This window comes from Numenius arquata, chromosome 11, assembly GCF_964106895.1.
Source record: "Numenius arquata chromosome 11, bNumArq3.hap1.1, whole genome shotgun sequence".
In the NCBI taxonomy this organism is placed as follows: domain Eukaryota; kingdom Metazoa; phylum Chordata; class Aves; order Charadriiformes; family Scolopacidae; genus Numenius; species Numenius arquata.
In genome coordinates, this window is record NC_133586.1 from 27,068,295 (window position 1) to 27,211,426 (window position 143,132).

General features: G+C 44.7%; 1 protein-coding gene across 2 annotated transcripts; it reads left to right on the forward strand.

Annotated features, from left to right (window-relative positions):
• Nucleotides 1-23,239: 23,239 nt before the first annotated feature.
• Nucleotides 23,240-90,887, forward strand: FBXW11 (F-box and WD repeat domain containing 11). Of its 2 annotated transcripts, none has more exons than XM_074155507.1 (13): nucleotides 23,240-23,319; nucleotides 52,951-53,013; nucleotides 54,112-54,337; nucleotides 63,826-64,012; nucleotides 64,826-64,916; nucleotides 77,635-77,772; nucleotides 78,765-78,883; nucleotides 80,875-81,124; nucleotides 82,315-82,433; nucleotides 83,057-83,167; nucleotides 84,179-84,257; nucleotides 85,168-85,356; nucleotides 88,773-90,887. In XM_074155507.1, the coding sequence occupies exons 2-12, from the start codon at nucleotides 52,963-52,965 to the stop codon at nucleotides 85,327-85,329; spliced, it is 1,533 nt and encodes a 510-aa protein (XP_074011608.1). In that variant the 5' UTR covers nucleotides 23,240-23,319; nucleotides 52,951-52,962; the 3' UTR covers nucleotides 85,330-85,356; nucleotides 88,773-90,887. The 2 variants fall into 2 exon arrangements, with proteins under 2 accessions (XP_074011608.1, XP_074011607.1); XM_074155506.1 differs by lacking the exon at nucleotides 23,240-23,319 and adding an exon at nucleotides 31,578-31,674.
• The last annotated feature ends 52,245 nt before the right edge of the window (nucleotides 90,888-143,132 follow it).

Below are 143,132 nucleotides of genomic sequence, written 5' to 3' on the forward strand. Positions count from 1 at the left end.
AATAATAATAAATATAATCCCCTCAGTCAGCATGTGTCACGGGAGAAGCCATTGCTTGCAGAAAGCTACCCACACAGTCACACCAGTTGGTGTAACCAGGCCTCTGGATGTATATTGTTTTCCAAAAAAACCCCAAAACTATTTCTCGGTTAACCCTTTACTGGCAGCAGCAGCGAAGCTGGATTGTGTGTTCCGATTTTGCATCCGAGGGAAATGGGGGAGCGGGGAAGCCCGGCTGCGGTGCAGGGATGCCCCAGTGCTCTCTAGCTCGGTGCCACAAACACTCCCTGCCTGGGAGTGCCTGGAAGCGCCTGGAAGCTGCCGTTTCCTCGTGTGATAATCTCCCTGGCTGGTTCTCAGGTCTCTTCCCCTTTGCTTTTTGGTGAGAAAACACAAATCTGTGCGGTCCCTGGGAGCCATGTGTCCCCTCCGTGCGTGTCTGGTCCCTTCCGGCTGCCCGACTGCAAAGGTGCTCCTGCCTCTGCCTCCTCCCAGGGGCACTCCCAGTTACAGAAGGATGAAGGTGATGGAGAGGAGCGTGATGAAACCCTTTTCTTCCTTAGAGCTGCTGAGAAAAGGCCACTGGGACCCTGTAACCCTGCAGAAAGCAGTTCCTATCACCGATGTTGGGGTGTTGGCACCCGGATTGTCTCGTATTTGAAAGTGCTGATTTACAGTCTTTATTTTTGGGGGTTTTGGGGGGTTTTTTTGCTTCAAATATTGCAGAGCACTTTGGGGTCAGGTTGGGTGGGTTCTGCCTGGTGTTTAAACACCGTCATCACTTGCAGCACTTTCACCTGGGCCACCTCGGTGCTGGATTCCTGCGAGGAGGAGTTTGGAAGGGGGGGGGGACGGTTCGGTGGGGCTGAGTCTGCGCAGCGTCAGCCACGAGTGATGGGGAGGATGCCGGTCTGTGGGGGACAGTAATTACTTCCCCAGAAGGCATCCTATCTTGATTAGCTGCTAATCAAGAGGATAAATAGTATCGTTTCCAGCGTGTCCCGTGGAGCTGCTTCTGTGCATCTCGGAGAGGTTTAAGGTGCCCCCTGAGGGTCCTGCCCCGTTTCACGCCTGAAGTGCTCGTGGGAGCTGCCTGAACGGTTTTTTTTTTTTCCCTCGTGCCAAGGCACTTCATCCCTTCTAAAAGCATCGGCTGCGCGTGCCTCACCCCCTCCCTGACACCCCCTGAACTTCTCATTTCTGTGGAGTGACTCCGCTCCGCTCTTCCTGCGTTCCCCGCCTCGGTTTTCAGTTGCGCGCACGGATATTCCCGTGACGCCTCTTTTTTTTTTTTTTTTTTTTTTTGTGAACCGCTGCTTTTTGTCCAGCTGTAATTAAAGACAGAATTTGCCCTTTAGGACTTGTTATTTTGGGAGCCGGAGCCTGGGCTGCGCTGTTGTTGCTCGCAGGCTGCGAATGCCATTGTCCCGGGCAGCCGGGCGCAGCCGGCGGCGCTGAAAGGCAGCTCTGGAATTTCACTCGGCTATTTTTAGTCAGTGGCGAAAAATCGCACTTCCAATGCTTTTTCTTTTTGGTTTTTTTTTTTTTGAATCTTTGTCAGCGCTTAAATAAATCAAAGGGCAAACCCGGGCTTCTCACTGGCTTCTCTTCTCTTAAGGAGGTGACCTTAAGGCGCTGGGGAGGCCGAGTTGGTGAAGAGGTGAAGCGCGAGCCAGTCACTGGGAAGGGGTTGCCGGGTGGGGGTGGGACAGGGCTCCGTGGCCACAGCCACAGGCCAGTCCCGCTTTGTCCCAGTGGTCTGTGGCCATTGCCATGCTGGGCTGGCCCCTGACTCCTTGCTCTTCTCCCTGTAGCCCTGCCAGGGTCGGTCTCCCCCATTTCCCTGGGTCTCCCCCTTGGCTCTGCTGTAGCTGTGTAGCTCCGTGTGTGTTGTCTCCACCCCGGAGGTGGCAGCTCTTGGAAACCTCCGGGACCTGGAGACAGGAGCTCCTGAAGGATGCTGTCTGTAAGTCCGAGTGGCTGGATGTCACTGTCACGTGTTAGACTATTCCCTTCAACCCTAACCGCAGCTGTACAGCAAAACCAGCTTCTAACCTCATGCTTTCTTCTTTTTAATGCCAGGGCAGGAGCTTTCTGAGAAGCTGCTTCATCTCTTTGGCCACCAGGTTTCTGCATTGGCACAAAAACCCTAATTCTCTGACAACGGGATCCTCACAGCTGCGTTTCCTTGTTTCGGTGCTCCCTGCCACGTGCTGGGAGAGTCCCAGGTGGCTGCTTTGCTGCTTGCTTGCCCCCGTGCTCTGACTTCAGGACTTGGTTTGAATGGGGAGACCTTCGACTAGGCTTGGCTCTGGCTCCCAGTAGCCTCCAGTTACCCGAGAGCTGCTCAGCACATCGCCCAGGCTCCTGCAGCCCCATGAAGGTAAGGCTGTACCGAGCAATAGCTCCTGGAAGGACACGTACAGTGACACTGGCCAGGAAATCATAACCCTGCAGTGTCCCCAGGGAGGACACCCGTGGCTGGCTCGGGCTGGTGGGGACCGGCTGATGATTTCCGTCATGATGGTGGTTTCCATCGTGATGGTGGTTTCCATCATGCTGCACTGTCCAGACGGGCACTGACCCCTCTCCAGGCTGCTCCTCTGTGGTTGTCAGCCCTTTTAGGGATTTTCCTGGGTTTGGGGCCAGGGTGGGCTGCTCTGGGCATCCAAGCGTGGGGCCCTGTGCCGTGCTGGGGAGGAGCTGAGGTCCCACAGCACCACGGGAGGTTCGCCTTGTCCCCGGCATGGTGCTGTGCAGCCCCCGGGAAGCGGGCAGAGGAGCTTTACCCAGGCTCACAAAATCCCTCTGTTTCTCAGGAGCTGCTTTCAGCCCAGATTGCTGTAATTTAATAGAAAAGCTCCTGAATGCTCCCATGTTGCTGCTCCTCAAACCCACCTGGGAATGCTCAGGACACGTGGGACAGCCACTCTGAACCGCTCCCCAGCTAAACTCACCCAAGTGTGATTAACCCTTTGATTTGGTAAAAGGAATTGCACTTTCCACACATGCAACCTTGTGCCTGCTCCTCTCGCACGAGCGCAGTCACGTGAAAGCGCCATCACTTCTCCTCCCCATCTTTGCTTCCCTGGAGTAAACAAATCAGCTCCTTCAGGTCCTTCCCTGGGGATCGGGTTGTGCCGCCAGCCCACGTCTCGCACGCTTCTCACCCAAAACGGGTGGGTTTGGGACGGGTTTGGGGTTGCAGAGGAGGACGCTGACTCGGTGTGTGGAAGGAGACGCAGGGCACAGACCTCGGGGTTACCCCCTCGGGGCGGTTCTGCCTAGTCCTGTCTAAACTTACCCAAAATAGTAGAGAAGTTTGTATTATTTGAGGAGAGGAGGGAATGGAGGTGGGCAACTCGCCTGAAAGCTAAAAGTGTGCGAAAAAAATGATTTTCCTAGCAAGGAAAATGAAAAATACAGAGGAAGGGAGTGGCTGAAGAGGAGAGGGAGGGATGGCCAGTCTCACCTGAGCGCTGCTGTAGCTGGATGCCGTCCTTCAGGAACCCTGGGTGGCTTTGAATGGCCGCAGACATCTCTGGTGGCGGGGGACACCGGTTGTGGGGTCCCCGGCTGCACAGTCGCAGGGTTCCCCAACCGCGCTCTCGCTGCTGGTGCCTGGCTGAGATGGAGGTGCCTCCCTCCTGCATCCTCTGGCTTTTTTCCCGCTGGTGTGGTGCCTCCATCCGGGCACGGGGAGGGGACACCGCAGTCCTTATCGCTGGGTGTTTTGTGGGTATCGGCCCTTCAGCACAGCACAGGGCTCCCAGGCTGAGACCCCGGGCGGTGCTCAGAGAAACCAGAGCCTGGAAACATCCGTGGTTATGTTAGAAAAAAAAAAGCATTTTACCAAACAAATGTCATGCTACAGGTCACAAATTAAATGCTACCTCCAGGGAGTGTGGAGCAATGCTCCCGGTACTGTTGGGGGCTTTGGTGCCTTTCCCAGGACTGTCTGGCCAGGACACACCCAAACCCATCCCAGCCCCAGCACCATCCAGCCATCCCCCCGAGCCAGACACGCTGCTGGATATCAGCACCTCCTGTGAGATTTTTAAATCCTGCTCCCTAAATGAGGAGCTCCCTAAATTTTGGATCACACTCTGCAGGTCCCGCCATTGCCACCCCCTCGCAGGACGTGGGCATCCCTGTGGCTTTGGTGGATTGAAGCCACTTGGGTCAGCAAGCCAAGAGGGAAAAGTTTACTTAGAGATCCTCTCTGTTTAGAGAAAGGTTTTTCATAGAATCATCATTCAGGTTGGAAAAGACCCTTGGGATCATCGAGTCCAACCATCTACCCTACTCTGCAAAGTTCTTCCCTATACCATATCCCCCAACACCACATCTAAGCTACTCTTAAACTCATCCAAGGATGGTGACTCAACCACCTCCCTGGGCAGCCCGTTCCAGTGTCTGATCACTCTTACTGTGAAGAATTTCTTCCTAATGTCCAGCCTAAACCTACCCTGTTGCAGCTTGAAGCCATTCCCTCTTGTTCTATCGCTATCTGCTTGTGAGAAGAGACCAGCACCAACCTCTCTACAGTGTCCTTTCAAGTAGCTAGAGAGAGTGATGAGGTCTCCCCTCAGTCTCCTCTTCCTCAAACTAAACAGTCCCAGCTCCCTCAGTCGTTCTTCGTACGATTTATTCTCCAGGCCCTTTACCAGCTTCGTTGCCCTCCTTTGCACCCGCTCCAGCACCTCGATATCTCTCTTGTATTGAGGTGCCCAAAACTGGACACAATACTCCAGGTGTGGCCTCACCAGTGCTGAGTACAGGGGGACAATCGCCTCCCTGCTTCTGCTGGTCACACTATTTCTAATACAAGCCAGGATGCCGTTGGCTTTCTTGGCCACCTGGGCACACTGCTGGCTCATATTCAGCCGCTTGTCAATTAGAACCCCCAGGTCCTTTTCTGCCAGGCAGCTCCAGCCACGCTTCCCCAAGCCTGTACCGATGCGTGGGGTTGGTGTGGCCCAAGCGCAGGACCTGGCACTTGGTCTTGCTGAAGCTCATACCATTAATGTTGGCCCATCCATCCAACCTATCTAGGTCTCTCTGTAGAGCCTCCCTGTCCACAACCCTGTTTTAACGGGTTTTCTTTTCTATTTAAGTAGCGTTTCGCAAGGTTTGCTTAGTGCTTAGCTTACAGAGAAGTATTTTGGAGTTGTCTGCGGGGGCAGGCGATGGGGATGGGCAGAGGGACCACTCACGCTCCCGGCGCCAGTTTTCATTAAGAAAAAAAAAACTCCTCCATTTCTACCGCGCCTGCCAGGACCGCCCCGGGAAGCTCCCGCTAGCTTAGTGCCCAGGGAACGCGGCAGGTAACCAGCCGAAAGGACGGTGCTCGTGCTTTTCCAGCTGAGATGAAGCACAGGGGCTTCCCGGGTGAAACACCCACATCAGGGGCGCAGCAAGCAGTTGCTGTAAGCCAAAGTCGGCCGCCCTTCGCTCCGGCGCCGCTTGGGAGCCAAGAACATATTTCTGGAGGGTGGGGAGGGAAGGGAAGGTGCTTTAAACCCGCGTCACGGGCGGCAGCGGGCTGTCGGGACACCTCCCCTCCCTCTGTGCCATTGTCCCCCTGTTTCATCACACGTCCGACGTGCCCTCTCTTCCTCGCCCTCTGCCTTTCGCCACACCAACTTCTAAACTCTGCTCAACCTGCTTATTTTAATGTGCTGGGGTGGATTTGGGTTGCGTCTGCGGCTGAATGAATCGTAAATGCCTCCCTCCTGTGTCCTCGGTGCGTCCCGGGTGGGACCGAGGTCTGTGCAGCTTTCCCAAGCGCGTTTAGGGATGGCGAAGACGTGCTTTGCAAAGGCGGGGAGGTCAGGGGACTGCCTTCTCCTGGAGAAACTGGCTGCTCGGGGCTTGGGTGGATGTACGGTTTGATGGGTGAGAAACTGGCTGGAGGCCGGGCCCAGAGAGTGGTGGTGAATGGAGTTAAATCCAGTTGGTGGCCCGTCATGAGTGGTGTCCCCCAGGGCTTGGTGTTGGGGCCAGTTCTCTTTAACATCTTTATGAAGGTGAGGGGATCGAGTGCACCCTCAGTCAGTTCACAGAGGACACCAAGTAGTTGGGGTGGGAGTGTTGAGGGTAGGAAGGCTCTGCAGAGGGATCTGGACAGGCTGGATGGATGGGCCAGGGACAATGGTGTGGGGTTCAACAAGGCCAAGTGCTGGGTCCTGCACTTGGGTCACACCAACCCCATGGAGGCTCCAGGCTGGGGGAAGAGTGGCTGGAGCTGCCGGGGGAAAAGGACCTGGGGGTGTTGGTCGACTGTTGGCTGAACGTGAGCCAGCAGTGTGCCCAGGTAGCCAAGGAGGCCAACAGCATCCTGGCCTGTATCAGGAACATCATGGCCAGCAGGATTGGGGCAGTGACCATCCCCCTGTACTGGGCACTGGGGAGGCCCCACCTCAAGGGCTGTGTCCAGTTTTGGGCCCCTCACTACAAGAAAGACATTGAGGGGCTGGAGCGGGTCCAGAGAAGGGCAATGGAGCTGGTGAGGGGTCTGGAGCACAAGTCTTGTGAGGAGCGGCTGAGGGAGCTGGAGGTGTTCAGCCTGGAGAAGGGGAGGCTGAGGGGAGACCTTCTCGCTCTCTACAACTCCCTGAAAGGAGGGGGTAGTCGGGGGGGGGGGTTGGTCTCTTCTCCCAAGGAACAGGTGATGGGACAAGAGGAAACGGCCTCAAGTTGTGCCAGGGGAGGTTTAGGATGGATATTGGGAAAAATTTCTTCTCTAAAAGGGTTATCAAGCCTTGGAAGAGGCTGCCCAGGGCAGTGTTGGAGTCACCATCCCTGGAGGTATTTAAAAGCCAGGCAGACGTGGTGCTGAGGGACATGGGTTAGTGGTAACTTGGCAGTGTTGGGTTAACGGTCAGGGACACCTCCCACCAGACCAGGTTGCTCAGAGCCCTGTCCAACCTGGCTTGGAATGTTCCAGAGATGGTGCATCTTCCACCTCTCTGTGCAACCTGGGCCAGTTTTTCACCACCCTCCGTGTAAAAAATTTCTTCCTGAGATCTCATCTCAATCTCTCCTCTTTCAGTGTCAAACCCTTCCCCCTCCTCCTATGGCTCCCCTCCCTGATCAAGAGTCCTTCCCCTGGACTTCCTTCCTGGAGCCCCTTGAGGGACTGGAAGGGGCTCTAGGGTCTCCCCAGCACCTTCTCTTCTCCAGGCTGAACCCTCTCTCTCAGCCTGTCCTCACAGCAGAGGGGCTCCAGCCCTCCCAGCATCTCCGTGGCCTCCTCTGGCCCCGCTCCAACAGCTCCATGTCCTTCTGATGTTGTTGGCCCCAGAGCTGGAGGCATTACTGCAGGGGGGTCTCCCCAGAGCGAAGCAGAGGGGCAGGATCCCCCCCCTCGCCCTGCTGGCCACGCTGCTGGGGATGCAGCCCAGGGTGCGGGGGGCTTCCTGGGCTTCCAGCGCACGTTGCCGGCTCATGTTGAGATCCTCATCCACCAACATTCCCAAGTCCTTCTCCTCAGGGCTGCTCTCCATCCCTCCATCCCCACCCTGAATTGATAGTGGGGTTTGGCCCAGACTTTGCATCTTTTCATGTGACAGGAAATTTTATTCTATGTACAAGGCCAACTCCCACCGTAGCGGGAGGGTTTGTGTCACCAGCTTCACCTGCCTGTGTATGAAAAGCGCAACTATGTGCTGTTTTCTTACATCTGAGGAATGGTTTCTGGATTTTTTGGGAGACCTGAGGAGTGGTGCAACTTTTCTGACCTGGATGAGCAGCTGCCTGTGGGCAGAAGACAAGAGGTTCTGTGGAGAAGCGTGAAGGAACGTGGTGAGCCCTGGGGGTGCAGAAGGTCAGGCATCAAACCACGCTTTGGAATGGGATCTTCTGGCTCTCTAATCTCCAGATCACAAGATCAGGGCCTGCTTTTTATCAGGTAGGATGTGCCTACGGAAGCAGAGTGATCCCAGTTGCTGGAGAGGGTGAGCTGCAGCCCTGACTCACCAAATCCCGGCACCGCAGCTCGCTGCCCACACCGGCTTCTCCTCCGCCTTCCTCCCTCCCTTATCTCCCAACCTCTCTCGAAGGAACGAAGCCACAGGAAAGAAAAATCGGGAGCTGTAGCTGTGCGAGAAGCAGTGCTGGACACCCCACAACCAGGGCAGCAACACCAGTTTTGCTGCTCCACGTCCCCCATGGTCTAATGGCAGGTGGCACCTCCTCCTTCACCTGAGGATGTATTGATATTTTATTTTTCTTGTTTATAAATAATGGTATTTTGAGCCCCCCTCGCTGCTAACCTCGTTATTTCAGGTGCCGTAGCAGAGCTGGGTAAGGACCAGCCCCTCCTCTCTGAGCAGAGGCAGTTAGTGCTTCTGTTATTGGGCTGTTATGAAACTGCTCAATTTTTTCCAAACCTTTAAAAAAAAAATGATCAAACCTACTGTCATCCCATTTTGGCTACAAAATATTTATTTGAAGGAAGAATAAAGATTTTCATACTTCGAGTGCAGTCATCCCTGCCCTAAGAAATGGTTTGTTTGTATCTCCCTCCGACCAGCTGTAAATTCAGGAATTATTCTTCCAGTAGGAGCATTCGAAATGTACCTGCCCTTGCTTTTCTCGCACTGTAACTCCTTACTGGCCATCGAGCAACCTCCGGTCCCCGGCCAAACAAACCATCGTTTATCCTGAGATGTGGGGTTTTAGTGCGCAGACTACGTCAGGCTGGGGATTTCGGGAAGGCATCCCAAGTTGGGGAAATGGATACTCATGGAGCTGCCGGAGGATTTGAGCAGCTCCCGCTGGCTCCATAGCAAATCCCAGAGATTGTGTCATTTTGTCACTGCTTGTCTCTTATTTTTCTATTTTTTTTCTTTCACTTGATTGCAGCCTTGCTGGATCTGTGGTGGGACTGGGGCAGCGTCCTTGCCTGTCCGGGGGGCACCCACAGCCAGTCACTTTTAGCCTCATCCAGTGGATTTTTAACACCAAGAGGGATCCCTGACAAGCTGACTGGATGGTTGCCATCCGACCGGGCTATTCAAGGCCCCAAAAAATTGCAGAGAATAGAAACAGGCTTGGAAATAAATCACTTCATTGTGCAGAAAATATTTGGGGAGAAAAAAAATCAAATCTTGTTCTAACTGGGAAATATTTCTATACTGTATCAGTCCTAATATCCTCCTGCAGGCACTTTGGGGTGCTGGTCCACAGCAGCACGAGCCACAAACAGACCTGCCCACGTGGAAGGAGAGGTTGGAGGGGTTTAGTGAGCAAATCCTCCCTGGGGCTGGTGGCACAGCTACCTGCCAGGCTCCCCTTGTGCCGCCCGCCCCGTCCCACCAGCCGTTCGCCCTCTCCGAGTGCAGATGATCACAGGCATTTCAGGGTCTGCTGGAAGAGGAACCGGGTACATCAACGCAACGAACATCCAGAAAACGGGGACTTCATGTCATCGCCGAGTAGAGGTCTCAGCCCAGGGGCGGTGGTTTGGGGTTGGGGCTGCATCTTGCCACATCGGGGCAACCTCTCGTCCCCTCACAGAGCGGACACAGTGACGCCGATGCCTGCAGCTTTTGGCACCCACAAGACAAGCTTTTCAGGGTATTTTTAAACACACGATTACTTCTGCTTCGATACGGTGAGGAAGACATCAACCTCAATGCATTCTTGCCCCATTGCGCAACGTGAAGGTATCTCCGGTTCCTTGGCGCTGGGACTTTCCCTCTTCCTCTTCCCCCTCCTCCTCATCCTTGTGGGAAAACTGGCAGAGCGAGTCCTCTCAGGCTGAAACTGCCCCTTCCACCCCAACAAGGTCATCAGCAGAGCTTAACGATTGGCTTTGTCCCGGCTTTGCTGATGTGCATGTGAGTGACACTGATCTGTCAGCGAGGGTGATAGGCAGACGCATGCCCAGAGACGAGCTCCTCAAATTATCGCAGTCCTACGGGTCACCCAGTCATGGGAATAGAGTGCTTAGCATCGTTGGAATCCAATGGGTTTGTATCTTGGAATAAATTTATCAAAAACCTGATTTTTTTTCATCCACCTTATTAGACCTTGCCTTGGCCGCGTCGCTCAGTCCTCCCGAGTTGCTCAGAAACAATTTTACTTTAATTTGCAGATACAGGGATCGATACACCCTGCTCTTGCTTTTCTTGGCATCCCACACTAAAGCCAAAAATTTCATTTTTTTTTATAATGCTTTCCCTGTTTCCGACATTCTTCTCTTCCCTTTGTATCACAGAAATCGTTTTTTTCCCACGATTAAAAGCAGGTTACAGGAACTCAAGTTCCATCCCACAGCTCACGCTGCAGTTTCAAAGACCCACGCCCGCTTCTCGGACATCCATCCTTGCCATGCGTTAACCATTCAGTCTGCCAGAATGAGACCACAGATTTACTCTTTCTTCAAATAAATGGAGGAATTTTTGCCTATTTTCTCTCTTTTTTTTTTTTTTTTCCCCCTCTTTTCCTGTGTCCTGGGCCAGAAAACTCTCCTGACCGTAACAGCTGTAGTTTGGAGAAAGCACCACGTAAAACGGCATTGTGCTGGTCAGCAAATCTCTTCCCTGCGTATATTTAGACTGAAACATGCTGATTTTTGACTTTGGTGTCACAAACAAATATCTGCTGCCTGAGTTTGAGCCCCAGAGTGAAGGGCTGATGACAGGGAGGGCACAAACAAGCTGGATTTTCTCCCAACTCCTTCTCGGTGATACCTCTGTGAGCTTGCGGAGGTCGGTGGCTTTGCACAACGCGAAGGACGGGGTGTCATTTGTCCTGCCAGTCCTTTGCTGTAGGTCACGGTGGGAAGGGGGGAAGAATCCAGCTCAGCCATCAGCCTGGGTGCCTGGTTTTGAGAGAAGAAGCCCTCAGATGCTTTTTCACGTGGAAATGGAGCGTGTCTGGGGAAGGGTCAGCGGGCGCTGGCACGGCTGGAGCTGCTGTTGGCACTGGTTTGGGCTTTGGAGTCCCAATTCAGGGGACTTTGGGGCAACAGCGTGTTCAGTATTCGCTTTGGCTAGAGGAATGTAAATAGGGCAGCTTTTGGGGCACAGCAGAGCTTCACCCCCAGACTCTGATGGGGAGGGAGACCTTCCGCTCTTGGTTTATGTTTTTAAATGCTATGAAAAGAGTTTAGACCTCACTATCAGCATGCTTTTAAGCATTTTTGAACGATTAAAATCCATTTCTGCTGACACAAATGTCCTGTAAAGCAGGTGTGTTGTCAATAAGAAAGGACTTTGCACCATTCCCATTTGTTCATACTCCATTTCTTAACTATTTGGCCGAGATTTAAACAGGTAACGGAAAAAAAAATGCTTAGGATGAAGTTACGGAGCCCATTTTCATCACAAGCAGAAGTGCTAGTGCTGTGCTGTGACACCAAATTGCTGCTTCTGACATTTTTCCTTCCAATTTCCAATGCCTACAAAAGCGTTTGGTCCCCGCTGTGTCATCAGCCCATGGCCAGAGTGCCCTTGGATCACCTGGAGCACCTGAGCTCTGTGTCACCCATCCGGTGACCCCACCTGCGGCTCGCTCCCGGCTCCCGCTCCCTCTCCGCTGCGGTGGCAGTGGAGGATGGTCGCAAGCCACAGTCTGCCAGCAGGACGCAGACCCAAGGGGCTGAAAGAGCTGCTGGTTGTGAAGGGTTGTGCTGTGCCAGGTGGAAATGCCACCACCTCATCCGAGCATTTCCACGTCTCTTCACAAGTACAGCACATCTCCTTTGCCAGCTTTCGTGTTCGGCCCTTTCTGTCTTCGTCTAACTTAGACCGAAAGTTTTCTCCGTCGAGGACCCTCTCTTTGTTTTCCAAATAATCCCATTTCGGTATATCTGGGGTGGGTTGGATCTTCATACGGCTGGTCCGCGGAGCACCTGGAATAGCGAAGCAAGCAGAAATAGGTACTTAAAAGCACAGACAAGGATTGCCCGACCGTGCGATGCCAGCAAGGTGAGTCCTGAGACACACAGCTGGACAGACTGGGACTTAATAAATAAAACTGTTAATTAAATAAACAGTACAGCGTGCAGACCCAGCACGTGATTCTGCGTATCATAGAATTGTCCAGGTTGGAAGGGACCTTTCAGATCACCTAGTCCAACCATCAACCCAACGCTGATAAAAACCATTTCTAAACCATGTCACTGAGCACTATGTCAACCTGTCTTTTAAATCCCTCCAGAGATGGTGCCTCAACCACTGCCCCGGGCAGCCCATTCCAAGGCTTAATAAGCCTCCCAGTGCAAAAATTGTTCCTAATATCCAATCTGAACCTCCCCAGGCACAACTTGAGGCCATTTCCTTTTGTCCCATCGCCTGTTCCTTGGGAGAAGAGACCGACCCCCCCGGCTACACCCTCCTTTCAGGGAGTTGTAGAGAGCGAAAATGCTTTACTAATTAAGTACAATTTGGAGAAGCTGGTATTTTTCATGGGTTCTATTTTAATTTCTTAACACTACTTGAGGAATAAAAAATAACCACTAGGAAAAAACCGACACGCTTAATAGTTTGATAATTCTAAAAAAAACCATCACACTGATGAGTTTCTGTGTATTCCCTGTTTTATCAGGAAAAAAGTCAAGACAAAATAATTGTTGGTGCTTTATTTTGTTGTTATAAAAAATTAAGTCCCACTGTGCAGCCTCAGGTCCCTGCAGACTGATCTGGAGCACTGCAAAGACTCGAGTCCCGGGCGGCGATGCCTCCTCCCTGTCACCGGTCACGCAGGAACTCAGACGGGGACGATTCTTATTTCCCAAGGCACCATGACGGGCTGCAACTTCTCTTGGGTTTTTACGGGGCATTTTGGACTCAGCAGGTAACGCCCAGCTCTGCTGCCAAGAAGAAACTCAATCAATCAGAGGTGCTGTAATGGTTTATAGCAATGAGCTACAAACCCAACCAAAGTATCACTCTTTATGAAAATGTTACTCTTCATAAACCCTAATATTGATGTTACTGTGATGCTGATGAAACCTTGGCAGTGAAATGCCCGAGTTCTTCACTGGTTTTGAGCTTTTTCTCCTTTCTCCCCAAGTGTTTCTAATTTTTAATCGAGAGAACGTAGTCCACAGGTGTGGCACAAAGACGGGCCAATTTCCTCTTTGGGCAAGTCAAAAGGGCTTTAGAGACACTTCCTTGTGGGTGCTGGGGAGCTGATGCAGGGATTCTCCTTGGGACCGACTGATGGGAGGCTTTGCTCTCTCTCCCTTGGTCATAGGTACAAAAGTAGGAATGTGAAACTAAGCCAATTGCTGGTTTAATAGTAGGATATTAAAACCCGCTGAGATAATGGTAAAGGAGATAAAGTCAGCTATTTAAGTTTGTTAATTTGTCAGGCAAGTCAGGACAAGCAGCATCCTGGCCTGTATCAGGAACATCATGGCCAGCAGGACTGGGGCAGTGACAATCCCCCTGTACTGGGCACTGAGGAGGCCCCACCTCAAGGGCTGTGTCCAGTTTTGGGCCCCTCACTACAAGAAAGACATTGAGGGGCTGGAGCGGGTCCAGAGAAGGGCAATGGAGCTGGTGAGGTGTCTGGAGCACAAGTCTTGTGAGGAGCGGCTGAGGGAGCTGGGGGTGTTCAGCCTGGAGGAGGCTGAGGGGAGACCTTCTCGCTCTCTCCAACTCCCTGAAAGGAGGGTGTAGTCGGGGGGGGGTTGGTCTCTTCTCCCAAGGAACAGGTGATGGGACAAGAGGAAATGGCCTCAACTTGTGCCAGGGGAGGTTTAGGATGGATATTGGGAAAAATTTCTTCACCAAAAGGGGTTATCAAGCCTTGGAAGAGGCTGCCCAGGGCAGTGTTGGAGTCACCATCCCTGGAGGTATTTAAAAGCCAGGCAGACGTGGTGCTGAGGGACATGGGTCAGCGGTGTTTGCAGTAGTGTTAGTTTAGTGGTTGGACTTTACGATTGTAAAGGTCCCTTCCAGCCCAGGCAATTCTATAAAGCAGGGGCAAGGAGACGGGGCTCCTGAAGGTATTTTCCAGTTCTTCGGATTCCCTATCCTCCTGCACCGGCCCCCGTGCTGCTTCCCCTGCCACACACAGCCCGCCTCAGAACAGCCTTCACGCTGCTTTTTACTCGACTCCGCAGCCCGGGGGAAGGACCCCCACCCTCGGGAAGCGCGGCATGAGGCGGTGCCGCGGCCCTCGTTAAGCGCCCCCGCGCTCCTCCCGTCAACCCGCCTTCGGGCCGTGGCTCTGAAGGCGACGGGACGGCTCGAGCAACGGGCACCCGGGGAACACCGGGCCCGGTTGGGCCCCGCGGCGGTTACTATTCATGCCGGGGTTCGCCCCGGGCTCAGTAAGGCCCTTGAACCGCTCCTGGGCGGCCCCCGTGGAGACCGCTCCGCTGATCCTCGTCATGGCGGCCCCGCCGAGGCCTCTGACTGCTTCCAGCACCCCTCGCGCGGGCCGCGGGGCAGGCCGGGAGCCGTCGGGAGCCAATGGCGGCGAGCCGCCGCAGGGGCTGCCGGGAGTTGTGGTCAGTGGAGGCGGGCAGCGCCTCTCCTTCTTCCGGGCGCCGTGACGTTTGCGGAGGACGCTGCGTGCGTGTGTGCGTGCGGCAGGGGGGGGGTCGGGCGAGCGGCGGCAGCGGCGGGGCCTGGCGGGCGGCGGGGGCGGGCGGGGCGCCGCGGCGGAGGAGCTGCCCGCCGCTATGGAGCCTGACTCGGTGATCGAGGACAAGACCATCGAGCTGATGGTGAGTGACCCCCCGCCTCCCGCGTTGCCACCCCCCCCCAACCCCCGCCCTCCTCCCCCGGCCCGCCCGCCCGCCGCCAGGCCCCGCGGCCTGTGGGGGTCCGCCGCCGCCCCGCCGCTGAGGTGACTCTAGTGAGGCCGCCCTCGGGCCCGCTCCTCCCGCCGGGGGAGGGGGATCCGCTCCCCGCCGCGGCCGCCGGTCGGTCCTCCCGATGCAGGCCGGGGCGCGACCAGCGCTTTGATTTCATTAAGGGGAAAAAAAAAAAAAAAATTAAAAAAAATTTAAAATAATAAAAAGCCCCGGTAGGAGGCAGAGCCGGTGTGGGAGGCGCGGAAAATCGCGCCCGGTGAGACAGCGGTGCGGGCACGCTGCAAAAAACCGAAACTGAAATGCCCCCGGGGCTCCCGCCGCCCCCCGGAGCCGCTTGGGCCCGGCCGGGGCCTCCCCGAAGCCCTCCCGGGGCCACCCCGGTGGCCGTTGCGGGAGGCCGGGGTGGAGGAGGCGGATGTGGGGCTCCTCCAGGCGCGGGGGGCAGCTCCCCTCTTCCCGGAGCCGCACCGGCGCTGGAGCTCCCGGCCAGCGAACACGGTATTATCTAACTGGACCTAATTGGGGGGGGTGTGTGCGTGTGTGTTATACCCCCTTATTAACGCTTACGCCGCTAAATTCGGGTGAGTGGAGAAGCGGCCGGATGGAAGCAATAGAAAGAAAAAGTTTAATTTTTAATATAAGCGAATCTTAGGTCTCTGTAGCTAAATATTAGGGGCCCCTAATTTTACTGCTTTTAGGCATGAATAAAATTAAGTTAGGAGGGCAGAGAGAGTAATTATCACTAATAAATATGTTCTAATTTATTTGTCACAAGTGTAATTTGCTTTCGCATACAAAATTCCATGTACTACTGCAGAACTGGGTGGTGAAACACAAAAATTTGCTTTTTAAGGCACTCTGAAGGTGAGTTGGGTTCAGCGGAGGCACTAAATGGGGTTTTTTTTCGCCAGCAGAGTTTTTGCTAAACTACCTGGGCTGGAAAATCCAAACTTTCTTTGAGTGTTGGCTGCTCTCAAGAAGCAGAAATTAAAAAAAAAAAAAAAAAGACAAACCACAAAGGTTTTTTTTTGATTCTTTCTGTATTTACTTCTGATTGCTGAGGCCAGTAGCTTAAAAGCTGTTCTTTAGCAAGCCTCCTTTCCTCATCCCTATCGATTGGGTGATCTTGCGCTAAACCCTGGGTGACATCAGAAGGGTTAGTGGAAACTGCAGCGTGGAGGAGAGAGGCTGGGGGCAGCTCTGCGGGTATCCCTTACGGGTTGAGTCGCCTACAGAAAAGATGTCTGCTAAATTTCCCAGCCGTAAAGGGAATTCTGGTGGCTATTTTTCCCTGCCTGGAACGGAGGGTTACTAATACTCCTCAGCCTGGGGTTATGGGAGCTGCTAAAACAGCATTTGAGGCTGGAAGGTATGTTTTGCCTTGCTCAAGTTTCTCGCTTGGTCTTTCTGTAAATGCTCTCCCTTTTTAGAAGTCTCTTCTGTTTGGGCACAAATTGTTAGCAGGCAGAGGCAGATGGGATTTCTGCTGATAACCATACCCTCTGTTTGCAGAGAAACGGGAAATGTGCTGATCGATGCAGAGATCAATGAGGTTATGCAGAATTTTTACTACACAGAGATTTAAGAAACAATTTTTGTCTCTCTTTCACAAGAAATTAATAAACATTTAATATTAAATAAGATGAGCAGTTAATTCTGTAGTTTCTAGTAGAAAATGGTACTCTAAAATGTAGTTGAATTTAATTCCAACCTTAGTAAAGGCTTGAATAGAAATGCTGGTGTTTGAGTATAAAAGTTTCACTAAAACTGTTGAAAGTCACTCCTAAACGAAGACCCAGGCGTGGAGGTTCTGCCTTCTTGTGTGTTGCTGGAGATAAGATTCTCCAGAAGATTTGTTCAAATAAATGAAGCGGAAGCTGTATTGACAGAGTTTGCAGGCAGTGATTTCAGTATTATGTGCAAACTCTCGTATCGGTTGTTAATGCTGGGGGCAAACATCCCTAAATCAAGGATTCAGGCTGTCAGACCCAGTGGGATGCTTTTCTTTGTCAGAATGTTATTGTTTACTAAAAGCAGGATGTTTTATGCCTCTCTTTGATGCAGGAGATTGGTGTTTGGTAAGCTTTGGGTACTCGATCGCTTCCCTCCAATGCAAAGGATGAATCTGTAGTAAATACAGGAGCAGATGTGTGATGCCAAAGTTTTGAGGAGCAAATAGAATATAATTCCGAGGGACTGATAAACCAGAGAGAACGTGTCCACGTGTTAATTGCACGGAAGTTTCAGAACACGGTGTTCTAGCCCTCAACTGTACCCTCACTGGATAGATCATTTGCATTTATGTAAAGAAAAAATCAGTCATGGAAATAATATGTTCTATTTTTAAAGCTGGAATCGAAGAGAAATATTTTAAGGTTTCAGAGTGACAACTTTGATTTGCTGTATGAAGCTTTTTGCGAGTGCTCTGAAGTCGCTGTATCTTTTAGGACAGTTTAAGGCTTTACGTGTCTTGTTCTAGTCTTGTACGGCGTGTCATCGAGCCCTTTTGATGGCGATGAGCAATTGAGTTAGTTATGACATCCCATTTGTAGATGGGAAGGTACCCGTTGCCTGTGGAGGTGATTTTAAGAGGCACGAGGCTTTGAAGTTTTAACTTGTGTTGGCTGCAGGAGGTCCAAATTTGGGCTAACAGGGAATCTGACCGGGGTTGTTCTTAGTTGAGATACCTTCGTACTTAACGCTGTCTCAGTTAAATGCTTTGCGTGAGTGGGCAAACTATTAGAAAATGAGTAGTGAGGAAGTAATCCGGAACCAATGGAGGACTAGCCAAAATGATTGAAAGGGCTCATTCTTCCCCTGGTTTTGCTTTTTCTCTGTGAAATTAGATAACTGTAACCTTTCTGCTCTTTTAAAGAACCGACCCTTTTTCTTTCTTAAGGTGAAGTACCATCAACAATGCTTTGTAGAATAGCGTTTTTTACCTAAATTCAAATTCAGAGTTGTGTATAAAATATGTTACATTGAACTTGTTACGTGTGTTTGTCTTCAATACCTGCTAAAAGCCATTCTCTCAGAAAGCTTCACTGAACCACACTTTTTTTTTACCGGCAGACTTTCAAAGCAGGGGTAATTAGCGTCTTAGTTTGTATTAAAGTGGTTGTAAAAGAATACTTAAGTATCTCAAATATGTTTGGTTTTTGGTTTTTTTTTTTTTTAATTCAGGTTAAAAGTTATGCATTCATGGGGTGAAGTGTGTGCAGTGTAAGATAAAAAAAAAGGAATAAAAATAATTAAAAAAAAAAAATGGTCTTTTGCTCTCAGGCTCCCGCCAGACACCTCTGGGACACAGTTGCTGAAGCAGGAAGCCAACTGTGTGTAAATTCTCTCACTTACTGAGCTTATTCTCATCGGTCTTTCCGCTGTGTCCTTGGTGTGTGTGTGTGTGTGCTCTTCTCCCAACAGATCCCCCTGCTGCAGAGTTGGCAGTTTAAATTCAATATAACACAGCTCCCTGGTAGTAGCATGAAAGGGTTATGGGAAGACCATACCTAGGAATAAAACTGACAAGCGCTTGTTCACATTGAATTGTCATTTGTATCTTAAAGTTACATATATGGAAAATATTCTTCCTAATATACTACCTTTAACGTTTAGAACATCTCTTTCTGTCTCTCATAAAAGTGTCCAGTGTTTAAGTGCCTCTGTAAATAATAAGTGAAGGACTATAATCCAGTATCTTGCCAAAAGTCTTTCAGTTTTTCCTGGCAGAACTTTGATGTGAGCCGAAGGTCTTACAAATCCAAAAGGTACCAATCTCAGGATAAAGTGTTTCCTGTGGGCCTGCCTCGCCAGTGGTGGCTTCTCTAAATCCTGCCAGCGGTAGCTGGTTCCTTGGGTTAGTGCAACTGGAGATGGCTGTGCCCCCAAACTATTTAAAGCTTTACACTGCAAAATAAATCTTAGCATTCTGTTTGGAAACTAAAATACAGCTGCTGTATGTATCTCAGTAGGGCTATAACGTTCTGGCTTTTTTTCTCCCCTCTCTGTCTCAGTCAGTGCACACCAAGCAGGCAGTCACATTTTTTGTGAATTGTTTTTCCTACATATTCATAGAGGAATCCTTCAAAGAGTTTACTTTTGTAACGATAGAGATACAGACCGACCAGGCAATGATCATCTTTGCATCTGAAACAAAGGAGGTAGTGTTCTAGCGAAAATGTGACTGATTCTTAATCAAAGGCTGGGAGTTAGATGGGGAGTTAGGAAGAGGTTCATAAACCTGTGTGTAACCTACTTGCGCTTTCTTCGGGAGGATAACAATCTAATTTGCTTTCCAGTTATCTCTTTTTCAATCTTCAGTAGTTAAATCAGAATTGAGAGCTGCGCGTCAGACATTTAAGCAGGCAGTCGATGGCATGGTTTCATACATGGGGGGGAAAAAAGCAAATGGCTAGAAAATGGCTCTGAAGAGGTGGTGGTTGGGTAGGAAGGCAGAGACAAGCCTTTGGGGCAGGGGAGGTAAGATCTGTGCTGCTGCAGAAGCTATCGGAGTGACAGTCACATTTCAGAGGGTGCCTGTAAGAGGAAGGGTGCGAATCTAAAGAGAATAGATTGCTGTGACTTTGGCAGTGGTGCAGAAAATGGGAAGGAAGAGCTGAAGAAGACGAATGAGAGCAAGGCAGCTGCGTCGAGAGCCAGTAGCGATGATGAAATGAGGGAAGTGGACAAAGAAGGGTGGAAAGCTGTATCTTTTGGGAAGTGTTAGATGAAACAATAGACTGAGTGGGGAAAGGGGGTGGCAACGAAGGAGAATACAAAGCTGGGGAAGAGAGGTTACAAAGAATAAAGTTATGTGAAGTTTGTGATCATTACAGCAGCAGCTGTCAGTTTACCCAGGTGAAGGGAAACTGCAGATGCTCCACTTGTAGGGAAAATTCTGAAACTAAATTGCTTTTAGCTCTTAGGAGGGGAAACAGTTTCTTGGGGAGACTAAGTGTTGGCGTTTCATTAAAGACTTTTTAAACCTCATTCAGATTCGGAGCCTTTTTTTGTGCCTCATTTTCTAACATTAGTAATTTTTTTGACCTTTGTACCAATGCTGAGCAAGTAGGATGCAGCAGAGAGAGCTCCCTTGCCGCGTGAAACACGTGTGTAGCTTCCTGTGTGCCTGAGCACAGCTGGCTAGTTCCCAGGGCGCCTGGTTGCCTGTGAGCTCGGGCTTGGAACCAGGGAGGTCCCGAACTGGGCTTGTAAATCCAGTGTCCAGGTGTTGCCATGGAATGAGATCCCATCTCTGCAGGCATGCTGGTATGCGCGCCAGCTGCCTGCTCTGAAGGGCTTTTGGGTTGCTCCTTTCAAAAGTTGTAAAGCACGTGTGGCGTTTCTGCATTTCAGCCTGCACTGGCTCTGTCCCTCAGGCAGAGCTGGTGAATGTCGCTGAAAATTTGGGTGGCCGATGAGCCTTGCAGCAGCATCTCAGAAATAACAAACTGTACCCTCAGGGAGACCTGGCAACGTTCTTTGAAGGATGGATGAACCTTTTCATTCCATGTGTGTTTTCTAAAACACCTTCACTCCTTGTTAAATCAACTTGATGTATGTCTTTTGATGCCTTGTGTTTTATTGCCGTGGAGTTTAGAGGTCACTGGTGCTGTGGCATTTTCGGTTTCGTCTTCCTGTGCGGCTCTGAACGCTTGTGCAGCGGCGTGCAAAGGGAGATTGCTGAGGGGTTTCAAATGAAATGGATGTCGCAGCAAACGTGCCAATGCCAGAAGAATGATGTGTGGGAGAGAATAAGAGAGGCCATGGTTATAAGAGGGCTGCTCTGTGACAAGGCATTATTTTGTTGCGAGGGAGAATAAATTGAAGGGAAATAAGAATATGTACTGAGTTGTTTAAAGTAATGCTGATTAATAACGATACTTGTGTTCCAGCTTTTTTTCCCCCTCTCTGGTGATGTCTTCTTTATACTAATGCCACTGTTTATGTTGTTATATAATCTGATTTCTTGGTTTGATTTTCGGAGTATTGATAATACCTCGTTATTCACAGAAAATCCACTTTTTCTGGAAAATCCCTTCCTTCCCCAGTTTATTGGTGCATTTATGAGCTCAGTGGTGTGACATCTGACAGACTCCTCCGTTTGCCTGTACTACATCCACACATTTCCCAGTATGAGTAGTGCACGACCGAGACCAGATAACGCAAAAATAACCCAATGCCAGTTGTATTTTAACAGCAAAAAAAATCACTGACTCTTGGGAAACTTAATTTGCTTCTCGTGCAGGCTGAATTAACAATGGGAGTGTTTAAGGCATGTTGTTTCTTCATTACTTTGTTAATCCAGGTCCCCTCAGGACTTGCATCCCTGTATTTTCTACCCCAGGAAATTAACATTTTTATTGGGGACCGAAGAGTAGTTCAGCTTCCCGGGCCCATTTTTTGTATGAATACAGAGAGAAACTTCTAAGATGTAGAGATGTAGGTAGGTACCTACTTGTTAGGAATAGGGACTGATATGCTTTTTGGGTATACTGGTATAAAAAGCTTTTCAGATCAACTTTCAGCTGTGGCAGTGCTACAAGGTTTTGTTTTGTTCATTGCCTTAGAGGAGACACACAACTCTATATTCAGTGTTACGAGCCGCGGGGCCGTGTTCCGAGTTTCCCGCTGTTGAGAAGTTCTGGAATATGGAGTTTGCTACAAAAGATGTTGTGACAACTTGCGTTCTTTACCTTTTTCTGGGGTGTATGTTTTCATGTCGGGATGCCTCACACGATGATACCTTACTCAAGTCTTCTCTGCTTTTCAGTCACGCCAATTTAAAGATTTCAGACAAAAATATAGCTTTTTTGAAAATATATACTCAGAATCTGTTTGCAAAATTTGTTACAATTACAGCTTGTGTGTGATAGAGCCTTTTAGGCAATTCTATTTGGGCAACAAAGGACTAGCCAGGGCAACTTGATATTCAGGCTGTCTCCATCACTCCAGTGCTTTTCAAGACAAAAATCAGAGCTGTGCTGTAACTTGCAAATCTTTTTAAGGACTAGCCTCCGTGGTGAAAGCGCCTCTCCTTCCAACACCCTGCTGGCTCTGTTATGACTTAGCAAATCAGTACATTTATATAATTTTGGTAGCTGGCTTCTTACTGAGCTGTATTGTACTCTGAAAATTCTGAGTCATATGCCTTGACATCTTATCACTTTACTTGGCAGCCTTAAAAATCCTAGATTGGACACGATACCAGGCTCACAGCACTGCTTTGTCCTTGAAATGTCACCACGTAGTCGACTGTTGCTTTACCAGTGGCAGAAAAGCAGAAAATCGCCCTGGGATGAAGATGCTCTTTTCTTGGGGTAGCTCTGGGTCATCAGGGCCATGACTATCCTCATCGATGTACATTCCAGTGGCGGTTTCTCCCACCCTTCTCTAAGCTGCTGGTGCTTCGGGACGTGGCGCACGGTGGTGGAGGCTGAAGAACATTTGGTTGAGCTCTCCGGAGGGGCTGGAGAGCAGAGGAAAGGGTGAGAGACAGCAGTGGCATGTTCTTCTGCGGATGTTGCAGCATTATGTTCTAGGAAACGTTGCTGTTGCTTTTGGCTGCTGTTAGGGGGAATTTTGTAGGCCATACCTCAAGCTTTTTGAAGATCTGACTGGGAGGTGTGCAGTCTGGTCTCTCTAGGATACGCTTTCTGTTACACACATAGTATGGGCTCTCTCCAGACTCTGTCTTCTCTTAGGTGTTATTGTTAAAGCTGCCTTAAATTTCGTCACTTGTACTCTAAACATACCGCTGAAAGTGTTGGGCAAAGGCCTTTTATCATCTTGCTCAGCAAGAGGTGACTTTTTCTTGTTCCAGGAGTAGCATAGCTTGGCTTACGCTCTTCTAATTCTAGATTACTCTCTTCTAGTTCCAGATTGTTTTCCAGAGACACAGCGATACTGATAATTTACTGAATTCAACACTGTCATTGAGATCATAAGTGTCTTGGAGACTCTGTCTCGGTGCTGCAGATAGGTGAGGCAAGTCAGGTCGTTTTGAGTCTGGAAACAGGGAAATAACCAGTGCAATAAAATGCTTTAGAGCATGTCTGTGGCAGTTTAGGAGGACTGTATTGGACTGTTTTGCAAAGCTGTTTTGGCAGTTGATGGAGCAGGTTTTGTGAGGTTGAAGCTTTAGCATTTCCTTGGTTGTTTGCCTTATAGTTTCTTCTCATCTTCCTTGATCTTCGCAATGCGAGCTGTAGCCCCAAAACATTGGTTGTGCATTGGGTGATTCAGGGCAGGGGAAAGAGCAATTTCTTGTCCCTAAATCCATTTCTTTGTCTTAGATCCACCAATCCGATGACCCCACTAACGTAGTCGTTACCGGGCTGGTGAGGTGCCTAGGCTGCCTTGTCTCTCTAACAGTGTTAGGAGTACGTAATTGGGATTTCGTTCAAGAAAGAAGTAGATACACCAAGCGGAAGATGATTGGCTGCTCTCTTTTAACAGACAAGTCTGAGAAGGAAAACCCATTCGAATCCCCTTTCATTCTGGATTGGTGGATCTGAAGCCCAGAAACAGAGTTTCAGGTAAGAAGTCACCCTGTACTATCTCTTGCCGCTTCTGCTTAGATGAGTTTGTCCGCAAATTCAGTATCTTGCTTTAACTGCTTCATGTCCCTAAAGTGTTAGAACACCCCGAGTTAGCTGCTGAGCTTAGGGTAAGAAAGGGCGTATTCAGTAAATACACGTGCAGTTTGTTAGGAAATTGCAAATCTCCTGTGAAAAACAGACCTAGGAACATAAGGTGACCTTGCCTTCTGTGGGGCTGGGAAGCTGTATCTACAGGTGCAGGGGCACTAAGGAAATGCTTCTGAAAGGAGAAAGCAGCCGTACCAGTGACTTGGGTGAACTTCTCAATTGAGTTCAGGAAAGTAAATAGCCCTCTGCTCTGATTTCGAGCTGTGTATGGACCTCTGGTGAGGTTCAGAAATGTGGAGAACTTGTCTAGTTGTTCCTAGTACAAATTCCAGTGGCTTTACCCTGCTGAAGTGCCATTTGAAGTTCTGTTGTGGGCAGCACTTGGAGTCAGCCTTTTAAACCCTTCATGAGATTTCAACGTAAAGCTGTGTTCCGAGTTGTTTTCGAAGCGTAACTGGGCCAGTTGTAAGGCACGGTTCTCAAGTGGAGTTTCACAGTTCTAGCGGATTTATTTCAGAGTAAGGGGAGTGTGGTTGTATTTTGAGTCACATTCATCCAAGATGACTGTAAAAGGCTACAACATCTTATCTTAAAGACAAGTTTCGAAGGTATTTGTGTGCGTTAGGAAGGAAAGCGGGTCCCTGGCTGATAGGAGAATATAGTTAAATATCTGGTGTGAACAGGAGGAGACCTGTGCCTCTCCTTAACACCCAGCTTTATTCTAAGCTAGTGCTTTAATGAACTTGGCAACTTATTTCCAAAGTTAGTAGGAAGCAGTGTGCCTCGATTCCTTTTGATATTAATAGCAATAACACTAAACCGCTTGAGTGTTTTCTTTTGTAGGCAGCTACTAAAGCAAACCTTAAGGCCTCGATATTTAATCCACTGTAGAAGAAACTCTTGTAGGAGCTGTTGATCTCGTGTATTGTTTTAGCTCTGCGTTTGTTCTGCTGGCACGGTATTTTGTGAAAAAATTATACTTTAATTTAATGGATGAATTCGTATATAATGAATTATTTGTGCACAGGGTAGTGTTGTTTCCTGGTTTGATTTTTTTTTTTTTTTGAGTACTTTATTTGGTTAGGGTGGAGAAGTCTTGGGTGTGCTTTTTTAGTATAATTCTCTCAAAAAAAGTCTGAGGGAAAATCTAAGGGAAATACTCATTAACCTTAGTCTGACACATTTTGTGCAGCCTCCTCTACTATCAAATTGAATTTGTCCCACACATGAATCGGACTCACCTTGGAGTTAACACTGCAAAATAACATCTTCCTGTGGAATATTTGCTGTTCAGGGTGTGCCTTTTTCTAAAATGAGAGCATGGGGAGGCAGAAGTGAACTTGGCATCTTTAATGATGAAAACTGAAAAGAGGAAATAATTTAAAATACACTGAGGGGCAGAAAAGAGGAAGCATAAATGTGTCCTCCTGCTGATTAAGATCCCCGATGTGAGGATATTTAATATTGTTTAACTTTTTAAAACGTGAAACAGTCTGATCAAAGGCAGTAGAAAGCGAAGTTGAACTTGAGTGCAAGGATCTGCAGGTTGGAGGCTTAGTTCTCGCCCAGGTTGTGAATCTTACATTTCAAAAAGTGAAATGTCAGTCAGCTGTCAAAGGCTATGGAAATATTCCTCTGCAGCACGTGATGTACAAACCTGGAATGTGAAGTTAGTGTTTTATTATGTGCTGAGCCCAGGCTTCACGTGCATTTAAACTCATCAAGTTAAAGTGCACGCTGCCTTGTCTACACTAGATTTTTAGATGGGGTTGATATTATTTTTAGATTATGTTAGGCCTCATCCTTAAAAACTTAATATGGAAAAGAGTCTAAGACAACTTTTAACATCTTAGACAAGTTTCAGCCACATTTTTCTAAGTGTTTAACTTAAAGTTTCTACTATTTCAATTGGCAATGCTAGGTCTTTTTTCAGCGCTTCTCCTCCCCGCAGCCCTCCCAGTTATGATTTACTATAAGCAGGTGTGCTGCTTTCTGTGGATGCCTGTAACACCTTGGTTCCTGCTGCATAAAAGCATGGGAAAGCCATTTTTCTTTTGAAACAGCCTTTTTCTGTAACATAGGATATGTTAATGCAGAAAGGAGTATCACACTCGTGGAGTTTAGAAACTGTGGGAACTGGGATGTATGTATATGAAAGAAGTGAGGGTTGATCTAAATACTGTGTTTTGGAAAGTTTATATGATTTCAGTGACCATTCAGAGTGACTTACATAAACACATTAGGATTTTCTTCCTAGTCTTTTGTATCTTTCTGAAAATGAGCTGCTGCATCTCATGTGTATTACCCTGATGAATAAATTATAATGGAGTAAGATTGTTGTTATATTCAAAGAAAGCATTTAATCTTTTCTCCACTGAACCCATATTCCTTTTGTAGCATTCATTTTGTTGTAGCGAGTGCATACTTTGATCTCCAGGAGCGGAGCGGGACCGCGCTATCGATCACCCTTCTGTGAATTCATTGTCCTATCTAGAAGAACGGTGTGGTAATGAGGAGAATTTCTCTGATAAATTATTTTCCCTTTGTCTTGCTTTAAATTTCCCGACTGCTCACTTAGTGTTTTTTTTTTTTTTTCCCCAAATGCAAGGAGCTGATGTGCAGAGCTTGAATGACTATTGGAAGGTTGTAACATTGAGTGATTTTTTTGAATGGCAGTCACTTAGCTAAACAGATTTTTCTAATGGAAGTGTGACTCGGCTATTGGCTACCTATTTTTTTTTTTTTTTTGGAACGATCTCGTAACAATATGGGAATAATCAAAAACATTTCACAAGTTAAAATGAGTTTGCTACATTGTGAATACTTATTTTTGAGAAATTCACTTTTGCATTTGTAATTAGTCAAAGGACGGAAATGCAGAAGTAAATTACATCTAAGGCAACTTTCTTACCTGAGAATGTAGCTGTTCTTAAATCAAAGCAGAATACTGCAACACATACGTAAAACTCCATGGATTTTGGAAATACGTTGTATGAATAGTACTCCAGCAGCCTTCCAAATGAGACACTCAAGACTGGACGTGAGATTGCATTTTGGCCGTGGAAAAGGTAGTGATGTGATGGCACCGAATCCAACAAACCCGCCTGGCGCATGTGAATACACTGCATCTCTCAAGGGACAACTTGGTTTCCAAATGAGAATAGGAAGAGTGCAAAGTACTGCTATTGGTCTGACGTAAATTCTTTCTTTGTTTTCGGGTACCTTGGCAAAGGTATTAAATGTCGTACCAAAAGGTGCGGCGAAGAGAATGTGTTACCGAGCCAGGCTGTCACTTGTGCAACACTCGTCTGTGTGACATGCATGTCCCCACACACTATTGCTGACTGAGTGCTCACACTTAAAGAGTACACTTTGACATTTTTACTTTTCCACCTCTTGTAAACACTCAGCCTGCTTGTTCTGATATCTAATTGATTCGACACTGTTGTGCTTGTCACTATTTTGAATAAATCTGTTAAGGTAAAACAGCAGGTAAGATCTGGGTGATATCCCAGCTAGATGGAGTTTGAGTAGTTGGCAATTGTTCCCTGCCGAGTGTAAAATAATACTGAAGGCCTTTTGACAGTGTTTTTATGTCTTATTGTGGTTAATGCTGATTTTTGAGAAACTTAAGAGCTGAGCTTGATATTAAATTTGATTCGGGAGCCATATAGCTTTCATAAACGAGCGTACTGTCCTCAAGTCTCAGTTTGCTTTTCAGAATACCCCTTTTTGCAGCATTAATTCTGAACGTGTCCGTCATTCCCAGCCATAGAGAGTTTTCAGTAACAGAGGTTACCCCATGAATTTATCAATATTAAGTGTTAATGGAAATAAAGAAGTATCAATTCTGTTGGTCCCGGCCTAAATCACAGTAAACTGAACAGCAGATTACCGATTTTGAATAGTGTGCGAGTTTCTTAGAGCTAAAAAACCGAAGAGAATTCAGAATAAAGGTTGAAGTTTTTTGGTTATACCTTTTTTGCCTACCCAAATCTCTACCCGTAGCCCCGTGGCCATCCAGAACACCAACTAACCCTGCTTTGTCCTCATGAGAATGTTGGGAAAAGCATTTCAGGCTTTAGGCTTTGTAAACTTTAATTAATTGTTCGGTTCTAATGTTCAATTTCGTTTTGTAATAAGCTGCATAAGAAAAAAGCTCTTGCAGGAGGAGTGAATTAATATAATTAGTCATGCTCCTTAAAAAAAAAAAAAAGGAATAAATTAGCTCCTTCATTTGTTTTATTGTATTTTGCTTTGAAATTCCAAAATGCCTCCCTGTGCCGATCATTTTTGGACTCTGCCTGGAAACTGATTTTCAAAAGCAAGGATACTTTTACCTTAAGAACAGAATTTCCCAAACTGTAAACGCACCAATAAATTTTGATTCCTTAAATTATCTTGTATGAATAAAATGAACGCAGTGAAAAATTCCGAGGTCATAGTTTTAATACTTTATAAAACTTCCCAGAAGTTAGGTTTGGTTATGTAAATGCTGTCATTCTTAATTATGACACTGCAGTATTTCCATCCCTGGATATCAAAGACGTATTCATTCCGTCAGGAAGACAGGCTATCGTCCGTATTCAGTTCTTGAGCAATTTAGTGCACTTTATAGGATAAATGGGTGATTTTATTTTTTTTTTTTTAAGAGGTAAGAAAGCGTGAGGATTTCTCTGTGACATAAGTCCTAATTTCAGAGTCCCGGAAATGAAAGGTTTATGGACATTTTACAGTGCTTTACTGAAACAGCAGTGCTGTACACCTAGAAGAAGTCGAAATTGAAGGAAAACTTTGGCTTTTGGTTGGGTTTTTTTGTGCCTCTATTCTAAAAGTTACCCACCTACAAAGTTGCTTTATTGGAAGAACACTGCTGTGTGCTTTACTATTAGTATAAGAAGTTCTTAGCACCTGACCTTTGAAGGCATTGAAGTATATTCCTTCTTTATATTACTGAGAATTTACAGATTTGAGTGTCAATGCAAGCATTTGCAGGGGTTTCTTCAGTTTGAGATTTAAGATTGAAACCTAAATCGTGAAATGTAATTCCTGAGGCTGGACCACCAAAGCAGCTCTTTGCATATAGAATTAAAATTAATCATAATAATAAAATTAATGTATTAATCTTTCCAAACATAAGGCCTTTAAAAGATCAGACGAGGGTTTCTCTATTTGTCTTTATTCTTTCAGCATCATTCTCTCCTTGCCATGAAGCTGTAAAGCCCCCCTCTCATCTGCTCCTCCCCTGCCTGTAGTGCATTGAGGTGAACACACAGCTCTCTTAACGTGAGTTGATTAAAACTCTGCATGGCAAATTAGTTTTTTCCTTAAAATTTGAGTTTTGATTGGCCTTATCTTAGTCTGTGTGGTTCTGTTGTCTGCCAGCGGGATTGACACTGCTTAATATGTGCATTTAATATTATGCCCATTAGCCCAGGGTCATTTTCCCTTTCCCAAACTTTAATAAATAGTGCTCTATCTCCCTGGGGTCCTGACGAAAGGCAGGTGGGAAAGTAAAGACGTAAGTTCAGGATCTTGTTATGCAAAAATGAAATCTTCAGTCCGCTATTATGCTTTTCTTCATGACAGTTCCTGTGCAAGCAGGGTCAAGAAATAACGTGTCAGTGAAGCGTACAAATATTTGCACATTCCTGTGTTAGTGTGAAGTACGATGCAATATTTAATTTGTAGTATTGTGCAATATTATTGCTACAGCTGAGCGTCCAGTGATTTTTATAAACCCTTTTATTCAGGGTTTTGTAATAGCGTGGAAAGGGTTTTGTGTGGCTTAAACTTGGCATGGAAATGGCCTCTGTGTCTAATGTGTTTTGAACTACATCAAAAAAATTGTTCTCAAGCTATTCATATTTCTCTTAAGTTCTTAAAATTCAGCTTATTTAGCTAGAGTGGTTCCTAAAAGAAAGCACAGCCTAATAACCTAAAATGGTGATTTTTTTTATCTTATAATTTGTGAACTCCTTTAGGTGTAGGTTCATTATAGAGATTATGCGCACAGTTTTGTACATTTTATCTGAAAATCTTAGGCAAGAAGTTTGTGGTGTTGTTTGATAGATGACTTTTATTAAGTGATGTGAACAGAATTACTTTTTTTTTTTTTTTACTGGGCCTGTATGTTTAAAAATGCAAAAAACTTATTTGGGCTTTAACAAATACCTGCCGCGATGCACTGAATTTCGATGGTTCGGTGTCGCAGAAACACCATTCAGGTATTGTGCCAAATCAGATTAAATAATGAAACAGATTAGAAAGGAAGTTAGGTTTTTTAATTATATCCCCTTGTTTTGAAGGAGAGCTATAAACGGTCTATAAAAGATCCTCCATCTTCAATATCAGGATCGGTGGGTTTGAACAGTACGTCCTGCCTTTTTAAAAAAATATAGAAATCTTTCGGGTTTTTTGGTGTCTCATTGAAATTAAGGTAGTTTCCCTAATGTCACTGGCTGACTATCTTGGATTAATCTTGGGAATTAAATTTAAAGTGTTTATGTGCGGACGTGTCAAAGTAAATTATTGCAAAGTAATTATAGATACATGGGATTAATTACTAAATTAAAAATTGTATTTCTCTAAGCTTTTAATAATATAAAACTGGCTTATTTTGATATTGAAGGAAGAATACACCATAGCATAAATATGTTTGGTTTTACCTAGGAAGAATACGCTATAGCATAAATATGTTTGGTTTTACCTCTGTACATAAGGTATGTACACCCACTCATCCCATGACAAATGCACAGTACAAAACATCCCTATGGAATTGCAGCCTTCCTGCTGGATTAGAGAGAGAATTCCTGTGTGGTTTGGTGCTGCTAGGGTCCTGCTCCTCCTGTTTTTGCTTTAATTTCTCTCCTTAGCACTGAGATGAAAATATTAGGCTTTCTTTTGTTTTATTTATAAGGTACAAACCAAACAAAAATAAGGGTTTTAATTCTTTTTATTCTTCAGTTGCTCTGGGCTCCCTCCTTCCCCTCAACCCTGGCACAAACCCTTGTCCCTGACTCTGCACCTCCTGTTACTCCACTTCCAACTTCCATCTCTCTGGGATTTTTCTTTTAAATATTTGGTGTGTCTTACCACTAAATTGGAAGCCTGTGTGAAAAATAGTAAAAGCTTAAGGCTGTGCCAAATTTTAGAGCTGGGTTTGTGCATTGCTTGATAGTGATTAATTGACTCCTTTTCCCTCACTTCATCTGATGGTTCTGTAGTGTACATACTATTCTGTCCTTAAAAGGAACTGTGAAATAATATCGTGGAGCTATAAAAGGTTTGGGGAGCAAATTTCTTCAGCTTCAGGAAAGAAACAAAAAGGATTTCCAACCTTTTCCTAACTCCTAGTGTCAGGGATGTGGATTCTGGTAGTTAAGCTTGGTTCTTTCTGGCTTGGGTGGTGGTAGGACTAATAAATTAATGTAGTTAGGGGATAATTTGGCTTTAGGATGCCCTCAACTCAGAATACAAATTTTTTTCCCTAATAACCCATTTAATCAGGATACTATGCAGAACTTGGTCTTGCAATTTGAACTTAGTGAGGTGGTGTCCCTCTTAAAGAATGCTTCATTTTTTTGGTTGTGTCAGTGTCCCAGGTAACCCCAGAAGTTCCTGTCGGCTTTGCTGTCAGAATAAACACGCACAAATGCTTTGAGAAAGCTGAGACAGTGCTGGGTGCCAAACCTTAATTCCCCACGCTCCTCTGGGTTGTGTTATAAAGACGTGCCACCCTAACAAGGAGCTCCTGCCCCTCTGCTCCCTGCGGGTGAAAAACCTCACTAGTGATTTTTGGCTGGGTGGGTTTGCTGGGGGATGCATCTCCTGCTGCAGCAGCATCGGTGGATGGTGGACCCCAACTCTAACAACTCTAACACAACCAGTAGGACCATATGATATTCAGCTGGGTTGCAAAGGAGGAAAATGAGCTCGTTCTCCTTGGTAGGACAGAGGGATGGCTTATTTTCTAACAAGGATCTTCAGTCGTTATTTTACCCTTGGCCGCTAACCTTGTGATTAATGTAGAAATAACATAGATAAGTACCCACGTTAACGTACTAATGAGTTGCCTGCCTTGAGTGATTTGTTGTGGCATCTAACTGCTTCTTCTCTTCCTTCCTTTTTGTCACCCTGCAGTGTTCTGTGCCAAGGTCTTTGTGGCTAGGCTGCTCCAACCTGGTAGAGAGCATGTGCGCACTGAGATGCCTGCAGAGCATGCCCAGTGTCAGATGTCTCCAGGTGCCTTTCTTCTTTCTTGTTGTAAATGTTATGCTGTTGAACATGTGTTTAAACTCTTCAGGACTCTTGTTTAATCAAACTGTTAAGTCTGCTAAATGTGTTTGGGTTTTTTGGGTTTGGTTTTTATTTTGTTTGTTTTTTGTTTTTTTTTTTTTTTTTTTTGTGCATCCCTTTTCTGAAATCTTCTACTTAACTGCATTGTAGGAGTGAATCTTAAGAGGGCTTTGTGTACAGTAGGCTCTTGCCGGGGGGGTGGTGGTGGTGAGCTTTTGTGTTTTATTGCCTGTTAACTGAAGTTGTGATATAAGTAGCATAGTTGTGCATGTTTTGCCTGCTACGTTTTGCTTTCTTGTTTAATTTTAACAAAAAAAAAAAAAAAACACCCACCAAAAACATAATGAGCTTTACCATTTCTCTTAAATTGTAATGAACTGACGAGCCTGTAATATTTGTGTGATTTTAATTTGGAAAGGATAAGCTTTTTATTTTCTACTAAGTGGGAACCTGGTTATAGCCTCACCTTGCAGTCGTTGGGCATGTTTGAATGCAGCCCAGTTAGCGCGGAGTCCTGGGGCTGGTGGGGTTACTCCGTTAACTGAGCTTCTGAGCTTTGGAAAAGTGAAGAATAAGGGCTGGGGGAGGGGGCTCTGCGTAGGAGACCACTAAATCTCAAGCTCTTTGTTATTTTTCTTCTAGTAAGCTGTTGAAGCTGATCCTGTGTAATTTATAGGTGGGGGAATTGATGTTTATTCACTGGGCTGGGAGGGATTGAAAAGGCTAAAAAGGGAGATTTTGATACTGGTTAACAACTTTGAACTGCCAAGATATTTACCTTGGAAAGAAAAAGGCGGAACGTGTAGTAACTGTGTGGCACTTCCTAAAGTGTTTCTGAATGTAACATTTTTAGCAGAGGATAACTATTATTTAATATTAGTATCTTTTATAACATAATAGCATTATTCAGTGGTTCAGTATTTCATGTGTACAAAAGGAATACTGAAAAGAAATTGCCTTTGTGAACGAAAACTTCAACCAATTGAGATTTGTTGCAGTCAGTCCATTGGAGTTCAGACACTGGATAACATGAATGTCTTACCTCCGAGAGTAACCACATATTTCAAAACCTCCTCTTGCTGCTTGAGTTCCAGCAAATTTGAGTTTCAGAATTTAAAATGTCTTCAAGATTTCTGCTAAAATACAAACACGTTTTTTCTGTTTGAATGCTTTGTTTCCAATTTTGAAATGCTATTCAAAGGGGAGGAAAAAAAAGCCGTGACGAAGCTAAAAGTATAGATGGATAATCCAATTTTATAGAAATTGGCGCTACCTCATGTCCAAGTGATGGTTATAGCAGATGCTTATAGTCATGATAGGGCAAAGTCACAGAGGTTTGGTGTCTGTCTTGGGAATATTTACAAGCTAGTTCTAATATAAGATCTTTCTGCTTTCTTTCCCTGAGCCTCAGCATTCACTCCCTCACTGGAAAAGTAAAATAAACCTTTTTTTCAGTGGGAATTCTGAAATTTTTTCTCCAGGGACCTAACTTGTCAGCGGCCAAAAAGTACCGTGGAATTTTTCATCAAGCAATCCTAGTTGGTTTTAAGATGGATAGTGATGTTGGGGTAGGTTGGATGGAGTCTGGTGGCCAGTAATTGTTTTAAGGCTTGTTACTGAACACCGGTGAGGGATGTGAGCAGGGAGCTGGAAACTTTTCAAGCTGGTGCAGACCAGGTTGCAATCCTACACTTTCTTACCTTCTTTCTGTCCAGCTTTGAATTTGTGACTTATGCCTAAATGTATTTAAGAGTTTGAGAACTATTTCAGAATGGGAGCGGTTGTGCTGCTGATAACTGTCTTTTAAATGGTAAGTGTAGATCTTGGCTTCATGGGCTGCAAGGCTTGGGGAGGGCTGGCTGCTGGACCCCCACATGGGGAATTTCAAAAAGACTCGTTAGGCTCAGAGGTTCCTTAACGAGCTCAGGTTCCCTGCTGAAGGTGAGGCGTGCAGCTCTGCAAATACCTGGTCTGGGAATTGCAAGGACCCCTTAATGATGGATCTGGGAACTTCATGATTGCCCCAAGTTTGCTGTAAATCAGTTCTTTGGAAATTTCTCATCAGTAGCACATCATGGCAAATGAACTGGTTTTTGTCCCCAACTGAACTTTTTATTTAAACAATATTACAAACAGCTAAATCTGTATATTAAATTGACATAATAGTAAACCTATTTCTTGTGAACCCTTTTCTTCTTTCTGCTACAGTATCTGTCAGTAGTTAACTGTAAATTGAACAGGGGAAAGCTCAGACCAGGCTGAGCCATAGATTAATCGATGCAAAAAACATTTTATTACAAACTTCTGTTGATAATACTGATTTACAGGATAAAATACAAAACAGTTTGTTCATGAACATACTTCTTTATACACCAGATTTTTGGAAACCTGCTATCACACAGATGAGATGTTATATATAATTAAAACCCACAGCTAATGCAGCTCTTACGCCAGAATGTGTCACTTTGAAAATTTTCTCAAACCTGTATTGTTTTCAGGAATTGTTACAGATCTGTCAGCTTTCATGAAAACCACATTTGAAGTACCAGTTAATTTGTGTAGGCTCTTTGCTCCATGTACCTGTAGCAATTTAACAATCCCAAAACATGTTAAACTATATAATAGTAACAACTGACAGAGTCATCAAATTTTAGTAATAAAGTACATCACTGCAAGGACGTTCCCACCAGGTTGTTTAGGCTGGTGGGTTTGCTTTGAGGCTGTGGGGAGCTCAGAGAAGCAATTTTGTGTATCCAGCCGTGGTGGGTACACAATCCCTGGCGAGGGATTTCACCAGGGTGTTTGGTCCCTTCGTGTGTTGCTTTTCTGCTGCCTGCACCCTCCTGGTGGATTGCATAGAAAATAAGAGGGATAACTGTCCTGAGCAGATACCGGTGGGACACACTGCTTGGTAAGGGGTAGAGAGAGCTTTGTTGATTTAAATTTTGTTCAAAGAATCAAATTGTGGTTTGTTTTTTTTTTTTCTTCTTTAAGTCTGTTTTTTCTAGAACTGCAACCAGGAGTAAGAGGTTTTGAATCTTTTAGAAGCATCTGTGGGGTGTATTTAAAAAAAACAACAACAAAGGGTTCTCCTTTCAGGCGTGTGACTCAATGATGCCCAAAGGGGAACGTGGAAGTGAAAGTGGCCCCGGCTGCTTTTCCCCATTTTTTATTTTCGGTACCGTGACTTGCCCTTCATTGTTCCCTGAGCTAGAAGCCCACATGTAAAAACAGGTAGGGCGTATATACCCGGAGATCTTTGTTCTGCAGCACTCATTCAATTAACGTAATGATGATTAATAGGAAATTTAAGAAGGGAAATACAGAAGGCCTTCGGTGATTCACCGAAGTTATCTGAGGGTTAAACGGACCAGAAAGAGGGGAAAGAATATCTTCAGGAAGCTCTTACTCAGTCTTAGTGCTTTTTTCAAACATTTAGGCTTCGGGAATAATCTACTGTCAGTCTAAAAGAAGAAAGCAGAGATTAGGTTTCCTCTTGCCTTTCCGTAGCGTTGTTCGCAATCATACAACCTAACCAGGCTCCTGTAAAATCAACCTGTCCCATTTAAGCAACCATCCTCTGTTGGCAGTGGGTTGGAGGTGGTGTTCCAATTCTCCATAGTTAGTCTGGTTTTGTGTTCTGTGCTTTTTCTCAAGCAGTGAAGTACCTTCGCAGTCCTGTAGTTTACTGGAGAAATACTTGCTTTCTGCATCCTGTGAGCTGTTAGTGAGTGGAGAAGAGAGATCATTTATTAAAAAGTATTCCCATTTGTAGTACTTGAAGTTTGCTCTCATCTATTCTGATTTTCAGGTTAATTAATGTTTTTTGGGAATAAAGACCTTGACGTGTATTATTACATGTATTATCACTTGTTGTATTGAAAAGCATATATTAAAAGCCAGTTCGTAATACTTGAGACTACTATAGATTGTGAGGCCTTATTTTCAACTGCTTAATTATCTTTAATAATGTTTTTGTACCAAGGAGCTTACCACGATGAACACACTTGGATTCAAATAGCACTGTTTTCATCCTCTCTTCGATAGGCATTTGACTGCAAGATTAAAAGCATATACTGGTCTCTTATTTAGGTCTTTAGCCAAACTGGTTCTGTTACCAGTTGTGTAATGCCAACCCTATGGATACATCACCTTCCATAGCTTCAGCCTCGGGAAGCATCGCAGCGGTTTTGAAAATATTTTGTCATGCTGATTTGGGAAATAGCCCTAAGAGCGCTGTCACGCAAAGAGAAACGTCTGGCGCGCTCAGTCCTGTGAGTAAACCTCTCCACTGTGAATTGAAGCCTAATCATTAAACAGCAGAAGATAAGCGCTCAAACGCCACTTTGAATTATTGCATCATGTAGCATGTGATGAAATAATGCTTGGAGTATCAATTATTAGATGTAATTAAATTAACCTAGAAACCAAATGCTGCTCACAGAATCACAGAATCTTCTAGGTTGGAAGGGACCTTCAGGATCGTCTTGTCCAACCATCAACCTAACTGACAAAAATAAACACCCACAAAACAACAACATGCAACACCATCACTAAACCATGTCTCCCAGCACCACGTCAACCTGTCTTTTGAACACTTCCAGGGATGGTGCCTCAACCACCTCCCTGGGCAGCCCATTCCAATGTCTGATAACCCTTTCAGTGAAAAAATTTTTCCTAATATCCAGCCTGAACCTCCCCTGGCACAACTTGAGGCTGTTTCCTCTAGTCCTGTCGCCCGTGACTTGGGAGAAGAGACCGACCCCCGCCTCTCTACACCCTCCTTTCAGGTAGTTGTAGAGAGCAATAAGGTCTCCTCTCAGCCTCCTTTTCTCCAGGCTGAATAACCCTAGTTCCCTCAGCTGCTCCTCATAAGACTTGTGCTCCAGACCCCTCACCAGCCTTGTTGCTCTTCTCTGGACCTGCTCCAGCACCTCGATGTCTTTTTTTGTGGTAGGGAGCCCAAAACTGGACACAAACACTGGCTCAACTGACTCTTTCCTTCTTGTATTCAGTTTGGCTTTTCCTTGACTTTTTTTAGAGATCATTGTATCTCTATTATTGTATCGTATCTTCTTGCTTATTTAGACCCTCCCAACATGATGGGGTGTTTTTCTACACCTTTCCATTTATTGTCCATAACATTTTCAGCTTAATTGTATGTAATGTCCTGATCTTCCTTTTATGTTCACATGTGGGGTGTGTAGCTTGGAAGGAACAATAAAATTCTCGCTTCCAGTGTGAGAAGTCAACTTGTTCCTCCAGAGACCAGGTCTCACAGTTCATGTAGTGGCTTTCTCAGACTTGGAGCTGCTCTGATTCATCCCAGCCCCTTCGCCCAGCGCTCTGTGGACTATAGCCTGCTTCACTTTAGCCTGCTTCACTTTACCCATCCTTTATCCCTGACTTCTGCATGATGGGATCTCCAGCTTTTCAGGTTTTCCTTGATCTGCATTTTCATTCTTACACCACGTGTCCCGGTGATGGACAGGCAGTAGGAAGGTGACATTGGCTTAGTTCTTGCCAGTGTCATTCCTGCTTATAGATTAAGACAGGAGGGTATTGATTTACTCTCCATAACTGGAAGCTGTTTTCACAAAAACGTGGTCTTAAAAGCCTTTGGAATTGGCCAATTCATAATTTATTACTGTTCAGAAGAACTTAGTATTTGCCCGTGGCAAGTGGAGTTCTGGAGCATTAGGGTTTTAATATTTATTCCTTACAATAGCATTCCCCGCAAAGGAAATGATTTGTTAGCAAGAAGGAATCTCAGTGCTATCACAGCTGGGCTGAGGCACAAAGAAGGAAGTTTATCTTTCTATTTATTGATAAGATACAATTTTGCGTTCACTTGCTTAAGCTTCTATTTGTTATTCTTGACTTAATTTTGAGCTTCGGTTGGTTGATGTTTCTATTTAGATACCAGAAGGAAGTACAACAGAAACTACAGTTGGAAAAAATTGTGTTTGAAAACTAAGAATTCCGATTTATTGACATGAAAACTTCATCGTCCTTTTTTTACGTTACAAATTCAGACACAGACACGATGCAGTATTCTTAAAAGAACGATGAGTGTAGTGGATGCACTCTGCTAAAGGCTTGTCCTGCGGTGCATGAAATCACAAATGGGAAACTGATGAAAAGCCTGTCCCTGCATAAGCCTGCATCCTTTTGAAAATGTTCTTCTTCTGTGCAGCTGTTAAAACGAGTTGTCGTAGGCAGACAACTGCTTTGCTGCTTCTGTTAGGTTTGAAGTAAATTACAAATACTTCTTTGACATGTTTTCTGGTATTTTGCCTCAAAACAGTGGGACTGTTACCATTTCATTTTGGAACCAGTCCAACAGGTCCATTAAAAAGAAATGTACATTTGATTCCTTTTCTTTAAAGGAACAGAACGTTCTCTGCAATATCTGAAATATTTGGGCTTGTCCCTCTATTTTAACCAGACTTCTTTCTGAGACAGAAAGCTTAAAATCTGGTAAGGGTGGTTTTAAGCAATTAATTAAATAATTAAGCAATTAAAGATACCCATGCAGGAGGACTGTTGCCATTTTGGGCAGTGAGATAGCGTGAATTTCCCACTCTGTAGATCTGATGGAAAGAGGTCCACTTTTCCCTCTGTTAATCTGCAGCTTCCCAGAATTGTTGTTTCTTCTGGCTGAAGCTGCAGTCTCCTCTCGAAATTAATAGCAGTTTGGATTTTGTTTTCAGCAGTTTCTCATAATATCTTTTTTTTCTCAGTTCTGAGTATGTGTTGCAGACTCCGAGGACTGATGTGACAGCTCAATTTGGGGTTAGTTGCATACATTGCAAGTATTTTGCAAAGGGTAACATTTCATTCCCTCCCACCCCCACCTTGTGCTCCAGTGCCCGGCCATCCTGGTGGTCTCCACCAGACCACACTCCAGTATCCCAGTGTATTTCTGTGCCCAGAACTGGGGTGGGTACTCTGGATGCGGTCTCCCAAGAGCCCAGGTACGGCTCTGGCTGCACTCTCTTACGGTGACAGCAGCTTCTGGTGGGGCTTCCTGATGGTGTGGCCGTGGCTTGTCACTAGCTCTAGGTACCAATAGGATAAGTAAATATAAAACGCAGGGATTGTTGTTTTTCTAAGCATGATTTATTGTCTGAAGGAAAGTGTTATGATAAGCCTTTTTTCGGTCATCCTTTGTGTAGCTGAGTGCTTTCAGTTTTATGACTTTAATTATTAACTAAGCCTGTTTTTTCTTAAGGTCAAGAGGAGAGCCCGTCTCTTTATTGGGTCAATTCATATTGTTTATTTTTAAGTAGAAGAGGGTGTTTACTTACTAGATGACTTCAAACCTCAGCCAGCGAGCTAGTATTGAGCTACGAACCAGAGCTCTTCTCTGGTTTCCTTAGCCACGGGGCAGAAGTGTGTTCCCTGATGGCAGAAGACTAGCGAATGGGGTAAACAGCTGTAAGTTTTCCTTCCTGATTTTCCCCGGGCGTGCCGTGCATCAGTCCCCTGTAGCTGGCTGTGGTTTCTGCTGAAGGGGTCCGGCGGGGTGCCTTCTGGTGCGTGGTGAGTGTGCAAGAGGTGGCTGCAAAACCCTTTTGCAAGTTGGGGTCATCTCCAGTGGCCTCTCCGGGGGGCTGTTTGAGGGCTGCCAACCTCTAACCTGTCTGCTTGTGGGTAAAGGGTTTCACTGGTATAGACGACTTAACACATATGAGTGCTTTTTTTGGACTTTGCTGTTTTTAGCAGTTTTTAGGAAGAACTCAGGATCATACACTTCATCCCCACGCTTGCTTGAACAGAAGACTGACTCTCTCAGGAGACTGGTTCTCTTTCTAAACAGCTTTCCATCTCTGGCTGTTGGTGGGCAGTTCTCTCGCCTTTGTCTGTTCTTCAGAAGTTGCCAGGATTCAAAAGTTAGTAATTTATTTAATCAATAATCCTTATGATAGAGATTAGGAGGAAGTGGTGATATGACTCTCTTGAGATATGTCACTAAGCTGCTGTCTGCTGTGGAAGGGACTTCCGAACGTAGATAAAGTAACGTGAGCTTAGAGATCCGGCCCTTATTCCTGCCCTGTGCTAGTGTTTCTCTCTTGGACCATTTAGAGATCACAATCCATCGTCTCTTGGACTGGGAAGAATATGTCCCTAGGGAGACAAGTGCATTTCCTCATCGTGGATTCACGCATCAACACAAGATACTAGACCTTGCCTCAATAAATCCAGAGCTGTTGCTTAGAGCTGCAACAGATAAGCCTTATTTCAAAGATAAATTTATGTTCGTCGGAAAAGCTAACACAGTCACACTCAGCTTAATATGTATCACAAGGAGCGGGCAGGAGCTCTTATTCCTGATACGTCTTTACAATGTATCTGCAGAGGACTAAGGCTTTGAGTGGAGAGATGTTGTCAGCCACACCTTCGTGTTCATGCTTCCTCAACCTCCTTTGGAAAAGAGGATTTTTTTTTTTGCTGTTTGCTCCTGTTACGGTGCAAAGAAATCAGCTGGGTAATGGCTCTTGCACTCTGCCAGCCTTCTACTGCCCTGGGTGTGCTGGAAAGGACTGAAATCTGTCTTAGGGGGGGAGCGGGAAATGCAGGGCAGCCTATTCCAGGTGTATCTGATCTAGTCCTTTTCTTGCAGGTGTTTGGTCTATTTCCCACGGAAGAATTTTCAAGCAAACAGAAAAATATAATCAAGTATTTCCCACTAAGGTTGAAATTACATTTGTGCAGTGCGTTCGCTCAGCACTGTCAGACTTTTTATCAGAAACATCACCAGCAGGAGGATGGGACCCCCCGCTTGGGGGGAGTTAAGCAGCGCCTTGATACCAGTGTTAGGAATGATTTTGCCGGTATTAGTGGTTCCACTCTAAGAGTTATCGTCATAAGGACATTCATTCTTTCAGCGTGAGGAGTTCCTGGGGCGCTTAGCAGGAAGGCCGTTCCCAGGTTTCCCGATGAGTTGTTCTGCAGGTCTTCAAGGCACAGCCATGGCAGTACTTCCCCTGTTTGGGGGAAAAATGATGAGAATTAGGCCTTTGAATTCAGTAGCTGAACAGTGAAAAGGCAGGTTGCCCGCTGCTAAGTGATTGTCATCACTCTGCTGTAGAGACTTTTATGTTGTCCTGCACTATCTATTAAAGTCTTTTTGAGCCCTGCGAACTCCAAAGTGATCCTTCAGTGGGTAGATGTTCAGAAGGAGAACCCTACAGCAGTTTTCCTGCTGCAGTGCCATCAAACCCAGCTGTCCCCAGGAAGCCAGGAGCTGGTGGCTGGTGCGTCGCGGTGCTCTCACAGCTTGGCTTTCACGGCTTTGGTGCACAATGTGGTGGTCTCAGCCGTCCCCTGCCTTTTCCATCCTCTGCCCCGTGCCACCTTTCATCTGCGCCACTGCCGGAGGGTGTGCTGGCACGTAAAGTCAGGCACTGATGTGATGCAGATTAAAAATAATCTTCCAAAAAGAGGAACCTGAGACGTTGGGCAACTGTTCCTCCCGTTCTCAAATCCTTTTCTTGCAGGCTCTTATCTCAATGTGCTTGTTCTATTAATCAACTGTATCTTGAAGTCAGAGGGGGAGGAGTGGTGCTGGCCTTACAGGTCAGGAGCATTTAGACATCCATTATATAAACCATGTGAAATCTAAATTATGCAATTGCACATTCCTTTTAATACCTAGATAAAATCAGCACTCGAATGCCGAGTGTCTGGCTAACCCCAGGCAAGGCTGAGTGGGTATCTGAAAAATTGAATTGGGTATTTTATTTTTCACATCTTGTATTACTGAAGGGTTCTTTCTTCAGCTGAAGTCAGTCTGCAGCCTTTTTTGAGATAAGGTTTTTCTCCAGGTTTTCAGTTGCTTGGATATCGGCAATTAGAACAACACGCTGTAATTGCATATAAACAAAAGACTGTGTTTCAGACAATGAGTGAGTGATTAGGATTTCCTAAATGGTTGTGATGGATTGATACAGTTTCATGCGTTGTCAAATCTGGCATATGTTGCCATACGTCTTTGGAGGAAAAAATTGGACTTAGCACAGGATTATTTCTTGGAGTAGCTGAGTGGTTTTAGGCTTTAGTTTTATTAAATATTTCATTGTGGTGGCTACTTTTTTCTATATTTCATTTGTGTCCAAATACCTTCTCATCTGCAAAGTGGGGGTTACTGCAATTTTATTATTTTGGATTCCTCGGTGTTTTTTATATAAAAATAATCTTTTTATAACTTCAAAAAAAAAAATTCTGTATAGAAACCTCTTCAAAGTCTGGTTCAAGTTTTGCTGATCCTTGGGGAAGAGCGAACAGTAAAGAACGAGAAGAAATTCTGATGTAGTTCTGGTGGCCAGGGAAAACGAGAAGAGATGTAGAAGAAGAAATGCCAGAATCTGGTCTTAGAAAAATTAAAGAAAATCCATAGACGTGCTTGGAGGAAAGTGCTGCATGTTTAATTGGTTTAATTGAAGCTTGTAGCTTCATTTGCTACTCCAGTCCTAGTGTATTAGCATTTATGCCAGGGAATTCGTGGCTGTGGGCTTGTAGTTGTTTGGAGTTGCTTATTTTTAGCTGATTCTTCAGTTCTGTGTGCTTTGATATGTGCTGTTTGCTGCTCAGCCACTTTTCTCCAGCTGGAAGCACTTCTAATTTATTGTTTTGCTCAAGGGTTAAAGGGCTGTGGATCTTTTCTAGATCTTGGGGGAAGAAAAAGGTAATGAGCACCAGTGCATGTGTTCAGCAGCAGTGGATATGAGAAGAAAAGTGGCTTAATGAGCTGGCTCTTTAACTGGCTGCAGTCTCTGTATTTTTTATGCCCATGAATGCCACAAGGGCACAACAGGATGACCATGAGCCAGCAATGGGCCCTTGTGGCCAAGAAGGCCAATGGCATCCTGGGGTGCATCAGGAAGAGTGTGACCAGCAGGTCTAGGGAGGTCATCCTCCCCCTCTGCTCTGCCCTGGTGAGGCCCCAGCTGGAGCACTGGGTCCAGTTCTGGGCTCCCCAGTTCAAGAAGGACAGGGAAGTGCTGGAGAGGGTACAGCAGAGGGCTACAAAGATGATGACGGGCCTGGAGCATCTCTCTTAGGAGGAAAAGCTGAGGGACTTGGGTCTTTTTAGTCTGGAGAAGAGAAGGCTGAGGGGGGATCTGATCAACACCTACAAATATTTAAAGGGTGGGTGTCAGGAGGATGAGGCCAGTCTTTTTTCAGTGGTGCCTGGTGACAGGAGAAGAGGGAATGGGCACAAACTTGAACAGAGGAAGTTCCACCTCAACATGAGGAGGAACTTCTTCCCTGTGAGGGTGGCAGAGGCCTGGAAGAGGCTGCCCAGAGAGGTGGTGGAGTCTCCTTCTCTGGAGACATTCAAACCCCACCTGGACACGTTCCTGTGCAACCTGCTCTGGGTGGACCTGCTTTGGCAGGGGGTTGGACTGGATGATCTCCAGAGGTCCCTTCCAACCCCATATCAGTCTGTGATTCTGTGACTTTTGCAGGACAACCAGTTTCAAATAAATTTCATAGAGTAGTAACAAGTGACACAGATTGTTGGGTGGAGCAAACAGACACTGTGATTGCTCTGATTCTGTGAATGTCCCATCCTTCATAGAGCTTTGTAGCCACCTTGGTCTTGAGGGTCATGCCCATCTTCTGGCTGGCATGTTGAGGGAATGGAGTTTGGACAGAGCTGGTTTCACATGGAACCAGGAGGAGAAATCTGAACCAAAATTCCCTCTGGCAATCTAGGAATAACCCCTGAATAACTTTGCACCAGGCAGCCAAGTTGCAAATGTAGTTAATCTTAACATAGGCTAATTTATTTTTGATGAATCTGAAGTCATGTAATTACTGGCTTAGCCTGAAATTTGCTTCCGAGATGGTACTTATCCTCCCTTTAATCTGATATACTGTTAATGGGTTTATTGTGTAGGGTGAAGTGGGGTGTTTTCTACCTTGTTTACCCAGGAACATAATGCAGAGAAAAACGTATGACTTCAGCTTTTGTACTAAGCCTTGTGGGGTGTGAAGTGTAATTTGAATTTTGCCTTGCTCTTGTCTCGGGGTGTCCACACAGTGTGGAGAAACCCTCCTGGGCTATAATACTCCATTTGGGCTCCTTGGCTTGTAGGAGGTGCCCATGAGCTGGTCCGGGGCTTTCAAATGGGTCGCTAATGCAGAAATAGCGTGTTCTAGGGGTGAATCAGTCAGATCTGAAACGTCTTGGCTGCTTCTGGAGTCCTGGAAATCAGCTGCTGTCGGTGTGTTTAACCTCCTGGGTTAAAATCCTTCTGATGGATGGGCCAATTTGAGCAGTCAGCAGGGAAATGCAACTTTCTCAATAGTTTGTTTTCCTTTTACAAGTCCTTTAAATGAATAGAAGCTGCAGAGGTTTCTTTGCATCTGCTCTGGAGGGAAGAAAAGTTGTTGTAATCTTGAGCCAGCGTTTTCCCTTCCAGTTTTCATTTGTGATGGTTTTTTTATACGGGAAATAAAAGCTAAAGGGGCTCTTTCCTAGATATTGAGAAAGTCTCTAAGGTAGTAAATACTATTTAATGTTCCCATCATACCAAAAAAAACCCCAAGCTTGACATGTCTAGTCCTCCTAACTGCCTAACAAAATCCAGTTATTTAGGATAGCTTTTTATTAGTAGAGGAAAATGGTCTGAATAAATATGTAACGTGGGACAAGTGTCTGTGAAGCAGTGGAAGCTCTGAAAATTATTATATTTACTCCAGTAGTTTCAAAGAGTTGACTGTATAGGTAGCACCATTTGAAGTTTCCTTGGAGTCTTAAATGTAGAGAGAAAAAACTGTTTTACTTCGTGATGGGCTAAGATTAGAAGTGCAAATAGGTTCTACCTAAACAGGTTTATTTAGAAAATTAATTAAATGAAGCATTAACATTATTGGTAGTGCAAAACCAACACTAGTAATCGTAGCTGAGAACTTGAGGTAATGTCCCTTAAATAAAAAATTTAGAAATGTTTTAGGGAAATGCTTGCAACCATTTGCAGTGGTATCAGTGATGAGCCTGATGACTGCTTTGATGTACTATTTAAATACTGAGATTTTTGTGCTCTGGATAGAAATGTGGCTGGCTAATGTACTGCACACATACAGCATCTGCCAAGAAAGGCCAAGTGACCGTGTAGTTAAAGTCAGGAACTGAGACAGCTGAAAAACAAGCAGCGCTTCTACGCTGAAGGTATAATTAAACCTCTTATTAGGCTGGGAGGAAAATAAAGTCCAGCTGGTTAGAAAATAAAGCCAGTTTTCATCTGAATTTGGTGAGCCTCAGGTGGAATGTTGCAGTGAGACTTGCTGGCTGGTCCTTACTGGATGCTCTTTCACAACCTAAGATTTTTTTTTCATTATTATTATTATTGATTCAAATTTTTTCAACTACCAGCTCGAGCTGAGCAAGTAGCCACGGTGGAAAATGTTACAGCAAAGCTTAACGTAGTCCTCAACCAAACCTTCCCCAACTGAATTTAAAACTACATTTGCTATTCTTTAAATAAGCTGATTCTGCATAAAACTGGTGCTTTCAGTTTTGAGGGGCGGGTGTAGAGAGAGTAATTTAATATATATATATATATATATTTGGGGCAGTATAAATATATATATTTATATATATCAGCAAAATAGTTTGCAGGATGTACAAGTTTTGCTTGAGTACTGGGGATGGTGCAGGGATGAGTCATCTAATTGCTCCAATTACACAATTCAGTGCTCCTTGCCCTTGTAAATACAACATATTAATATAGGATGGATACAGGCAGGTTTTTTGATTACTGGCTCTTTACTCCAGACACTTGGAAAATTAGGTGAGAGTTAGGGTGTGTTTGAAACAGTTACGCAAGGAATATGTTAGAGGTGATCCCGCGGTACCTGTTGAGGTAAGATCTCCCCTAAGCAGTAATAAGCTATTACGTATTTACCAAAAAAAAAAAAGCCCCAGCCACGGAGAACTTAAATTGACTGATGGAACAAAAGCATCCTCCCCATCTAATTTTAGAAACTCTACCTGCTGCTGAAAACACCGGGTGTCCCTTGGGATGGTAATAAATGTATTTTTTTCCTAGCGATGTCTGTTTGCTGAGTGGGAATACAGACGTGCTGGGAAACAGCTGGTAACTAGGACAAAAGTAGCACTTGTTTTTTGTTTCTTGTTACATCCCAAATTGACTGCTAGTTTAGGATTAAAAAAAAAATATTATTCACTAATTAATCTTGATGAGAATCTGTATTGTGCTATTTCTGAAGTTGTAGAAGCCACCAGAGTGATGTTGCTGTTTCGGTCCTTGCTCCCTTGGCAGTTGTGCTTTGCAGGTTGGGTATGAATTACCGAATTTCCTGCTCCACGGGGTAACATGAGGCTGTATTTTGTGCCCACAACTGCCTATTAAAAGGATGTGCCGTCACCAAAAGCTCCATGCTGGAGTCGGAGCCCTTGCTTAGGGCTTCGTGGGGTTAGGTCAGAATAGTAATTCTCACCTTCTGATTATTTTCATATATAATTTCATTTTAAGAACAAGTTACTTTAGTCCTCTGTGGACACAGCCCACTCTGACCTGACTTCTGAGATTACCTTCACGTTGAGTCAGACATACTGAATATTAAGAGATATGAAGTTACGTATTTACAGCATATTTGCAGTGAGGTTAAGGTGAAGACTGACACTTTAGAAACAAAGTCAAAGTAGTGGTACTAATTGCCGGTCATCAAAGCATTAGTGATTAAACAAGATAACCCGTTTAGTACCTGCTTGTATTCTTCTGAACCTGCAAAAATAACAGTTCTGGAACATTTAGGTGAAGAACGAGTGGAGATTTTCTTTCTCTGAGCAGAGAGACAGGAGCAGACAACTGTGGGTTTTGGGGGGATTTACTGATCTGGACAAAAGTTCCTTAAAAATAGGCCCTTGAGAGGTGTCAAACTGGGTGTGTAAAAGCATTAGGTATCTTAAAAACATCACATTTACAGCTTGTGGTCAATCTACGGTGTTTGTTTTTAGAGGCTTTAAACCCAAACTGAATAACTCTTTTGGTACTGAATTTACCCTCTCTTCCTGTAAACTTCTTGGTGGTTAGTCAGGAGCCAAATAAAAATGACGCCTTATTTTCAGTACGAGGGTTTTTTTTTCTAATTTTGCCTTCAGCTGTCAGATCTTGGTAGACTCTTTTAGTATTTCAAGTGTATTTTTGTTTGAACTTCCAGCAGTAACTGCACTAAAATAAAAGCTGGCAACTGGGAGAACAGCTAGGTAAGAAATGAAGCCTTTTGAGCTTAATTTGTGCAGATCTCTAGTGCTTAGAGAGAATTTAATTTAAGCTGAAACAAGCAGTTACTAATATAGATGTCAAGTGTAGACATGTCCATGGTCAGCAGAGTTAACTCTCCAGTTAGAATCATCGAATATCTCGAGTTGGAAGGGATCCATAAGGATCATCGGGTCCAACTCCCTGCTCCTCGCAGAACCACCTAAAACTAAATCACATTCAACTTGACGAACCTTAGAGCTTTGTTTTCAAAGTGCTTTGCAGTGACCGTGGACAGTGGGTTGAGTTCATCTACCATGAAATATTGTGAGAAACACTTTATTTGGAAAATCATTTGGCCGTGGGCTCTGTTTTGTTTTTTCTCAAGGGATTTTTTTTTTTTCCCCATGAAGGTGTGACTTGATTATCTTACACCTTTTTTATTTTTTTTTAAATTCAGTATTTTATCTTGTTATGTAATTAATGGAGAAATATTGCAAGGAACTATCTTTTTATAGGCAACCTGAGTGAGATGAAACCCATAGCTGGAGGTGTGGTGTTACTGGTGGTGTCTTCTCTGTGAAGCCAAACATCTTTATTGTCCAGATTGAAATAACTGTCTGTACCTTTTTATACTTACCCCTTTGATAGGGGAATCTTTGATGTCACTCCTCCATATATAGCCTATAGCTGTGCTTCTGAGGGGATTATTTCCAGTGCTGAGGCCCTGCAGGGGTTAGGAGAAGCCCACTTTGTCACTGACCACCTATTTCTGATCTGGCTTTTGGAAGCACTGTAGTGTTTTGGCATTTCTTTGCAGACTGGTATATACGGGTTTTGAAGGGTGTGATAAGGAATGGATTTGGTCCTTTCTTTGAGAAGATTCACATCTTGTGCAGTTTAAGTTAGTGGTTCTCCAGCTTCATTTAGTGTTTGTGCTACAGTATATTTTTATTAGGAGCCTCTCAGTAGTTAAAAGAAGAAAATCCCCTCTTATCCCCGATCAAATATCAAGATGTTGTTAATAAACACAGTTTAACAGGTTCCTGGATCAGAAAATGGTGCCCATTACATCCTAAGGAGAGGCTTGCATTCATTTTGAAATACTTTAAACCATTTGGGGTTTTTTAGCTATATTAGAAGCAGGAGAAGCCAGGAGGGACAGATGCTCATCACTTTTAGATGGTAAAGATGGTTCCCCAGCTTTCTGCCTTACTGATGTGGCCCAGTTGTCACATCGGATGGTGGATTCCTCTCCTCCTCTGGCTGCATCCCTAATTAATACCTTCAGCAACCCCTGCGCTGGCGGAGCTGGTTTCAGAAGGCAGTTTGAGTGTACAGAGCTCCAGCACAATCTGCTGTGTTTGACTCCAAGATATCCAAGTATGTATTAGTTATTTTTTATTGTTTCTTCAACTTCTCTAAAGTCAGCTGTAGATGTGATTTGTTAAAGAACGTCAGAGACTGTTTAGCTGAACTCTTTTGATTAGTTTTGCTTATTTTGTAATTTTAACTGAAATTTCCTGCTGTCTTTTCCAGTGAGTTAGTATTTTGTGAAAACTGAGATTTTTAAAGACTTAGCTTGGTCTTTAACTCGGATCAGAATCACTGATGCAGTTTCAAGGGTAGTGGGAACCAGAAGTTCTTGGTTTCTATCACTTTCCCCTTCATTATAGCTGAAAAACATAATAATTGAAGGCTGCTATTCAGTTTCTGAAGGCAACACAGCTATTGCCTAGGTTTCTCCATCCATCCTGGGAACCCGTGCTTTGGTAGGGAGAAGTTTCTCATCAAAGAAACCCTTGCTGGGTGCTGCTGCTGCTGCTCCTTGAGTGGCTTGTCCCAGTTCCCAGGATTACGGCTATCACTTCCTAATTGCTCTCTCGATACTGGAACTTGAACTGGGTTAGAGAGCAAAGCTGCTCCGAGCTGTTTCTTCTCAATTAAGTGACTAAAGGCACTCCTAAGTCCTGAAGCACGGCGTGAACCCAAGTGTTACCTGCCTGTAGCTACGTCAAATCTGGTTGAAATCTCATTAGCCCCCATGGGTTTGATTTCTGCTAGAAAAGATGCAGCTTATTTTCATGTATCTCACGAGTGAGATGAGCCTCACAGGCTGAGTGCCATTTATTTACAGAAAAAATGAGGTGCTTTTGCACCTAGTGTCATATAATCACACATATATGGAACTATTATTCTTGAGATGCCAGTTTTAGTTGCTACCAGGTATCTGAGGACCTTAATTGAAATGATGATTTATGAAGTTTTTATAATACCTACAAATTTTTTTGCCTTTGGGGGTCATTCATGGTGGTTCTTATTCTGGAAGCTTTTCAGAATCTCCAAAGGAAATGAACTTCGTGTAATTACATTTGTCAGTACCTCTTTCTCCCCAAGTCACTTTTGAACCTGTTTGCCATGTTCATCTGCATCTCAGAGAAATTCCAAAGACTTGGAGGTACTGTGGAGCAGAAAGACTTACAGGCATCTTGAATTTACTGCGGAACTAGGTGAGGAGTATGGGATGCAAATTGTCCAGAAACAACCTTTTAAAATTCTACAGCTTGTAAAGCAATTTGTAAATTCTACTGCTGTTGCTGGTTTCACCATTAGTGAAAATAAAGATGGGCTTTTCTCAGCGTAACGTTATTCAGTTGGGTTATAGCAAATGTAAGGGAAGGGAAAACATCTACATTTAGCCCCATTGTTACCACTTTGCTCTTGCTGCCATTCCCAGTAGGGGATGGAGAGCGCTTATTCCAGGCTGACTAATTAAGGAATGACAGCTGCTTGGAAATATCATTCTGCTTTTGCAAGAGCTGTGAGCAACTTCACGAGAATTTGGGGGGGGGAGAGCTTATAAACAGCATTAATTGACAATATTTAGAAGCTGGGCTTCCACTGCGGGAAGCTGCTAGGCTTCTGTGGTTGTGGAGGTGAAAAATTCAGCCTGTTATTTCAGAGTCTGCGAGTGCAGGTCAGTCGTAGGGGTTTGTCACTCAATGAGAGGACATCAGTTGAGCTGCAGGGAAATGGAGTGAAATCCATGTTAATGCCACTTTAAAGCTCCTTGGGAAAGCTGGAAGGTCAGCACGGGAGCTTGATGTAGAGGGTAGGTGGGGTAAAAAAAACAAGGTAGAAGGTGAGAGAAGGGAACCAGCGTGACAAAGGGAAGAGTTGGCCTTGTAGATGCCTATCTTCCTTCTTGCACAAGAGCGGGAGGCCTTCCCCAGCGAGGACCAGTGACGCCAGCTGTTAGGAATTTCGAAATTCTTCTTTTGCCAAGCGCTGTGGATGTACGGGACAGACTAGAGTTGTCTAATTGCTTCTTCCAGACAGCAGGACAAGGAGCCACCTAGTCGTTTCGTAGGCTTCACCGCCTTAGATACACATTAGAGTCTGTGTATGGTGTTTGAAATCCATTGAGTCAGGATGTATGTGGTCTGGGGAGTAACCCCCAAAATTAAGTGTTAATACAGAAGTGGAGAGACTTTATTAGGAAGAGAAGATATAATAGGGAAAACAAGCTGTATATTTGTGAGTAGAAAGAACCCTCGGGTTCTAAAATATAGTAAGAAAATGTGAAGTGAGTTTAGGATGGGGAAAGAGAGAAAAAGCAATGAACACTGCAGTAGATACCATTAAATTAACGTGGCTACTTACTTCCCAATTAAATACATAAATACAGTGTTAAATTTCCAGCTTAAAAATCCATCCATGTAGCCTGCCCTCCCATTCATGGCCCAGATGCTGAGAGGTCATGGAGATAACTCTGCTCCAGATTGCCCATTTGTGGATCTGAGACCTGTCCTCTTAGCCAGGACTGTGCTCTGAAGGAAGAGGGACAAGTGGGGAAGGGCAGAAGAAATGCAGTTGTCCTACTTTTCCGTTGTATCGTGGACAAGCCAAGGATTTAACATCTCCTTAAAGTCTGCTACCCAGTTGTCTATGTAGGTGGCAGCAGAGGCAGAGTAGAGTTGAGTAGGTGCACACTGAAGATGTTAAATGGTTAAATTGATGTGATGTGGGATCTCTGCTGAATATGCTGACCCAAGCCATCCATGTTTGATGTTCTCAGTGAGAGTTTCTGTTCCTTGCTCTTAGCTCACAGGATCAATGCATGTATTTATCCTTGCCAAAGAGGATGAGATATTCCTTACTCATTTGAGGACATAGTGAATTGAAAACACTGTTAACAGCATGTAAGCACTGTAATGAGTATTTCTACACATTCAAATTTAAAATAAAATTTAAAAAGCCCTGCGTAATTCCCTGGAGTAATGTTTGCTGGTGTGGGCCAGTTGGGTACCAGTAAGCCTGTGGCTGATTTGTGCTCCCTCTTGTGGCACTGCAGGGTGGGAGAGCATCACTCACCCATCAGTGAGAGCGCTGGTTATAACACCATGTAATTATTCGTAACTGGAATGACCCTCAAGACTATAATTTTGAAAATGTGGGAAGGGTAGTTTACTTTTCCAGTGTTACTGTTCTGTGTGTGTCCACAAACACTAAAATATATCCATCTGTGGAGTAACACAACACCTTTACTGCTTTGTCCATGCTTGGATTCCTCACTGGCTGTCTCCTGGGCTTGTATTTGTCATCGTTACGTGCGTCATAACCAAGATAAACTTGAGGTTTTCCATCACCCAGTGGACATCGTTTTCATAATGTGACCTTTCGTCTGTGTTGCATGGTTTTTCATACCCAACTGCAAGGCAGAAAAGGGTTGAGGGTAAACGTCAGCTGAAGCAGTGTAGTCAGGTGGTGGAGGAAGGCTTATGTCTAGGGGTAATATTGTTAATTTTTCAAGTTTTCTAGTTCTGGTGCAGTACATCCCTTATGCAAGAAAAAGGAGATGAAGCAGTGAATGCTTTTGAGGTGGAAATGTGTTTTGAACGGGGGTTGGATATAGTTGTTAAGGGGTTAATCCATAATCTTTGAGGACAAAAGTAAAGGAATTGTGTGATTTATTCCATCATGTGTTTTACTTGAGTGTGTTGTTCCTCTTTCTGCTGAGACAGCTGATAGAGGGGAAGAAGGCTGAGAGAAATACAATGTTTTAAGACATTCAGTTTTTCATGGTCGCCCTCTGCCAGGTGGCCAGTGGCTTCTGGGCGTGAATAACGGGGAGGACAGGGTTGGTGGGAAGCTTAATGAGCTTTAATTGCCCAGGTGTGGGGTACCAAGAGATAGGTAGAAATAGATGGTAACTGGTGTGGACAGCAAAAGGGAGCAGAGAATTAAAAAACAAAAAGGGAAGAAACAAGGGAAAGATTTTGGAGAAACTGAGGTGAACTCCAACAGAAACATTTGCAGCTGAATGTTTGTAGAAATTCTTACATCTCATTCTGGAACCACAGGGAAGAGAACAGCAGGGAGGAGCCGGTACAGTCCCTGGTGTGGGGAGAGCACAGGAATTAAGTCAGGGTGAAGAAAGATGATGAGTGCCAGGGGTTACAGGGGACAGGCGGTGGCAGGGAATTACTGAGATGTTCTGCAGAGAACGCTCCCTCCTCCTTGTGGTGAGCTAGAAAAAAAAAAAATCATATTCTGTTGCATGTAAGTAGTGTATAGTGATTTTCATTTTTTTTTTTTCAACTAGACGTAGGCAATTTAACCGGCAGAAAGTGCTAGCTGATTACTTTGACAGGTTTAATTACTTTGGCTTGAGTAGGATGAAAGTGAATTTATTTCCCAGTGAGAAAAGCATTGAAAGGCTGCATGAAAACCTGTCAAAGGAAATTGAAGAGGGGTTGGGGAGTTATCTTTACAGTAAATGGAATTGATAAACATGTCAGTTAAAAGGGGAATTTATTTATAATACCAAGGTTTTGCGGCCAGAATTCTTTGATAATTCCATTCACTGGGAAAAAGAAGTTTATCTGTCCAACTGATTTGCTTTTTCATAATGCTTGTAGAGCAAGGAATTGCCATAGAATTAAAAAATTGAAGTCATAATTCTTTTTTTTTAATTCCCTAGAACACGTCAGTAATGGAGGATCAGAATGAAGATGAGTCTCCAAAGAAAAATACCCTATGGCAGGTAGGACTGACATTCACTTAGAGAGAGGGCTGCCATGTTTTTATATGTTCCTGCTTTTGGGAAACTTCCAAACCTTGCATCTGCGTAATCATCCTTGTGTGTATCTTTACTACGTGTGTAATGTATCCTTGACTGTATCATCCTAAAATTAGCTCAGCCTTCAAGTGAAGGATGATGCCGATGAATAATGCTTGAGAAATTACTAGATCATCTCAGATTTTGAGGTTTGTGCCGACCTTGAAAGGAGAATTCTGCGTCAAAGAATACTTGGGAATGCAGTTCAGCCTTTCTGAGCACGTGACTGTCATTTAAAAGGGAAAATTCAATACCTTCCCATGACGAGGAGTTGCAACCAGTTTGCTTTGAAGAAGTTTGGGATATTTCAGAGAGCTGACAGTTCCCCCGCAGCCCTCTCAGTCTCCTGAAGGGCTCAGGAGAGCCTGGCATGAATCTTTGGTTCTATTTACTAATTAGCAATAAGTCCTGGGGTGTTCTTCTGGTATCATCCTTATTTGTAGTGAAAGCTCTCAGGATTTTAATGATGTATTTATGTTGATGTCCCAAACGTTGACATGAGCTGTTCTTCAAAACCAAAACAAGCCCTTGACCTCATGTAATTCTTGATTTTCATTTATGGATGAGCAGCTCCATGCTGACATGAGGGTCTTGAATTTTTGTGTTAATTAGAGTATTAAATACCTAACGTTGGTACGTCTCTGTGTATTCTTTTAACTGCTGGAACCTGTGTAAATAACTTGTGGAGGCAGACTGCTGTTTGTAGCAGAAACCACTGGTTTCATCTGGAAAAGTTTGTTTTAAGAAGAATTAAGTTCCTTGCTGTTTAAATGGTAAGAGGTGTAAGGGAACCCAAGTCTTCCAGTGTAAGAAGTAACTTATGAGCAAGATCCTTTCATTCATCGTTATCTACGAAAGATGAAATTTGTATGGTGTAAGTCATAGCTTTAAAAATGTATTTTAAAATTTAATTGTTGATTATTTCTTTGCATCTTCTCACATTTTCTTCCTTGAAAGAGTTCTTATAAAACTGTTCCTATTCTTGTTTGTATTTAAATACTGATATTCCTTTTCTAATAACAGATAAGTAATGGAACTTCATCTGTGATTGTCTCAAGAAAAAGACCATCAGAAGGAAACTACGAAAAGGAAAAAGACTTGTGTATTAAATATTTTGACCAGTGGTCTGAATCAGATCAAGTTGAATTTGTGGAACACCTTATTTCACGAATGTGTCACTATCAGCATGGACATATTAACTCTTACTTGAAGCCCATGTTACAACGGGACTTCATCACTGCGTTACCAGGTAAATTAATATTTATTTTACAAGAGGTGCGTTTATAAATGCTTTTTTGTTGTTTAATACTTCGGGTGTATGCAAACTTCTCGGAACATCCTCCGGATTTAGATTGTCTCGTATGAATAAGGTGATGCTCCCCAGTCAGAAGAGGTGCAGGAGGGTGGCTGCAGTCATTCACTTCTGTGATTAATTGAATTGGCCACTGGATGCCAGTGTTGTTCCGTCTAAAAGGAGTTGTGAGTAGTGTATCCTGAAGAATAGTTTGTGTTTAAATTGGAACTGAGTAACCATAAAAGTTGTATCTCTGCAATCTCTGGTCTAAATTCCTTTTTCATACAAACCCTATAGGTGTAGAAAAAAACTATAGAGGTGGTTTAATTTCTGAAGTCTTTATTACATCTTAGTTTTGTTCTAAGTTTCCCAAATCTTAAATAAAAAGCCGCCTGCTTAGATAAGTGAATCAAGTTTGTCTGGTCTTGTTGCTGACTCGAGCGAAGGCAGTTGTGGATTTTTATTGTATATTCCAGCTGTAATTCCTTCCTTTGGTTGCTCAGAAACTCTTCTGCCGTCAATCAGTGTAAACCTGTATCAATAGTTCAATACGAAATCTGTTCTTACACTTGCTGTATGCATTTCTTTAACAAAAAATAGGGAGCAGTAATAACTGGGAATAGAGAATCTTTAGCTTTCCATCTCCTGGTAAGTTGTATTTATTTTTCCATTAAGTTGTGGAAGGAGTTGCGTCTGTGGATTTTCGCTGCTGGGGAGAATGATTCATTTGATTCGTTGAAAGGTGAATATGTGGACATTGTTTCCAGAGTGGGAAATAAGCATGAAATAAGTCATCAAAATATTCTGGGGTATCACAGCGCGGATTCACACCTACAGGGAGCAAGTGCTCCATGGATGTAATCCCAAGAATTCCAAGACATGGCAGTGAGTGCTGAGGGTGGATGAGTGTCTGGGACAGAATGCTGCCTGCATGTTATGGGTTTCTATTCTCTATAGCGCTGCTGGATTTTCATAAAACCTGGAGGAATTCAATTTTTGGAGGTGATGGGAGGATTTTGGCTCATCTGTCAAGCAGGGCTGAAACCAACTCAGTAGTTGGAGGGGAAAGAAGAACATGGGGTAGGACACGGGAAGTGATACAGAATCTCATATGTGCTCTATTTTCTTAAAAAACAGGCTTAAAAAGTGAAAAAGAGCTAGGAAAGGGAGGGGGTGTCCTTTTCCCCCACACCTCAGCTTCGTGGAAGTTATTTTATAGAAGATTTAACTTGTCTGGCCACACGCTTAAAAATGTGCTCCTCATTTTGACTGGAGAACTGTCTCCTGTAGGTAGTGTAGTTTCTTCTAGCTTGTTTCCAAAATAGTGAATTTTGATTCCTCTAGAGAGTATCAAGATAAAGTGAAATAGACAGTCATGGTCATCATGTGCAAATATGAGCCTCAATTATAATTTTTTTGTTTGCATTTATTTTATACCTCAGGGCTGATACCATGGGGATGTACAGTTCTTTCATAGTATATATTTATTTCTAAGAAATTTTTGGGAGCCGCATAAGCTAACGCTTATTTACACCACATTTGTATATATAAATATATATTTATATTTACAACTCTTGTTGCTTTTGAAGAGGTAGATACTGGGAACTGTTCCTATACTCAGACTTTCTTGAAGGTAATGTGGTGTTTGAAGAACGTCTGTATAAATTTACCCCAAAACTTAATCAGAGTTGATCAAAATCAATACTGAGTTGGACATCACGTTAAAAGATAACAGTAAAGGACTTTTTAAAAGTTAGTTTCACTTGTCTTAAAGAGGTAAAATTCCTTTGTTTTAAGTGGAAATAGTTTTTGCATGCTCCTGTCCCTACTGATTTTACACCTGTGAGAATGTGGGGAAAAATGGAAAAAGTTTGTTGTATCTGGCTGCCCTTGGCTTCAGTGGAAAAAAGTGATAATTGGGGTGTGCTTTTCTGTCAGTGGTGGCAGAGTGTTTAGTCTGTGGGGACTGTTCTTACAAGCTGGGCTGTGGTTGAGCTCTTTACTCCAAAGCACCATCACGGTGTGTGAGCGGCTGTATCATAGAATCATAGAATTGTCCAGGTTGGAAGGGACCTTTCAGATCATCTAGTCCAACCCTCAACCTAACTCTGATAAAAACCATCACTAAAAAAAAAAACAGTGCTCACATGTCACTGAGCACTATGTCAACCCATCTTTTGAACACCTCCAGGGATGGTGCCTCAACTACTTCCCGGGGCAGCCCATTCCAAGGCTTAATAACCCTTTCAGTGGAAAAATTGTTCCTAATATCCAATCTGAATCTCCCCTGGCACAACTTCAGGCCGTTTCCTCTTGTCCTATCGCCTGTTCCTTGGGAGCAGAGACCGACCCCCCCTGGCTACACCCTCCTTTCAGGGAGCTGTAGAGAGTGAGAAGGTCTCCCCTCAGCCTCCTTTTCTCCAGGCTGAACACCCCCAGTTCCCTCAGCTGCTCCTCACAAGACTTGTGCTCCAGACCCCTCACCAGCTCCGTTGCCCCTCTCTGGACACGGTCCAGCCCCTCAATGTCTTTTTTTGTGGTGAGGGGCCCAAAGCTGGATACAGCCCTTGAGGTAGGGCCTCACCAGTGCCCAGTACAGGGGGACAATCACCGCCTGAGTCCCTGTCCACTCTGTAACTGATATGGGCCAGGATGCTGTTGGCCGCCTTGGCCACCTGGGCACACCGCTGGCTCACGTTCAGCCGACAGTCGACCAACACCCCCAGGTCCTTTTCCCCCCGGCAGCTCCAGCCACTCTTCCCCCAGCCTGGAGCCTCCATGGGGTTGGTGTGACCCAAGTGCAGGACCCAGCACTTGGCCTTGTTGAACCCCACACCACAGTCCCTGGCCCATCCATCCAGCCTGTCCCTTTGTATCAGCTATAGCTTTATCAGATATTGCAAGTCCCATTGATAAAGTGGCTTGGAAGCCTGTACTCATATTTTCCACATCTGCCGATGGTGTTATCTCTGCCGTGTCAAAAGCAACTCTCAAAAGACAGTGGACACCATAATTGCAAGAATAAATTATGTCACCTCTGTGCTTTTACTTCTCTTAATTATCTTTAAGATGTTAATATTCCTTGCACGGTTTCATCCAACTTGTGCCCTTTTCCGTAAAAGAATTACAGCTTTGACCCTTGTCACCCTTGATTAGGAAATAAAGTCCCTTCCCAATCTGTTTGGTGTGTTAAAACTGTAAGAGAACACAGTGTCAGGCAAGTAAAACCCTGCCAGGCTTCTTTTAAAACTTGTTTCTAGAATAATGAAAGCCTGTGGAGCTGCATGATTGAAGTGACTGTTCTGTATCTCATGTTAGTTTGATAGAGTTGACGTCCCGCATTTGGGTTTAATTTTCGTACAAAGTGATATTTACACGATCAGCTTTGAAATCCCTGCAGATTTTAATTGTTTTAATTTATTATTGAAATTCAGGACAATCTGGTACCTATAATCAACAGTGGCTGTAACTTTTCACCATTTTCTATAAAATTGCGAAAGCCTCTCGTAGAGGCCTAAGAGCTGGAAGTAATGTTTTTCTTTGAAAAGTGTACCAATAAATGCTGGGTGCGTTTTACTAAATAAAATTGCTGGGTTGCAGTATCTATTTCAGAAACTGTTTATAAAACTAAATGCTCACTGTATTTTAATGTAAAATAGGTGTATGCAGCTATTCCAGGCCTTAATATGTCTTAAACTTAGTCCTGCATGTTGTCTGGAATAATTATAGTGGGCTCGTCTAAGTATCTGTGCTCTGGACCTGTTCCTACTGTGTTAATTAGGGTGAATATTTTACTTGATGTCTCTTTTTTTTTCACAATTGAAACCCGTGTGCTTTTGCAAGCAGTAAAAAAATCTTCCAAAGAGACTTGGTGGCAAAGCAAAGCGTTTGTGGCTTTGTGCTCAGTGGGCAATTTTCAGGGCTTTGTGTATTCCTAGAAAATGAGATTGCTGTTTGTTTTTTTTTAACGTGAGAAAACACTTGAGTTTCTGATTTCTTGAAAGTCTGTTTTTAGCTGTGGCCGGTGTTACGCAGAATTGTCACAATTATGCATCCAATTAAAGGCTTCTGCTTAGTAATTCGCAGCTGATCCTTAAAACTCGGTGAAATGTTGGCTTCATAATGAACAGACTAACGCGTGTACACAGGTGTGTTCTTGGTGTGGAGATGCGGTGGCTGATGGCAGTTAGCTTTTATTGAAAACCTTGCTTTAGTGCAATTAAACATTAATAAGTGTTTGGTAATAGGATTGCACCACGAATAAAAACAAGCTGAGCACTTGTCACTTGGGTTTCGTCTCTCCAAACACTTGGTCTGATAGTTCCGTAAAACATCCTTCTGCAGGTGGCAGTCAAGTCTGTATCTTCTTGAGAACATTCCTAACCTGTAGAAAACAAAAGTCACCATAGGAAGGAGGATTTCCCTTGTGCTTTGAGTATATTTGGAGATTCCCCTTGGGATTCCCCTTGGGAATCACATTCTAACCCTGTCTTTAAATCTTTGGTGAGTGTGTTACAGTGAAATGGTGGGTTTTTTAAAAAATTGGATTTTGAGAAGGACCTGTGTCTTAACCTGATACTTCCGAGTTCTGTACATGCCACAGAAAAGCACCAAACACATTGTAATTTCCAAGCACAAATCCAGTCTGGGTGGAGAATGGCTGGAGAGCAGCCCTGAGGAGAAGGGCTTGGGGATGTTCGTGGGTGAGAAGCTCGTCATGAGCCGGCAATGTGCGCTGGCAGCCCAGAAACCACGTGCACCCTGGGCTGCATCCCCAGCAGCGTGGCCAGCAGGGCGAGGGGGGGGATCCTGCCCCTCTGCTCTGCTCTGGGGAGACCCCCCTGCAGTGCTGCCTTCCAGCTCTGGGGCCACCAACATCAGAAGGACATGGAGCTGTTGGAGCGGGGCCAGAGGAGGCCACGGAGATGCTGGGAGGGCTGGAGCCCCTCTGCTGTGAGGACAGGCTGAGAGAGTTGGGGGGGTTCAGCCTGGAGAAGAGAAGGCTCCGGGGAGACCTTAGAGCCCCTTCCAGTCCCTCAAGGGGCTCCAGGAAAGCTGGGGAGGGACTCTGGACCAGGGAGGGGAGCCATAGGACGAGGGGGAAGGGTTTGACACTGAAAGACGGGAGATGGAGATGAGATCTGGGGAAGAAATTCTTTGCTGTGAGGGTGGTGAGAGCCTGGCCCCGGTTGCCCAGAGAAGCTGTGGCTGCCCCGTCCCTGGAGGGGTTCGAGGCCAGGTTGGAGGGGGCTTGGAGCAACGTGGTCTGGTGGGAGGTGTCCCTGCCCAGGGCAGGTGGTGGCACTGGATGGGCTTTAAGGTCCCTTCCAACCCAAACCAGTCTGTGACTCTATGATTCTATGAATATTAATACACCTTTAGCCCTGCCGCAGTGAATGCGCTGCCTTTGCAGCCTGAGGAGGGAGAGGAGGCTGCTCTAAGCTCAGCTGTTGTATAATGGCTTGTGAAAGGAACATGGTGCAGAGAAATGCACCATTTATCACCTTTTATACAGGAACCTCAGTGTACGGCTCCGCTGCGGAGTTTGCAATTAGGATGGTTAATTGCCGTAGCCTCTGCACTGTTTCCTTTGGGAGCTGCAGTGCTTTATGTCGAAAATTCTTCCTATTTTCTTCAAAATATAACATGTTCTGTGCTGGGAAAATACGTGGAGGGCTGCGTTGATGTGATCACAGTTTTATGGATGTATTGGACAGTCACTTGTTCTGTAGAGGCTGATCTTAGGTTATTGAACATGACTATTTTGTACTAGAAACTAAAATCATGGTTAGATCTGTTCCCGTTAAAACACAGCGTGTGCCTCGTTCGCACATGTAACCTTCAAAGTCAGAGAAACGCTTACTCAGCAGAGCTGTTTGTTTTCTTTATTTTTATCCAGCCATGTCCTTCACTTTGCATAATGGAGTAGTTTGTCATCCTGGTACCCAAGGATTCTGGATTTTAAAGTCACTCTTGACAATGACCTTGCAATGATTATGTTTTCTGGACAAACCTTGAGAACTGTTTCAAATCACAGAACGTCACAGTGAGATAAATATTTCCTAAGTCAACAGTCTTTAGAATTTCAAAGTTCTTATTTACTGGAAAGATTGGGATGTGGCAGACGGGGAGACCGCTTTTAAAATGTATTTAAATAAATGCCCTGGTATTTCCTTCAAACTCTGATGTAGGAGATGGCACAGCTTAAAGCTGCTCTGAGACACAGTATCGTTAAGGGAGGATGTGCTGGTTTGGAAGTGGTGAGATTTGAGATCCACCAGTTACTTGGACCTTGTTACGGTTCAGTTATTTGAATCTGTTATTAGGACCAATATTGAAAAATTTGTATAAGCCTAATTTACACTGTAGGACCTTTCACCGTTCTTTAAAACCTTTATGGCTCTCTAAATTAAGTAGAAGAAATGAACAAATGTGCTTCACCTACGTGTATCGGTTTCTGCTTTCTGTTGCTGTTCGTTTTTCTGAAGGCCATGTGGTGGAGGACTATATGCACACATTTTCTTAATTCGTTAAAACAGTAGTTTCTTTGATTTTTTTTTCAGGACTATTTGAAGCCTAAAGTAGGCTGTCATGAGATAAAGTGGAAAATTAAAACGGTCGTCATCTCCTAATTTGAAAGATTTTTTTCTTTCTTGGCCAACTGGCACATGTTATTCACAAAAATGAAGTTATTCTTGACCTCTGATTTAGTGGAGTTTTTGAGAAAGCAAAATTGGAGGTCCTTTGAAATAAGTAACAGACTTAGCAGTGATTTTTTGGTGGGACCGGTGACACTGTAGCTGGAATATGAACAAGAGAAGTTTGATCGCTATTTTAAATTTAGTGTGAGTGTATTATCTAAATGGTTTCTGTGTTTGTACCTTCACTCAACTACAGTCACGTTTATATATCTTAACACCCTCAGCAGGAGAGAAGATCTTGGCAAAGACCACAAGCGAATGCACACAGTGCTCCACCCGCTTTAGGTCTTGATAGATCTGTGGTGGCAGCTTACTGTGTGCATCGTCTTTATCGATGGGCTTATTCTTTCTACCAGCTTCAGCTGGAGTACCCGGTGCTTTTGGATAAGTATTAACTGATAATTGTGGAATAATATATCGCACAAATTGCCTTACACAGACCTGGATCAATGGGCAGGACCCCAGTTCCTGGTATATTTGATCTTCTGCTGGCGAGTTGAGCGTGTTGAATGTGTAAATCTTACCCTGACGTGATACAAAAGGATCACGGGGGTTAATAAGCTGCTTCTGGTCGCTGTGATGAAAATCAGTGTTTCCCCAGTCTGCTAATAACTAGAACTCATTGACCAACACGCCTTATGCTGCGGGTGCAGCTAGAGCATGACAGTGGCCCAGGTGGATGCTTTTTCTGGGGTGTCTAAGCACTGCCAAAGGAGTAGTGGTCTTTTACTTGGGTGTTCTCTCGTGGTACATGGTGGATCTCCTCCTTTGACCCAGTAAAGCTCACACACCGCTCCCTTGCGGTAGAAGGTGGTATGACCTGGGGGTGGGAGAGCAGCCGGTGCAGGAAAGGTGCTGAGATAATACCTGTTCGTATGGCTGTTGTAAGCACATTGGTAAATCCTCGTGCAGCTAAATCAATTAACTTTGCTCTGGAATTTGGGGTGCAGAAGCTGAGCTATCACCCCTCATTGTTTGAGAGCTACTTGACCCTCAATGATCCTGAGATTTCTTAGCTGATTATCGTTCTAGAAACAATAATAGAGTCATAGAATCCTAGAATTGTCTGGGTTGGAAGGGACCTTTAAGATCATCTAGTCCAATCATCAACCTAACTCTGATAAAAACCACCACTAACCCACCACTAATGATGTCAGCCTGTCTTTTAAATACCTCCATGGATGGTGACTCCACCACTGCCCTGGGCAGCCCATTCTAATGCTTAATAATCCTTTCAGTGTAAATTTTTTTCCTAATATCCAGTTGGCGCCCAAATAAATGCTGTATTGAATGTTACAGCTGATTTACTCAATGGGAAGTTGTTTCAAAAAACTAGAGCTGAAGAGAAGCCTCAAAGCCCCCAGCTTCTGGTGGAAGTCATTCAGTAATAATTTCTCGGAGCGTGGAGTCTAGTGACAGTATGCCCTGAATGGGGAATACTGTCTTTGATATTAAAGCACCGTTTGCAATTAACTAATTACTGTCAAACTCATTCTCATTGATTTCCCCCTCCTACACCAAGAGAGCATGTGTCTGCTTTCTCTGGCGTATGCTCTACCACCAGAGTACTCACCAAAATTCAGGAGTGGGCTTGGTGCCTGCAGGCTATAGAAAGAGCTTAAATACAAAAAATAGCCTTGCATTTCATGCTAGAAATTTTTTGCGGAATCTTCGCTCGTGCTTCTCCTGGATACGTCTGTATTTGTTCTTGTGGAGTCCTGTCTTCTGCTGAGTTAATTATCTATCGCTGTATGGAAGGGAGTAGTAAAAGAATCAATATTTTTATTTCGCATTACTGCTGCTTAGTGAAGCATCTGCTTGAAGACGATGATGTTTTTGAACCGTGGAGCCCAATGCATTACGTGCTCAAAAAGTCCAGGATTCTGTGCCCGGAAGCAGCAAAACGCTTTCTGCTGATGGCATATTATGTGGAGTTTTGGTTTGTAGGGAGGTGATTGTCCCCCTGTACTCAGCACTGGTGAGGCCACTCCTGGAGTATTGTGTCCAGTTTTGGGCACCTCAATACAAGAGAGATATCAAGGTGCTGGAGCGGGTGCAAAGGAGGGCAACGAAGCTGGTAAAGGGCCTGGAGCATAAGTCGTACGAAGAACGATTGAGGGAGCTGGGACTGTTTAGTTTGAGGAAGAGGAGACTGAGGGGAGACCTCATCACTCTCTCTAACTACTTGAAAGGACACTGTAGAGAGGTTGGTGCTGGTCTCTTCTCACAAGCAAATAGCGATAGAACAAGAGGGAATGGCTTCAAGCTGCAACAGGGTAGGTTTAGGCTGGACATTAGGAAGAAATTCTTCACAGTAAGAGTGATCAGACACTGGAACGGGCTGCCCAGGGAGGTGGTTGAGTCACCATCCTTGGATGAGTTTAAGAGTAGCTTAGATGTGGTGTTGGGGGATATGGTGTAGGGGAGAACTTTGTAGAGTAGGGTTGGTGGTTGGACTTGATGATCCCAAGGGTCTTTTCCAACCTAGATGATTCTATGATTCTATGAATTGGGACCCTCCAGTAGGCAGATTGTACCAAGAAAGGAGTGAAGTGTTGAAGATATTTCCATGTACCTGTTTGGATTCATTTGTAACTGGTCCTTCTACATATGATAATTGAATTATATCATGTCTCTGCAGTGCCTTAAAGTTGCGTTGGCTTTCTCCACACGCGTTGCAGAACTTGTTTAGTAATATACTGTGAAGTGATTAATGTTTTGCTTGCCTTTATTTCTTTGTAGAGCAAGGCTTAGATCACATAGCAGAAAACATCCTTTCCTACCTTGATGCCAGATCGCTGTGCGCGGCAGAGCTGGTGTGTAAGGAATGGCAGAGGGTCATCTCGGAGGGAATGCTATGGAAAAAACTCATCGAGAGAATGGTACGCACAGACCCGCTGTGGAAGGGACTGTCAGAAAGAAGGGGTTGGTAAGTACCTCGATGGAAATTCACCTTTCACAGTGTTCTGTAAATTCACAAATTTTCCTAACCGTGAGCTCTGCCGAAAAATAAGTTTATGGTAAATTGGTGTCATCGAGATCCTTAGCTCTGCCATGGACGTGTGGGGCGAAAGCCGTCACCTACCATTCCTGCTTTGGCCTTGTCCCCTCTCCTTTGTGCACCCATCTCTTCCAACGGTTGCTTTTTGTGCTAAGTCTGTCTGCAAATTTATAATTTCTGTTTTGCGGGGAGAATGCATGTGTCAAATCAGCTCACAAAAACTAGCAGCAATGTGTTTTGCAGGGCTTTTTCTCGAGTGAAGTATTTCCAATTAAACTTCTTTTAGCTTAACATGTGAAATAGCTGACTGGGCTGCAGAAGCCTCTCTCAAAGAGAAAACGTTTCTGTTTATGGCAATGGAGTTTTTCTCTCCTTTAGGAGTACCTGAAGCGACGAGGTGTTCTGCTCGAGAAACCTGCTTTTCTGTGCTCTCTAGTGGTGTGCCTCAGAAAATGCAAGGCATATCGCAAAGAGACACCCTGCTGCCTAAAAAGCCTCATGAAGCAGTGAGCGCTAATTTGGAAAACCATAAGCAAAACATCTGTTATCTTCTTAGTCTCGGACATGTAAATAAAGTTGTCAAATTGTAAAGTTCACAAGGGTTGTAACAGCAATTCTACAAATTCTTACAAGAATTCTGTGAGAATATGTCATAAGGTTTTGTTCTGCGCAGATTTTGAATTCCTTTAAAGTTTGGATTCTTTGTGGTAAATTGAAAAATATCTTTCTGGTTCTTTCCAGGGATCAATACCTGTTTAAAAACAGACCAACAGACGGCCCCCCAAATTCATTTTACAGGTCCTTATACCCAAAGATAATACAGGATATAGAGGTACGTTTTCTGGTATTATATATCTGCAGTAGGAATAGTGTTGGATACAGTTAGTGTTTCAAGGATGGTGCGTGTTGGAGCAATGAAGCTTTATCATATATCTATCTGTATCACTGCTACTTTGTGAGCTCCGGCTCTTCAGACAATGTAAAAAATATCCTCAGCGACTTCCTGCCGCAGTACGTGCGTTAACATGGTGCTTTAAGTATTAACACCAGCTTTTCTGCCTTTAAAGATTTTTTTGAACTCTTCTGGGACTATGGATTTCAATAAAATAACTGGTTTAGGAAACTTACTGCCAAGACAATGCCAGGTATTGTTGAATGTTCCAACAGATTGGTGCCGCTCACTTAGAAAGCGATCTGAGGGTTAATGCCCTCAACACCAATCATTTAAAACATTATTTATTTAGAAACTTATTACTTCTAAAGCAGTCACTGTTGCAAATACAGCTTTCTTTGGGGTGGGGGATTCTTTTCCCCCCTCGAGTGGTTTGATGAGAACAGTCAATCCTACGATGATAAACACGGTAAGGATATTGGTGGTAAAAAGACTAGAAATGGCTGTTCTTTTTCTTTGATATAAAACTGTGCTTATCTTGTTTCAGAGTTACAAAATTGGGCTTGCTCACTTTTAAAAAATGTTTCTGATAAATCGGGATTATGCTGTGTATGCACCACACAAGTTATACCACAGCCTTTAAGGGATTTATTTCAACCACATGATGGGTGTGAAATTATTGGTCTGAAATTCATTACTGGGGAAACAAGTGTTTTGATGCTTAAGACGGATGCAAACTAATGGAGTCGTTCTGCTACGGCAAATGTGAGTTTGTGTTGCTTGGCACTCGGTAAACAAAATCATTCAGGTCTCTTAACCTGTCGGTAAAATGTATCTGCTGGAAAACATAATCCTATTTTCAAATATTTTTTTTTTTTATAACCCTTAGTAAGCAATTTATAAGCATTTAAGGATAAAGAATGAAGCATGAAATGTGGCCTAGGGAGAAAAAGGTCAAACTTGATATTTACTCGTGAGCTGAACAATGCACATTTTATTAGTTGAAGAGAATATCTGCTCTCTGGAAGGAGTGACAGAGTGATACTGCAATGATAAGGAGCCCATGGGATTAAGGAGAACTCATAATGTGATATTTTCTTGCTTCTTGCAAAATTCTGACACTGTTCAGTAAGAAAAATGGGCGAAAAGCAGTGCGAAAAGATGACCTTTGAGGTGATGTGGAACACTTGAAGGAGTTACTGTCACAACCTGCTATTTAATACTTTCATTCTTTAGTTGCCATAGATGTGCTAGTGCAGTGCACAGAGATGAAGCTCCTGAATGAGACAGTTTTTGCTGGTATGAAATAAGAGGAAAAAACCCAAACCCTCAGGCTTTGCTTGTTGTTAATGTATTGAATGTAAAAATTGCCAGTCTCTGAATATCTGGGAGCGGGGAATGAGTGTGCCACTAAAAAGACATCATAGTAATGAGCACGTTTCTTGAAAAACTAAATTACATTAAGAAAACAATAATACATTGTTATAAATTTAACATATAAGAATTATAAACCCTCAAATTAGGAGAAAAATCTACATTGTGGTGCCTGAAAAATAGGGGCTTATGTTCAGTATGGATAGAAAATGCATCAGTGTTTGGAAGTCGAGAAACACAGTGTTAGAATGCTCTTCTGAACCCTAACTTTCTTTGAGTTTCAACTCATAAACTTTTATTTTTTGTTCTGTAATGCTCGGGTGGAGGATGGGATCAGCGTAGGATTTGCGGAGTAAGGGGTTCTCTCACACCAGGCTTCGGGATGGAGCTGGAAGGGTAGAATGTGCTGTATGTAAAACACCCCGTGCCACTAGCGCTTAAAAATAGTACCCTGAGTAATGAGCGTGGGAAAGGAGCTGTCTTTTCCTGTGGCGTACAAAGAGTAAACCCCAAGCTGTTGCCATAGTTTCTGCCCATTCCAAACGGCCTGGCGATCCAGGCACTTCTCCATATGATTTCCATCGTTTCTATGTAACGCTTCTATCCTTAACGATTTTAAATACTACTGGGGCGTGCGGGAAACTCCGGTGTGTCTCCAACTCAGGTGGAGGAGGACAAGAACAGAGAAGCAGAATTAGGGCTGTTTGGGGAAAATCTCCTGGAGTTCTGTACTCTCCATTCCATGCCTGTGTCTATAAACCTGTGAAAACCCTTTGGTCGTTACTGGTTGTCAGTCGCTTGGGGTAGAATTTAAGGTCTTGGCAATTAATCTCAATGCTGCCCATGGATGCTGTGATGGAGCAGAAAAGGTGAAAGGAGCCAGGACCTGCCCGGATGAGCTCTTGCCTCCGGAATTCACTGAGTTCAAAAGTAAGCGTAAGCCTCTGCCCAAATTTGGGAATTAAATGCGGTTTTGTCCAGTCTTCTAGAGCAGTGAGGTGTCTGTTTTAAAAACCAATGGCTGCTTCCAGAATGGTCACCCCTCAGTTTATACAGGCAGAGCCTTTCCCACTTCTGATTCTTCAAAACTGCAGAGCTGGAGAGGGAAGGCAGAAGGACACGGGTATTGTGCCACGTCCAGTTTTTCCCTCTTTAGATATTTCCTTCAAGCCTTCTGAAATATTGCTGTTTTCCAGCTTTCCAACCTGGAGTGGGGTTAGTGTTTCTGCTAATAGTCAGGGGTCCAATAATTCTTCCACTTCCAAGTCTATTATAATTTTTCTAATAAATCAGCCTTTAAAGCACTTTTCACAAATTACTTCCCTAAAGGACTGTCAAAAGAGGCTTTTAACACTGTTTAAAAGTGCAGCTGGTGAGTAACAATAACAACAAAGCTTGGCTGTAAGATGAGGAGCACTTCTTAGCTTTTTACTCCCCTTATTCTGTTTTTGAGGCTAAAGTTGTGCTCTCCCTCACTTTCATACTTTTCCCATTCCTTCATTTTTTCAAAGCAATGTGCAGAAGCTCTTCAATAAGACTTTCATCTTAGCTGTCATGAAGAATTCTGTATCTCTGAATACCAAAATGTTTTTTCTTCAAATATTTGCCTGGACCTTTAATAAGATCTTCCTGTTTCTGTCAGAGGGTCAGAGTTTAGGGAGCCAGGGATGAGCCAAAGGCTACCATATTAGCATTTCTATCATTATATAAGTATTTTTATAAGGCATTTATCTTGTGTCCAAAAGACTTGATTTATTTAATACAGTAAAATATATTTGAAGTAACACAAAAATCTCATCATTCAGTATTTTACCTGTGGAGCACAAAGATTGAGGAAATTCTGCCCAACTGTTTCTAATGATAAGAGTTATTAATTTACTGCAGCTGGGACTAAATGGGGTTGTGGGTAGAGATAAGCTTGAAGGAGAATGTGCTCTCTCCTTTGGATTGACTGACAGAATTGGAAGAGGAATCCAACACCTGAATTAACAATTGGAAGGAGAAAAAAAAAAAAGAGGAATGATAAATAGCAAATTGTAATTTTTTCTCTTGGGCTCTATCTGCATTTTGGGTCAAAAGTCCCCGCAGCCGCAACGTGGTGGTAGCTGCGAGGTAGTGCAGGCGGTGATTTGGCAAAGGGGGAGTTTCTCCTGCCTCGCTGCAAATTTATTAGTGCCAGTGTGTCTTAATTTCATGCCAAACACATTTTAGGAACATAATGTCACTTCTGAAATCATTGGATTTGAAAATAAGAGGACATTTAGAGATCTGAAACCCAATTCTTGGAAAGAAGTAGTTACTCTCCACCTCCACTGGGAAGCCAAATATTTAATTAGGTTTTGTTTCACAAGAGGTGGTCCAGTAATTTTTAAATGTCTCCAAGTCAGGTGTTGAACTGCCAAGTTTCTTGAGGAGCTTTTTTAAAGGGAAAAAACCTGATCTGGGGCTTATCTGGGTGTGCAGGGCCTCATTTGTGGACATGGTCCGGTTGGTGGGGGGGTACGCTGTGTCCGGGTGCCATCCCAAAGCCTGGTGGAGAAGGTGAGCCCTTTTAATGGGATTGTGTTCGTCGGCACATTGCCAGGATGGGAAGTTTCATACTGCCGGCTCCAGAACCCCAAGTCCCTGGATTTTTTCCATATTATTTGTGAAGCTTGGCCAACTATTCTGTTTTCCCCTCAGGATTAGCACAAGTATCTATTTCTTGTGATGAGTTGAGAAGACTTAGTTCATAAATGTTCCCCTTATCTTTAGGCACACAGCAAGTGCCCTCATCTCGTTTCCATGGAGACTTGGGTCCAACATAATTAAGATGGAAATGAAAATGTGATTTTTGCTGAAGACTTTAGGAAAAGGTGGCGCCAGGCCATCAGATAAACACCATGTGTTCTTCTGAATTTTGAAAAAGTTCAGATTTTAGGACTGGAGCTGAAATTTTAAAGCCTTGGGAAAATCTGCAAAGGGGAAAATGTCAGCTCTCACCCCAAGTCACTGCCAGTGTTGGGTGAGCTTTGGTTCTGAAAGTTGCAGCGTATAATTTCTGAGGGAAATGGGTTTATTTAGTACTCTTCTAATTACGATGCTGGAGAAATTTGATGTGTGTATGGGGGGCGAATCTGGTCAGCGTTCATATGCCTTGAAATTTTTTCAGCTGGCCTTTGAAATCTCTACTCCACAAGCGCTTTCCGAAAGGCATTTCTTAAAAATGAAAGTGGCCAAGGAAAGGAGAAGCCTTTGAGCAACAGGGACTAAGTTTCTGTGGTGAACGGTGTAGATTTTGGGCCTCACGTCCGAACGGAGCAGAAGACTCCTTTCAGATGCCCCCAGCGTGGGATGGGTCCCTGGCTTGGCTTTTTTGTTTGAATCTACTTTTTTTTCCACAAATCAACATTTCCATCAACATCTACTTTTTTTCCCACAAATAGGCAAAGTAAGACTTCAGATTTGAAAGGGGGGATTTCTTGTTCCTGTTTGAGTCCTTTGAGCGCCCCTATCCCCTGAGAGGGGCTGAGAACTACCTGTGTACATAGAACTTTGTATTTTTATCCTGTCTCCAGTGGAACCTGGAGAGGTTCCATTGCACCAAAAGGTGCCATAATTTTGTTTTTCAGCAGCCTTGTTTATTGTCAGGTGTCGTGTATAGTCCAGATGCACGTGTCACTGAGGTCCCTCAGAGGATCTGTCTGGTTTTGCTGCTGTTGGCTTGTATTTTTAAGATTTCCTCTCCAGATCTGGAGGTTACAGCAGTATTCCTCCTCTTTGGTGTAAGCAGGAGTCCATCTAAAGTTAGTATATTCTGATGTTGCATCTGTAACCTGAAATCTTCAATTTTACTCTTGTGTTAGACCTGGTTGATGGAAGTTGGTGGAAATGGGGACCCTTGAAGAGCAAACCAGTGAGACCCATCAATGGGTGTTGCTGTGACCGTTGCAGCTGCAGAGATGACAAAGGTTTCCTTCATCAGACGCTGCCCTTGAGTCTTTTTTGGGATCTTGTGCTTTGTGGCTGCCTTTGCAGAGGTGCTTGATAGAGAAGAAGGTGTTAGTGCTGAGTTACTCTTCTTTAGGTCTGAAACTTCAGTTTATGTTGCCTTTTTTAGCTGATTTGCCTCAGCTTTCTCTGGTGTGTAACACCATTTGGACACTTGGAGAACATGCTGTTTTCTCTTCGTGCCTGAGGAAATGATCAGGATTATACCCTCAGCTTTCTCCCAGAGGGGTTTCCCATATTCCTTCTATGTCAGTGGCCTTCAATGCAGTTTCTGCAAGTCTTCTCCTCTTCCTCTGTAAGACATGAGCATATTCCACAGGACAGATATATCTCCCTCAGCATCGTAAGGTCGAGCTGTTCTTTTTAAATGTGGCTTTAAAAAGGGTTGTTCAGCGAAGCTGCAGCGAGACTCAGGAACAATTTTACTTGGTGGACCTTTGAGCAGCTTCATCCGTATTGGATCCATCGCACGCAGAAAGAGTCCACGCTTCATCAATTTATATTGTCCTCATTTGGATCTTATCTAAGCAGCTCTAAACATCAGAAATTTAAATTTCAGGTCTCAAATTCTGCCAAGAAACCATGATTTAATTGTAACACTTGCTAGGAAAAGCTTCCCATTCCTTTTTCTCTAAAGTTGTTTAGATTTTTTGGACTTCACTGTTTACAGCTTTTCTTCTGGTCTTGGAGTTCATACCAAAAGTGAGATTTCACCCCAGACTGATCTGAAAGCGCATGCGGTGTTCAGACGTGGAGTGGCTCTCAGTAGAACACTCTGAGCTTTTTGGCCTTGCTTTTATTTCAGACTGTTCTTCAAAATATAACCTGAGTATGCTGGGATTTTTGTAAATCAAGCCAGAAGCCCACTTTTCACTTATTGGAAGTGTTTCCCCCCCCCCTTTTTTTTTTTTCTGTGAAAGTGGGCCTTTCTGCTTGTATTAAATGTGTGCTAAACTTTAAATCTATACATATAAATGTATACATATAAATCTATAAAAATGAGCATATGTTACATGCTAGCGGGGTGTAGTGAAATCCATATTTCTTGAGGGAAAAGAGGGGAGATTGAGATGAGATCTGGGGAAGAACTTCTTTGCTGTGAGGGTGGTGAGAGCCTGGCCCAGGTTGCCCAGAGAAGCTGTGGCTGCCCCATCCCTGGAGGGGTTCAAGGCCAGGTTGGAGGGGGCTTGGAGCAACGTGGTCTGGTGGGAGGTGTCCCTGCCCAGGGCAGGGGGTGGGAGTGTGGATGGTCTTTAATGTCCCTTCCAACCCAAACCATTCTATGATTCTGTGTTGTTTCAGCTTTTTCATAGAACAGGGTAAGAGAATTAATAGGAAAAGGCAATGTGCTTAATGACAAGATGCAGTGGCGGATGGTTTGCTGCACTTGGTGTCCTCTCTTCTAAGAGCAGTTGCCAGTTTGTGTCCAGGATGTTGGCCTGGACACCCCTCTGCTCGCTCCCAAAGACAAAACATTTACTGGCTGCGGTGACAATATGCTTGAGTTTCAGTGACTGTGTAATTAGGCACATGGTGCCTGCAGCCAGAACTCTTCAGCAGCTCCCTTGAGGTGGAAGCTATGTAGACCTTACTGACCACATCATTGCAGCTGGGCCGAGGAGGAGGTGTTTTATGAAGGCGACGTTGGATCCAGTGCAAGTCCTTTTTCTGCCCTACTGCTTTGGCACAGGGATTCCATTGCTGTCTGTGTACAATACCTGCCCAGTGCTGATCCACTGCCTGTGGTCTGCGAGTTCTTAGCTGTCTTTGCTGCTGTGTGCCCACCACCGGCACTTACCTCCTTAGCAGTGGTTTATGAGTACAGTGGTTTTGGAGCACTGGGTCCAGTGCTGGGCCCCCCAGTTCCAGAAGGACAGGGAACTGCTGGAGAGAGTCCAGTGGAGGCTACGAAGGTGATGGAGGACTGGAGCATCTCTCTGCTGAGGAAAGGCTGAGGGACTTGGGGCTGTTCAGCTGGAGAAGAGCAGACTGAGAGGGGATCTTATCAATGCTGACCTAAAGGGCAGGTGGCAAGAGGATGGGGCCAGACTCTTCTCAGTGGTGCCCGGGGACATGACAAGGGGCAACAGGCACAAACTGGGACATGGGAAATTCCATCTGAACATGAGGAAAAACTTCTTTCCTGTGAGGGTGGCAGAGCCCTGGAAGAGGCTGCCCAGGGAGGTGGTGGAGTCTCCTTCTCTGGAGACATTCAAACCTGCCTGGACGCGTTCCTGTGCAACCTGCTCTGGGTGGACCTGCTCTAGTGGGGGGGTCGGATGAGATGATCTCCAGAGGTCCCTTCCAACCCCCACCATTCTGTGATTATAAAAGCAATGACACTCACAAGAAAGATGATGATGCTCTTCACTTGCAGAGGTTTTATCCCTCTCTGGGCTGCTTTGGAAGGAGGCTTTGCTGCTGGCACATCTGTTACTGTGAGGGAGTCATCCCTGTGTGGTCAGAAACCTCATGGTTTCTGCTGCTGTGGCAGTGACAGGACAGCTGGTGCTCTGCAGATTCCTCTTGAGGACCACTTGAAGCCTTCTAGGTAATAAGCATCATATAGTCTTTCTTCTTCAGGCTGATAGAGAGCCTACGAATGCTCTTCGGCTGCCTTCACTCTCTACCAGCAGGTTGGAGACCCAACAGGGAATTCCAGACACAGGCCAGGATTTTGAGAATCCTTTGAGAGCTTGATGTTGGGTTTTTCCCCCTAATGGTGTAGCATCTTCAGAGACTCTGAGAGGGGAGACCTCACAGAGTCAGGGAGCCTGGTGCCATGGCCAAGCTGTTGTTTTGTCTTTGCTTATCAGACCCTCTTAACTCCATAATAAATGAAATATTAGGCCCTCTCTACCCTGATGGATGTAAGTTCATTTCCCTTTCCTCTGCCACAGGCAGGAGGGGGTTTCTCTTCTCTCTTTGAAGAAAGCATGTGAAGAACAAGGGTTTGGATTTTACCTGCCCCTGGTGTAAATGCCTAATGCTTCAGGAGAAATCCCTGCGTATGTAACAAATGTGTGTGTTCCTTTTTCTTTTTTCTGCCCCATCTGTCCTGCAGGAGAACTGTGTGTTCAGAGGGAACAGAAACTCCTCGGTTTATGGGATTAAGATAAACCCACTTACTCTGCAATAATATTCGCAAGGATAAAAATGTGCTTTTTCGCCAAGGAGCTGAACGCCGTGTACATGATCAAATGGGGAAAAAACCCCTGTTCCTAGGAGATTATCCTTAACACTTCCAATGTCTAGTTAATGGTCCAACTGTTAATCCAGATGAATTAGGTTTTCTTTTACTGTGCATCTTCGTACCAGTGAACATATTCTGGCATGGTCAAGGTTTGGCTATACCTCTACATCTTGGACAATTTTCTCTGTGTACTTTTCTCTCTGCCCTTTTTTTTTTTTTTTTTTTTTTAAATCCATTTCTGCATTTCTTCAGCTGCCAAATGGCTCTCCTGCTGTGGCAGATGCTTTGGCTTCGTGCTTGGTCTTTATCCCTCGTCCATCCAGTGTTTGTTGGTTGTGGAGCGTTTGTCAGCTACTTGTTGCTATGGCTCTGGTGGGCTCATAGGAAAGTGTGAGGAACCTCTTCTCTGTGCGTGTGAACTAAGGAGATAGTGTTTGTTCTGCAACATCGTGCTTTTACTTGTGAAACCCACATTTAGAGGCGGTTCCCGTGGAGACTTGGAGGGGATATGTGGAAAATACAGTACAGAATCACAGAATGGTACGGGGTTGGAAGGGACCTCTGGAGATCATCCGGTCCAACCCCCCTGCCAAAGCAGGTCCACCCAGAGGAGGTTGCACAGGAACTTGTCCAGGTGGGGTTTGAATGTCTCCAGAGAAGGAGACTCCACCACCTCTCTGGGCAGCCTGTTCCAGGCCTCTGCCACCCTCAAAGTGAAGAAGTTCCTCCTCAGGTTTAGATGGAACTTCCTCTGTTCAAGTTTGTGCCTGTTCCCTCTTGTCCTGTCACTGGGCACCACTGAAAAAAGACTGGCCCCATCCTCCTGACACCCACCCTTTAAGTATTTACAGGTGTTGATCAGATCCCCCCTCAGTCTCCTCTTCTCCAAACTAAAAAGACCCAAGTCCCTCAGCCTTTCCTCCTAAGAGAGAGGCTCCAGGCCCCTCATCATCTTTGTAGCCCTCTGCTGTACCGTCTCCAGCACCTCCCTGTCCTTCTTGAACTGGGGAGCCCAGAATTGGACCCAGTGCTCCAGATGGGGCCTCACCAGGGCAGAGCAGAGGGGGAGGATGACCTCCCTAGACCTGCTGGTCACACTCTTCCTGATGCACCCCAGGATGCCATTGGCCTTCTTGGCCACAAGGGCCCATTGTTGGCTCATGGTCATCCTGTTGTCCACCAGGACTCAGTGGTGGGTGTTGCGTATATTGGTATTAGGTTTGGTATCATAAATATGCAAATAAATCCTGGGTCTCTTTAGCATTGACTCCCCGATGCTTTTAACAGTCCATAAAACACAGCAACTCCTTCCTCACCCCTTGTATGTGGCTGCCTCCTTGGCGTGTACACTCCTTATGAAGATATCTCCTGGAAGGAGGTTGCAGATGAAGCTTTTTACTGACTGCACTCTTCAGTCGCAACCAGAAGTTTCCTCCAGCAGAGGGCTTTGATGTGGTCGCCAGTATTGTATTAAACATGTTCCTTTTCAGAGCGTCCTCCAGGTTGCCCACCCACTCAGCCCTCTTTAGTCATCTAGAATAATGTTATTTCTCTATACGTCCACATCTGTTTTCACTCCGTTGCCAATCGAAACGCTGCTGGATATTCTCTGTGGATTGTGGCTACTTTCCCAGCGCATTGAAAATTTACGCAGTGTAAGGGGATTTTACAAGTTCTCGAAAAACACGAAGTATTTTCCCACAGTAGCCACACCGTGTAATGGCGGAACGAAATGACATCTATTCACAGAATGAAAACGTCCACCTGCATATGACTTACTGCTTTATCGGCCCTTCACATGGATATAAATAATACTTCAGATTCTTTTATTTGAAGCCAGCGTTTTCTTATGGGGAGCTTATTAAGTAGCTTCCTATAGTGAACTTCTAAGATTTAAGCCCGCTGGTGTCCCGGGTGGCTGCTGAGCTCCCTTTTACTGACTGCTCTTTTGGTTAGGAAACTCTTACAAGCAAAATTTGGGATTCTCCGTCTCTGGAGACATTCCAAACCTGCCTGGACGCGTTCCTGTGCAACCTGCTCTGGGTGGACCTGCTTTAGTGAGGGGGTCAGATGAGATGAGCTCCAGAGGTCCCTTCCAACCCCGTATTGTTCTGTGATTTGTGGTGTTCTCAGAGTGTTCTGTAGCTATCGGTAATCACTGAAGCTGAAGCGTGAAAGAGGAGTCCAGCGTATGTGATGTGCAAGTGTGTATTTCAGACCTTCCCAAGAATGTTGCTTTAGGGAAACTCTCCCTTAAGACTTCTTAGAGTTGGATATCTGAACGTATATGGTTTCTACAACAATTTAAATGGGCTAACTCAAATCTGTGGTGCTTTATCTCCTGTGTCTTCAGTGTTAGCGTTGCGTTTTTAAATATCTTGCATCTTTATGCAAGATAGGCAAAAAATGTTGTATCTTTAATATCTTCAGGTCTATAAATATATTGGTTTATGCTATGAATGTCTACAACGCTCTCCTGTTTCCAAGGGTCACCTCTGTAGCAGCAGAGGAGTTAACGAGCTACAGTTCTGCCCTCCTAGTGCAGGTGATAAACCTTCAGATGGAGCTTGGGAATTGTCTGTCCTTCCTCCTGGAAACATCCATCCCCTGCTGAGCAGCGTAAGGAGCCTCCTGCTACCTTCAGGGCTGAGGCTGAGCCAGCGCAGGGTCAGATTTGGACGTTTTAAGCCCCATTCCCAGTCTGACAATCAGTGGTGTCTGGCCAGAAAAGCTGACAGATGACTCGCTATCTTAATTTCATTAATTCCCCCACCAAACTGGAAGAGAGCGAGAGGGGATGAGCAACTTCTCAGCGTCTCCTCTAGAAGCATCTCTTAGTAGTTATGATTTAGACAAATTCCTGCGGCACATCAGGTTTGTGTTATGGCTCTCTAATTCCCTCCAAATTGCATACTGGGAGACGAGTGAAGGAGCAAGTGCGTGGAAAACAAAGCGGTGGGTTAGTTTTCCCTGGGAGCAGACGTGTTTTCCGAGAATTGGGACGTCATAGTTGCACTGCGCTTTGGTCTTTAATAAGCGTTTCAGTTGTTTTCCAGGCTCGGAGGAGCTGCAGAGGCGCCTGTTACTGCTTTGAAAGTTAGGTTTTGGTTATAAATACGTTTTTCCAAGCAAACTGGCAGTCGATCAGCTTCTCCCCAGGTTTCCATGAGGTCTTTGGGGGGGATCCCAGGGAAATAGCTAAATAAATTCCTATACTGGAAGACAGAAAGCATCCCAGCCTGTTGAGGTGCTGCAGGTGCTGGCCTGGAGTTCTGTGCACGGATTCTCCTACAATCGTTGTTGCGAACTTCCCATCCAAAATGCCACAGTTCTTGGAAGCCAACATCAGTTGTCTTGCAAGTAATAAAGCTGATTAAAACATGGAAATCATCCTGTTATGAAATAGTTTGTGGCTTTTTAAGATGTGACAGGTCTCTTTCCATAAAAATATCTCTCAGAATGAAAATGTTGGGAATTAACACTTCCACAGATTTTAAGGGAGGGGAGGAAAGTAAGTTTGGATTATTTGAAATCCTACAGTCCCTGTTCAATTTTATTTTTATCAGGTTTTAAGGTGCTTAGAGGAGGCTTGGGTATCTCAAAACACCTTTCTAAGATGTGTAACGGCAGTTAATGGGTGAAATGACTGGGTAGGGGAGGGGGAAAGATCCAAGAACTTCCATAACCACCTCCCTGGTAGACTCAGCAGTTGTGTGGTGGTGGTGACTGAGGGGAGGCTGAACTGGCACCACACGAGCTCCTGGTTTAATCTTTGCTGCTTGTGTCAGATGGTCCTGTGAATACTGGGAGGGGGGCCGAATTATGACGATGTGTAGCTCTCTAATTGCTCCTTTGGAAATTCTCATTAAGGTTAGTTGAACAGAGCTTTCATCACTAAACAGCTTTTTTCATGACAAATTCTAAAAGTCCTGATTCTCACTCATTGTGCGTTGTGTATTTTTGTTAGGGGAGGGGAGAAAAGATACATTTAAGCTTTATATACTTCTGTATAAGTGGAAAGATGGCTGTGTACGTGCTGGAATAGCCCTGCTCGAGCGTGTGGCCTCCTGCCTAACTCCCGACTCTTTCCCCTCTCCTTAGACTATAGAATCCAACTGGCGATGCGGGCGACACAATTTGCAGAGGATTCAGTGCCGCTCCGAAAACAGCAAAGGTGTCTACTGTTTACAGTACGATGATGAGAAGATTATCAGTGGCCTACGAGATAACTCCATCAAGGTAAATGCTTTTTTCAGTCTATTCCCTGGAGATATTCCCTGTGAGGACAGGCTGAGAGAATTGGGGGGGGTTCAGCCTGGAGAAGGCTCCAGGGAGACCTTAGAGCCCCTTCCAGTCCCTAAAGGGGCTCCAGGAAAGCTGGGGAGGGACTCTTGATCAGGGAGGGGAGCCATAGGAGGAGGGGGAAGGGTTTGACACTGAAAGAGGGGAGATTGAGATGAGATGTGGGGAAGAACTTCTTTGCTGTGAGGGTGGTGAGAGCCTGGCCCAGGTTGCCCAGAGAAGCTGTGGCTGCCCCATCCCTGGCGGGGTTCGAGGCCAGGTTGGACGGGGCTTGGAGCAACCTGGTGTGGTGGGAGGTGTCCCTGCCCAGGGCAGGGGGCTGGAATTGGATGATCTTTAAGGTCCCTTCCAACCTGAACCATTCTGATTCTATGATGATTCTGCCTGGGAAACCTGACTGCTTGTGTTTCCTTGGTGTCTTGTGTCTCTTCACGGACAGTATTTATCTGTGCAGGCTTTATGGGGATGGGATGTCTTCTGTAGCCTGATAAAGTTCTCACCTGCGCTTTGCTGTGGAAGCTTTGGGGGCTGCCAGCCGGAGATCAGTAGTATTGACCACAAAGAAATGCTTGTGAAATCAGAGTTCACATAACGTGAATGAAGAATCTGTGTGTGCCTCTGCCCTTAGATGTATGTCTTTTGTCATTGCTAGGAGTTTGCTTTCACACTACTTGTCCATGGCATTTCCTTTTGCAAAACAGGCTTTTATCTTTTCGTAATCCTGGTTTTTTCCACTGTTCTGTCAAAAACTTGCATCAGGACTTCTTTAAGCTACAAGAGAGGAGAGACCCACTGGTTAGGCCGGCCGACTGCCCGTGGGTTCTTCCTGCCCTCTCTAGTTTTCTGCCTTCCGCCGCAGTTGCCGCAATGTTCAAGTCTTGGATCCACGTTCTTGATCTTAAGCCCTTTATGCTTGTTGTTTTTAACAGATTTGGGACAAAACAAGCTTGGAATGTTTGAAAGTATTAACAGGACATACTGGCTCAGTTCTTTGTCTGCAGTATGATGAAAGAGTCATTGTAACTGGATCCTCAGACTCCACAGTGAGGTGAGAGTTAAATTTTTGCACAGAAATCATTTGAGTATCAGGGCTGGGAATATTTACAATAATCTCTAATTATCAGCAAATATCCCTAATATGAATGTGGTACTAATATTCCAAACCCAAGGTATTCATACTTGGCAAACCATCGCATTCAATACATTTTTTTTTTTTTCCAAATCTGTCGCATTTTTTTAAGTGTTAAGAATTCTGAAGGAATGTGATCAGAGTGATTCAAGGCGTATCCCGAGGGGTTTCTTCTACTTTCTGACATCTCTTAATTATGACTGTTAATGGAAGGCTATTCGGTATATATGGAGCACTTGTCTGACTGCCGTTTTGATGATACTGAGTTTAAATTCTTGTACAAATTCAGTGGTCAATAGATGTCCAATATAAAGACACTCAGTACAGTCCTGTGGAAGGGCCTTGTCTCCTCCTGGTGTCTTGCCCTGGTACACCAATGGCAATCTCTAGAAAACTTCTCCAATTTACTTCGGATACTGTAAATTAAGTAGTGATTTTTCCCTGTCTGTAAGGCAGTAGGTAGCCCTGGAGGGTGCTACATCCCAGTTACTACTGACGTGTGCCAAATCTGAATGCATGGTGTAAAATTGGAACAAAAAAACCCACATATTGGATGGTATTCCAGGTATCACCTGGGGAGGAATAACCCCCTGCACCAGTACAGGTTGGGGGCTGACCTGCTGGAGAGCAGCTCTGAGGAAAAAGACCTGGGAGTCCTGGTGGACAACAGGATGACCATGAGCCAGCAATGGGCCCTTGTGGCCAAGAAGGCCAATGGCATCCTGGGGTGCATCAGGAAGAGTGTGACCAGCAGGTCGAGGGAGGTCATCCTCCCCCTCTGCTCTGCCCTGGTGAGGCCCCATCTGGAGCACTGGGTCCAGTTCTGGGCTCCCCAGTTCAAGAAGGACAGGGAGGTGCTGGAGAGGGTACAGCAGAGGGCTACAAAGATGATGAGGGGCCTGGAGCATCTCTCTTAGGAGGAAAGGCTGAGGGACTTGGGTCTTTTTAGTCTGGAGAAGAGAAGGCTGAGGGGGGATCTGATGAACGCCTATAAATACTTAAAGGGTGGGTGTCAGGAGGATGGGGCCAGTCTTTTTTCAGTGGTGCCCAGTGACAGGACAAGAGGGAACGGGCACAAACTTGAACAGAGGAAGTTCCATCTAAACCTGAGGAGGAACTTCTTCCCTGTGAGGGTGGCAGAGGCCTGGAAGAGGCTGCCCAGAGAGGTGGTGGAGTCTCTGTCTCTGGAGACATTCAAACCCACCTGGACAAGTTCCTGTGCAACCTGCTCTGGGTGGACCTGCTTTGGGAGGGGGTTGGACTAGATGATCTCCAGAGGCCTCTTCCAACCCTTTGTCGTTCTGTGATCCTGTGGTATTTGGTCTGTTCCATCAATTTATAAATCAATCATGCAAGCTTTAGTCATCCTGGAAGAGTTGTAGAATTGTTGCAGTGGTCCCAGCTAAGGCATTTCCTGGTCTAATTGTTTGTTGCTGAATTGAGGTTGGTGCTGGTCTCTTCTCATAGGTAATTAGCAATAGAACAAGAGGGAATGGCTTCAAGCTGCAACAGGGTAGGGTTAGACTGGACATTAGGAAACAATTCTTCACAGCAGGAGTGGTCAGACACTGGAACAGGCTGCCCAGGGAGGTGGTTGAGTCACCATCCCTGAATGTGTTTCAGAGTAGTTTAGATGCGGTGCTGGGGGATATGGTGTAGGGGAGAACTTTGTAGAGTAGGGTTGGTGGTTGGACTTGATGATCCCAAGGGTCTTTTCCAACCTGAATGATTCTATGATTCTATGAATTAGGATACTTGCCCAACGCCCATCTAGGCCTTCCCCAAGCCCTAAGAGATGTTAAACACCCAGAGAGCTCCATTAGAGATAGTCATAGGCTTGTACGTGTTTAGGCTTTATACCGTGCAGAGCCATCACCCTTCATTTGGAATAAAATCCTTTTCTCTTGCAGAGTCTGGGATGTAAATACAGGTGAAGTTCTGAACACGTTGATCCATCACAACGAGGCGGTGCTTCATTTGAGGTTCAGTAACGGCTTGATGGTGACGTGCTCCAAGGACAGATCAATTGCGGTTTGGGATATGGCATCGCCTACGGACATCACCCTGCGCCGCGTCTTAGTTGGCCATCGTGCTGCCGTTAACGTGGTAGACTTCGATGACAAGTACATCGTGTCGGCGTCAGGTGACAGGACCATTAAAGTAAGTTGGCAGAGCTCAAATCTAGGCTTGCACCCCAAAAAAAAAAGCCAGAAAAGCTTTTGAGCCTGTTCAGCTCCAAATAGCCACGGTGTTCGTAGGCAGTTCTGTGCCTTTTCCTCCACCGCGCAGCCGCTGCTTCCTCTCCCCAGCTGTTAATGCCTTTACGCGCAGAACCAGGCTCGTAACATTTTTGTGGCTTCTGTCCTAGAATTGTAAAAAAAAAAAAAAAAAAAAGTCAAGCCCATTTCGCTGTTTGAACTCTAGTTTCGAGATGGGTTTGTTTGTTAAATGTGGCACATTTTGTGCCTTTTTCCAAGCGGTATTTTTTATTTCAATTGGCGGTCCCCTTCCAGACGTGAAATCTATCAGCAGTTGCCTTTCCTCACCACGCCTTCGCAGCAGCTCAACCAGACTGTGCCATGTTTGAAGAATTAAGAGGCTGTATTTGAGGGCTGTTACATACCAGGAGCTTTGAGTTACCCAGAGTGTATATTAATATAACAAAGGCGTTTCCACCCTTCCCTCTCTAGAACCAGAGCTACCTCAGGCTGTGCCAAAAAGCTCTTGGCGGTTTAATGCCCAAATATCTGCCAGAGATCCCGCTCTGCTCGGCGTTGGGAAATGAGCCACTGGATACTCCACGTAACAACTTCAATTACAGTTCATTAAAACCGGGCAAAGTTGATTGAATCGCTTAAATTTAAGAAAGAAGCAGCCACCAAACTTTTATAGGCCATGGTTTTGGCCTTCTCTTGCCAGTAGGTTGCTGGCGGTGTCTTTGGTGAAAAAATATGGTGGTTTTGTGTATGTGATAACTTCCACTTTTTAAAATGTGTACTAATTTATCAAGGTTTAAGTGTAATCAATTTCTATAAATAATTTGGGGCAGTCTCTACCACCTGAAAATATTTTGTATACAACCCCTCCCAGCTGTTCTCATTGACCCCATGTGCAATAGCCGTGCCCGTGGCTCTTGTCACCGTTGTGTCTCCATAGCGCCGGTCTTCCATTAACGCCAGGTTCCCTCTTTTTTCCCAGAATATTCCTATATGGGGGACGTTTTATTCCCCTCTCCAGCAACGGTCGGCCTCAGACCTCTTCTGGTTGTGAATGCCTAACGGCTTCTATGGAAATTCAAACCCCTTGTTTGGGCGTAATTCTCAGAGGAGCCTCCCCCTTGTGTTTCACAGGTCTGGAGCACAAGTACGTGTGAGTTTGTTCGGACTCTGAACGGGCACAAGCGTGGCATCGCGTGCCTCCAGTACAGGGATCGGCTGGTGGTCAGCGGGTCTTCAGACAACACCATCAGGTGGGTGCTCACGAGCTGCTGTCGGTACGTAACAGTGTGGAAACAGGATTTCCTCTGACTTTGGGCGCTGTCCTGTGGCACACACAAAACATCTTTGGTATTGCTTGGTATTGGAGCAGGTGACGTATGACCCGAAACTGGATTGGGTGTGAGAGTAAAGGTGGCACAGCCCTGTGAAAAAGTGAGTGGGACACCAAGGGTTATGTCAAAGGTGAACAAAACTTCTTACTCATCGCTAGAGTTTATCACCTTGTCTTCTGCTTGAAGCGAGGAAGACGTTGGTCACTGGTTTTCTTAATTCCTTTCTGAACCTCTAATAGTTGGTTTATGCGGGATAGAAAACAGCGTATTGAAGTTTCCCACGATAAGTTAACATACATCAAACCTTCACTTGTCTGTAATTTGAATGACTCAATTAATTTTGATATATTCCAGCTGCAGCACAAACTTACCTCCGAATTGCTTGCAAGGAACAAGCTCATGGTTCTCGTGCCTTTCGAAGCACATTATGGGATATCTCCTATAGGAACTTGTTCCGTAACGCGCTTAAATGGCTGCCGGCAAGGCTGAGGGACAGCGCTGAGCCTGGAGTAATCAAAACCTTTCTCCTCTCTTTTCCTAAGGCTATGGGACATTGAATGCGGTGCCTGTTTAAGAGTATTAGAAGGCCACGAAGAACTGGTTCGATGCATCAGGTTCGACAATAAGAGGATTGTTAGTGGAGCCTATGATGGGTATGTTTTTGAAAGGAATTTTTAAAAAATCAACTTTTCTTAGCAAAGCATCTTTTGAAAGCCATCGAGCCTTGTGTTCCCTTGCGTAAGGGCTCGCTTCTGATATGACCAATGGATGGATACTCAACCCAGTGGCTGCTGCTCGAGCATTTCGACACAGCAGGCTGCGGTTTTAAGTAGCCAAGAAACTGCTTTTCTGGTGCTCTTTAGCACACTCCCGAATTGTGTTATCACTCAAGTTTGACCGTCCGTGGAAAGTAAACTTTAGTTTGGCTGAAATGATGGCCACTCTAAGAGCATTCCTTTGTTTCTTCCCTCAGGAATTGTTCCTTGCCAGTGTGCTCAGAGTAGTTTTAGGCTTTCTATTTTTGTAAGACAGCAGCACTCAAAATATTTATTGTGAGCGTAAATATGTCTCGTGGGGCTCTCGGAACTCTTCAGTGGCCGTCTCTGGTAGGCTGAAGGCAGGACCCCCACTGTTAGTGCTTCTGACTTGCTTTTCAGTATGTCCTGGATCCAGCAGAGATCATATACATGGCCAAATTCTCAGTTTCTTCCTCTGTCTGATTTATACTTCAAGTGAGCAGTAGTTATTGAAAACAATTCTTGAGCTGTGTTTTTCTCTAGCCTTTTATCTGGGTTTGGTGTCTTGCTGGGGTTGGCAGCCCCAGCTCAGTTCCCCTGGGAACTTTGCACCTCCAGGGCAGAGCTGTGAGCTCTCCAGCTCCTCTGCAGCTCCAAAATGCTCCTGCAGTTATAGTCAGTTTGTCTTTCGTGTAACCAGCTTGCCTGGTCCATCACAGAGACATTGCTGCGTTTCCTGCTAAAAGGAAATACAAAACTATCTGTGTTTTAGAAATTTAGTATTTTATCGCAGATGAATTCTTTTAGCTTGATGCTCCTGAACTAGCTTAGGGAGAATCTGGCCTGCTTCCCACTGCTTTAGATGTTTCTTCTTTGCTTATACTTAAACCAACTCTCTCATAATGACCTTCTCCTTTTACTTTATAGCAAAATTAAAGTTTGGGACTTGCAAGCTGCTCTCGACCCTCGTGCCCCAGCAAGTACATTATGCTTGCGTACGTTAGTGGTATGTAAAACTCGCTCCTCTGGGGTTATCTGCAGGCTTTTATTTCCAAGTGAGAGGCATTTTATTACATTGTAGTGGGATGGGTGAGAAACTCGGGATGTTTCGTAAAGCAAGTCTAGGGTGCTGCTTATTTTAAGAAGAAATAAAAAACCTATATGTATTGTTATATCCTGAATGATTTGATCTGAGCTTAAAAGAAAGATCAAGTTTTTCTAGTTTGAGATTCTCGGATGCTCTTAAAAAACCAAACAAAAAAAAGAACAAAAAAACCCTGACACTGTCAAATAATTCTAGTTATTGGTGTGTTTCCCTAATTATCACTCTAGTGCTGGCTTGAAATTTCCTCATGCTAAAAAGGGGGGAGGAACCTTGTGAGCCTTTTCCACACCTTTCTCCTGAGCCTTCGGTTTGGAAGGAAGGGATGTGAAGAGGGAAGGGAGGGTGAGTCGCAGGGATTACCACGGGAACTCAAATCACTTCAGGGGACTGTCAGATTTCAGTTATATTTTTGTGAGGGTTTTGGTTTATGACAGTAGACTTAATTTAAAAAATAAATGAGGGAAAGGAGTTCATTGTTCTTTTCACTGAAATGTGCATGAAATTTTACTTCAGGAGCCAGTTATTGGCTGTTTGTGATGGTAACTGGTTTATTCAGCGTGTGCTTGGCCTTTCCAGCACCTAAAGAAACGCTCACACGGCCAGAAATGCTTCTGATTTTTCTTTCTTTTCAATAGTCTTTGCATGGAGCTGAGATTTAACGATTCTTTTATTCCGTATCAACATGGTGCATTTAGTTTTACTGAAGAAGTTGATTCTTTCCCTTCTGTGGGCATACTGTAGCTCAGGTTGTAGCTCGGAGATGGATGTTACCCTCTTCCTGCCCTGCTGACCCGTTTCCTGTTGCTCGCAGGAACATTCGGGACGTGTCTTTAGACTCCAGTTTGATGAATTTCAGATCATTAGTAGTTCCCACGATGATACAATTCTCATTTGGGATTTCTTAAATGTGCCACCCAGTGCCCAGAATGAGACCCGCTCTCCGTCTAGAACATACACCTACATCTCCAGATAACAGTCTGCACTTTACTACCCTCAGAAGGTAAGGCTCCCTCTTGGGTGTATTATCAGTCTCTGAAATTATCTCTCTGCCTGCAGGTTGGCTTAGTCAAAGCAACAAGGTGATATTCCACAAGGTGATATTTTCCTTAAGGAAATAATACTTATTTATGCCACTCTTTCGCTATCTGGTCTTTGTGGGTCACGCTTCAGCTTATAAAAGGTGTCATGTTATCTTACCCCCTTCTAAATTTCATGGAAGGTTACTACATATTCATAATATTTCTGGAAATGGAGGAGATTCGGTGTATTGCACGTGAATTCCAGGTACCCTGTGGAATCGGAGCCTGTTAGAGTTCTTGATGGATCTGTTCACTACGCAAATCTTTATAACGAGCGTTGCAACACGTCTCCCGTAAACTGAACACACGTGTGGGATCTTTGGATAAATGCTCATCAGAAACGAGCAGTTCGGAGATAAGCACAAACGGTACAAAAGCTTTCACAGCTAAAAATGACATTGTTTTGGGCCGGGTGACAGCTCAGAGCTGTCGGAAACGCTACACACGAACTTTGCCTGTTTTGTTTCCATTTTTCTGCAAGTCAGCTTCACTCCGTTCTGGAAGCGCGGCGGGTGAGAGCTGCGCTGTAGATCTGTGTGTTAGGACAGAGGATTCTTTACCGTATGTCATCTATATTCCTGCCAACAATTGCACTTTGTGCTATAAATAGCTGGATGTGGAAGGACAGGAATTGCCGGAGCGGAGCGGAGCCATCACCCCTCTCTGCAGCCCCATCTCTGCCCCTGCTGAGCCCGATGCTTCCAGGGAAGTGGAGACAGCGCAGCGAGAGGAGTCAGGAGTAACGCTGCCCCAACAGGAAGGACTGATTTGATTTGAAGTAGATAATTAATAGTTTGCTTAAACATTGTGGGAAAACCCTGTCTTCATGTAAAGCAGGGATTTTCATTATCTACCTGTATGTTTATCCCTGCCGCGGCCATGAGTTCCTCAGGGTTTGCACTCTTCCTGTAGGATCTCTGCTTCCAGCTGGGAAATACCTTCCCTTGTGAAGATACGCCCTGAGATGTCTTAAAAATTAGTTTTCTTTCACCTGTCAGCATTCCTCAGGGAGATGATGGCTGCCTTTCCTAAAAACTCAACTCCCACACCTTTTAAAAAAAGCCAGGATAATATCCTCTCTGGATGGGACACTTGGAATCGTTGGCTCGTTACGTTTCACGGAAGGTCAAAGCAAAATGCTGACCGTTGCTAGACCGAGTTGCTTGTCTCTCTGAAACTGTAATTACTTCATATAATTAGGCCCATAATTAAAGAAGTCTTACGGTACAACGATGAGCTCGTGTGCAGAATCAGCGGTTAATGGGAATTTCCCTTAATCCCACATTTTAAGAACAAACTCATGGTCGTTCTTCTCCTGCTGCAGTAGAAGAGCAGAGACCTGAGAAAGCTGAGCTGCCGGATGGAATGTCTCTGCAGGGCAGGGAAGTGACTAAAAGACATAATTTTCTGGGAGGTAAATCCCGAAACTCCCCAAAGTTTCCTCCGGCACTGCTTACCTCTGCCTTCTGCTCCAAAGTGGTTTTGTTTGATCCGGGATGACGTACCTGTGTCCCTGTTGTGGAAGGCTGGATGCTGTCACTGGGGGTAGTGTCCGTAGGGCCTTTGTCCTGCTCCTGGGTCCGTACCTCAGTGAACTTCTGCTTGTGGGAACTCCAAGGCTTGTTGAATTTGAGTGGTTTTCCCTCTCTACAGAACACTTTTTTTTCCTCCCTTCTGAGTAATTCTGGTTTTTCCCCTTGCCTTTTTGGGCAGATAGAACAGGCTGCCTGAGAAGACGACAATAGTTTTAGGCACAATCTCCATCTTTGCAGTTCAGACACCAGTGCTTTCTTCTGGTAACTTACAATTTGAGATTGACCAAGTTTAGGCTTGGTTGTTAAAAAAAAATTACAGAACTGTATTTGGCAGCCTGCTTTTATCAGTTTTGATTGATGGAAAAGCGTTACATAGCGTGTCTTAAGCACAAAAGAAATTAGGAGTTGAATAAAATCTCTCTCAGTTCTCTGGGCCAGCGATGTGGGGGTGTGACGCTTTCCCCCATTGCCACATGTGGCCCGCGAGACCCGCTGTCGCTGAGGTTTGTCAGTGAAATCCAAAATGCCTTTGGCAGCGTGTTCTTCCCTTCAAATCCTGCCCACCTGACACTTCCACGCAGCTCGTGGCTGACGTGACGCGCAGCCCTCCGTATCCTGGGAGTTGCTGGTGTTGGTAACGACAGCCCACTACTAATTATTCCCTACGGAGGGGAGATGCTGGGATGTCACTTTTTGACAGGTTTGTCCAACTTCAGAATCCAAAACCCATAAATCTACATAAAATTACGGTCAAACAGCTAATATTTCATTATGACATTTAATGAAAGAGTTCGAACGTTATAGTTTTCTGAATTTTGAAGCAGCCCTGTACACTTTTTTTTTTACAAGGCTGTGCCTTTACAATGTTGTGCCTCTTCAAAGCGGATCATTTTTGACAGTCCTGGCAGTTGGCTGCGAGAGGTTTTATTGCTTTCTGTTGAATTCCTGTTGTTTATTGTAACACGATAAAAATTGTTACCATATGATAGTCTAATATTCTTCTATTAAGCGCTAGGCCTTGGGCTGGGGGAAGGGAAATCAAGGGGAAGTGCCCAAAGATGGTTTAACCTTCCATGGGAATTTCATAACAGAAGAGGGAAGTTCTCCCTGGTCCCTAAAAAGGGGTTTGGGAAGCGACAGGTAAAAGCAAAGTTCAGATTTAATCACAGTAAGAACTTGCTCCAGGCTAATAATGGAGTCACGTGGCTGGAAAAGGGAATCAAAATATAGAATTACTTGAGTTTTTTGTCTGTTTTCTTGAAAACTCGTGGATTAAAGCAGCTGAAGGTGCCCCCTGTGCAAGACTTGCTCCTCTGCGGTGTGGAGAAGGAAGGAAAATCTCGTGGTTGTGTGTAGGTCACTGTTCCAGTAAATAGCGTTGGGCATTCAAGCGAGACTGGCTGGTGGGGCACCTCTTAGTCCCCAAGGCGGTGTTTGATTCTTGCTGTATGTAAGAAAACTGCCGACCCATCGGTGAGCTCCCCCAGGGACTAGAGCCACTGAGAATCTCCCTTCCACTTCAGCTGAGTCAGAGCGCGTTCCCCAAGGAAGGCAGTCTCCTGGGGAGGTGCATCTTCCCTCAAAGGAAGGACTTTGGCAGAGAGGGAAGTATTTCAGTATTTCACGGGGAGCCCCCCCTGCAGTGTCTCGCACAAGGGTCGTGCTCCTCCCAGGTATTTTAGTCTCAGCCTGGAGTGCAAAAGATGGTGAGGGCCTGACACACACCGCCCCCCGGATGTCTTCAGATGTTGTGTTTTGATTTGTATCTGCTGTCGGTTCAGCTTGTCTTTTGTCTCTTTCAGGGTTTCACAGTCTTGAACTACTGGATTTTTTGGCTACTACACGCCTGAAGATGTTGATTGACAGCTAAAGTCAGAATTGGTTCTAGATGCTGTGTTAGATGCAAAGCAGCACAATTCTATATCTAAATTTCTTAATCTTTCCTGCTCTCAGTGGTCGTCTTTGAATTTACTCCAAATTCACTGACTTCGAGTAGATGAATTTCAGAAGCCTGTCCTTCCCTGCAATGAGAAATCCAAAGCTTCACATGTAAATTGTCCGTAGAAACTGAACTCTGATGGCTTGTTTTTCAGAAATAAATCAGAAGTCAAGAAAGGACTTGGCCTAATTTATATTGCTTTGCACTTTTGTCTGACTTTAAAGAAAAAAACATTCTCCAATGAAATTTGGGTGCCAAACACATACCCAGAATGTACAGAGCTTTGCTTTCAAAAGTCACCGTTGTCCTTTAGGCTTTACTCTCATGGCAGATTCAGAGCCTGTTGCGTTCAGTAGGAGTGTACGTTGGACTCAGAAATATTTCTGAATTGCTCAGTAATATTTTCTCTTTTTTTTTTTTTTTTTTTGGATTTACAGTTTACTTGTTTCTGCACCAATAATTTCTTTTAAATTAAAGATTTTACCTTGTAATTCAGGCTAGGTTATCTGAACTAGTTGTATAGCACTGTCTTTTTTTTTTCCTTTTCCCCGTTGCTCTGTACTCCAGCCGTCCTCCGCTTCCTAATGTTTGGTAGAGTAAAACCTTCCCGTGTGTGCTTGCCTCATTTCAAATACTGTATCAGCATGTAGATATAATGTACATAACAGTGAAACCTCCGGGTGCTGGGGGTCAGGATTTCCTGACACGAACACACTAAGACGAATCGTGGTAGCACTTGGCAGCAGGACGTTCTAACTACTGGCACTGTAGGGGTTAATAGGAGTTACCGAGATGTTTTTTCTCTCTGCGAAAAGGAGGTTTTCAGTATTCATTAGGACTTTTTTTTTTTTAATGGGAACTACGTATTTTAAAAATGTAATTTCTAAACTTTTTAAAAAATTAAAAAAAAATGTTTAATTTATGTTCTGTATCTTATATTTTTGTGCCGCAGTGTTTCCAGATGTCTCTGTTGACACCGGCGGGTCCTCACGGCCACCTGCTGATGTCCTTCCTTCCTCAGCAGGAGTTTGGCTGCTCGGTGGAGAAGATGCCATGGGCCAAAGTTAAATTTATTTATGTTTGATGTGTAACACTTCCTTACGGTGGAGCGGAGGTCCCTTCCAGTCAACGCTCTGGTTACCATGCTAATTAACCATGCTAATTATCCTGCTAATTACGTTCTTTCCCGTAGCTGTCAGCTGTGACCACGTTACGGTGTCCAGGTCACGGTCCCTCTTCGTTAGCGTGCTTTCGTTAGGGAGTCTCAGTGGTTTCTTCTTATGTTGGCATAGTCTCCCCTCTAATTTATGTGGTCGTATAAACGCCGCTGCATTTTTCTCGTGTCGGAGTAAGACATGGATAATTGCAAAGGTGACTGTTTTACTTGCGTTAGCCACGTGTGACTACGCCCGTTGGTGGCTTTTCCTTCCTGCTGCACCCGAGCTCAGCGGGAAATCAGCCCCTTTTCCCGGGAAAGATGCTGCTGGCTCAGAAATGTGTTGCTCTTCCTTTGCTCCTTTGTACGTCCTGTATTTTTTTTTTTTTCTTTTTTGGTTTTTTGGGGTCCTCCGGCAGCACTTTGGGTTTGCGTTTTTCCCTTCTACCATCACGGAGGGGTAGGGGATGTCGGATGGCCGAGGGATGGCTCCGGAGTGACCGGCGGAAGGTGCACCGTTTTGGAGCAAAGCGTACGTGGAGGCGTTACCGAACCCTCACGCGGGTGCGGCTAAAGGTTCTCTCCTCTTCACCCGTCACACAGAGAGGTGTTGGGATCAGTGTTTAAGTTAAACTCCCATTTCCGTGTTACTACAAGGATATTTATTTCATCGAGATGAGCGAATGTGACGAAGTACAGAAGATTAAAAACAGGCTCCCAAGCGTCCGTAAGATCATTATTTTTGGTAAGCTTGACAGTAGTTCGTGAAAAGTGTCTTACTTTACCCTTCTCATCTCTAATAGCTTTAATATTAAACTGTTTAAAAAGAATAAAAAAAACAATCTGTTGCAGCCCTGAAGAAAAAAAAGGTATTTGTTTCTGAGGAACGGAGTCCTTTTTTTTTTTTTTTTTTTTTTTTTTTTTTTAAAATGCATGTGTAAGATTTAAATTTCTGTTTTTTTTCCCTTGGGAGATAATGGTATTTGAACATGCAGTCTCAACTTCTTTGTGCTTTGTGTAACATAGCAGTGGACTTTTGTGATTGGCACCCAAGGAACTCGACTCCTGGGATTAATGGTAGTGATCCTGGCTGCACTCTGGACTTCGTTTTGCTGCCCATAATTGAGCACCTGTACATTACTGCTATATTAATGTTTCCAAGCACTGGGATAGTCTAATTCTAACTTGTAATTATGTTTGCCAATTATCTTGTTTGGAAAGTTGGTGTATGAACAGCTTCTTGAAACTGTTAAATTGTACAGATATCGTTCATGATCTAAAGCTTTGTACTGTGGAATGTGCTTAATAAAAAAAAAAAAAAAAAGTTTGAACCTACCTTGTCAAATAAGTGGCTGAGTGACGTCATCTAACCCAGCGTCGGGACCCGGCAGTGGTCGGCGCTCCCCTTTGGGCCGCGTCGGGTGCTGGTGGTGTGAACCCAGGGGGTGCCTTTCCCCGGTGGTTCGGCAGCTGCCCCCGGGCCAGGGAATTTCAAAAGCAAGTGGAATTTCAAATGCCAGAGGTGCCCGCGGTGGCCCTGGCGCAGCCACGGGCAGCTCTGAGGTGGTTTTGTTCCCCTCCGTCTCTTCCAGCGCGTACCTTGGGAGGAGGCGGTGCAAAACGGAGCTGAGCTGGTTCCCCCCTGGCGGAGGAGCTTTGCTGTGGCACTGCTGTCACGCATCAGCAGAAACAGCACTAGGAGGATTTTTTTCTTACTTTTATCAAGAAGGTAGATAGAAATTTTAAAACATTACTGTGCCCTTTGTTGCTGAAGCCATCTGTGTTCACACCCCGAGCCCTCTGCAGATAAAGGCTCTGCCAGGAGGTAGCTCTGCCTCAAGAAAAACTATTTCTTGGTTTTTCTTTACCTAATGAGTAGTGAGAAGGAGCCATTCAAAGTTCTCCTCTTGGCCCTCCGTCCCCTGGTCTTCTGTCAGGAGTTTTAGTTGTGAGTTAAGTTCCCTTTTAAACAATTTCAGAAGCGGCGGCTGCTGCGGGGTCTGGGAGTTGCTCCTGTTGGTTTCTGAAGGGCCAGACCAGACGCGATGGCTCGTGCAGGCGGTGCCACCAGCACAAGGGGACTGGCCAGGAGCTCGGTGGCTTCTCAAGCTCCAGGTACAAGGGGGGGTGGCGGGGGTGACAATGTCTTGTTAAGTCATCGCGCTTGGGCCTCTCTGCGCTGCTTGAGCCGACTTTGGGTGCCGACCGTGGGGCTCACAGCAATCTTCTCTAAAAAGCGTTATTTTTGGTAAGGTGTACGTTGGAAGCACTGACCTGAAACGTGTTTAAAGGTGCTATGAACTGTGCTGAGAATCTGATCAAAGTTCTGGCCGAGTGTTGGCAAACTCAGTCTTCAAAATTTCTCTCTAATGTAGATTAATTTTTATTCTTCCTGGCCCACTCTGATGCTGGATAATGATTTTCGAAGGGACGGTGCTGCTCAGACCGTAGCTGCGCTTGAGTGAGAGGAGGGCGAGTAAAATCTCCTGTACTTTATGCTAGAAGAGCGTTGTAAAACGTGAACTCTTGAAAGGGGTTGTGAACGTCCTGCTGAACATCGTTATCCAAATAAGCCGTAAAAGCTCTGTGACGTATCTGCTAAAATCTAGAGTATAAACTTTGAGGTCAAACTTTTAAAATTCCATCTTACCTGGGTGGCCTCTGGTTTGGGTTGTTTTGTTGGGTTTTTTTTCCCTCGCAGTTGTAAGGCTATTTAACAGTCATCTGTTAATTCCCACCGGGGAACTTCACGGTGGAGCTGTGGGGGCACCTCTCTGCGGGGTGCTCCCACCCATCCCACTGCGGTCTGGGGCCCCTTTTTGGCCCAGGTTGGGAGGGCTGGGTTGGCCCGAGGGCGGGCGGGCGAGGAGGGAGCTGGGACCATCTGGCCCTGGTTAAGGAGAAGCCGTGGAGCGTTCCCAGGCTGCGGGCTTTGGGGTAGCACTGGCTGCGTTTGCTGCCGTTGGGGGGGGTTACCCCGCTCATGGCCTTGCCAAGCAGCACGTGGCATCGCTGTCTTGTCCCCTGATGCTCTTGGGGCTGGGGGACCCTGGACTGCTGTCGGTCCTCACTGCTGATGGCTCTGTGGAACGAGGTGAAGGGGGGTGTGAGGTCCCTCGGTGCCCTGTGTTGCGGGGAGCGATGCTTTTGGCAGGAATTGTCCCCATGTGTGCTGTGTGTTAGTTTGTTGGGGCAGCAGAGGGCTTGCCTGCTTCGGCACCGCTGCGGGCATCGACTGGCAGTAGGATTGGAGGCGACAAGCGCTCAACAGAGACCTACAAATTACTTTTCACTGAATTTTCACTGAATTTTTAGAGTTGGAAGGGACCGTAAAGATCATCTAATGATCTTATGAGATTCTTTTAAAACTCATACCTGAAGGTACACTGCAGTGGGCTGTTGTACTTGAGCTGCAACTCCCTGTTTTGGGGTCGGTGGCTCCCTGGCTCCGGTTTTCCCACCGGAGTGCGGTTTTCCAGCCTCATCTGTCACCCCAAGGAGGTGGCTGCCCACCTGTCACCACCAGGACGGGTTGCTGTCACCTGTCAGTGCATGCAGGGAACTCACCCTTGGCTTTTCCACCAAGGTAAGAGCTTCACAGCGAGCTGCTAATGGAGAAAGGCTCCTCTGAAACGGGATGCAGCTCAGCCTGGGCCGGCTGTCGAGGTTGGAGCCATCGTGATGAGCTTAATTGGCTACAAATGTACTTCAGTCAAATGAATCGATGGAAAGTGTGATTGAAGGAGGGCGGTGGGAGGGAGAGCAGCGGGATGGGCATCCGTGGGCTGAGCAGATGTTACAAACTGTCCAGCCTGGAGCTTTCTCCTTGGTGGTGCAGAGCTGAGCATTCTGGACTGAGTTTTTGCTTGACTTTGAACCTCTCCTCTGCTCAGAGTGGTTTTTCCTTCCCAGATGCCTGCTCGTCGTTTCCCTCCGCTTCTCTCCATCTCCGGCCATGAGATGGAGAAGGCTTGAGCAGGGGGTGAGCACAGGACTGCTGGGCTGTGGGAGGGAGGGTGATGAGACCCTATGGGGAAACCTTGCAAAGCCAGGGACCAGCGTGTGCAGGGAGTGCTCGGATGGGGAGGAACACCTTGCTTCCCTCTCCTGGGTGAGCCCAGACTATTTCTGCAGAGTCTGATAGAATCATAGAATCATCTGGGCCAGAAGGGACCTCCAAAGGTCATCTAGTCCGACGCCCCCCGCAGTCAGCGGGGACACCCCCAACTAGACCAGGTTGCCCAGGGCCTCGTCGAGCCTTACCTTGAATGTCTCCAGGGAAGGGGCCTCAACCACCTCCCTTGGCAACCTGTTCCAGTGCTCCACCACCCTTCATGGTAAAGAACTTATTCCTAATGTCTAATCTAAATCTGCTTTTTTCCAGTTTAAAGCCATTACCCCTTGTTCTGTCGCTGCAGGCTTTTGTAAACAGACTGTCTCCAGCCTTCCTGTAGGCCCCCCTCAGGTACTGGAAGGCTGCTATTAGGTCTCCCCGGAGCCTCCTCTTCTCCAGGCTGAACAACCCCAGCTCCCTCAGCCTGTCCTCGTAGCAGAGGTGCTCCAACTCCCTGATCATTTTGGTGGCCCTCCTCTGGACCCTCTCTATCAGGTCCATGTCCTTCTTATATTGAGGGCTCCAGACCTGCACACAGTACTCCAGGTGAGGTCTCACCAGAGCAGTGTAAAGTAGCAGAATCACTTCTCTGGATCTGCTGGCAACACATCTCTTGATGCAGCCCAGGATGCGATTGGCCAGGTCTGATCGTACCAGGTCTCCTGCCGTGGGGCAGCGTTGGCCAGGTGAGGGCAGCAGGTCTGAGGAATGGGGGCTGTATGAGGAAAGTCGGGCATGTTTAGTTTGGCTGGGCATGTTTAGTTTGGAGAAGAGGAAGCTGAGGGGGGACCTCATTGCCCTCTACAACTACCTGAAAGGAGGTTGTAGAGAGGTGGGTGTTGGCCTCTTCTCTCATGGGAACAATGACAGGACCAGAGGAAATGGTCTGAAGTTGTGGCAGGGGAGGTTTAGATTAGATATTAGGAAGAATTACTTTACTGAGAGAGTGGTCAGGCACTGGCACAGCCTGCCCAGGGAGGTGGTGGAGTCGCCATCCCTGGAGGTATTTAAGAAACGTGTAGACATGGCACTTCAGGGCATGCTCTAGTGCCCGAGATTGTTGGTTTGTGTCTGTTTGTGGGTGGGTGTGGGGTGTGGTTGTGGGTGTTTGTTTTGATTTGGTTTGGTTTTGGTGTTGGTGTTCTGGGGTTTTTGGGTGTGTTTTTTTGTTGTTGTTTTGGTTTGTTTTTTTTTTTTTCTTTCTTTGTTGGTTGGATTCAATGATCTCAAAGGTCCCATCCAACCAAAAATATTCTGTGATTCTGATTCTGTGAAAGGTTTAGAAACTCTTCTGGGGATCAGGTGGAATCAATCCTGGAGGTGCTGAGCACAAGGGTAGCTCAGGGCCAGCAGTGTGCTGGGGAAGGAGGTGGCAGCACGTGTCCTCTCCTACCCAGACCCACAAACCAGGGCTGCTGGCGACAAAATGTTGTTTTACCCTCAACCCCCTCACGACTGAGGCAGTGTGTGGCTGTTGGCTAGTAACTAGGACACAAATAGGCCACGGGGTGGCAACAGCAGGGCTGTGCCGAGTGCTTGCACACTCATGCCATTCTCTGAGGGCTCAGGAGGCTACAGGGGACTGGGACCTGTGACTGGCTGGTTTGCAGCTCTCTGGTCCAGCAAAGGCTTTGGTGTCCTCAAGCTTTGAGCCACTTCCCAAGTGTGGGTGCTTCCTGCTGGCTGCGCAGGTCCATTAATCGTGTCAGGGACCATCTTGTCCTGGCCCCTCTTCCCACCTGCCCAGCGAGTGGGAGCTTCCTGCCCCTTTTCCAAGGGATGTCCCTTTTGTCCCCATGGGTTGAGGTTTCCCTCTGTCTTCCTGAGCTCCTTCACCCCTGAGGCAGCCATTGCTCTCCCCTTCCAAGAGCTGCTCAGCTGCAACACAGAGCCGCTGCTTGCTCAAGTCGGAAGCATCCGGGAGGATCGGAAACAGCAACTTTCCCTTCTGGAGAAGCATGAGGGGTGTGTATTTTTGGAGGTTTATTCTTGATACTTGCTGGAAAGGCTTCACAAACAGCAGTGGCCGCGCATGCCAACTGGAGGAGAAGATGGATGGGGATGAGCTCCCGCCTCGGGGAGCTGTTTCCCCTCTGGACGTGGAGAACAAGCTGCGAAATGTTCCCGCTGGGTGTTTACGGATGCGCTGTGCAGGCAGCCGTTGCTCGGCTCCGGCACGTTCATGTGAGATGTGTCAGTGCGGGAAGGGCATCCCTTTGCCCCTGCCAGGAGCTGCCCCGGGCAGTGAGGCAGCCCCCAGCTGGGTGGCCCTGTTCTCTCTGGAGACAGGTTTCGGGCTGAAGTAGAAACAGCTTTCCTTGTCTGAACGATTTAAAGAATCGCAATTTCATCTTTTCCTTGGCAGAGGCCAGTGCAAATAAAGTGAGATGCGTTTGTATCTCTTGACTAGCTTTTTTCCACAGTTGAAAACTTTGTATTTTCTTTTCCTTTTTTTTTTTTTTTTCCCTTTGAAGGAGCCCTTTGAAGGTTTTACTTCTAATTTCCAAACGCATCGTGCTCAGAAGAAAAGCTTGCTTTTTTTCCTCTGTAGGTCTTCCACCGAGATGGGCTGGCACTTCCATGTCGGAGGAGCGGGCGAGCTGGGGGCTTTGGCTTTGCCAGATGAGCCTCTGGTCCAGGAGGGCAATGGGCAAAGAGGTGGTGCCAGCCCTTTTGGCCGGAGGAGATCACGGTGTGCCCACAGAGCCACCTCGGTAGCAAAGGCTGCTCCTGAACTGACACATCACAGAATGCTATGGGGTTGGAAGGGACCTCTGGAGATCATCCAGTCCAACCCCCCTGCCAGAGCAGTCCCACCCAGAGCAGGTTGCACAGGAACGTGTCCAGGCAGGGTTTGAATGTCTCCAGAGAAGGAGACTCCACCACCTCTCTGGGCAGCCTCTTCCAGGGCTCTGCCACCCTCACAGGAAAGAAGTTCCTCCTCATGTTTAGATGGAACTTCCTCTGTTCAAGTTTGTGCCCGTTCCCTCTTGTCCCGAGGACAGACGATTGCTTGTTTCACAAGCAATTCAGTCCCTTAGGGTTTCAGGAGCACGTGTACTTGTTTATTTTTTGCATGAGCGAGCTGGTATTCACAAGAGGTGGGAAAGAAGCTCCTGTGAACACTTACGCCTTGTTTTTAATGACAGAAGGGTCTGTTTAAGAAGTCCCATGTGGCTGTTGGTTTTGCGATGCCGTTTCTTGTTCTCCTCTCCCTCTCTCAGCAGCGTGGATCCCTGCAGCGGTCACTCCCCAGCAAGCAGCCGCTGGGGCCTCGACTGGGAGCTTTGAAGGGTTTTGCCTCTGGACTATTTGTTGCCTTCTCTGGGAAAGGGCTGACACGTGCCATGCCAGTCACCTCGCTCTCAGCTGGAGAAGCTGATCTGTTGGCCCCAGGCCCCATCTTACCTGCACCTATGGGAAGATGCTCCTCCAGTTGTTGCCTGACCCTCCCTGTGCAGTGCTCACTTGTTTCCTGCACATGAAGAGAAATAGGGACAAAAGGTCACAAAAGGATTCAAAATGGTATCTTCTGGTTTCTTTTTTTTCTCTTTTTTTTTTTTTTTATAGCTTTATATTGAAATTAGTCTGTTGCTAAGGAAGTTAAGTTATGGGAAATGTGTTTCTCTAGTATGGTTGGTGAAATTACCATGTATTTTGTTAAAAAACCCCACAAGCCAACAACAAACAAACAAACAAACTCCAAAAAACCAAAAGCGGCAGAGAAAATGTGACTCTCTGAGCTGGAAGGAAATCCTGGGGTTAGTGGGACCAGCTCCTTCATGCCACTCCTTGTGCTGCGCATTCGAGCCTAGTCCTGGGAAAGGCTGATTTTCCCACAGGAGCCACCTGCTCAATGTGGAAAGTGAGTTACAGCACTGAGTTCTCACTGCTTTTCCAAGAGAGTGAGTCCAGATTCATGCCCTCGGCATCTGTATTTTGACAGCACCAACCACAATATCCCATTGGATCAAGATCAAGGCCTCAGTCCTTATTTTCAAGGTGTGTAACATTCTGGGTTATGGATTTCTGACAGCCAGAAGCTTCCAGCCTGAATTAAACAACACAGCATCACTGGCGGTTGGGATGGGTAGAGTACCTCCGTGCAGGACACGGACCTTCCCCTGCACTGCACCAAGAGCCAGAGGGATGCCCAGGAGCCGAGGAACATCGTGGACACTGCTTCATCCTTCCCGAGTGCTTCAGGGAACCCCAGGACCAACTTCTCCTAAAGAAAGAATACAGGTATAATGTACAAAATAAATTCAGGAAAGATCCTCTTCCCCACCCCACCCCAACAGTGCTTTTCCTAAAAATCCTGGGCCAGACCCAACCTACAGGGAGGCAGCCCTCCCTTGAACATGCTGCTCCACTGGAAGAGGTGGAGAGAAGCAGCCCCGTGTGCATCGCTCACCAGCTGCATCGCTCAGAGCACTGCTGAAACGGGCTGCGATCATCAGCGTGGTTTAAAACCCACCCTGGGGGGTGCTAAATTCACGTTTTTCAGTTGCTCTGTGGCAGCTTGATGGGTTTTTCTTGCGATGCAGGCCCAGCCTGCTGAGGGAATTGCTGTGCTCTGTGTCAGTGGCAGGTTTTACAGCCGCCCTGCGCCGTGTTGGACGCCGTGTCCCACAGCCTCACTGGCCACTGCTTGGGAGTGGGGCGGGACGGAGCATTCCCAAGCTCCAGCTTTTCCCTGGATACTTTCAAAGCATTTGTGCTGTGGCACTGAAACAGGACGCAGGTCAGTTGTTAATCACTTACATACCAGTGTCTTCATAGTAGTGCTGTATGCCTTCCACAGAAATGCTTTTTATTTTCCTATATAACCAGAATTCAGGACATAAGATGACAAAAATCATCAGTAATTACCCAAATCTAAAGCCAACATCCTCTTTGAAAACCTAGCTGGGGCTGTGTCTGGGTACTGTAAGGGGATAAGGACTTATTTGAATCTAGATATCTCTTGATTTAGTTAATTGAGCTCGCTCAGTTTCCCTGGGTGTTTGCACTATCAGTAAATATGTGGTATGTGCCCGCTAAAAGCCGTTAGCACTGGCTGAAATAGTTATTTCTTACCCTTAGAAGATTATCCTTTCATTTTAGCATTTAGATTTTTTTTTTTTTAATATTCTAAATAGTAATTTAACAAGTCAAAATTACAACTGAACCGGAGGTTCCACAGAATTTTCTTTATGGTTTATGCATCTCGGCACAACATAATTGGATATATCCAATTAAGCATTAGAAACAACCCCTTTTTATCTTCGTTTTGATAATGACCTAAGGCTGCTCCACTGCCTTGCCTGAGCACCATCAGCGCTGTGGGAACGGTATTTAGTTACGGCTTCATCTGGAAAGGTTCGGCGTCCGACCACCCTCTTTCCCGGTATCGTCTTTCCTGCCGTCTGATGGCGGCTGTAAAGCCGGAGCAGCCCTCATGCCGGGGTAATCCAGCCCTGTCAGAGGAATGCGGGTTCTTCTCGTCTGTGGGATTTCTGGTATCAGCCCAATGAAGCTGCTCGCCAGCAGATGAACCCGATGATCTTGCAGGTCTTTCCTGTCTAAATACGGCATCTCCTGATGAGTTTTGCGCCTGCCTGCACTCTTCACCCTGCGGCAGCTCCTCAGAGGTGGCGTGGGGCGAAGAGAAAAGGCGCTCAGAGTGCTCCACACCCGCATCGTTGACTCCAAATCCTCCAGGTTGGTTTGACAAGTGATGGGCAAAGTCATCCTCCCCAGCGCTGGTAGGCACCCGTTTATCTCGGCACATGCTCCTGGCGAGCTTGCCAAACACCTAGTGGAGGTGTCCCTGCCCATGGCAGGGGGGTTGGAACTCGATGATCTTTAAGGTCCCTTCCAACTCTAACCATTCTATGATTCTGTGATTCTATGATAAACCCTTGCTGTGCTTCACAGCAGATGCCATGAGACTCAAGTTGTGAAAGGAAAAGTCCAAACCACCAACATTTGGATTGAAACGCAAACATTTCCCTCTTGAATGTGGCACTTGAGCGAGGAAGAGAGGCGGGGGGAAGTGGCCAGGGTGGTGTTGCCCCAAACCTTTGCTTTGAGTGGGAGAGAAGATGGCTTAATGGTTTTAACGTGGACCTGGCCTGCAGACAAGAGGGGTGCGGAGGGGCACGGGGATGGAAAGAGCAGCACAGCGGCAGGGTGAGGAGCAGCCCTTTGCAGAGGTGCCTCCTCGGTCCAGGTTTTGTAGAGGAACTGAAGTGGATCTCGCTCAGTACCTCCTGGATGGAGAGGGCAATGGACAGCCACAGTGGCTGTTGGGGGGGCATCCCTTTGCCTTGTGAGCTGAATCTAATCTGTGGGGCACCCATCCGGTGGTCCCAGGGCATCCATGGCAGGGATGGATGTACAATAGTGGGTCCCTAAGGTTTAAAGCCCACCATGGACTGCCCCTGTGCTGTGGAGACCGGCTTTGTGACCATGGGGCTCACAGCCTTCATGGAGCCTGTCCATCACTGGGCACCTCATTTCAAATGTCGGGCCTCAGCTGTAGCTACGTATACAGCAAGGTGTAAGACCTGCTTGTCTATTTTCTCTTCAGAAAGAAGTGAGCTGTTGTTGCAAGAAAAGGGTGGAGAAAGCTACTGCCTCTTGGAGTGATGGCCCTGGTGACAGATGCGACAGGAAAGAGTTGAAAATGCTGTCCCTGGGCTCTCCATTATTGCTTGTGCTCTGGGCTGTGTGGAGCTGAACCAGCACTCCTGATCCTTCCCATCTCCTCATGACTGTCTTGGGAAATGGAAGTCAGAGAAGTCGGTGGAGGGACAACAGCAGAGAAGGAAGGGACCCTTCAGCCCTCCTCTACTCTACGATTTTGGCTCTGATACCTCTTGGCTGGGGAGCCCACCCAGGCACAGGGCAGGAGAGGGGCCACGCTCTGTGGTGTATGTCCCGTAGGAGCCTCGGCTGTGTCCTCAGGGAGGAGGTAGCCCCTGCACAGACAAGTTGTCTTCAGCTGCGAGCCAAGAGCACAGCTCTGCCAAGGAGGTAGGTTTCCTCCCACCACGTGTCCAGACTCTGTGGGCAGCAGCCCAGGCAAAGTCATGCCTCTCCTTGGCAGAGCCAACGGGGGATGTGTTCAACTGGAGGCTGAGCCATCACACCCACCTCTTCTGGGCTGTGATGGTGAGAAGTTGCTGAACACCAAACCCTCCTCCAGATTCAACTTCTGCCCACCCATGACAGTAGTGATGTTCCACCGCACCTTGAACAGGCTAGAACCTTCATGCTGCCACGAGCGTCCACTGGGATGGATACAAATGAATACAAAGCAGTCTAGTGCAGTGAGGGGACAACCTTCTCTTCAATGATGGCTCTTGCCTCTGTGCCTGCTCGATGGATGTGCTTCAGAAGTGAAGTTCACAGAATCGCAGAATGATACGGGGTTGGAAGGGACCTTTGGAGATCATCCGGTCCAACCCCCCTGCCAAAGCAGGTCCACCCAGAGCAGGTTGCACAGGAACTTGTCCAGGTGGGTTTTGAACATCTCCAGAGATGGAAACTCCACCACCTCTCTCGGCAGCCTGTTCCAGGGCTCTGCCATCCTCAAAGTGAAGAAGTTCCTCCTCATGTTGAGATAGAACTTCTTATATTCAAGTTTGTGGCTGTTCCCTCTTGTCTTGTCCCTGGGCACCACTGAAAAAAGACTGGCCCCATCCTCCTGACACCCACCCTTTAAGTATTTATAGGCGTTGGTCAGATCCCCCTCAGCCTTCTCTTCTCCAGACTAAAAAGACCCAAGTCCCTCAGCCTTTCCTCCTAAGAGAGATGCTCCAGGCCCCTCATCATCTTTGTAGCCCTTTGCCGTACCTTCTCCAGCACTTCCCTGTCCTTCTCAAACTGGGGAGCCCAGAACTGGACACAGTGCTCCAACAGCCACACGTACTGGTAGCCACCTGAGCACAGCCACTTCCGTATTGCCAGTCCAGAGAGAGCCTGTCGAGGACAGACGATGCTTTGCTCACTAATCGCGTTTCAGGACATATAATCCTTACTTCACACTTTTTCCCAGACAATATCTTTCCATATAATCTTAATGATTCCTGCTGCAATAACAAATAGGCAGCCCTGAGAATAACTTCACACTTAATTGCTCGTGCCAAGAATCTCACCACTTGGCCCTTCTTTGGGTGTTTTCCCTCCAATCCATCTGCACAAACAGAAGTGGGCCAGTTCTGTGCCTCAGGAATGAGGAGATAAAAAGGCAATAATTTATTTTTCCACCAAAGCTAGAAGTATTTTATAGAATTTGCTAAAGTTTTTGTTTCAGGAAATTTCATCATGTCTCCAGGAAAAAAAAAAAGTGCCTAATTGGCCTCAGATTTTCTAACTCCCTTTTCATTTTTGTAATATGAGGAGGTCTAGGTCATCTCAAGGTCACTGCAGTTAGTGTTGCTTTAGTGCACCTCTGTGGATACCTCGTTTCTGCAGCAGTTTTTCCTTTAAAAACAGCCCTAGCCTGCTGCTGTAACAGCCACTTTCTTTGGCAACCATTTGCATTCCTTTAGCATATGGAAATATTTTTTAAAACACATACCAGCGTATGCTGCTTATAGGTGAAACTCTCCATCAGAAACGGAGCAAATGCTTCTGAGCTATTTGAATGTTGCTATGAAAAAAAAAAAAAAAGAAAATAATAAATCCCTCAGCTTTTAACAGAAAGCTGCCATTTCCCACTATCTAGATTGGAATCTTAGTTAATGTCAAAATAAAATGCTGGTGGTTATCAAATTAATAAAAATGTTTTGCTTGGGAAAAATCTAATTTTACCACCCTCCCAAGACTTCCTGCTGTCTTTATGTGTTGGCTTTCATAGCCTCAGCTGGCGAGTTCATTCCAGCCTGGATTGAGCTTGATTTTTCTGATCTATCTCAGCAAAGCTGTGGACTCCAAATCTTTTACCTTAGAAAAAAAATTGCTCTGTGGTATCTTGAAAATGGAACAAATGCTGAGTCTGTATATGCTATAGAAACATAGTTTTAAAAAAAAAAAAAGTATCTGTACCTAAATGACCAGATTTTTCTGAATAGATAAAGCCAAAAAAGGATGGGAGAAAGGACGCACTACCCCTGTCCATTGCTAAGGAGGAAAAAAGCAATTTACACCTTGGATAAAGCCTGTGGCTGGATCCGTGCATTGCATTAATCTCTGCCAACGCTGTCTATAGCAAGGCTTTCCTTCGGATGTGATCATCTCAGGCTGGAGTTACTGGGTGTTTCAATCACACACTTATGGCAAAGCTGATGCACTCTACGTGTACCCCGGTGTTACCTCCATCTGGTTTTGTGTCTTCGTGCTGCTGGTGTCAAAAGCTGACAAAAATTTGCAAATTCACAAAAGAAAGGCCCAAAAGCAAGCGAGAATTGGAGGGGAGAGCCTGGGCAGGCATAGTGAGGGAGAAGATGCTGCCACACAGGCGTGCTTCCCGATCCTGTACTCAACAGAGTCTTGTAAATATTATAGCGATGTTGAGGAAGGACAAACTGCCTGGTTCTGGGAGAGAAGAGAGAAATGGAGAGGACCGGGCAGCATGCTCCTCGGAGGTCTGTCACAGCAACAGCCATGGAGCATCTTCTGAAGTATGGGAGAGGCTCGGTGGAGGCACAGACCAGCTCAAAGAGCAGGGCGCAGCAGCAGGCAGCTGCCAAGTAGCTGGGCTGGTGAGCTTCATCATCGCATATATTTGCCAACTTCATGGGGACGGCTGCTGGAGGAAGAGGCTGGGAAAGGACCTTGGAAGATGGTGATGCTATGCCAGGGAGTTTAATTATAAGCAGGACTTGGAAAAATATTGGTGTGGAAGTGGTTCTGTTCCCATGAGAGAATCTTTTGGAATTTTTTTTTTTTTAGGTAAGCAGAGTTAAGCAGAGTGCCAGGCTGGATCCCAGTAAAGATGTATCTGTGGATTTATTTGTTAAAAAACAAAAAAAAAAAAAAAGAAAAGAAAAGAAAAAAATATATGTAGAAGAGAGACTGTGCTGCGGTTTGAATCTCTTGCTTGCTGGAGATGCAAGGTCCTCACGTCCTCCCAGCTCTGATTTCAGGTCGCACCTAGCATCCCTCTGGAAATGTGATAAAGGCACGGGTTTGAGGGGAGGAGGGTGAGTTTGTGTTGTTCACCTCGCAAAAGTGTTGTCTTTCCACTCAGAAGCATCCTTGCTGCTGTGTGAAAAAGCTACTGTGTGCCCACTGCCAGTGCCACCTTAAGAGGAAACTGTTCGGGCCTGAAAGGCAAGAGAGGTCAATCTTTGCTTTGCTAAAGATCACGTTTCAGCAAACGGAAAGGCCATAAATGCCTGCACTGGTTGTCTTGACAGGGGTTGGAAAGAAAATTGGAACGGAGGGAGAAAAATCATATATTCGGGGCAAGAGCAGCAATGAAAGCAATACCAAAATTAGCCCGGCGTGACCAGCAAGGCAAATAGTGATGCTGAAGAATGAATTGATTTTTCCTTCAAAGCCACGCTGGCAGGGCCAGGTTTGCTGCAGAGGCGTGGGGTTAGCAGGTGCTGGAGATGATCTGCTCGCCGTGACCAGCATGCCAATGCTGTCAGGTGCAAGCATGTGCTTGCTCCCGTGCCCTCCTTAGAGCACTTTGGGCTTTGGAGTCACTTTGGAAGATCCCAGTGAGCTTTCCAGAGCAGAGGAAACAGGCATCCTGTTTTATTTCTGTAAGAGAAATACTCTTGGTACTGTTACTGGGCAATAAAAGAGACTGCATGCCCTCTTGAGCGTTCCTCTTGGTGTATTTGCAATCCCAAAACATGGTTATTCACAGTTTTGAGCCTGCATATACAAACTGTTTTCTTGCTTATGCTGTATTTGTCTCTTCTGTACTGCCCCTTTCAAGTATTTATATATCTGAGGTCTCTTTTACTTTGCATAGTCCTTGGGGAAAATGCTAAGTCTTGCAGGCATTTTGCACTAGCAATGTTGCGTTTTGGATACGATGGGACCCTGTTTAACACAACAGCAGGGTGTAAAGGTGTGGACAAAATGTCCTAAATTTCCCAGTGATGTTTTTTTGCAATGACAAAAGTCCAACAAAGACCTGCCTGTGCTGGTTGTTTGGTATTTTTCCTGTGGTTCTTTTGGAGTGCACAGTTATTTTGCATGGATACAAGAGGGAAAGGAATATAGATCCTGTATGTGGGTAAGAAACTTTAGAGCAGCCTAATGTCTCGGGAAACAACGCCATGGAGCAGAACTTCTGCTTCTCTCTTTTCTGTGTCTCTTTTTGCTTATTTTCTGGTTGTTGTCCTGGCTCAGTAATAGTGGTTTTGGGTTCTCCGAGTGCAAAAAAAAGAAGGAAGAAGGTAAGTAATATGCTGTGAGCAGAACCCCACAGAAATAGAAGTAGCCTGAGTGTCATTATTATTTCTTTATTCTTAATTCCAATGCCAGTATAAATTGCCCCAGTAGATCACTGCATTGTTTAGGACTTCGTGATTCTAATGTTTTAACCCAGTTTTTGTCCCTTGTAGTTTAACATAAAAACCTCTTCTTCTGCCTACTTGAGTCATAATTGGAGATAATGTATTCCCATGTAGTGATGGCAAGCATCTCTTCTTTAATAGCTTTCTACTAGTGAAAGCTGAAAGCCTTTTACTAAGTCTGGCTTTGCCAGATTATTTCCTTGGTGTAAACTCTGCCAGGACACTGTGTCGAAGTGGTGGGGTAAATACCCGAGCCGTGAGTAACAGTTTCTGAGCAGTGAGAGGCAGCGTGGGCCGGTGGGTAACCTCCCTGCGCTCAGCAATGAGGGCTCTGCTTCACTTCAGATGATACTTCATGGCTTTACACGAATCATTTCACTCCAGCCACGACAGGACCTTGATTTTGCTTAGGGCCCCTTATTCCACAACCATATACAAAGGAAAATTTTGTAGCTATTATTCTAGGGCTTAAGTTCTCTCTCTCACAACCAGACACATGGCCTAATATCTGTTGGCAAGCTGGGAATGCAAAATGAAACACCATTGTATATGATCTATTTACAGCTGTATGCGTGCTGGTGCTGATCCATCTGTGTTTCAGGCCGTGTGCCACTTGGGCTATAGTGGGAAGGAAGCCATTTAGAAAACAAGTTTGCAGAGCAACGCGTTTCCGCTGATGATCTCGGATAAGATCTTTCACCCTTCATTTTTCTCCTGCACCTGCTGACCACTGTGAGACAATAGCATGCCCGAAGCCGGGTTATTAGCTTTGAATGGGTAGTTCCAACAGGGTTCAGCCCTTGTTTAGGGACCAAGTTGGGTGGCTGGGTTTGCAAAAGGGCTCTGTATGTCTGGTATCACATGCTTTTGAAAATCTGAGTCTTGTACAGGGCTGAATTTAAGCAAAGCTTTTGAAAATTGTGCCCCTCATGGTCGCTGAAAGGTCCAAATCCTGCATGGAGATAAAGTCAAGTGTCCTTCCAGCTGGTATGGGACCCCTGTACCCAGCTGGTGTTCTGGTGGTTTGTTTGCACCTTCTGCTTCATCCTTACCATGTTTTGCCATATTAGGCAAATAATAGAACTGGCCAAGATGCCAGTAATGAATGCTGTATTTTTCTTCTGTTGATGAGTTTCCTGCAAATACCCATTTCTAAGAGTCTGCTGGTCAGAACTGGCTGAACACTCCATACAAATGTATTTCAGCATGCAGAGTGCTGGTGAATTATTTGCCGTGACTAGCCCTTGGCTATTTACTGTGAGTTATGCGGAGTGAGTGATTAATCATGTACGTTGGGTGCTTTTGTTTTGTTTTGCTTTTTCTCTCCATGACCGGAAAACTGAAACAAGAGGAGTGAAATGAGGAAATTCAAGTTGCCACATAAAGACTTCCAGCATGAATGCTAGAGCCAACACACATTCATGTGAGAGCTGGCGAGACTTTTACTTCTTCCACTACCTCTATGACATTTTGGCAATTCCTGAGCCCGTTGCTGAGCTTTTAACTTGGCCCATGTGACACAATCCAAGTATGCTGGGCCATGCTCCTTCTCAGTTACTGCAGTGATAGAACAGGCGTCCAGATGATACTCCTCTTTAAGGAAAATCAATATTTTTTTGTGCAGGAACTTCACGGACAGGATATGCGTCCCTTTTGCTCAGCCAATGCTGCGGTGCGGTGTGAGAAGAGCATCAGCATTCATGTGAGCCACAGGGCCATGAGAGTTCAAGGTAAACGGGGACACAACCCTAAGGCAAGTTTTATTTTAGCCTATTTTGAGATAGTTCAAGCTCACCTGTGCCAAACCAGTGGCTTTAATTCTCTTAATCTTTGAGGAGAGCTCAGCACAAATCCAGCCCGATTCCCAGCAATAAACTCCCCAGTGGGAGCAGGGTCACGTTGACTAGGAAGTGTTATGTGTTGTATGGGCTGTGACAGCATGAGAACCCTTCTCAGCTGAGACCCTCTGCTTGTCCCTGTCACGTACAGGCTGGTGTGTGCTCTGCTTTGGCTCAGTTTGGAGTAAGCAAAGTGGCTTGTCAAACAGAAAAATTTGGGCACTAGGTGGGGACTAGTTTGAATTTAAATGTTGCTTGTGCATACAATTTGAAAACTATTGATTTAAAGCATGTGGTGCAGTGACCTCAAGCCCACAGTTGGGTAAAACTGGCAGACATATACAGCTGAAGTTGCTATTGCTCTCTTTAGATTTATATTCCCTATATAATCAGGTTTTATTACTTATGTGTATATCATTACATAGCTCCTTCTTAGCAGCATCCCAGAACTTATTGCTTGTAAAAAGTTTGTGAGCACCTTCAAAAAGAACCTCTTCCAAATGTATACCCTCCCACTTTGCCTGGGGATAAAGATTCCCTGCCTCTTGGAGTAGATGAGTTGGGGTTTTTCTGTCCTCATTTTGAACTCATAGGCAAAGATTTTTGGGAAATGTCATATGATTTTGGAAATCACAGTGGTTGAAGATTAAGTTAGAAGCATTGTTGAACTACTTTGCAACCCAGGTATTGAATTTCAAGCAGCTCAAGTCATATCCCAGAATAAAAATGTTTAAAATTATTACTTGTTTTGGAAATTTTTGCTTATGCTTTCTTCTATTACCTTTTTATACTTTCATTCACAGAATAAAAACCACTGCAACTGCGATCAGGGGCAGCAGGTACAGAACAGGAGACAGAAGAGCCGGCCAGTGCTTTGGCAAGCCTGGAACCCATGTGCAAGGCAAAGAGAGAGTAAGAATCATAGAATCATAGAATCATCCAGGTTGGAAGAGACCCTTGGGATCATCGAGTCCAACCATCTACCCTACACTACAAAGTTCTTCCCTATATCATATCCCCCAACACCACATCTAAATGTCTCTTAAACACATCCAGGGATAGTGACTCAACCACCTCCCTGGGCAGCCTATTCCAATGCCCGACCAGAAAAGGAGCAGAGAAGCTGGCATGTACTTCATTTAATTGCCCTGGTCCTTTTTCAGGCACATTCAATTAAATTTATACCTGGATCTTTGACCACATCTTTAATTTAGGTTTGTTGCACCTTTGCATTGCACAGTTGTTAACTGGGGGGGGGGTTGTTTTATGCTTCCTTCCTTGGACTACTTGTCTGGGTTGTTTCCTTGATAGGGAGAAAGAGTGGAGTCTGTTTTCAAAACCTCTCTCGTAAGTTATTTACACCCTTGGACAGGATTTTGATGAAGAAGCTGATGCTAATAGCAGGTGCAGATCTATTTTCAGAGCTACAGCAAGATCAGCACTGTCTCTCAGCACCTCCAGCCAACAACGGTCGATTCTCTGCCCAAAGCATCCCATGACACCGCGATTTGGAGTCCTAACTCTTCCCCAGCACAAAATGGGGCCCCACTGCAGAGAACATGAGCTTGCCACGCAACTTGGAAATTATTTCTCTCCCATATATTCAGCCACCTGGCTCAGCTGTCGATTAAGCAGGTTGTTCTCCTCACTTATTTTTGGGGCCAGTCCAACTGGGGTTGTCTTGCTGAAAAAGAGAGTTGAAGGGGTCTCTATCTGCTTATCGTGCTTGAAAGGAATGGCAGCCCAGGTACATCTCCCCTCTCCCCAGAGAGAGAGATCTCGCTTCTAAAGAGCATTTGAGTGCAGGCACGTCACACAAGTGTCCTGTCCCTGCAGCACATCCCCTTGGGAGCCTTCAAACAAAGCTGCTGTCAAAATTTTACAGGGAAATGAAAAGTTGGGTAAAATTCCAAAGGAAGCAGAAAGTATTACTTCTTTTTTTTTTTTCTTCAAAATGAAATAAAACTCAGAGCTTACTGATATCTTTTTGGCTAGTCCTGCTCCACTGCTTTATCATGTTGGCTTATGAACATCCATTGCTATTGGTCCACCCGATATTATCAAGAATACAAGCCTTTCTTTTGGGAAATGGGCTTTATTTGTTAACCTGTCTTCTCCCTTTTGGCTTGGCTGTGAAATTGTATAATAAAAATCACACACGAAAATAAGATCTTTAAATTCTCATTTGTGGCACCAAATAAGGAGCTTGGTGATATTGTTGATGAAATGGAAAGGGCAGAGAGCTTTGAAAATATACTGTAACTGTTTCAAGCAGTTGGTGAAATGTGAAAGTTTACCAGGACGAACCATTTTATAGTGCCTTACTTTCTCCAGTTTGGCCCCAAAGACAACCAGAAATAGAGCAAAAATATTGAATTATAAATGTGTTCTTAAGGTAAGTATAAAGAATAAAACTGGCGAGATGAAATCAGGCACCTCCAGGGAGTATATCCTACCTCTTGTCTAATTCCAGTGATTTGCGTGAAGCAAGGTTCCTTATGTTGGGGATTGCACAACTTTTGTGGTGTTACATGCAATTACCTTTTACTGCCTAGAGAAACTGTCAGAGCATTAACCTGAGGTTTTCCATGTAATGTTCCAGATGCACATCCCCCTTGAAAAAGCCCATAATTCAGCTTATTTATAGCTGAATAAAAAACAATGCCTCCAAATAGAAGTCAAAGTTCAGAGGGATCGGCTAGTACAGCGTTTTAAAGCCTAGTTCTCAGCAGGTTATAGGGCTGGGGAGAGGCCATAATAGGATATTGAAATGCTTTTCTTTTTCAGACTTGGCAATAAATTCCTTGACATCCCGTTATAATTTTATGGGCTGGTTGAGATTGTCGTATTGCATTAGCTCCTGACAAGCCTCCATGCAGGGAGGAGCACAAGCCCGTGCCTGCTGTCTACCTATGTTCAACACCGGAGATAAGCGGGGAGGTTTTTGACTCATCGGCCTGTGTGGAAGGAGATAATTGAAGCAAACTGCCCAACCAGCGTGGCATTTTAGTGCCACAAGGGGCTATCTCAGATCCTTTGAAAATCCTGGTCTGAGTCTTGACTGCCGGTGCCAGTTCACACATGGAAACACGGGTGTGGGAGCCAAAACCAAAGGAATGAATATGCGAGCAGGAGCTCACTGTCCAGGCTGCAGCAGTTGTCCCGTGTGTGGACTCGTATCACATGTTGTTGCAGCCCGCGGGGATCTGTAAGCAGGCCCACTGCAACATCTCACCCGTAGGAACTGATTTTGCATCTGTTTGGTTAAAAAAAAGCATTAGCAATCCACCTTCCATGCCTTCTCCGAGTGGTATGTGCTGCTTCCCTTCATGCAAAGTAAACAAGTAAATGGGCTGAAGGGAATTTTCTATGTGGTAGTTATATACATAACAAAAATGCACATACGACCTGTCATCTGTTTCTTTTTCCCAATGAACTGCAAAATCAACACACACAAATATGTTTATACGAACAGGCCAGAAAAACAGCTGGTTCATCAAATAAAAAGGGGCATGGTTGGCTCTGCTAGGCTGAGTGTTCAACTGGATCCCATGTATTTATAAAGTGAGAAAGTAGAGCATATTTGAAAATGCAGGTGTATAAATATTTCTGCCAGACCTGTTGGAGCATTTGAAGTCTCTCTCAAGCCGCTGTTCTGACTCACCACTTTCCAGCATGTGGGGAACGCTGGCTGGTGGGCAGCAGCCGTCCAGATCCTGGGGACAACCTCAGCTGTGGTCCCAGGGCCAGCGCCGTGTTGCCCCAAGGGGGTTTTGCCCAAGGAGGACACCCCCGGGTCTGACCTCACCCTGGCTGGAGGAGCACAATGGAGGGGTGGCCGAGCAGCAAGCAAAGGCTGGGGTGGAAGCTTCATCCAGGGTAGAAGCAGTAGGTTGACTCCATGGAGGTGCTTTGGGCAGATGTGGAGCTGACCGTTTGTTTCCTTGGCCTGCCATCCATGGAAGGAGGCTGTGACTTAACTGCCAACATGGAAAAACCGTCTCAGTTCTTCAGTCTAAACTTCAAAGACGGTCGTTATATTTAATGCTACAAACCCCCTAATAATCCCGAGGAGGGAGAGCGGAGCAACAACACTGGCACGCTGACACAAACTGCAGACGCCATGCAAATATTACATTAGATACTTCCCAGCTATGACTTCCTCTGGGTGCTGTCACTGCTGCACATGGAAAAGTAAATCCTTTCATAATAAAACACATGCAGGCACATGTACACGCACACGCCCAGGCACACACCTGCAGAGCCATAACCCAGCAGCTGCATAACGCCGGCTTTCTCAGCAAAGCTCGTGTAAGATCTCTGTCCATTATAGAACGACCCTGCGGTTTATCTAAGCTGCAGCCAGCCAACGCAGGGTAATATGCTTATACAAAATAAGTTTCCCAATATTTAACCTCCTTTTCTGTATGTAGCCAGAGTGTCCATGACTAAAAACATTTATTAATAGCTTTTTCTCATTTATAGTCTTTTTTTTTATTGAATGGACCTTCTACATGCAAAGTTTGACCAAGCAATGAAGAACTGTTTGAGCCAAAGGGACGGAAAGAAGTATAAGATCCACGGTAGAATTTATAATGACAGTAATGTTTAATAGCCTGAAGCTCCAAAGCCAATTGAGCATTGTCAGACAAGCAGAGTCGACTTTGTCGTCAGAGAACATCTGGCAACTATTGTGCCCAACTAAATTTTGCAGGCAAGCTCACTGAGAGGGAGGAAGGGAACATACAAGTTGGTTGTAATATTAATGCTATTCAACAGTTAACAAAAAAAATATTTTAAGCTACAAAGCTGATGATGATAAACTTTCATGTCAGCAGTAGAAGTGTTACATTTCTACCAAACTCCGGTGTCAGTGCTACTTCAGGAGCCCTGTGAGGGCTTCCTGCCTCTGCCAGTCTGGCGATCATGCTGCTTCAATCCTGTTACTAAAAGTCCAAATTTCAATCTTTTTTGGTATTCCTGAGTGTAAAATCAAGTCTGCATGCAAATGTGTCCTGGCTGATGGCCTGAGAAGGAACTTGAGCTTTGGAAAAAAAATAATGTTGAAGATGTGATCTTGCTTTATGGGAAACTGCGGTACAACTCCCGCTTCTTTCAAAAGGAGCTGGGCTGTGCCCGTGGCATTTAGGCTATGAGGTCTGTAAATTGCCTTGGACTGAACACTGATGTAGGAATTTGAGAATACTGTTTCTTTAGCTCACGGTGAAGGAGCTCTCTAGTCTGACCAATGAGATATTTCAGCCGGGATAAAGGAAGTCATGAATTTTACCTTGACATAAACGTGAGCTGAAGAAATCACACATGGGTCTTATGCTTTTAGAAGTTCCTATCTTAGAGTTTATTTTTGTTATATTATTAGAATTTTCTATTTTTTGCAAACTCTATAGAAGAGCTCATCCAACTTCCACTGACTCTCAGCAACGACATAATAAACCCCTGAACTGGATCTGTTCCCACGAGTCCTGCCAGTTGTGCCTCTCCCTCGCTCATCATGACGCTGATGAAAGCCACTAGATGTCACTGCTATATTGCACTAATAAAGTTAAAATAATATTTTTCTGGCAATAAATGTCCTGACTCATAAGGAAGTTGGGTTATAAAAGCCGTGGATAGTTTGGATTCCTTCCAGTTAAAAAACAAAACAAAACTTTTTTTTTTTTTTTTTACTAAAAATATTGGATCCAAGTTCAAAACAGTCATTTAACAAATAACATTGACTTGTATTTTAAGAGGAAAAATACTTTGAAGTTAATACCAAGTAAAGAAACATGGTCTGTGGCTCTGTGAACTGAGATGATGGGAAAAAATTATATCTGAAGGTCTACAGTGCTAAAGATGAGGCTTGACTAAATGCAGGGTTGGGGACATGCAGGAATACTCATATTCTCTTGCTCAACCAGAAAGCGAGGCAAAAGGCCAGTGGAATAATAGTAATAGCAGTAATAATATTGTATATTTATATGGTGCCTTTCATCTCCCAGGTTTCCACGCTGCAGTGTCTAGCTGACTGCAGATACAATAATCACTTCACTCACCACCGAGGAGGAACCACCCTTGGCAAGGCCATGGCAGCTGTCAAACAGCACATTAGGAACGGCTGCTCCAATTCAAGAGATCATGAGGGCATTTTTGAAGCAGGTAAAGTGTATTTTCATGGGCCAGCTCTGCATTTGTTCTTATTGCTGGGGCTAAATCGAGTTCTCTCATATGTTTCTATCTACTGGAGGAGGGAAGGTGTTTTGGCTTTGTTTTGTTTGGTTTAAGACTGTGGTTATTGAAAAACTGGCAGGTAAGGTTGGCTTTTTAACCCTTCCTAGGAAGAAATTTAATGTCTCAAGTGGCCACCTGATTATATCTTACTGTTACCTAACTGAATCCTTACGTTTTTCTTTTGATGTCACCTAGGCAAGAACCAGCCATCTCTGACTTATGCTGCCACAGGTAATGAACATACTCAGCTCTTGGTGGAAGATGCAGAGAACGTCCTAAATTCCAATAAGAAAATGCTCAGCTGAGGTAGGGCCTCCCTTTTCTGTCCAGGGAAGCTCTTTTTTGAAGATGAAGAATGCAAAGTTCGTTTGAGATGAGATGGGATGGGATGGGACGGGATGGGAAGGGAAGGGCGGGGAGAGATGTTTTGCTCCTTGTGAATCCTTTGCCTTTTTTGTACCAGTAAGTGATGTGGACATCATCATGCAATTTGGCAACCAGCATTTTGGTACAGATGTGAGAGCACGTATTAGGAGGGCAGCCATTTTTGGCAGTGTAGGATCCTTTCTCCACCCATTCTTGACTTTGTTGTCGCAGTAGAATTAGCTGAAGTTATTGGTATTTTACAGAGAAGCATTTTACACTGTGTTTGGGTGGGTTATACTGCACAACGTGATGGGGTCTCATGGGCCTTTCACTCCCAGTAAACATAGCTGCCCAGGAAGATGGAGAAGAACCATTGTGTATTACCACTGGCAGATGCAATCAATCAGAGAAAACAATTAGGTTCCCTGTCAGGATTTGAGGAGTTTTAGTCTGTGTCTGCTGTGTAACACAAGTGGGTTATGGTATAAAACGAGTGTAACCCGTGCTCTGGCTTTCAGCCACACAGGAGGAGCTAGTTAACTGGCATCAAAGGCAGGTGAGATGTTTTTTTGAAGTATCCAGAGCTGGGCTGGACACAATACCTGAGAAAAAGCCAACTACACATCAGCTTTGCAGGGAAAGTGCCTTCTTTTCTCCAATGATGCCTCTGTTTTAATGTTAGTTAGGATAACTTGGATGAATCTATGGTTTGGAAAGCACTTTGGGGCTAATGGCACTGTATCACTGTAGGCGTCTATTAAATACCCAGTATCAAGCAAAAAACTCATTCAAAGACAATCACAGACACACGCTGTAACTAAAACTGGAGGGAAAGCTAATCGGCCTCTCTCCTGATGGGTAGTACTACAGAGTTTGTATGTTCTAGGTCTAGTTAAAGTCCCAGACGGAGAAGGAATGAGACAGAGAAACAAGGCAAAGGCAAGAATAACTCACTTCCCTGGCTCAAGTTACCGACAAAGGCATGAAAGCCTGAGCCCGTAGTATAAATTATGACCTATCAACTCAACCAGAGTCATAATAAGAAGGGAGGAATCAGATGAGTAAGGCAATAGGGGAAAAGCAAATACTGTGAGTAATGGCAACAAGAGGTTAGTTCCCTAGAAGTTGTCTAACCACATTAGATAGCACAGCTTAGTGACTGAGTCTGGGCCCAGTGTCTAGAGAATAAATCAAATGGGTTTTTTGTTGTTGATAAAACATTTTCTCCACAGCAGATGGATTTAATATTTCCTGGATCCATACTGTTCAAGACTTGGAGTAGGGATGCTTTTCCAGGATTGCATTATTGATGGCTTCGTTTCCAAGGGATGCAAACTCAGAGAGTTCTCCTAGGACTTGTTGCTATAAATGGCTAAGTGAGGATTTTTGTCTCTCTCTTTGTTTCCTTGCTCCATTTGTTGACTTAAGCGTATGCTCCCGATCCACTTAATTTCTCCAGGACCAGTTAATTCCACTTATTTCTCTTCTACTTGCTTCTCTCCCTTGCTCTTCCCTCACTGTCACCTCCACATCTCTCATCTGTCCAGGTTGTGGGGATTAGACTGACAGTGGTAACAGGTAGTGCTGGTGTCGGTGTGCCACTGAGCTCCCCCTCACTCTGGGTGCCAGCTCCCTTCCTCTCCAACTAGCTCCCAAGTCACTCTTTGCCCAGAGCAGCGTGGATGGTGGAGCATCCCCATAGTGCAGCACAAGGAAACAGAATGATTCTGATGTGTGATGTTCTCTTGGCTGAATGGCAAAGCTGAGGTGCACATCATCTCCTATGACACAGGTTTATTCTTTTAAAGTGATGTAACATTCAAAGCTATTTCTCTGGATGGTACCTCCCAAAATAAAGCCTCTTTAAATTAGGTGCTGTGCATAAATACATGCAGCTGCCACAAGGCCATGTAAATTCATAGGTATAAAGTGGTACATTGCCATCTTCTTCAGTTGAGTCGTGTGATCTGAGCAGGGCTCTTGAATGAAAGAGATGTAATGCATCTGGGCTAACTCACCACCAAAACACTTTTTCACACGTGAGTTTTCATTCTGCCATGCCTTACCTTTCAGTTTTGTCAGATGGTACTGGATTTGCAACAGACTTGAGCAGCATAACCTTCCGGTCCTCTAAATACGTTGTGGGGAGCTCTCCCTTCCATACTGTCAGGCTTTCAGTTTGGTGGTCTTGCCGAGCAGTTTACACTCTAACCAAACCTGAAATTCTGACCGTCTAGGTCAAAGAAGGTGTTGTTTGGCAAGTCTAGATGGAGATGCATAGTAGACCAGCCACTACAGAAACCTAGCAGTATATATATATATATTTATATGGTTTTGTCTTTAGATAGACCAAATTTTAACTCCCAGAAAATTGTGGGGCCCAGGACACCCTGAGGTTGTCTGTGTGTACGACAGCCGCCCCGCTCTCCCAAAGAGAACTGCACCATCCCCATTGCTGCCAGCTCTGGTTTGGCGAGAAGGTATTTGCAATAGCAGGAGGACTGAGTGGCTGGGAAGAAAAGTGAGTTTTGAATGTGAAGAAAATACCTTTTCAAAATGGCCCATGACTGGCCGTAAATCATTCAAAGCTTATCTTTACACGTAAAATACACTGACTACACATAAGCAAAGAGGAGAGCAGCTTCTTTATAGACCAAATACCCCAACAATTGATGTAGAATATATACTGCCCCCCAGCTGAGACAAAGTTTGGATTATATTTTTTTCATCAAAAATATACATACAATTAAGAATCAACTTTTTCCTACCATGCTTTTGCTGCCCTTCAGTTATATGAAAGGAGGGGCCACTGCGAAATCTTTTGAGTAACAAAAATATAGCTGTTAGTGATCACTGCTTTGTTATTTTTTATAAACCAACTCATTAAGAGTAGCTGAATTTAATTTCTCACTCAGCCTGTGAATCCTTCCTCTTTGTCTATCTCTAGCCCACTTCTTCTTACTTCAGCACTTCCTGCTAGGTATATGTGGTATCACAACACAGTGTTATTCCACAATGACTAAGTTGTCCTGAAGTGTGTTATGGTTTAATAACAACAGGAATTAGGTTTGCTGCTACCAAAACCATTTTATTATGACACATCCAAAGACAAAAAACCCTCTTGTGCAATAATAAGGGGAAAAAAATCTCTTTCCATCCACTTGTACAAAAGAAGCCTCGAGAGACTAGTACTATAATAAGAAGAAAACAAACATGATTCAGTTTAGAAAAATGTAGCTAATATGTCTGAAGGAAACTGCAAGTACTTAATCAGACAGAGAGATTTAGGAAGCAGTATTATTGGACATGACCTGTGAGTTATAGGGAGAGATCAAATCAGATATTAAATAGATAATTATGTTTTCTGCTGAGATGGCACTGGCATTGTGGGATTTGGGATATTGTGTTCATGTGTGTGTGTCCCAATTGGATGGAAGATATGAGTGAGTTGGTGGGGATTAAGTAGCCATGAAAATAAGCAGGTGAGGGAGACAAAAAATTTTGAGGAAATAATTAAAAAGAAAGCAAGTATTGAGATATTGACTAAGTGATGGCACAAGGAAGGGTGAAGGAGTTCAAATATATGAAAGCCCTAAGTGGGAAGAGGAACCACACAATGAAACACGTGAGATGGGATCTGAAGGGTGAGAGGAAAGAAAATTTTAGGTTGACTAGCAAGAGAGGACTGTGGAACCTCTGAAGACTCATAATGGCTAGCCCATCCTTTCATTTTATTTAAAATAAATACATGAAAGTACTAGGAAATACCAGACTAAGTAACTTTGGGCAGGAATGAGAAGAAGGGCTAAGAAAGGAAAAATGAGGTCAGACTTCTGCATCTCTAATTTCAGGGCTGATTCAGTCTCATCTCACTAATGTACTTTGGGGTTATCTTGTCCAAATTTCAGTGGATCAAAGTGGGTCAAGTGGGTCAAGTTTAGCAAGGCTTATCTGAGTTCTCTCAAAGACATTTTAATTGGGGCAGATAAGGGGTGGTTACCTCTGGAAAGCTTCCTATTTACTCAAAAGTTTGAAATAGAGGGTATAAACCTCTTTTCCTCATCAGTCCTTTCAGTCTTGGGCAACTAAGAGCTATATCAGGGCTACTGCTGATTCTGAGGTAAGTTTATCGTATTTAGTTAACCAAGATAAAACTGTAACCTGAAATAACAAATGTGAGCATAGTGTTTCTTCTGATTTGGCACTGCGCCTGCTCTGGGTAGATATCAGAGATAAAAAGACAATAGAAAGTTAGATATTATTGATAATAAAAAGTTAATGGAATCTTTTCAGATCTTACAGTGAAAGGTTCACTTTGGTTCAATTATTTTCTCCAGCCTATTTGTGCTGCTTTCCATATTACAGAAGATATCAGATTAAAAAATAAAAATGCTAATACTTGAGAAGTTTTCTGGTTGGTTGTGACCTCTGTTTCACCTGAGTAGGAGCCACAGAGATATACAACTGAAAGTTTTCAAGAGCCTACGGTGCACGGGAACTGAGCCACATGATCTGCAAGTCTCCCGTTCAGTGGCTTTCGTACAGGCCGACGGCGAAGCAGACGGGAAGTGAGAGTTCACTGAGAAACAACACATCCTCATCGGTGCGCCGAGCCACAGGATGCCAGCCTGAATTCCTGACATATTAGCATTTGAGCCATAGGCAACTGCCAATGGTTCTCTGGCCAAGCCAGGCCAAACAAAAAGGTCCTCTTAAATGTTAAAATTAGAAATAAGATATTACTCAGTTGGACATCACAATAATAGCAGTTGCTCACACTTGCTCGGAATTGTTCTAGCAGGTTTAGGACTAACTCTCTCCCCTCCTTTCCAGTGGCTGCAGGTACATGACCCTATTTTGACCTGTCACAACTCTCTCCTAATGCAGTTGCCGTAGTATTGCACAGTGCAGAGCCTGTAACTACAGAACAGCAGTGCTGTGTTTCCTTTGACTTTTTAAGAAGAGAGAGGTAATTTTATTTTTAGTTATAAGCCTTTCAATAGTGCTTTGATGATGCACGGAACCTCTCAGGTAGTTGAGTCTATTTACTTATATCTGTTTGGGGACAGGGGTGTAAAAGGGGACGAGGAGCCTGGGGGAAACCAATCAGCAGAGCCTGGGGTCCTGTGGAGCTGTCTGGTGTAACAAACAAATAAATGACTTGGAGAAGAGTAAGTCCTGAAGTTCAATATTGTTTGTAGCACAAAAAGGCTCTCTGTTCTGTAACTCTTATCAGCATAATAAAAAAGTTCTCTGTGTGAATGAAAATCACTGCTGTCTGCACAGGCAGGACTTTGAGAAGAGGTAGGCAGATGGGCCCCTGGTGCCTTGCCTTGTTTTCTGGTTCTACCTTAGTTTCAGAGTTCTTTGTTTCTCTAGCATTGGTTACCACCTGCCTAACACCACAGATCTTTGATGTAGAAAGCATGAAGCTCTGCAGCTTGAAATAAAAAGCCAGCCTTGAAGCTGTGTCTGTAATGACTTTGTGTTGTGGATGGACTTGTCCCAGTGGGAGAACTGTGACATGCACCAAAAGCAAAATTTGTTCTTCCAGAGTTCAAGTCTTTTAGTTTAGATTAATAAAAAAAAAAAAAAAAGGGCGGTGTGTCCCAGCAGAGCTGGATTTCTCTGTCACAGTGGAACAATGCGCAGTTAAAGCTACATTACCATCTGAACCTGGCTTGGCGGGGGCTCTCTGCAGCTGCAGATTTGAGAGCAATGTTAGAACTGGCTCTACTGGATATGACTGCAGTGGGAGTTTATGGGGTGGGGAGGGGTGATTGTTAACTTGAATTGCATATTTCTGGGTTATTTTTCCTTTTATTATTGGTAATGAAATGTTCTTTTCTTGCTCAAACTTAGGACTGCTCCAGTCAGCAACATGGGTGTGTAGTGGGGACTGCGCTGCCTGCCCACCGTGATAATAGCTCTCTCATGTCATGGCTGGCACACTTATGTGCATGCACCATCATCAATTTGTTGCCATTGGGTGAGACTTCTAGATCAAAGAGGTTTATGAGCAGAACCTCCAATGTGTTTGAGGTTTGCCCATCACTGCACGATGCTTCCCAAGAGCATATTTCCTCATTAAAAAGTAGCCAGACTTGTTCCTGACTGCATTATGGTTAGTTTTGATTCAAGGCTGCCTCCAGAATCAATGGGAGTGTGCTCTTGGAAAGTACTATACAGAGATGGGGAAACCTCAAACATTTTGGAGGTTCAGTTTGGAAACCTCTTTGGTTTGGAAGTCCACCAAAAGCATGTCATGAGATGGTTAGAAGGCTGGGTGGGGTTTACATCTGAGGATAGAGTGCAAAAGTGAGAATTGTTTAGCTTGGAAGAAGAAAGGGTTGGAGAGTATGTGAGTGAGGTGTTTAAGAAAGATACCATGAAAACTAATCCACTCCTCAAATTAACATTGCTCCCTAATATGAGAGCAAGGGGTCAGTTAGCAAAAATGAAACAGGGAAAATATTTTAGCATGGACCATTTAACTAGACTATTTAGAAATCCTGATCCCCAAAAGCTGCAGACAAGCAATTGGTACAAACAGCACAATTTAACAGAAATGGCACTGATTTTGAGACTTTGCTGTGTGGCCCTAAGCAAAGTTTTCTTTCCTCTCTATGCCTCCCTGTCTCCTCTGTATGTCTTGCCTGTGAAGGTTACAAATAACGTAGAGTGGAGAATCAGTCCTAATTGTGTGCTTTTAAAGCAGTTCACTCAAGAGGGCTTCAATCCATGGCTTTGATAGAAACAGCTGGGGCAGTCTTTGGACTCTTTAAGCACTTAACTAGGACACTGGGTGCCTGCTGGGCATTTTGGAAGTACCTACGTGACAAAATCCTGTTAGGAATCCTGTTAGGAATCCAGTATCCAGCCTCTTCTAAAAAGTCCACCAGGTAGGTGTTTTCACCCCAAGAGCTTATACACAAAAAATTCTGGTCGTCTTCCACTAAGCCTCTCAGTAATACAACAAGTATTGCGGTGCCACCTCCTCTTAAGGGTACCTTGTGGTGGTAGATACATCAACCTGTGAGATGCCTAGATAATAGAAAATAAATAAAGCTTAGAAAGATTGGATTCTGGACAAACTTAGGAAAGAAACTGTCCCAGTTCTGGAGAGTGGCTCTTCATCCAGACCCTTCAGACTAGTGGTGGTGTGACAGTTTACTCCCAGAGCATTTGTGGATAAAGTACCTTGTTGCTGAGTGCATCATCTGTCAATTTATCTAAGTGCCCCTTCTGTTGTCTTCAGAAAGCTCATGATACACTTAGATCATAGGAAGGGATCAATTGAATGTAATTTTTTTAAATGTAAAACATAGATGACAAGATGTAGTGCAAATTCAAAAAGGAGCTGAAAATACAAGTCAGACTGAATAGACAGGGGCTGAGGGATTAGTCCCTGAAGCAGCAGTGGGAGACAAGCTGAATAAGAATAAAAGCAACAAACCAAAGGTCATCTGGCTCCACTGGGGTGGTGGACACAACAAAGCCGTGCAAACAGGCAGTTTTGTGGTGCCTACAGTCTGGCACTATTAATCATGGTCCAGATCTGTATTGACCTCTTCAGGAAGGGACAGGGAGAAGAGGAGGAGAATTTTGTGCAAGTAGCACAAAGTTACCTAAGGGTGACAAGAAGGGGTTCATGCAAGGCTGTGTTCTTAATCACCTTTTCCCTCTATCTGCCAGCCTGGAGCTGCTTGTCAGTCTGTGACCCAGGTGAGGCTGGGCATGGGGAGGACTGTGCAGGGCAGTAATCTGCTCTGCTGGCACTGCAAACTCTATGTTGCCTACCCTGCTTAGAAGCCTTCAGTTGTTCATGAAGATAATATTGCAATCACCAGGAGATGTTTCTCCTAGAAACTATCAAGCCCCTGTTAGACTTTGAGGACCTAGAGCAGGGCTTCAGAACTGCAGCTGACAGAAAAATGCAGAGGCACTTGGCTGATCAGAAGAGAAAGCAGCAAGGACAGTTTTAAAGTCTCCAGGGGCTGGAAGAGCACTGCACATGGGTAACAGATACAGCAACTGGTCCCTTCCCAGGAACAGGTACGAGCTGTGGTTTCTTGAGATAGGGTTAATGTAAAGCCCCTGTGATTAATGTAACTCACCACTGGATGTCATTGTTTCTCTATATGAAAGCATTGGGGACACTTTTGTTTGGCAGTAAAATTGTTTTTATTGTCTTTTTTTTTTTTTCTCCCCCAAATAAAGAGCCTCACATATGGGATATTCAGGTGTTTGGCACCTTTTCCACTTGGCTACAGTAAGCTCAGGAACCAGATTACGCTGCTTGTTTTCCTAGGGTGGGGAAGGTTTACAGCCTTGTGATGAATATGGTCTATCCTCAAACTTGCAGCTATCAGGCCAGATTGTCAGCTGGTGTAAATTGTACTGCTCTGTTGAGTCAAAGAAGCAATGCCAATTTAAACAGGCTAAGGATCTAGCCCGTTATGCCTGCTTCTTTCAAGTCCCACTTGACTACAGCCAATCCTTCCTGCTTCCTCCTGCACCTCCTTCATGCCCCCATGGCCCACCTTTTCCTTAGTGTTCTTTTACAACAGACCTAATCTTTTGTTCTCCTTTCTTGGTCCCCCGTTTGAAATTTTAATCCAAATTTTGCTATCAGTCATTTTCCCACATTCTTTCTGCTTTTATTTGTATTTTCTTCAAGATGCCCCTTCCAGCTGCAAATCTCGAAAGAGAGCCTTAGAGAGATGTTGTCAACTGGAAAAGGAAACAAGCCATATAAACTTGGCCCAGAATCTTGTCCATTCAACTTAACATCTACCTTGGCTTTTTGTTGGTTCTGAATTTGCTTCAGTGTTAATCTTCCACACTCCTCCCTCCATTTTTTTTCTAAATCTCAAAATATATGTTTGGGCAGGTGCAACCACAACATGGAAAATTAAAACTCACTAGTATTAAATAAGTAGCATGGGATCTTACCTTGTTAGTTCCTGACACGGATGGATCTTTCCATCACATTTCCTTACCTAGAATGAAAAGTTAATTAAACCAGTTAATTATTCATGCAGCGACAAACAAGGAAAAAAATCTTTCAGCATCACAATGATAAACCAGACCAATTCTTTTTACTTTCTTTGTATCTACTGTATGTCTGTCAGCTTGGGTAGAGTATTATGTGAAGGATCTTGAAGACTGCTTTTCTGATCACAGGTGTGAGGGGCTGCAGGAGAATAAGAGCCTGCTCAGTCAAATGAGCTGTCATTTGTTTTTTAATAGATCTGCCGCCCACCTTGCACATATGCAGGGTAGAAATAATGCCACTTTGCACCCTGCATTATCTTTCTCAGAAAAGGTGTACCCCAAGGTCCAGGGTTGCATGTACTGAAGTTAATGCTGAATCTGTTTGTGCCCCTCTTTCTACACCAGATCAGGGCCTGCTCTGCTGGTAAAAGCAACGAACCGGGGCTAGAGAAATGAATTCAAACATCTTGTTTCACTCAGGGTTGTGGAAGAGATGAAGAGACCATTGCTGCTTGAAAAGAGTGCATAGAAAAGAGCAAAACAGTTCTGTGAGACGGTCTTCATCTAACAATGATAGATTTTTGGTGTTAAGTGAAACTAATTTGTAACTAAATAGAGAGATGATTGAGCTGTTTGTGGTCTACAAGGATCTAGAAGATCCATGATGCAACTTCAGAGTGTAAGGATAGATCTTGCTCTTATTAAATATAATTAAATTCTTAGTTTCACTGCCAAAAAAATTAAAAAATAAAGACTTGGCATCTCTCACAGAGAGTCTTCTGGGATTAGATAAACTGAAATCTTACAGAGTTTTAACATCAAAGCGTGTTACAATCTCAAATGTGTCTGTAATAACAACACCGTCTTACCAATTAAATAGGTAGTATGTGTGGGTTTGGGACCTTACTCAATGGGTTAAAAACAAATTAAAAAATATTCTTAACTTGTACTCCTGTTACTTTATCTAGTCATGAGGGCTGCAGCAGAGAGGGGTGTATTCTGCTCAGATTTTGTAAGGGTAATTCATTTTATATCCATTTTATATTTTTCATGTTTTATACGGACAAAAGATGTCTCTGGCAATGAGATGACTTGTAAATGAGGCACTTCCAGGGGCAGGTAGTAACTTCTGCATCCTCGATGGCTAATATAAAGGCCTAAAGTCTCTACCTTGGAGGTCACCCTGTTTAACAAAGGAGCACTATGAGCAGGTGATGCTCTTCATGCGATGTGTTAGAGAGAGAACCATCTGTACCAGGTGTCTGAGGAAAATTCATGGTCAGGACCTCCAGGCTGTCTGACTTTGAGTGCAGTAGGTTTGGGTTTATTGTTTATTTATCAACACACCATGGGAAGTACTTGAAATAGCTCTGCAGATCTTAAATCACTGGTGAAATATGTTCTAAAATAGATACAGATAAGATGAATCACAGTAAAAAAAAAAATAATCTAGCCAGATCAGCAATACAAAGCCACCTAACCAAGGCTGTTCAACAAGGAAGTCATTTAACTGAAAGCAGGACCTGTATTATGAAGGTTTCTCTTGGTCTCTGACATGTTGTGATTTTCAATTCTGACGCCAAAATCAGTTATTTTACACTGAGAGGGTTCATTTCCTTATTTATTTTGCCAGCTGCGCTCTTTTCTCCCCTGTGTATATTCTTTGGTTATTACGTCAGTATCTTTTGACGTAATGTGTTCAGGTCCTTGCTCATTAGGCTGTTTAGGGACCATAACTGAATAAATAATTAATAAGAACGCTGAAAAGGGAAGACAGAAGATTTTAAAAATGCAATAGGACATAATCTGGTCTTCGTCATGGATGACAATTTGCATCTCAGCTCTATCATGGCTTAGGTTACATACTCAGAGATATTTGTATAAATATTTATACAAATCTATTTATACGTCAGTTGAAAACAGTAAGACAGCTTGTGTGGATATAGGTCAAAGTAATTACTTTTTTCCTCCCCTCCCCCAGAGTTGCTGGTTTGTCAACAAACTAAACCACCATCAACAAAAGTTGATTGCTTTATGGTTCCGTGTCCTTGAGGAAGCAGTTTTTAAGGACACCAAAATGAAAGAATGAAACTTTACTTATTCACATTTGGTCTGAACATTAGAGAATCACACAGACTGATATGGGGTTGGAAGGGACCTCTGGAGATCATCTTGTCCAACCTGCCAAAGCAGGTCCACCCAGAGCAGGTTGCACAGGAACGTGTCCAGATGGGTTTTGAATGTCTCTAGAGAAGCAGACTCCACCACCTCTCTGGGCAGCCTCTTCCAGGGCTCTGCCACCCTCAAAGTGAAGAAGTTCCTCCTCATGTTTCGGTGGAACTTCTTATGTTCAAGTTTGTGCCCATTACTTCTTGTCCTGTCACTGGGCACCACTGAAAAAAGACTGGCCCCATCCTCCTGACCCCCCCCTCAGTCTTCTCTTCTCCAGACTAAAAAGAGCCAAGTCCCTCAGCCTTTCCTCATCAGAGAGATGCTCCAGGCCCCTCATCATCTTTGTAGCCCTCTGCTGTACCCTCTCCAGCAGTTCCCTGTCCTTCTTGAACTGGGGAGCCCAGAAATGGACACAGGCCTCCAGATGGGGCCTCACCAGGGCAAAGCAGAGGGGGAGGATGACCTCCCTGGACATGCTGGTCACACTCTTCCTGATGCACCCCAGGATGCCATTGGCCTTCTTGGCCACAAGGGCACATTGTTGGCTCATGGTCATCCTGTTGTCCACCAGGACTCCCAGGTCTTTTTCCTCAGAGCTGCTCTCCAGCAGGTCAGCCCCCAACCTGTCCTGGTGCAGGGGGTTATTCCTCCCCAGATACAGCACCCTACACTTGCCTTTGTTGAATTTCATCAGGTTCCTCTCTGCCCAACTCTCCAGCCTGTCCTGGTCTCGCTGCATGGCGGCACAGCGTTCTGGTGTGTCAGCCACCCCTCCTAGTTTTGTATTGTCAGCAAACTTGCTGAGGGTACACTTCATCCCTTCATCCAGGTCACTGATGAAAATATTGAAGAGGACTGGACCCAGTACTGACCCCTGGGGAACCCCACTTGTCACGGACTTCCAAATAGATTCTGTGCCACCGATCACGACCCTCTGATCTCTCTCTTCTAGATTCTGTGCCACTGATCACGACCCTCTGATCTCTCTCTTTCAGCCAGTTTTCAATCCACCTCACTGTCTGTTCATCTAACCCACGCTTCCTAAGCTTATCTGTGAGGATGCTGTGGGAGACTGAGTCAAAAGCACTGTGTCAAAATTTTATATCGACAGTGATTCTTCCCCTGTTCCTAACCACGTTGGTGTTGCAAATCAGGTGGCAGTTAGCATTATTGCTCAGGCATCAATACCTTGTAAAACAGAAGTTCCTGCAGCATATAGCACACATCTACCAGCGTTACAGTAACAGGTACACTGCAGAGGAGTTTTAGCAGAATGGAAATGGTTTAGATATTTAACTTCAGTGAAATAAATAAGGCTTAGGCTTCTTTGTAAATCTTAGCTATCGTGCCTGTACATTCAATTTGATGACTCACTGCTGCAATCCGTCTGCCCAGGCTGGAACGTGGCAGCCATTCTGCGCTAACAACTCAACGCAGCGGTTTATTTTTCTGAAGGGGAGATGTGAGGAGCAATTTGTCCAATTGAAACTGCAAGGTGAGTCACAAAAGTGATGACAAGGATTAACTTCCCGCCGCCTGGTCTCATGACTGCAGAAACATTTTAGCCAGTCTTGCAGGAGACAACTTCACACAGAGCTGGAAGGCGTCTGGATAAGTGTCCATCAGGAATGCCCTCCGAGAAAAGCTAGCGGTGGGGGCTTTTTCTCCCTGACTATAAAGATGAGACTTTAAAGGCTTCTGTCTGCGGCTGTGAATGTTTTGAAACGACTGGCCAGGATTGAGAGCTCTCATCGATGGCTTTGAAAGCAGGCTGGTGTTCATTTAAACCTTATTTGTTTAGCGTTCCTTTCTGCTCCTCCAAAGTGTAAAGGAGGAGTTCATTACTTAAATACTTGTGGTCTTTCAACAGGAGTGTGATACCCAAACTCCTTTTGGGTGCCTTGAAAAATGTCCCTTTACAGTCCTGCTGAAACTTGCTGGGTGAGTTGAAAGCAATTTGTCTCATTTCACATCCTGAACTCTCATGTAGCAGAGCTACCCCTGCACCAGTAACCGGCTCCAGAAGTACCAGTAACCAGCTCCAGAAGCACCAGTCCTTACTGCACACTTCAAGAGAATGTCTAATGGCAGGAACATGCTGACAAAGGGAACAACATCTCAGGGACTCAGGTTGCTTGGGTAACAAATTAAACTTTTGTAGCCCTGACCTGGACATTTTGCAGCTGCTACACTGTTAACTACAAGTTCATAGTATTGCCAATAAAAGATATGAAAGAAATAATTTTCAAGTGGTAGATCTGACTTATCTTCTTGTTCTAGGGGCTCTAAAGTGGATTTCAATCATGTTCAGTCACAGCCATATCAAACTCAACTGCCCAAATGAAGCCTGTTCCCAACTGCCCCAAACTCTTTTTGTGTCAGGAGTTCTGGGTAACACTTCTCAGAGACCTGACCTGGTAAATTTGTCCTCTGGAGCTGCTCTCTTGATTTTTTCCAACAGCTAAAAAGCCATTTCCTTGAACTGAGTATTCGGCAAAAGACTCAGTGACCAGCAGTACTGCACAGTATGTATCATGGAAGGAGAGGCCAGAACAAACCAACTACCACTGTAAGATATTGACTTGGACAAAACTGAAAGTAGCCCAAAATACATTAAACTGTAAAAATGACTGTGCCCCTCTCGGGGCTTAAATACAGATTTTGATAACAACCATAAAGGGCAGTGATGCATTTCTCTTAGATGAAAAAGGAACAGACACGCAATGTTCTCCCTGGCTTCTGTGGAAAAGCATTTAGGAGCTCTCATGCTATATGAAGAAATAAGAGAAGCAATTAGCACCGAAGCCAAATTGCAACTCTCAGTCTGAATAGTCCTTCACGCAGACAGACCTGCTGAACCCCCTGGTTTTATTCAAGTAATGAAGTGTTGCTCAGTGTAATTAGGGATTGCCAGCGTTGGACCCTGAAAGTATAATAACAGCTTTCATCATGTAGGATCTGAAAGCATGATGGAGGCTACAAAACAAGTTCTCTGCCCTCTCTCCTTTCAAACTGAAATCAGACACATTTTCTGCTCTTCTAGGCCCAGCTTCCCATTTACAAAATGTAATTTTTTTGTGGACCCAAGCAGCAACTGCTGTGCGGGCAGTAGTTAATATCGGAACACCAAGGAGGGTATGTTCAACAGTTTGTATCCTCCTCTCAGCTTACTCATAGCTGCAGTGAAGGTTGTCCTGCGAGCTCTTGCTGTGGAGGCTGTCCCCCCTTTGACGGCCCGGAGCCCGTTTTGCAGAGCTCACCGACAGCCTGAAAACTACAAATCTGACCATGAATGTTAAGGCTGGCAGTGATGTACTTTTTCATGCATGAGGTCTATTTTTCTTTCTGATGTGATCCCACGCCACGATGCTACCCTGATTTGTCATTTTGGACCTCCTAGGTTACCTTGATGACAAATAAACTGCAGGTGCTTTGAAGGGCCACCTGCTATGTCAGGTGGGATTGACGTAAACATCTGAAGTACTTACAAGTTTATCCTTTTGTTAAATCTAATGTTACATACGTGGCTGAATGTGCTCTTGTACTGTGTGTGTTGAGAAGCAACAGACCTGAATAGCATATATGAGAAATGATGCACAAAGCCTGTGAGTTTATATACTCCTTTTTGGGCCAAATACTTGACTGAGGGGGATTATTGTGAGTTTTAAGTTCTGCAGCTGTTTCTCTGTGTTCATAAAAATTCAAAGTTCAGTCTCATGTTACACCAGGGTAAACCAGATGTACTTCACGTTTCAGGTACTGCCCACTGAAAATTACTCTCGGTTCACAGCAGCAAAAGCATCGTGCAACCAGGATGAATTTCTCTTTCCGTGAGGCTCCTTGTCCTTATCAATCTGAGTAACCGGTCCAAAACTCCTCTGAACAGAAGATCTTCTACGATACCAATTCCTTCCAGTATTGCCAGTTTTTACAGTTTAATCATGTATTTGCTGGAGCTAGATTTGAGTTAAGATGAAACACATCAGCTGTCACGCTCTGTTCTTGCCCACCCAGAGGAAAAACCTGTTTGGGTTGGATACCCGTCCTGCCTCCTTCTTCCAGCAAAATAGATGGGTGCTGGGGAGAGCTCTGTCCTTCCTCTGGGGAACTAAAAGGAGTTGCGAGGTAGGATAAGGGGACAGAGGAAAGGAAACTAGTCTTATGGATGATAAAATATCTTTGCCCCTCTTTCAACAACAGGTTGTTCTGCCGTGTGTTCCTCTCATCAGCAAAGCCAGGAGGGTCTGCAGGAAAAGAGTCAGTCTCTCAGCTGTAAAAGGGCAGTGGCTGGAGGAGAACAGAAGCACAAAGGCAAAATACTGGCAAAAGATGGAAGATAATTATTCAACTGTGAGTTTTGGGGACAGCTAGCAGTCTTGTATCATCAGACAGCGCCTCACGCCAAACCATAATCTTTACTTTGTTCCAGTGAGAGTTTCTGTGAGCCTGGGAGCGCTGCTAACAGACTGTCAAACTGGAGTGGAAACTAGGAGGGAAGTTTAAATGTCAAAGGGTAGGATACAGCTATTTTTAAGATGCCTGTTGGTTTTTGAGGCGGAGCAGCCAGGTGGGAGCAGCCAGGGGACATCACCCAGAGGCTGAGGGCTCCGGTGCCGCCCTGCCACTGGGGCAAGCCAGTGTGGCCCACGGCTCTCCCCCACATCAGCTTGCACTGACTGGGAAGTGTCCAGGACAGTCCAAAAAGGGAGCGTTTCAAGCCATTTTTATCACTCTGATGTGCAAGCGGAGGGTTTGTATGAGGGGCATTGCATTATTTTCGGTACTTTACCTTCAAGAGCACACAGTCCTTTGGGAGGCACTCCATTCCCCCCTGTTCCGAGAAGAGCCAGCTCTTTCCCGAGGGGAACCTTCCCCTCCGCTCACTCAACTGCTTACTCTCAGCCATATTTACTTTATTAGCAGCTTGAATCGATGAACAGTCAGATAAAATCACCTCAGCACAGACCTCCACCGCCAGCGCCACCCGGCCTCTGCCCGCACCGCTGACCGAACTCTGCGGGGCGAGCGACTGGAACGAACCATTGTGCGGGAACGGGGGAGAAAGGACGGGTCGCTGGTTCTGCCGAAGCAGCTGGGTTAAATGACCGGTCTGCTTAATCCCTCCGGCTCGGCCTTGGTGCTTCAGCGTGAATGATGGAGAGGGCGCTTCTGCAGTGTCGGCTCTCTGCCATCTTTCCCCGCCCCCCTCCCCCCCCCCCAAGGTGGGGCGGATGGTACGTTCCAGCGCGGCGGGCACGGGAAAGGGCGGAACCTTCTGGAAGGGGCGCGCGGCGCCACCCAGTCACCACGTGACCGCGAGGGCGGCAACAGCGATGGCGGCAACAGCGATGGCGGCGTCGAGGGTTGGCGACACATGGGAGTGGGTCGAAATAGTACACCTATTGTAACTGGCTTCTTCTGAAATGTGTTGTTCCCTGTTTCGTTTGGTCTTAGAACCAAAAAAACCCCCAAACAACACCAGTGTATGGCCAGGGTAGCTGCAGGCAGCCTGTACCACCTTCATGAAGCTGTGGAAGAGCACAGGGGAGAGCAGGGGATTTTGAGAGACTGAGAACAAAAGAATAATTCCTTTGCTAATATGGAGTGAACAGTAGGGGTTTATGGAAGTATTTTATGGAAGATAAGAGGAGATGCAGGGTTAAACCCCACTGTGGTAGGCTGATAAGGGCTGTGAATCCAGGTCTCCCGTTTGCTTTGTAGACTCACGCTGTTTCCATGCAATTCATTGAGGGACATGCATTGAGGGGCTGGAGTGTTCCAGAGAAGGGCAATGGAGCTGGTGAGGGGTCTGGAGCACAAGTCTTGTGAGGAGCGGCTGAGGGAGCTGGGGGTGTTCAGCCTGGAGAAAAGGAGGCTGAGGGGAGACCTTCTCGCTCTCTCCAACTCCCTGAAAGGAGGGTGTAGCCAGGGGGGGTCGGTCTCTTCTCCCAAGTCACAGGCGATGGGACAAGAGGAAGCAGCCTCAAGTTGCCCCAGGGGAGGTTCAGATTGGATATTAGGAACAATTTTTCCACTGAAAAGGTTCTTAAGCCTTGGAATGGGCTGCCCAGGGCAGTGGTTGAGGCACCATCCCTGGAGGTATTTAAAAGACAGGTTGACACAGTGCTTAGTGACGTGGTTTAGTCATGGTTTTTATCAGAGTTAGGTTGATGGTTGGACTTGGTGATCTTAAAGGTCCCTTCCAACTGAGACATTTTTATGATTATATAGGTTAGTGGTGGTTTTGTCAGTGTTGGGTTGATGGTTGGACTCGGTGATCTGAAAGGTCCCTTCCAACCCAGACAGTTCTATGATTGTTATAACTGCACTGGAAGTCTGGTAACAGAAAGCTCAAGGCTATACATTTCTTAAGCTGTTCCAACTCAGTTGACAACACTCTGTGGCTTCTACACTAATTAGGTCAGGCCATCAGTGTAAGCAAGTATAATTTCAGGTAGTTGATCTTAGTTGCCAACTGAGGATGTTGCTGTTTGGCTGTAATAGCGTTCACGACGCCAACTTGCGTGGGAGAGGAGAAGCTGCCTGTTGGATTGGTTGCAGCCAGGATTTGTCTGGAGTTAAGTAAGCACTCAAAGGCCTTCATGCGCATTATTTCTGTTGAAAAGAAACAAGAGTGATGGAACTGGATTTAATTGTGTCTGGTTCGTGACCTGTTGGGTAGGTGAAAGGAAGAGATGCAGAGGTCACAACTATATGCTCCACCTATGCAGAACTGTAAGGTCCCTTCCAACTTTTAATCATTCTATGATTCTATATGATACAAAATTGTCTTCTTACCAAAATGTAATCATAAATTAATAATTCCCATTAATTTATACCTGTCTTTATACGTAATTTATATACACTTGAAGGCATTCTTTATAGTCTGTGGAATAATTTCTAGTAAGGCATGAAAATGGCATGATAGCACTGGCTGAGACAAGGCACTCAGGGGAATTGGTCTGAACTGTTTTTTGAAGTAGACTAATTAGAGCAGGGTGGTTTTTTTTTTTCTGAATCCAACTTGGATTTCATGTGGCTTATTTTGTGATATGAGTTTTTTGCTTGGTTTGTCTTTTTTTTTTTTCCTAAGCTTTGTCTGTGGTTTAGTCTTTCAAGGTTGGCTTGTACAAAGTAGATGAACTGACAAGGTTGCTTCTGAGATCTGTAAAAATGCTTATGTTCAAAGCTCAGGTGCTTTGTAGAGCAGCAGAATAATGGACGCTTAAGGATTGTTCCACATGTGTGAGAATATATTTTAAGCCTATGGGAGTGAACATTATCAATATAAGATTCAGCATATGCACAGTAAATAGTAAGTAAAGCCTCGGAGTTTTTGTCAGGTTTCTCCTCCTTGCTATTCCTGGGGGTGGGCACCTTACCACAGTCCCAGAGTGATAGAAAAGGAACCCAGTTTCACCCCGATATGTCCTGAAACTATCCAAAGGATGCAAACCAAGAACTTGGCTAAGAGATTCAATTCAGTGTGAGGTTACCAGGTGATTGCTGAGCTTGGCAGTGCCTCCTGTGCCGTCTTCAGAGACTGAAGTTGTTTAAAGGATGCTCTCAGTGGAAGACTGAATAACCTGGGCTTGTGGCTGTTTGATAAAAAAACTTCTTTCAATTTTTAGATTGGATTGGAGTTGTTCATGAAAGATAGGATATTGTAAAACTTAAAGTAGGGTCCTGTGTTGACTTTGAGAAGTTGTGGCACATCCAGCCTCAGACTTGGTATGAATGAAGGTTGCCATACAAAATGACCGTGCACCTGAATCCTGGCTGTAACCACCCCCAAGTCCAGCCTGTGCCCCATGCCAGCTTCTCTCCTTGGAGTGAGTGGCACTTGCCCCAGGCAGCAGAACTATGTGGAGAAAGTGGCTTGTCTCTGATGCTGTAGGCTTTGTGGTAGCAAAGCGCTCTGCTCAGTTTTACATGGTGAAGTTTTACTTAATTTATGGGAGACTTACAGGGACCATTACTTTGGAGGATATAGATACTAACTTAGGAATCATTCCCATTTTTACTCGTGAGCAAGCCACTTTGTCTTTTGATTTACTCTTTTCCTTCCTGACCTCTGCTTTCTGGTTTTTTTTGGCAGCATAATCAAGTCCCAGCAGAATTGGTGAAACTACCTCTGGAGTAGTAAATTCAAGTACTGTAAAGGTAAGATCTCGTTTTTAAGCAGTGGTGAATGGCTTTGTGCGTGTCTGCAACCCATCATCAGCTTACACATGCTCTGGTAACACTGGGAACATTGCAAGTGGCAGATTTTGATATGTCTGTCTGTATTAGCAAGTGTCAAACAGGAATAGGGTTCTCTAAAAACCGGGCTTGCTAAGTGCCCATGTCCTATGCTACAACAATACTTTCTGTGGCTTCTGATAGGAAGTTTATTATAGAGCATGAAGAGCTGTGTGATGCAATGGCTTTTCTGGGTACCTTCTTGCACTGAATAACTGTCCGTGTGGTTGCCTGGAACAGGTTGACTTAAATGATCCCTCCCCTTCATATACTGGAGTACCAGATAAAAGTCCTGAGTCAAGGGCTTTTGAGCATACAGGAAAAATGCCTTGCTTTGGCAGGAGGAAATGTTGATTAAATGTTTAGAAAAGATCATGTGGACTCTTCCTTGGTTATGGTTAGGCTACTGATTCAAGCCAGACTTTGCAATGATGGATGGGCTGAATTTTGTTCTAATGTGGAAGTAAGTGGTCTAGTAGCGTGAGAAGAGGTGTTTCCACGTGTTTTGGGCTTTGATTTGTTTTTTCCAGATCTTCAGTTCTTCATGAGTTAGACTGTAGGGTTTGTTTATGGGAAATGGAGATGCTTCTGAAGACCTGTCTTGGGTAGGGAAAATCATTTTGAGGTCCCAGAAGTGGAACTCCAGTTGGTCATCCTTGTGAGACAGGTGTGGTGGCAGAGAAGTTTCTGTGGCTGTTGCCAGGATTTGAAGGTCTGAGGTGGAAAGTTCACTAGGTCAGAAAGCAACTTCCTACAACATTTATTCTTAAAAAAAAAAAAAAAAAAAAGTGTGCAAGTGGTTGTCTACATTTATTTTTGCAGTGAAATACTATGAAAAAGAAGCAAGATACTGAGTTTTTTCCAGTGTTCCTTTGCTTGCTGCTTGTGTTTTCTAACACCTCATCCTCCCTGTTTTTGTTTATCTCTTGATTTTGGTGAAAAAATATTGAGGTGCTAATGGGCTCTAATTCTTTTTATTTGATGATACATGGAAATGATTAATAAAGAGTCTGGTTAGTCTTACTTTCTCGTGTTTTACTCTTTGAGCTCTTGGCATGTCACCATTGCCGTAGTTCCTCAGAGTGGCTTCTTGTCTGTCTGCATTTCTGAATGAGTTTATTTGTCTCCCTGTGCTTTGGAAACAGTGGTTTAGGGTAGTGAGGAACTGTCAGACTGGGAGCTGGTGTCACTACATAATGGTAAAATGATTTACCTCTCCAGTCTAATTAGAGTGAGAAACCAGTGTTCACGGGAGGAGCAGATTTCAGTGGTGATAGTTCTAGCTGAAAACCAATAAAGTGCTTGGGGAAGTAATTTAACAATGAAGTAATTTTATGATAGAGTGTTATAGCATGATGTTAATAAACAGAGTGAGCTTGCCATACAGTAGTAGAAAAATGATTGATTTGTAATGCTGTTATGTACTACAAGTTTAAGAATATGTCAAAATAGTGTTTTCTGGCAGGAAAATCCACAAAGATCTCCTGTAGTTCATGGTGTAAGTAAAAAGATAATGTTCATAGCAGAAAACTGTGTGAGGCAATAAACAGTTTTTCTAGGGCATTAGGTAAGGAAGTGAAGTTATGAACTCTCTGCCTATGAAATTGACTCCTACTGGAAGAGAAGCAGTCTTGAATGTAATCAAAATACTTCTCCGTTTTCAAGCCTGTCTGAAAGTTCAGAGCTGCTGATGCCTTGGATTTTTTCTTGAAAACATTTAAGGTGGTAAGTGTCTAGAGAAGGAACAGTTGAAGGCAAGTAATTGAGGGAGAGAGGTGACGAAGGGAGTAGAAGACACAACACGATTGAACGTATATAGGGGTTGGTTGTTTTTAGCTGTCTCCCTGGAGCGCAAAGCTTGCAACTCAGGTCTCTGTAAGCGTATAAAACTCTTGTCCCTGTTACAAAAAAAAAAAAAATAAAAAATTGTTATGTACTGTGTGTAGTCCTAATAAATTTGGGGATGTAAATTTTTACGTGCATACAATTTTCTAGACTAGGTCTTAGACTGTAAATTCTTTCTGATTACATCTGCTTAAGTGTCTGTAACACCAGAAATTACAGTTCTCTGTATGCTGTGAAGTTTGTAAGGCTGTGTTATGTTATGCTTATTGATAGCAAATTAGTATTGTGGGCACATTTAATATCATTACCCAGTTTATGGGTAATAACATCTGACTCTATAGACCTAATGTAGATCCTGTTTTATAGAAATGGCACGCACCTCCCCTTTTTATTTCTGTTTCCTCTCAGACATAAGTGCTTTCCTGTCTTATTTTATACCAGGTGCTATTTCCTTGTCCTGATGCCAATGTTGCATTGGCCTTATGGCAGTCCTTTGTGTTTACCCTCTCTCTTGATATTTGCATGTTCACAAAAGTCTTCATAGCTGGCTGCGTTTGGCTTGGTTTCAAGAAGGAAGCCCCTAATGCTCTCCAGGCTTCTGCTTAAGGAATAGGTAGATATAAGACCTGCCTTGGTTTTTCTTTTCCTTCTTGCTTTTGCTGATGTGCTTTACATATAAAACAATGCCCTGTCTGAAGTTAAAGTGTTTCATCCTCCTTCAACTCCCATCTCTTCATTTTTTTTCCTTCTTTATTTAGTCCAAGTGGCTTTCAAGGTGTCAACAAAACCTTCTATTTTTAAAAATCTTTTTCTGATGTAACAATTCTTTTCCCCACTTCGCCAACTATTTCTGCTCCGTTGCCTCCATCCCTTTTACGAATTTGACACCTTGGTAATTTAATCTCCCAGTCAATGTCTTGCGTCTCGAGCGTGCCAGTTACATTACACTTCTCCCTTAGCACATGTGCTTCTAATCCCCTGTATTGTCACGTACCAGCTCCAAGCGTTGCTAGGGATCCTGTGTGTGGTTCAGTCCTTCCTCGCCCACTGCACGGAGGGGGAAGGAGTAAGGAATACGGAGTAGTTCATTCACCTGCCCTGTTACCAGTGTGGGATGCTTCCTGCTGAACTAAAGGGGGTTGTATCACAAATATTTCTTTGCTAAAGACCTTTGCTGGGGGTAACAGTCTTCCTGCTAGGAGTCTTTAATAATGGGATCATACATGCTGCCTTATTTAGGTGCAAAAATATAATCCTAAATTGAAGGTTGTATTCTTTCAGTGCTGCCTTCTGCCATTAAAGTGTTATGTTCTACTGTTTGCACAAGTTGGCTCCTACAAAAGTACTGTTCCTTATGGCTGTTGCTGTAACCAGATTTTTGATAATGGGAAAGAGAGTGCAAGAACTGAGGCTGCCTCTCCTGTCCTTGTTCATGGCTCAAGTTGTCCCACGTGTAGCAGAGCTGGCAAACCAGGTTCTTAAGGATTTATTTCCCATAGCTGGGGCCTCTGGTATGTAAGGGTGAACTGTGAGTGGTACGTAATAAAGTCTGCAGCACGAGTTCATCCCTGTCAGTCATGAAAATAATCTCTCTTCTTCTGTCTGGCCATGTGTTTTCAGGACTTTTGCAGGACAACCAGTTTCAAATAAATTTCATAGAGTAGTAATGAATGACACAGGTTGTTGGGTGGAGCAAACAGACTTTGTAGTTGCTGAAGCCTTGTTTGCCTAAGAAAACAAACCTAAAATCAAATGCCTCCCGGTATGGGAGGACATATGAAAAATATTTGCATAAGGAATCTACAGTCCCCTAATTGTCGCATTTTCCATGTCTCTCGAAACCATTTAAAAGCTGCTTCTGTAACCACCAGTGCTGTAGCTGTGGCGTACCGGCTCGTGTTGCTGCTCTGGCTGGCGTGGAGGTCTGGTTTCACTCGCACAGCAGGATTACCCATCCTTGACAGCCTCCAGAACAAGCCTGACTCTAAAAGCCTCTCTTCACTTCTGAGCTTTAGGCAGTACCCGTGGAGAGCAGAAGCCAAATATATCACAAGTTAGTCGGTGTGACTGCTAATTTCTTGAATTACAGCTTTCTTGAGGTCACTACAGTCCCTGTGAACTAGAAATTGCGGAGAGTAATTTGAAGGTGGAGGACCTGACCACGATGGCCACAAGATGTTGGGTAAATACTAGTGAGCTGGCCAGTGAGTTCTTCATGAGTAATAGCGCATTAATAATACGTATTGCACATTAATAGCGCACATTTCTGTAGCTTACAGTACAGGTGAATGTTGCAGCTACCCCAGTTTTCTTCAGAGTTACCAGGTATTAAGGGTCTTCTGTAAAATGCTGTCCCATTAAAGCTGATGGCTGTGTTGGATGTACCTTATAGGATGTATTTATTTTCTTACCTAATGAGTACTCTCTCTCTTTGTCCTTCAGCAGCTGATTCCCTTCAACCTGGGGACTCTGCCTCTTGGGCTTGGGAGAATTCCCAGGTGTTATGTGTGTAAGAATATGGTTATGAGGCAGCCTATTAGGTTTTGAGAGTGGATCTTTTTTAATGCAGTAATAAATCTTAAAACATAGCAAACAATGCTGATTGATATGCAACCAGATTAAAGTTTGGAAATAAGAACATAGTTGCTGGCATGCCTGTCTTTTTTGATTATGTACAGTGTTCGGTTTAGGTAATGACAGACTTATCTCTGTACTTGAAAGCCAATGCCATGTTGCATTTACAGCTTAATACAAATAAGCAGAATTCTTTTGTGCTTCAGTGAGTGAGTGTAATTGCTGGCAGATGTGAGTTTTAGGTTAGCATTCCCAAATTGCTCCCCATTTATGGAGTTCCCCTGAAACCACACAGCAGCACAAGCCTCTGGTTCAACCACAGGAGGCTGAAGGCTGCACCTCTGTGATAGGAATGGACAGTGAAGGCAAGAGTACTCCTCCCTGGAAAAGCCAATGCTGCAGTACCCCTAACGCCTCACAATGCTGGCAGGGAACCTAGATTTTCCTTATGGAAGAATGCAGCTTTGGCAGTTTCTTCTATGTCTGGATCATCCCGAATGTTAGACTGGTTTACTCTTGGTGCCATGCTGGTGTATTTTTGGTGGTTCAGGATAATGGTAAAGTTTACAGCCTGTCCTTCTGTTGTTCCACAAACCCTTTCCTTTTCCATGATGTTGCATCTTGCATTAAAGTGTGACTCTTAAGAAAATCTCATCATTTTCATTAAAACACTGCACAAGCAGAAGTCCAATTTATTGGCTTGAGTAAAGACATTGTTCTCCCACCATGTACTTGATACAAGAGAAGTCTGAAGAAATCTATGTGTTTTTATACACCAGAGATCTGGGATAAGTACTTTAGAAATGCCTCATTTGAGTTGAATACTATCAGATCCCTCTCAACATTTTGACAAAATCGGGTGCTAACTCTTGCATGTCTAAAACCGCTCAAAGATCTTTTCCTTGTCCTTCATTCCTCCTGAGCCTTCCAGCTCTTGATGGGAACAAAACTGGGGGTGCCAGAGTGCTGACACTGAAAAGGAAGATTAGGTCTGTGGGCTTAAGGTAACTTAACCCTTTTCTGGACTGCCCAAAGAGCCGTAGAATATCCTATATCCCTGGGAAAAAAATCACCAATTCTTTAATACTCGAGACCCCATTTTGAACTTGAGCTCCCAGGGAATATGGGCAATACAGAGGCAAAACTGCATCATGAGTCTAATTTTGAGGGTTGAAGGTATTCTCATCAGGCTGGGTTCGTAGGAAGTGAATCTATTAACTACTGCTAGTTCAGTTCTAATACAGGTGGTGGAAGTAGTCTCAAATAGGATGATTTCGTAAGTGTTCTGTGACCAAGCTGTAGAAGCTCTCCTGCTTAGCTTGCAGCTTCCTCAGATGTAGTCATATCAAAGCTGGTTCAAGTCTCATTCCTTTAGAAACCTTCCCTGGGATACAGCTGGAGAGAAGCCACCACTATTTGAATTTTCACAGCAGTACATTGAGCAAAATCGTGCTGGGGTCCTGCAGTACAAAGAAGATTAGCTGGATTCAGAGCACAGATTTTTAGAAGACGTGATAATGGATATAAGTGTCAACCAAGGAAAGATCCATATTTATTGATCTTGTATATAAATAAGCAAGCTGGAAGAGTAGTAAAAAGAACTTGTTGAATATATTTGTATTAGAGATTAAATGAAATGCTCTGAGCTTCGAGAAAAATTTGATGTAGCTCTTGTAATAGTCTATCAGACTGGCTCTGGAAGCCCAGCTTTTCTGTGAGAAATTGCTTGCATTTCTGTAACATTGGCCTGTGGTGATGCAAATAGCCCAAAGAAATATAGAATTATTCTGTAATCTTTCATACAAAGCAAAGGATTTTCTTTATCAAGAGAATTGCGCCTTCTGTTGGCTGCTGAAGCTGAGCCCCTCAATATCAAGTCCAAGTCTGAAACAAATTTTTATGGTTGAATTGCAAACTGCAGGAGATGTTTCCATGCTTCTGATTGCAGTGGCACGCTCTGGTTTAGGCAGACACAACGTGAAATTTGCTGCTATAGATAAAGTGCTTCCATACTTGTTTTCCTGAGGCTGGTGTTGCATACAAAGCTCAAAACTACCATCACTTTTTGGGGGGAAAAAAACCCAACAACTGCTGTGCTTAGCTGCTGAGGGCAACCTTAGCTTTTTTACAGTTGATAGTTGTTTCCCAGCTTTCTTACATCACCTCCATTGGTGCTGCAAGATTGATGTAGGAAATTTTGTGTAAATACATTCAATCAAGAAGCCATTGTGTCACCATGAGCTCTTAAAGATGTTGGTTGCAGTGTAGCGGAATTGGCAGGTCACCATGGAACAAACCTCTGTGATTTATAAGTTACAAATACGAAGTCTTTAGGAAAGTTGGAGAAGTACTTCATAGGTCACCTTTATTTTTCCTACCTTAAAGGAATCCTGCAAGGCAAGGCATCTATGTCACTATGTATTATTGAAGTGAATAAAGAAGTCACTGTACGTTTAGCTGAGTAGAATATTTGATATAATTTTGGGGGGTTTGCCTCAAAAGAGGCAAATGGAAGAAGCATCAAATAAAATATGAATGATTAAAGTGGATGGGGGTGTAAAGTTTGCTGGAAGTAAGGCATTTAATCAACTGACGGCACAGAGGGCTGGGATTTATTTCTATTGTAGCAGTGCCTTTAAATCCCCCCTGAGATGTGTTGGCATTGCCAAGAACTAGTATACAAGGTACTTGCCTAGAAGAGCCTACTATCTAACTAGAAACGAGCAGGTGAACAGAGAATGTGGTATTTACTCTTCAAAAATAGGAAGCTGAGGCCTGAAAGAGGTAAAGGAATTAGCCAGAGTTAAACAAAGTTTGTAGTTGGTGAGAGAACTGGAAGCAGATCTCCTGCATCTCAGCAAGGCTTTGGGTAAACCAGAATTTAATAGCACAGATCTTCATCCTGTGCACTTGCAAATTTTTATTTTGGTCCCCTCACTACCATATTCAGTTTTTGAGTTCTTGTAAATCATTTTTGGAACTGGCAGTCAGTAGGAACGGAGTGGGAAGCCTGTCACTGTCGTCTTCAGGTTGTAAGAGAAACAGCCCCTACTGAGTTTCTACTTTGGGGATTGTTTTACAGAGAAAAGCGTGATACTCCAGATCCCTGAGTGATACTCCAGATACACTGCAGTGAGCAGTGTAGCGTTGGAGAGGAACCTAGTTGTACATAGTAATGCTGCCTCCTCCCTTGAGAAGAAACCAGCCCCAAACCAAAAAGGAAGCATGTCAAGGTCTGGTGCTGTCCTTGATGTTTCTATGTAATCGTCACTGTGTGTTTGGACCTTAAGGATCCTTTAATATAGATATGTGCTGATGTATAACCATACAAATGTTGGAAGGTTGAGATTTATTACCCGATAGAGAATTAATCCAGTGTTGCAACGTTGAAATTTGCGGATTCTGCCAGGAATAGGAGATGAATGCAGAATATGTGCTGCAGGAGCCCATGGGGTGAGCTGGGACAGTGAGAATCGAGGACTGTGACGATGCCAGCTCCTTCCACAGCAGCATATCTGTCTATTTAGAACTTAGTTTCTTTCCTGTTGAAATTCCAGGTACTAATTATCAAGCAGATCTGCTTATTCTGGATATGCTGAAAATTCTTTATTAATAATTTGCTTTTACCAGGAAGCCAATTCTCACAGAAAGAGCATCACCATTTAACCATTGATTGAAATATACAAACTAAAAAATATCCATGTTAAAACTGATGGAAACTCGAACCCATGCAAGTATTGAGATCCTTTGAAAACTTGTGGCTTCTACTTCGTATCATGTAAGTGAGATTTTTTTTTTTTAAAGTAGTGACTTCTCTGTCTGATGGCTAATGCAAATAGCTGCGTTGTAGTTTTGGCCAAGTTTGTCAAAAGACCCCAGACTTACAAACACAGCCTGCAATTTAAATGTATGGAAGAAGGTTCAAATACTTCTGTACAGTATTCCTAGAAAAACAGACCTAGCAAAGCCAGTATGAAATTTTAGTCCTAAATATATTATAAGTGCTGCTGGTAGTGCTGCCTGTAATTAAGCTTGCCTCACATTTCCCATTATAAGACCCTGTTTTCAGTGGCATAGAACTTTGCCAAATTTTAACTGTTTGGGCTGAAACTTTCCATGCTGAATGTCTGCCTCAGATGAATTGTTTGGAAAGCTTCAACAAAAAATGGTTTCACCATTTCTGGGAATGAAATTAAGAGCAAAACATTTTCTTTTGCCCATGCAAACTTAATTCTGGCATTTCCGAAGTTTTGAGTGCTTGGGTCTGTAGCCTTGATGTTTTTGTATATATATGTTTACATTTCCTTCAGAAAAGGAAAGTTTATAAAATAATGCCTACATGGATATATTTGCATAGCTAGAGAACTTTTAGCTCAACATGAAAACTGTAAATAATTATGCTTAGGTTGGAAACAACCTAATTACATTGATTTGTTGTTTATCCTTGGGCAGATTGCTTGAGGCCCGATTTCAACAGGCCCATCTTTCATAAGGGACCAGAGTATATGTTAGTTTTAAGATTGGTCTCTTAATCTAACTTTTACTTTGGTTGTTAATACAAAGTGTGGCTAATGCTCTCCTCCTCCACAGCATGCTGCTGGCCTGAATTAAAGTTTACCGGGCATTTTGAGTCGAGTTATTGGAATACACCCCGATACCAGCCAAATCTATTTCAGTAGAGGGTTTGATCTTTAGCTGTTTGAAGTGAGGTTGTCTTCTGCTCGACCCTGTGTGTCTCCAGGTACCCAGACCATCCAGAAACCTAGTTTCAGTTGGATCTCTCATGATTTCTACTAGCCAAAGTTTGACTTGCTGTTCCCTAAGTCTCTAGCTCTTCCAGAGAAAGAAGTTAAAGGAATATCCCAAAGCATGGACTTAAAGAATGGGAAGGAAAGAGAAACTGTAATAGGCACTCAAAATGCTATAGAAAAAGATTGTTTTTTCTAGATGCATATAAAATGAAGAGGAGAGGTGAGGTATCAGCTGCCATTATTGCATGTACAATAGAGCAGTTCTGTCCTGCTGGTTGCAAACTCCTTAAACAAAGAGGGATGGACTCTCTTGCTTTTGGAGAACAGCGTGGCTGTTGTTTCTCCTTATCGTGCTGGCTAGAATGATTCCTTTTGCTTGTGCTGCCCCTGCATCGAGCTCTTCCCCGTAGCTGTGTGTTTAAGTCCAAGCTGGGACATGGGATCTGAGGGAAATTATGTTGATATCTATC

Excerpts from the sequence above, each read along its gene's own strand:
- FBXW11 (XM_074155506.1), top strand. The coding sequence starts at position 31,624 with ATGTGCGCACTGAGATGCCTGCAGAGCATGCCCAGTGTCAGATGTCTC. Across the intron at positions 53,014-54,111 it reads AGAAAAATACCCTATGGCAG|ATAAGTAATGGAACTTCATC; the intron begins GTAGGACTGACA and ends TTCTAATAACAG. Across the intron at positions 82,434-83,056 it reads TCTTCAGACAACACCATCAG|GCTATGGGACATTGAATGCG; the intron begins GTGGGTGCTCAC and ends TCTTTTCCTAAG.